The sequence below is a fragment of the Vitis riparia genome, chromosome 13 (assembly GCF_004353265.1).
Source record: "Vitis riparia cultivar Riparia Gloire de Montpellier isolate 1030 chromosome 13, EGFV_Vit.rip_1.0, whole genome shotgun sequence".
Taxonomy (NCBI): Eukaryota; Viridiplantae; Streptophyta; class Magnoliopsida; order Vitales; family Vitaceae; genus Vitis; species Vitis riparia.
Window position 1 is genome coordinate 3,695,815 of NC_048443.1, and position 128,959 is coordinate 3,824,773.

Here is a 128,959-nt window from a genome sequence, read left to right on the forward strand (position 1 = left end):
ACTATTTTAATTCAGTGTAGCTTCTATAAATAATTGATTTATTGAGTAGTTTTAAAACTCTAGTTGAGATGTTGAAGTAAAGTCAGTTTTGAAAATATTGGGCCCATTAACAGCTGGACCGAATAATTTTCAAACCTAAAGTCAGTGCGGACAGCAATAAAGCAATTTGATTGCTTGTTGTGCAGACACACCCATGTGACACTGCCTTTCCCTGATTGCTTTATTCATTCAAGATATGCCAAAAGCATACATTGTATTTTTTTACTTTTTCTTTCATTGTTTCAATATTAATCGACAATTCTTCTCAATAATTTGTGGGAGTTCTTGAAGAACCCTTCTTCTTTTTTGTAATTTCATTGTGAGCAAAGGTGATATTTTGATTGTAGAAGGGTGAACAAGTAATTAGACCCATCTCATATAATTAAGAGCAAGTTTTGAGAGTGCAGAGGCCTTCACATCTCTCTGGGTTTTCCTCATTGTATGTTTCTGAGTCTTTGAATTCTTCATTTCCAAAGAAAAGATGGTTGTGGTGGAGGCCATTCTGTCGTCCGTGTTTGAGGTGGTGCTGGACAAGCTGGTGGCTACCCCTTTGTTAGAGTATGCACGTCTCATATAAAATTCAATGCTTGAGGGTGTATGTCTTGCTTTTATCTGCGCTCATTACTTATTCATTCAGGTACTTTTCTGCTTATATTTTTTATGCAATCAATACACACCAATTTTGTGTTTATCAATGCTCTTGAATTGAATTTTAATCCGACCATTCTTCTTCTTCTTTTAGAAAATAATTGCCTACAATTAAAATTAAGATTGATTTTTAACACATCAATCAAGAAATCAAGTCAGGGTATAATTTAAAATTGACACCTTGAAAATTTTCATGAAGATAGTTTGTGTTTGGCTTCAATACATGACAATTGCTAACTGCTCGAGGATCAAATTCTATAAGATTTAGGTTTCATTTTAATGCACTTCTATATACTATTTATAAAAGTTAAAAAAAAAAAAATCAACTATATTTTTAATTTTATTAATATTAGACAGTTTTAGTGATTACACAAAAAAAAAAATGAAAAAAGAACTATTTGGGTGATTTTTTTTTATGGTTTTGGGATTTGCAATTATTTTTCCATTTTCATAGATTTGGGAAAAAGGTTTTAAACGCGTGTGAGATGTGGATGTTAGTTTCATAGTCTAATTAGAAATCAATACATTTTTTACAGATTTATTTTTTAAAAACTTTTGTCATGAAAATTTAAAAATAAAAACTAGCTACTAAGCATGATTTTCAAAATTGTTTTCAATTTTTTTATTTTAAAACAAAATTTGAAAGGTGGACTCAAACATACTTTACATGTGTTATTTTTTGTTAAGGAGCAAGATATGCATATTTAGCTTAAATCTTAAAAGTCTAAACTTTTAGAAAAATTGGTAATTCAGATATGAATCCAAATTCTATTTATCTCTCCACGTGCGGGTATGGGGCTACATATGAAGGACCTTCCTTGGAAGGGTGTTAAGGAGCATTACACGTATATTGAACGGAGGAAAAATTGGTAGTTCAATGTTTTTCATGGTTTTCATTATCCTATTTAATCTAGAACCAATGTATTTGACATTAAAACTTACGACTGAATCTTTTATATTAATTTTCAAAGAGGGATTGTGGTTGTATTAGACCATATGAATGCATTTGGATGGACTTAAGAAGAGGTGCTTAGGAGCGATTCTGCATATTGGATTTCCTCACCAGTGTTATTGAAGAGGTTCTTGAACCTTCTGAGTTAATATATTGCTGTTTGTTTTCTGGAAGGTGCAGTGAAACAGAGGGAACAAATGGAAGATTCTGTTCAGTAAGGTTTACGTACTCAAATCATCCGTTCACGAATATTACAGTTCAGACTCTATGGTATATTCAGATGTAATGGAGGGTTCAACAAAATGTGTTCATAGCTGCAGGGGTCCTGTTTTCAGTTAAGCACAAGGTACTTTTTCTACAGTTTTATTTTTTTTAAGTATCAATTTTTGTTTCTTATGGAAAGAATTCGCATTATATGAATTTCAATTGGATTCATTTATACCCATTACTAGGAATGATCACAACACCTTAATGCTCGTCTATCATTGGTTATGTTGGAGTTTCAGCTATTGTTGAGGACTGTACTTTGGTTGAGAATTCTCAGTGACAACATCATGGACATCCATTCCATGATTTTGCTCCAATGGATTGCCTTTTAACTTACCACAGCAGCTATTAAAGGACTGTAGCTTCACCAGTCAGCAGGTATTAGTGCTTCTTTAAGTTCTTTTGACTCACATAATCTTGGAGTTTCAATAATCCTCCTCTGTTTATTTAAAAAGGAAAAAAACATATTTCATTTTATAAGGTCATATGCAATGAAAATAGGAATTATGTCATGATTCAAAAACAAAGAAGAGGGTTAGAAAATAACCAAAGAAATTTAAAAAGAGAAGGAACCACAAACTTTTAATTCATAAATTTAAAACCATCCATAATAGGAAGTAAACTGGAAACATAAAACAAATTTGAAAATTTACATAGTTTAAAAACCATCCATCATAGGAGGTATATCATAAAATATAGATATATAAGAAGAAATATCTTACAATGGGAGGAAAGCTTTGAAGAAAGTTTGGGGCTTGAAAGACTTACATGTTGAGAAAGAAAGAAGAGAGAAGGGAGAACATAAGCTCGGGAGAGAAAATGGAAAATTCAAGATGCTTAAAAATGAGGATCAAGCCTTCTTAAATAGTCAAATATATATATATAATCTTGTTGCAATGTAAGTTATTAAATAATGTTATGGATAATCAATATTCCGACCCTACTCTCTGACGGTCTATCTTGTGAATGCTCAAAAAGACACCATTTGCTTCCAGTATTATTTCCATTAATTTTGTATATTTGAACTATTTGTGCATCTTGGTTGTTTTTTTTTTAGAGTAGTTTTGGTAAAAAAAAAAAATACTTTTAATTTATAGGTTATTTGATTAAAAGGGTTAATGAAAATCAAATTTTGGAAATCTAACATTTCATCATTTTTTTACCTTATTTTTGATAAAAATATCCTCATTATTTTCTCATAAAAATTAAACTTTTTTTAAAACTTATATGTAAAGATCTGAAATGATTAAGAATATTTATATAAAAAATGAGTTACTCTTAAAGTAAAAACATAGGAGGGGTTGAATTCACAAATATGAGGAATATTTCATCCATTTTTACTAATTAATTCTTAATTTATTATATTTTTATTAACAACATTTTATCAAAAGATTAAACGATACTCAAATTTTTTTAGTATTTTTAGCAATATATTATCTAAAAAAATAATTCTTTAAAGAAACACATATTAAATTCTAGTTTAAGAATCAAGAGATTTTTTAGTTTTATGAAGTGATTTTCATAAATTTTTTAAACATACTTTTGAGCATTAAAAAGTACTTTAATCCCATTAGAATGAGTCTCAAACAAGTTAAACATATTTATGTACCATTTTAGATATTAAATATATTTTTATTAATTTATTAAAAAACCTAGTTGAATAATATATTAGAAAAAATGTATACATTTCATGACCTTTTCCCCCGCTCAAGCAAAGCCTTTTGAACTTTCAAAAACATTTTATTAAATATGAGAAAGATATGGGGTCACTTTACATGTGGCCCAATAGAAAACAAAAACACAAAGGAAAGAAGTAGGGTCACCGCTTTTTTAATATCTTCATATCATACAAGAAGAGTAGGACCTACATTGCAGAAAAATTTGATTTCTATACCATCAATGTTTGAAAAAAGTGGTTGGGATAGCTGGACAACCATTAGAGATGTTGAAGTAAAGTCAGTATTGAAAAAATTGGCCCCATTAACAGCTGGACCGAATAATTTTCAAACCTAAAGTCAGTGTGGACAGCAATAAAGCAATTTGATTGCTTGTTGTGCAGAGTCTGCAGACACGCCCATGTGACAATGCCTTTCCCTGATTGCTTTATTCATTCAAGATATGCCAAAAGCATGCATTGTATTTTTTTGCTTTTCCTTTTTCTTTTTTCTTTCATTGTTTCAATATTAATCGACAATTCTTCTCAATAATTTGTGGAAGTTCTTAAAGAACCCTTCTTCTTTTTTGTAATTTCATTGTGAGCAAAGGTGATATTTTCATTGTAGAAGGGTGAACAAGTAATTAGACTCATCTCATATAATTAAGAGCAAGTTTTGAGAGTGCAGAGGCCTTCACATCTCTCTGGGTTTTCCTCATTGTATGTTTCTGAGTCTTTGAATCCTTCATTTCCAAAGAAAAGATGGTTGTGGTGGAGGCGTTTCTGTCGGCTTTGTTTGAGATACTGTTGAACAAGTTGGTGGCTGACCCTGTGTTAGAGTATGCACGCCGGCTCAAAGTTGACAGGGCGGTGCTCCAGGGATGGACGAACACTTTGCTGCATCTCCAAGCAGTGTTGCATGATGCTGAGCAAAGGCAGATTCGGGAGGAAGCGGTGAAGAGGTGGCTGGACGATCTCAAAGCTTTAGCTTACGACATTGAAGATGTCCTTGACCAGTTTGAAGCTGATGCTAAGGGGCCCAGTTTGGTACAAGGACCTCAAACCAGCAGCAGCAGCGGCGGCGGCAAGGAATGGAAGCTCATCCCCTCTTTTCATCCTAGCGGTGTGAATTCCAAAAAGGAGATTGGTGATAAAATAAAGACAATCACACAGGAGCTAGAGGCCATTGTAAAAAGAAAGTCTTTCCTTCTTTTGAGTGAGAGTGTTGGAGGGATGGCATCAGTAACTGATCAACGAAGGCTGACTAGTTTCTCGGTAGATGAGGCTGAGGTTTATGGCAGGGGTGGTGATAAGGAGAAGATCATAGAATTGTTGCTGTCTGATGAACTGGCTACTGCTGATAAAGTTCAGGTGATTCCAATTGTTGGTATGGGTGGGGTTGGAAAAACAACCCTCGCTAAAATCATCTATAACGATGACAGGATGCAGGACAAGTTCCATTGCCGAGTCTGGGTGTGCGTGTCTGATCAATTCGATTTGATAGGAATAACAAAATCAATTTTAGAGTTAGTCTCTGGCCATTCACCCCATTCTGAAAACTTGTCATTGCTGCAAGCTAGTTTGCAGAAAGAGTTGAATGGAAAAAGGTTTTTCCTTGTGCTGGATGATATATGGAATGAGAACCCCAATATCTGGAGTACCTTACAAGCTCCACTCAAAGCTGGAGCACAAGGCAGCGTAATCATAGTAACCACTCGCAATGAACAAGTGGCATCAATTATGCGAACTGCTTCTTCTTATCCCCTTAGCGAACTGTCAGATGAACTTTGCTGGTCACTATTTTCACATTGTGCCTTCCAAAATATAACTCCAGATGCAATAAAAAATTTGGAACCTATTGGTCGGAAAATAATACAGAAATGCAAAGGTTTGCCCTTGGCAGCAAAAACGCTAGGAGGTTTATTGCGCTCTGAACAAGATGAGAATGCTTGGAAGAATATGCTGAATAATGAAATATGGGATTTATCACCGGAAGAGAGTGACATTCTTCCAGCTCTACGCTTGAGCTATCATTATCTCCCCACAAAAGTAAAGCAGTGCTTTGCATATTGCTCCATCTTTCCCAAGGATTATAAATATCAAAAGGAGGAGTTAATTTTGTTATGGGCGGCACAAGGTTTTGTGGGTGGCTTCAAAGGAGAGGAGATGATGGAAGATGGTGAAAAATGTTTTCGGAACCTATTGTCAAGGTCATTCTTTCAACAATCAAGTCAAAATAAGTCATTGTTTGTGATGCATGATTTGATTCATGATTTGGCCCAATTTGTATCCAGAGAATTTTGTTTCAGATTGGAAGTGGGAAAGCAAAAAAACTTTTCAAAGAGGGCTCGACATTTGTCATACATCCGTGAAAAATACGATGTCTCCAAGAAATTTGATCCCCTTCATGAGGTTGATAAGTTACGGACCTTCCTACCATTAGGTCGGGGTGGTGGTTGTCACTTAGCTGATAAAGTTCTACGTGATCTATTGCCAAAATTCAGATGTTTGCGGGTTTTATCCTTGTCTGCCTATAATATCACTCATTTGCCTGCTGATTTATTTCAAAATTTGAAGCATTTGCGGTATTTGAACCTTTCTAGCACCAAAATACAAAAGTTACCTAAATCCATAGGTATGCTTTGCAATTTGCAATCACTGATGTTGTCAGATTGTCATGGGATTACCGAGCTGCCTCCTGAAATCGAAAACCTCATCCACCTACATCATTTGCATATTTCTGTAACCAGATTAGAAGGGATGCCAACAGGAATCAATAAACTAAAAGATCTTCGAAGATTGACTGCTTTTGTTGTTGGCAAGCATAGTGGTGCAAGAATTACAGAGTTACAAGATCTGTCCCACCTGCGGGGAGCACTCTCCATTTTTAACTTGCAAAATGTGGTGAATGCTACGGATGCTTTAAAAGCTAATTTGAAGAAAAAGGAAGACCTTGATGACTTGGTGTTTGCGTGGAATCCATGTGTGATTGATAGTGATTCGGAGAATCAAACCAGAGTTCTCGAAAATCTTCAGCCTCATACCAAGGTGAAAAGGCTCAACATTCACCACTACTATGGCACAAAATTTCCAAAATGGTTAGGAGATCCTTCATTCATGAATTTAGTTTTCTTACAACTTGGAGATTGTAAAAATTGCTTGTCTTTGCCGCCACTTGGGCAGTTACAATCTCTCAAGGATCTCCAGATTGTGAACATGGGTGGAGTACAAAACATTGGTGCAGATTTCTATGGGAATAATGATTGTGACTCATCTTCAATGAAGCCGTTTGGATCCCTAGAGATTCTGAGGTTTGAAATGATGTTAGAGTGGGAGGAATGGGTTTGTCGTGGAGTTGAATTCTCTTGTTTGAAGGAGCTTTATATCAAGAAATGTCCAAAGCTGAAAAAGGATTTACCCAAACACCTTCCTCAATTAACAAAACTTGAGATTAGTGAATGCGGGCAGCTGGTGTGTTGTCTTCCAATGGCTCCCTCCATTCGTGAATTGAAGTTGAAGGAATGTGATGATGTGGTGGTTAGGAGTGCGAGCAGTCTCACCTCGTTGGCTTCTTTGGATATAAGGAAAGTTTGTAAAATTCCACCCATTCTTCACAGCCTTACCTCTCTTAAAAACTTGAACATCGAGAATTGTGAGAGTCTCGCATCTTTTCCGGAGATGGCGCTGCCACCCATGCTTGAAAGGCTTGAAATCGGAGACTGTCCCACTCTGGAGTCCCTACCAGAGGGAATGATGCAAAATAATACTACTCTCCAACGCTTGGCAATCAGGTTTTGTGTTTCTCTGAGGTCCTTGCCCAGGGACATTGATTCATTGAAGACACTTGTAATCGGCGACTGTATGAAATTGGAGTTAGCACTCCAGGAGGATATGACGCACAACCACTACGCTTCCCTTACCAACTTAACTATATCGGATACTGGTGATTCTTTCACGTCCTTTCCATTAGCCTCCTTCACAAAGCTTGAGGATCTTACTATCACGAATTGTGGAAATCTGGAGTCCCTTTACATTCCAGATGGACTTCACCACGTGGATCTCACATCTCTCCAGTCATTAACTATAGCTGATTGCCCTAATCTGGTATCTTTTCCGCAAGGAGGATTGCCCACTCCTAATCTGACATCTCTTGGGATAATTACGTGCAAGAAGCTTAAGTCACTGCCCCAAGGGATGCACTCCCTCCTTACATCCCTTAAAGAATTGACAATAAAAGATTGTCCAGAAATCGATTCATTTCCAATAGGGGGTTTGCCCACTAATCTATCTCATCTTCGCATCCAGAATTGTAACAAACTCATGGCCTGTCGGATGGAGTGGCGCCTGCAAACGCTTCCCTTTCTTAGCTGGTTAGAGATTGGAGGACTTGAAGAAGAAAGATCGAAGTCATTTCCTGAGGAGCGGTTTCTGCCCTCCACTCTCACCTATCTTTCAATTAAAAATTTTCCAAATCTGAAATCCCTGGACAAGAAGGGCCTTGAGCACCTGACCTCTCTTGAAATTCTGTCGATTAAAGAATGTGAAAAGCTCAAGTCCTTGCCAAAACAGGGGTTGCCCTCCTCCCTTTCTCGTCTTGATATTTGGAAGTGTCCTCTGCTGGAGAAGCGATGCCAAAGGGATAAAGGGAAAAAATGGCCCAACATTTCTCACATTCCCTGCATCGTGATAATTGATGAAATGGGTTTATTATATAAAGAGGTCATCTTGTCATGAGGCACTTGCATCCAAACTCTTGCCTTTCTATGCAATTATTAATTCAGTACGTACTTTCTACTTTTATTTATGTTTTGTGCAATCCACACACACCAAGTTTGTGTATCATTCTCTTCTACCAATCACCTTCCATGGCTGCTCCAGAATTGAAACCAATATTTTAAACTCTAATACAAAATCAAAACAAACTACTACTTGAAAATTACTTTTATTTTTTAATTATATGAATATTAAATGTGTGTAGTAGTTTTAAATTTCTTTCTTTCTTTTTTAAATATCTTTAGTAGTTATATAACAAAAAGGAAAATTGAATTTTAAAGGATTTTTCAATAAATTTTCAGTGATTTTCCCTGATTTTATTATCAAAATTTTTAAATAAAAAGTAAAAATACCCCCCCCCCCCCCCCCCCCCCCCCCAAAATACACCTTTGAAATTATTTTCAAATTAAAAAATTTTAAATCCAAATAAATAAATAAAAAGTGCAAATGAACAATCCTTAATTTTTGTGGGATTTTGTTTTCATGTTTTCTAGTTTTTTTTTTTAAAAAAAATTTATTTGATCAACAACCCTTGTATTTGACTCTTTGAATTTGTGGCGTGTATCTTTTAATGTTAATTTCTTCAAATAGGAGTAGGCTTATATATGTTGTATGTTATTGATATGAAAAAAACTATTAATATGTTTAATTCCTTTGAACCTGAAAACAACTGTACCTATGATCTGTAAGTGAAAAACAAGCCAAACATATTGACTTTGAAACTATAATATTTTGTATGAATTGTCCAAATATATTCATTTAAGGCTTTTCATGAACTCTATGCAGGTTTTTTAATACGATTTTCTAGACAAAATGTTACAGGGCAACAATCAGTTTCTTAGCAGTTTGATGTTATATGTAAGTACATATATACTTGTTCCTTGGTTCTAATTTGGTGGGATATAGATTTTTAAGTTACCTTTGTAAACGATTAGCTCATTCCTAATTCTAATTCCAGTTTCTGTAATCATATTTCAGGGACTGTAAAACTATCCATGTCATGAAGAATTTTTTATGCTTGAGTGCGTATTATCTTGTTATTGATTGAGGGAGCAATTGGAGGGAGCAAATGGAAAGATCTACCTGGTAAAGCCTTTGTAGACAAATCATCCCTTCACAAATATTACAATTCAAATCCTTTGGAGTAGTTAGAAGTGATGAAGCCTTCAAACACAATGTATTCATAGCTACAGAGTGCCCTGTTTTCACATAGGTACAAATTATTCCACAATCCCACTTTCTCAAATGTTCGTTTTTTTTCTTACAACAATAATTCACATATATGAGTTTCAACTAAAGTTAACTTGATTTATATTTCATCTCTAGGAATAAGCAAAAACCTGAATTAACAAATGTGGGAACAATTAGCCAATCTCATTGGTTTGGTTGCTGAGGATCGTCTTCTTTAGAGTTTTGACATTATGCTTGCTCCTGAATTCTCCACGGTGACACCATCAATATCTATTCCTTGACTTTGCTCCATGTGAAAGCTTTCAACTCATTGGATCAACTACTAAAGGATTGTGCTTGTGGGTTCTTCAGCTCAAGTCCTTGCCAAAACAGGGGCTACCCTCCTCCCTTTCTCGTCTTTATATTCCAGGATGTCCTCTGCTGAAGAAGCTATGCCAAAGGTATAAAAGGAAAAATTTGCCCAACATTTCTCACATCCCCTGCATCGTGATACTTGATGAAATTGATTCCTCAATTGAAGAGGTCATCTGGACATGAGGCCCTTGCATCCAAGCTTTTGCCTTTCTCTGCAATTATTGATTCAGTAAGTATTTTCTGCTTTTATTTACTTTTGTGCAATCCATGCACACCGAGTTTGTGAATCATTCTCTTTTACCAATCAATTCCATCTCACCATAGACCTTCCATGGCTGCTCCAGAATTGAAACCAGTATTTTAAACTCTAATACAAAAACAAAGCAAAGTGCTGCTGCTTGAAAATTAGTTTTATTTTTTAATTAAATAAATATTAAATGTGTGTAGTAGTTTTAAATTTCTTTCTTTTTTAAAGATCTTTAGCAGTTATATAACAAAACAAAAAAAGAAAATTTCAAGGATTTTTCAATAATTTTTTTGTGATTTTCTATGATTTATTTTATGTTTACAAAAGAGGCATGTTTTATTGATAAATTTTAAAATAAAAGATCAAAATACCCTACCAAAATACATTTTTGAAATTGTTTTCAAATTAAAATATTATAACTGTATGATAGAAACACCTACCATGGCATCATATTTCATATGGCTTTGAAATTATCTACAGGTAGAAATTGGACGAGTAGGACTTTGCATTTTTAGTTAGCTCCTTCTGTCATCAAAATGATTTGTATATTTTTCAATCTACAGACTCAGGAGAAGAGTATGCAAATAGATTTCTGTCGCCTTCCTAAGTTCTCTTGTTGCCATTAAACTATGTAAGTTCCTCTGACTTTCGATAACTTAAGATGGGAATAACTTCAATGGATGTACTGCATGCCAAAAACTCCAGTCCACATTGAACTCTTAAGGGTGAATATCCATGCTAAGTAGATAGTTGGTGAATTGTATATAGATATTTGTCTAAATGGCTTAATTTATTCATAGAGCAAGAAGTTACATTTATTAAACAAGAGCATAAAGGAAGTAAGAAGAAAAGTTAAGAACTATGGCCATGAAGGTTAGATCAGCTTGCTAAGTTGGTATAAATACAGAAAGCAACAGACTTCACCTATTACTGATCAAATAACTGAGAGACATATCCTAGCAAGAAAAAAATTGTATAATATTTAACATATTGAAACCACCTTTGCTGGGTTTTCTAGACCTTCAACATTCAAAGGAAAAAACAATCAAGACTTTAATGCTTCTATATTTTAATGATTAAAAAGTTTAAGTTTTAGAAAATCATAGAAGATGTTGTCAGATGTAGTTTTTGATGTAGTTTATCAAATGGGCTGTCAACAAAACCCTTAGAAATGGAAATTAGAGGTTAATCTGAACTTTCAAATCTAGTTATTTTTTCACTTCAAAATTGAATATAAAATTTAGTTAATGAACAAATTGCATTTCAATATTGCAGGCTTATAGTGTAAGTGCCAACTTGGTGGCTATCAGAAAAGCTTTCAATACTACCATATCTGTTCTATTTTGCTGGGGTTTTATGTCTGACCATGTGCTGGAAGAGAATAAAAACTTTCTCCAAGCCCTTTCAAAGTTGGGCTTTCCTACAGAACTATGGAGGTAATGTATCCCAGAATTGTAATTGTTTACTTCATTTGCATTTCCATGCTTTTATTGATGATTTCTCCTTTCAAATAGCCTTTTGACTTTTCCTCTGTCTTGCATGGCACTCGGGTATGCTGTTTGTCTTGGAAAGAGTTCTGGAATGGTAAAAGGATTCCCTACTTGGTTGGTGCGTTCATTAAATGAAATGTAACTAGATAAGATACACATCTGTCATGACATCAATACTCATATGTTTCTAAAATTATCTACAGGCTGATGTTGGATGGGTTTTGAATTTGACCAAAAGTGTTCAAAGGTGTGGTCTCTGATTCAGGCCACTGGATGAGTTGTTAACAAAAACATATCTTGGAAAGTAAAGATTCATGGTACCTTTCAAACCTAATTGTTTCTTCTCATCAAATTGGAGACAAGAGTTTGCTCATTGCATTTCAATGTCACTGGCTTCTGGTGTAAGAGCAATGTTCTTGGCTATCAAAAAGGCTTTACTATCATAGCTGTTCTGTTTTGCTGGAGTTTTATGTTAGACTGCATGCTGCAAGGGGCCAAAACACTCTTCTGACCCCTTTAACAATCCCAGACAGAGTTACCATGATAAGGTAGGGAAGTCCGAATTTGGTACTTAAATTGGTACTTAAATCAATAGGTAGATATTTTATAGATATAGATGGAAAAGGTTTGCCTATTTCTAGTTCACAAAGTTTAAACATCTTCTCTTTCTTGTCCTTTGTTTCAATAGTTTGTGAATTGCAAGTTGATGTTTGTCTTAATAGCTTAATTTTCAGATATTAAAAACTATCCACTGTATTTCTCAAAAATATCTTGACAGAGCTAGAAGTAGGAGAAACTAGAGAGATAGGGGAAGAACCGAAGTCCAGAATTATAGGCATGAGGAGGAGATGAAGCCCTTGTTGGTTTCATATAAAATAACAATGGTAATACTAGAAATACAAAGTTTTATTGGAATTATAAAAGAACTTAGGGAAAAAGATACATCCTTTAGATTTGGAAAGCAATTCCCTACTCTCCAACTTTCGAACTTTTAGTGGTTCACTTCGAAATCAAGCATACGATTTTGGTCACGGACAAGTTAATTACATTTCAATATTGTAGGCTTCTGGTGTAAATACAAATTTCTTGGCTGTCAAATAAGCTTTGCTACTATAATTGATCCATGTCTCTGGAGTTTCATGCCTGACTTTGTGCTGCAGGGGACCAAAACATTCTTCCTGCCCTTTGAAGAAGCCCAAACAGAGTTACCCTGATCAGGTAGGGAAATTAGAGTTTTGAATTGAGTAGCCAACTCTGTTATGCAGCATAAAATCCTCTCCTTTTCAAATCTGCTATACCTTCTTAGGTTATTAAGATGCTTTTTGTGCGATGCATATTTACAGGATGTGAATGAGTGAAGACTTTGGTCCTGAAAAGTGTTGCAAATGTGGTGAAGAATCACTAACACTCTAATTTGGTGGGATATAGATTTCTAAGCCACCTTTGTAAACAATTAACTCCTTCCTAATTCTAATTATTCTGTTTCTGTAATCTTTTGTCAGGGACTATAAAACCGTTCATGTCATGAAGAATTTTCTATGCCTGAGTGCATACTATTTTGTTATTGATATAGGAGGTTCTCCACCAAAAGACTCCAAATGGAAAGATCTACCTGGTAAAGCCTTTGTAGAGAACTTGGTGGCTATCAGAAAAGTTTTCAGTACTACTATAGTTGTTCTTTTTTGTTGGGGTTTTGTCAGACCATGTGCTGTAAGAGAACAAAAACTTTCTCCAACCCCTTTCAGAAGCTTATACCAAACTTGAATAGTCCCCATGGCACAGTAAGGTAGGGAAATGGCTCGCACCTGTGACCTATTTCATACTCATACTAGCTCTTGCTAAAACCATTTTCTTTTTCCTCTTCTACATTCTTAGATCTTTGAATCCTTGATACGTACAGAATCACCGGTGGAGATGTGGTGGGATCAGAACTTGCAATGCTACCTCTGAATATGAAAGAGTAAGGAATGGCAGCATAGCCCTCTCCTTGGTTACCAAGTTCATGTATCAAATCAAGTGGATGATCTCACCACCACCCCGGAAGACTTCATGTTTCACCCAGAACTGTTCGCATGTCCAGTTCTTCGGTCTCTAACTGTAAGCATATGAAAGATGTTTCCCAATATCTATTGTGCTCAAAAGGCATCTTAAGCAAGACCTACAATTTTGTTGCATAGAAAATTAGCTTACTTGGTGTCAGGTCAAGTAAACAGATGTAATTTTTGATGCAGGTCATTGAATGGGTTGCTAACAAAACCCTTAGAAATAGAAATTACAAGTTGATCTGAACTTTCAAAACTAGTTATTTTACTTTGTTAATGGACAAATTGCATTTCAATATTGCAGGCTCGATCTAGTGTAGTGCCAACTTGTTGGCTATAAGAAAAGCTTTCAGTATCACTATAGCTGTTCTATTTTGCTGGGGTTGTCTCGGACCATGTGCTGTAAGAGAACAATAACTTTCTCGAAGCCCTTTCAGAAGCTTATAATAAACCTGAAAAGTTCCCATGGCACAGTAAGGTAAGGAAATGGGATTGCACCTGTGACCTATTTCATACTCACACTAGCTCCCGCTGAAATAATTTTTTTCCTTCTCTACATCATTAGACATTCGAATCCTTGGTACCTACATGGATGAGTAAGTGGAGATTTGGAGGTCTCAAAGGTGAAGCAAACACAGTGCAGAATCAGTAATGTGGTGGGAGCAGAACGTGCAATGCTACAGCTAATTGTGAAGAGTAAGAAATGGCAGCAAAGTCCTCTCCTTGGTTACCAAGTTCATATATCAAATCAACTGGATGATCTCACCTCCACACTGGCAGACTTCTTGTTTCACCCAGAAGGTTTCTCTTACTATTGGTATCAGAACTGTGTACATGTCCAGTTCTTTGGTCTCTTAACTGTAAGCATACAAACAATGTTTCCCAATATCTGTTGTGCTCAAAAGGCATCTACAATTTTGCCGCTTACAAAGTCAGTTTCTTCTTCATGAGGAATGAGATATTTGAAAGTTGTACTGCTTTTACTTGTATTCAATGGAATAAATAACATTTTTTCCCTTCCCCTGCAGCTAATTGAGTTTGTTACTTTTATGAATGGATATAAATAGGCCAAACTACAGAACTTAATTTTAAAAGGGGCTCCTGTAGGCTCATTGCTGATGTTTTTTTCCAGATAGTATTGATCATGATTGCAAAGTTCAACAGTTAAATTCTAGCTTTCAAGGTAGGGGCAAAATCAGCTTCCATCTATGCTCTTGAAATAAAAAATAGTGCTGCAATTTGTTGAAGTGCTTAGTAACTAAAATCAAACAATCTCCAGGTCAAGGAATAATATGAAAATAACGTTAATTGTGCATATATTATATATAGGTAACTATGTCTAAATTGTAATAATGGACTGCCCAATACTTTGATGGATAAGAAAATGGTATTCCTGAATGCATTCAGAGAATATTGGGGGTCATGAAACAGAAAGCATTGCACACCTGAAAAAAGAAGGGTACAGTTCTTATTCTAACTTGCTCATTGATTTGATATATAATTCCTTGGACGTGAAGGTGTATTTGGTTTTCAGAATGCAAAATTTCAATTTGCGTACAAGGCAGATAACCTTGGAACTCATTTCGATTGAAATGGACCTCTGAATGAATGATGTTATCCTTTTTATAGTTTCAATCACTACCCTTGTTTTCAGGTTCTTTATCCAGTTCTCTGGTTTATATATGCTGCTGAATTGCACCCCTTGTGCACTCGGTTACAAATGTAAACTGATCATGCTTGGGCTTTAGCTCTGCTCGGATGAACATCTGGTGGGAGTCCTCCTCGGTCCAGGATAGGGGTGGCTCATGAGCTGAGATTAGCTTCAAAAAACCAGCCCAAACCCTGCCCTAGGGTAGACAGAGCTTGGACTTGGGCTAAAAAAATTTAATGCTGAGGTCAGGCTTGAACTGGCTCACAACCCCAGTAGTTGAGGCTGGTAGTCCATTGTAGCATGGGGCTGAAGAGGAGGCTGATGTGCCCTTCCTTAACCCTGGCCCTTTTTCTCTACTGCAAATGCATACCATATACACGCTCCATGTTACTATACTTCCTATCATAGCCATATGGAAGTGTGGCTATGATATGAGTCATATGACATGGGGTCTCCTTGGATTTCCTTGACGATCTTCAACTATTAGATTGCCTTCCCACACACTTTCCATCACAAAACCCAGTTCAATTTGGCTAGGCAAGTCGGTTACAATTCGCGTAGCCCATTTCTCGAGTCAGGTCACTGGACACAAGCACATGGGTGCAGATGATACTATCATTTTGGTCATCTTGTATGACCCCAAAATTGGTTAAGGTCACTTTCAAAATCTTAAGCATATGAACACTTTTCCCATGGGAGGATCATACCCTTAAAGAAGTTTTTATCATAAAGCTCTCGCTTCCATGGATTCATGCTAATCAAAGGAGAAGATATCAACCAATTTTTAGCTAGCGTCTTCCACCGGTACAAAAGCTAAGAAAATGATACCCTAGAAAACCAAAACTTTCACGCAGAGACCGGCCGACCGACCTACTGATCTATCTTCACTTGTAATCCACAACTGTGACAAACTCATGGCCTGTCGGAAGGAGTGGGGCTTGCAGATGCTTCCCTTTCTTAGAACGTTGTCGATTGAAGGAAATGAGGAAAAAAGATTGGAGTCGTTTCCAGAGGAGTGGTTACTGCCCTCAACTCTTACCTCTCTTGCAATTAAGGGTTTTCCAAATCTGAAATCCCTGGACGATAAGGGGATTCAGCACCTCACCTCTCTTGAAATGCTGGGGATAAAGCGGTGTAATAAACTCAAGTCCTTGCCAAAACAAGGGCTACCCTCATTTCTTTCGTGTCTTTATATTGCTGATTGTCCTCTCAAGCTGCTCTCTTAAACAGGTGACCTACAAAAAGTAGGAAGTACTGCCTTGAAGGTTACATCAGCTTGCTAAGTTGGTATAGCAGCACGATGAACATGAGAAAAATTCAATTTCTCATTTATTTTTTACAATACCATATTCTAAAGAAAATGTCCAAAACATATATAAATTTTTGTCATCCCAAAAGCTAAAATTCATAGCAACATTGAATCGATTAATTTTACCAATATTTATTTATTAACAAAAATTTAAATGATATTTTAAAACTTAATTTCATCAATTTAACATACCCAAAAATATTAAATCCACTAAATTTTGTTCCTACAATTTTCTCAATTTGACCAATTCAAATATTTCATCTCCAATTCATATTCTAATTCTGCCAAAGGCCCATGGAACAAATTCAAGACTTACCCTTGACCTAATTTCAACCTTTAACAACCAATGCTCACTTTTGACTAAATTTTCTAACTTGTTTGACAAAAATTTTAATACTATAAACTGACGTAGACCCCAAATTTTCAGACCTTGTCAATGGGTTTCAAAATGGGTAGGCCTTCTTTTTAAACTATAATACCTGTTATTGAGTTGTTTATTGGCTTAGGCTTTGTTTGGACTTGTCTTTGGTTATTGGGTTAGAGATATATATTGCTTTGGTCTTGCTTTGGGTGTGGCTATGGGCTTGTTTGTTGGGATATTGAATTTATCGACTTAGGCCTACTGGTGAGCTTTTAGTTGGGCTTTTATTTATCGATTCATGTTTATGGGTATTATTATGTTATCTAAAGCTTATTGACATTTGGCCTTTGTTTCTGGGCTTTTTAAGTCTTTGTCTTTGGGTTCGGCTTTCATTTGATTTATAGGTTGTTGCTTTGGACATGAATGTGGAGAAGTGGAGGTCTCAAAGGTGATCCAAATATGGTGCAGAATCACTAATCATTGGAACTAGTGAGGAGTTAGGAATGGCAGCACAGCCCTCCTCTTGGTTTCCAAGTTCATATATCAACCTAAGTGTGGTGGTGTCATCACCACAATGGCCTTTAACACCTGCAGCTGTTGGAAGAAGGTTTCTCCCATTTTTAGTAACAAATTATTTGCATGCACAGAAACAAGAAAATTTAGGCTTTGTTTCACTATGATTTCAATGATCTACAATTTTCTACAAACTTTTTTTTTTTTCTTGTAAAGATATAATGATTCTCTCTTTTTTAGCTAACTTAATTAATATATCTTGAAATTTTACTTATTTAATTTCTTTATTTGTATTGAAGTGCGTGATTTACATTTTGGATTTAAATCCTACAAGTTTCAACTTTTATAAAAATTGATTGTCTTATATAGTATCAGAGTCTTATTTTATCTGCGGTTTCTATACGTGCTTATTTGTCTCTTCATGTGTCTACGTTAGGTCTCAAGTGAAGGAAGGTGTTGAAGTACAAGATATGAGTTTAAGTTTTCAGGAGAATTAGTAGCTTACCCGTTTGTATTTTTATGCATTTGTTGACTATTTCCTATGTCAAAGTAGTTTTAATTCCTTTATAAATTGGATTCATTCTTTTATTGTAAAAATATTTTTTTTTTAAATCTACATGTAAATACTTAAAATAATCAAGGACACTTATGTCAAAAATGAGTTATTTTTCAAGTAAAAACATATTAACTGTTAAATTCACAAATATAAGAATTATTTAATCCATTTTAACCAATTAATTCTTAATTTATTATATTTTTATTGATAACATTTTTATAGAAACATCTTATCAAAAAATTAGGTGATACTCAAATATAAATTTCTTCTTGATAATATTTTTAACAATATATTATCTAAAAAAATAATACTTTAAAGAAACATATATTAAATTCTAGTTTAAGAATCAAAAATTTTTTTTAATCCTTTGAAGTGATTTTCATAAATTTTTTAAACATACTTTTGAGCATTAAAAGGTACTTTAATTTAATCCCACTAGAATGATTCTCAAACAAGTTAAAACAATTTTATTTTTCATTTTAGCTATTAAATATATTTCTATTAATTTATTAAAAACCCTAGATAAATAATATATTAGAAAAATGCTTACATTTCATGAGCTTTTCCTTGCTCAAACCAAAGTCTTTCGAACTTTCAAAAACATTTTATTTAATATGAGAAGGGTATGGGATACCCTACATGCATGTGGTCCAATGAAACAAAAAGAAGTACGATCATCGGCCTCTTTTTCAATATCTTCAAATCATACAAGAAGAGTAGGAACCTACATTGCAGAAAAATTTGACTTCTATATCATCAATGTTTGAAAAAAATGGTTAGAATAGCTAGACAGCCATCAATATCAATAAAACTAAAACAACTTGATTAATTGTTTGATAGACCCATATGGGAGTCCTTTTCATTAATGACTTTGCTCATAGAAGATATTCAATCATTCTACTTTTTTCTCATACTTGGGTTTTAACATTTATCTCCTCTTTTCTCTATGTTAAATCTTATGGTATAATTAATTAATTCACTCTTATATATGGATACAAGTACGATCAAAGGCACTAAAGTAAAACTAATATATGGTTTTAAAAATTAACAATTCCTTCTTTACCGCTTCACCAAGATAAGCATATGTGGAAATTTCACAAATGCCTCATAATTTATGAATATCCTTTATTATTCAAATTCAACATTATCTATAACCATTATATATATATATATATTTAAAATCTTGTTGCAATGTAAGTTTTTAAAGAATATATGTTGTGGAAATCAACATTCCTACCCCACTTTTTGAACCATCCATCGTCTGAATGCTTAAAAAGACAACATTTTCTTCCAATAGTATTTCCATTTGTATATTTGAACTATTTGTGCATTCTGATTGTTTTTCTTAGAGTAGTTTTGGTTAAAAATGATTTTAATTTATGGGTTATTTGATTAAAAGAGTTAATAAAAACTCAATTTTTAGAAATCTTACCTTCCATTTTTTTTTTTTGCCTCATTTTTTTTTTAAATAACATTTCTTTTAAAACTGATATGTAAATACTTAAAATAGTTAAAGATATTTATGTCAAAAAATAGACCAAAAATATAGGAGGGATTAAATTCACAAATATGATGATTATTTCATCATTTTAACTAATTAATTCTTAATTTATTGTATTTTTATTAATAACATTTTTATAGAAAAATTTTGTCAAAAAATCAAGTCATACTCCAATATAAATTTTTGATAGTATTTTTAGTAATATATTATCGAAGAAAAATAATACTTTAAAGAAACGCATATCAAATGCTAATATAAGAATCAAAAGATTTTTTTTTAATTCTATGAAGTGATTTTCATCATTTTTAAAACATACTTTTGAGCATTAAAAAAATATTTTAATCCTGTTAGAATGAATCTAAAAAAAGTTTTTTTTAAAAAAATATGTACCATTTTAGCTATTAAATATATTTCTATTAATTTATTAAAAATCATGGATGAATAATATATTAGAAAAAATGTATATATTTCATGAGTTTTTTCCTACTCAAACCAAAGTCTTTTGAACATTCAAAAACATTTTATTGAATATGAGAAGGATATGGGGTCACTCTACATGTGGCCCGATAGAAAACAAAAACACAAAGAAAAGAAGTAGGGTCACCTCTTTCTTAATATCTTCATATCATACAAGAAGAGTAGGACCTGCATTACAGAAAAATTTGATTTCTTTACCATCAATGTTTGGAAAAAATGGTTGGGATAATTGGACAACCATCGATATCGACAAGACTAAAGCAACTTGATTAATTTTTTTTATGGACCCATGTGGAAGCCCTTTTCGTTAATGGTTTTACTCATAAAAGAAATTCAATAATTCTACCATTTTCTCATGCTTGGGTTTTAACATTTTATAGAACTAATAATTTGTGGAAGTTCTTAAAGAACCCTTCTTCTTTTTTTGTAATTTCATTGTGAGCAAAGGTGATATTTTGATTGTAGAAGGGTGGACAAGTAATTAGACCCATCTCATATAATTAAGAGCAAGTTTTGAGAGTGCAGAGGCCTTCATAACTCTCCGGGTTTTCCTCATTGTATGTTTCTGAACTTCTGAATCCTTCGTTTCCAAAGAAAAATGGTTGTGGTGGAGGCGTTTCTGTCTTCCTTATTTGAGGTGGTGCTGGACAAGCTGGTGGCTGCCCCTTTGTTAGATTATGCACGCCAGCTCAAAGTTGACACAGCAGTGCTCCAGGAGTGGAGGAACACTTTGTTGCATCTCCAAGCAGTGTTGCATGATGCTGAGCAGAGGCAGATTCGGGACGAAGCAGTGAAGAGGTGGCTGGACGATCTCAAAGCTTTAGCTTACGACATTGAAGATGTGCTTGACGAGTTTGAAGCTGAAGCTAAGCGGCCCAGTTTGGTACAAGGACCTCAAACCAGCAGCAGCAGCAGCGGCAAGGTATGGAAGTTCAACCTCTCTTTTCATCCTAGCGGTGTGATTTCCAAAAAGAAGATTGGTCAAAAAATAAAGATAATCACCCAGGAGCTAGAGGCTATTGTAAAAAGAAAATCTGATCTTCATTTTAGAGAGGGTGATGAAGGAGTGTTATCAGTGACTGAACAAAGGTTGACTACTTCTTTGGTGGATGAGGTTGAGATTTATGGTAGGGAGGGTGATAGGGAGAAGATCATGAAACTATTGCTATCTGATGAAGTGGCTACTGCTGATAGAGTTCAGGTGATTCCAATTGTTGGTATGGGTGGGGTTGGAAAAACAACCCTCGCTCAAATAATCTATAACGACAAGAGGGTGGGGGACAAGTTCGATTTCAGACTCTGGGTGTGCGTATCTGATCAGTTTGACTTGGTAGGAATAACAAAAGCAATTTTGGAGTTGGTCCCTGAACATTCATCTAATAATTCTAACACCTTGCAATCACTACAACATAGTCTGCAGAAAAAGTTGAATGGAAAAAGGTATTTCCTTGTGCTGGATGATATATGGAATGAGAACCCCGATAACTGGAGTACCTTACAAGCTCCACTCAAAGCTGGAGCACAGGGCAGTGTAATCATAGCAACCACCCGCAATGAAAAAGTAGCATCAATTATGGGCACAACTCCTTTTTGTCGTCTTAGCGAACTATCAGATGAACAATGCTGGTCAGTATTTGCATATCGTGCTTTTGAAAATATAACTCCAGATGCAACAAAAAATTTGAAACCTATTGGTCGGAAAATAGTACAGAAATGCAAAGGTTTGCCCTTGGCAGCAAAAACGCTAGGAGGTTTATTGCGGTCTGAACAAGATGAAAAGGCTTGGAAGGAAATGATGAATAACGAAATATGGGATTTACCAACGGAACAGAGTAACATTCTTCCAGCTCTACACTTGAGCTATCATTATCTCCCCACAAAAGTAAAGCAGTGCTTTGCATATTGCTCCATCTTTCCCAAGGATTATGAATATCAAAAGGAGGAGTTAATTTTGTTATGGGTGGCACAAGGTTTTGTGGGTGGCTTCAAAGGAGAGGAGATGATAGAAGAAGGTGAAAAATGTTTTCAGAACCTATTGTCAAGGTCATTCTTTCAACAATCAAGTCAAAATAAGTCATTGTTTGTGATGCATGATTTGATTCATGATTTGGCCCAATTTGTATCCAGAGAATTTTGTTTCAGATTGGAAGTGGGAAAACAAAAAACCTTTTCAAAGAGGGCTCGACATTTGTCATACAACCGTGAAGAATTCGATGTCTCCAAGAAATTTGATCCCACTTCATAAGGATGATAAGCTACGTACCTTCCTACCATTAGGTATGCCTGCTTATGTTTCAACTTGCTACTTAGCTGATAAAGTTCTATATGATCTATTGCCAACATTCAGATGTTTGCGGGTTTTATCCTTGTCTTACTATAATATCACTCATTTGCCTGATTCATTTCAAAATTTGAAGCATTTGCGGTATTTAAACCTTTCTAGCACCAACATACAGAAGTTACCTAAATCCATAGGTATGCTTTGCAATTTGCAATCACTGATGTTGTCAAATTGTCATGGGATTACCGAGCTGCCTCCTGAAATCGAAAACCTCATCCACCTACAACATTTGGATATTTCTGGAACCAAATTAGAAGGGATGCCAACAGGAATCAATAAACTAAAAGATCTTCGAAAATTGACTGCTTTTGTTGTTGGCAAGCATAGTGGTGCAAGAATTACAGAGTTACAAGATCTGTCCCACCTGCGGGGAGCGCTCTCCATTTTTAACTTGCAAAATGTGGTGAATGCTACGGATGCTTTAAAAGCTAATTTGAAGAAAAAGAAAGACCTTGATGACTTGGTGTTTGCGTGGGATCCATGTGTGATTGATAGTGATTCGGAGAATCAAACCAGAGTTCTCGAAAATCTTCAGCCTCATACCAAGGTGAAAAGGCTCAACATTCAACACTACTATGGCACAAAATTTCCAAAATGGCTAGGAGATCTTTCATTCACGAATTTAGTTTTCTTACAACTTGAAGATTGTAAAAGTTGCTCGTCCTTGCCACCACTTGGGCAGTTACAATCTCTCAAGGATCTCCAGATTGCGAAGATGGATGAAGTACAAAACATTGGTGCAGATTTCTATGGGAATAATGATTGTGACTCATCTTCAATGAAGCCGTTTGGATCCCTAGAGATTCTGAGGTTTGAAGAGATGTTAGAGTGGGAGGAATGGGTTTGTCGTGGAGTTGAATTCCCTTGTTTGAAGGAGCTTTATATCAAGATCTGTCCAAAGCTGAAAAAGGATTTACCCAAACACCTTCCTAAATTAACAAAACTTGAGATCAGTGAATGCGAGCAGCTGGTGTGTTGTCTTCCAATGGCTCCCTCCATTCGTGAATTGATGTTGGAGGAATGTGATGATGTGGTGGTTAGGAGTGCGAGCAGTCTCACCTCGTTGGCTTCTTTGGATATAAGGAAAGTTTGTAAAATTCCACCCATTCTTCATAGCCTTGCCTCTCTTAAAAACTTGAACATCCAGGAATGTGAGAGTCTTGCATCTTTTCCGGAGATGGCGCTGCCACCCATGCTTGAAAGGCTTGAAATCAGAGACTGTCCCACTCTGGAGTCCCTACCAGAGGGAATGATGCAAAATAATACGACTCTGCAATACTTGGATACCTATAGTTGTGGTTCTCTGAGGTCCTTGCCCACATTGAAGACACTTTCTATCCAGCGGTGCGAGAAATTGGAGTTAGCACTCCAGGAGGATATGACGCACAACCACTACGCTTCCCTTACCAACTTAAATATATGGAGTACTGGTGATTCTTTCACGTCCTTTCCATTAGCCTCCTTCACAAAGCTTGAGTATCTTCGTATCATAAATTGTGGAAATCTGGAGTCCCTTTACATTCCAGATGGACTTCACCACGTGGATCTCACATCTCTCCAGAGCCTATTCATCTTTGGTTGCTCTAATCTGGTATCTTTTCCGCAAGGAGGATTGCCCACTCCTAATCTGACATCTCTTTGGATAACTTCGTGCAAGAAGCTCAAGTCACTGCCCCAAGGGATGCACTCCCTCACATCCCTTGAAAGTTTGACAATAGAAGATTGTCCAGAAATTGATTCATTTCCAATAGGGGGTTTGCCCACTAATCTATCTGATCTTGAGATCAGGAATTGTAACAAACTCATGGCCTGTCGGATGGAGTGGCGCTTGCAAACGCTTCCCTTTCTTAGCTGGTTAGAGATTGGAGGACTTGAAGAAGAAAGATCGAAGTCATTTCCTGAGGAGCGGTTTCTGCCCTCCACTCTCACCTATCTTTCAATTAAAAATTTTCCAAATCTGAAATCCCTGGACAAGAAGGGCCTTGAGCACCTGACCTCTCTTGAAATTCTGTCGATTAACGAATGTGAAAAGCTCGAGTCCTTGCCAAAACAGGGGTTGCCCTCCTCCCTTTCTCGTCTTTATATTGGGAAGTGTCCTCTGCTGGAGAAGCGATGCCAAAGGGATAAAAGGAAAAAATGGCCCAACATTTCTCACATTCCCTGCATCGTGATAACTGGTGAAATGGATTTCTTATATAAAGAGGTCATCTTGTCATGAGGCACTTGCATCCAAACTCTTGCCTTTCTATGCAATTATTAATTCAGTACGCACTTTCTACTTTTATTTATGTTTTGTGCAATCCACACACACCAAGTTTGTGTATCATTCTCTTCTACCAATCAATTCAATCTCACCATACATCTTCTATGGCTGCTCTAGAATTGAAACCAATATTTTAATCTCTAATACAAAATCAAAACAAACTACTACTTGAAAATTACTTTTATTTTTTAATTATATGAATATTAAATGTGTAGTAGTTTTAAATTTCTTTCTTTCTTTTTTAAATATCTTTAGTAGTTATATAACAAAAAGGAAAATTGAATTTTAAAGGATTTTTCAATAAATTTTCAGTGATTTTCCTTGATTTTATTATCAAAATTTTAAAATAAAAAGTAAAAATACCCCCCCCCCCCCCCCCCCCCAAAATACACCTTTCAAATTATTTTCAAATTCAAAAATTTTTAAATCCAAATAAATAAATAAAAAGTGCAAATGAACAATCCTTAATTTTTGTGGGATTTTTTTTTTTTCATGTTTTCTAGTTTTTTTTTTTTTTATTTGATCAACAACCCTTGTATTTGACTCTTTGAATTTGTGGCGTGTATTTTTTAATGTTAATTTCTTCAAATAGGAGTAGGCCTATATGTGTTGTATGTTATGGATATGAAAGAAACTATTAATATGTTTAATTCCTTTGAACCTGAAAACAACTGTACCTATGATCTATAAGCGAAAAACAAGCCAAACATATTGACTGTGAAACTATAATATTTTGTATGAATTGTCCAAATATATTCATTCAAGGCTTTCATGAACTCTATGCAGGTTTTTTAATACGATTTTCTAGACAAAATGTTACAGGGCAACAATCAGTTTCTTAGCAGTTTGATGTTATATGTAAGTACATATATACTTGTTCCTTGGTTCTAATTTGGTGGGATATAGATTTTTAAGTTACCTTTGTAAACGATTAGCTCATTCCTAATTCTAATTCCAGTTTTTGTAATCATATTTCAGGGGCTGTAAAACTATCCATGTCATGAAGAATTTTTTATGCTTGAGTGCGTACTATCTTATTATTGATTGAGGGAGCAATTGGAGGGAGCAAATGGAAAGACCTACCTGGTAAAGCCTTTGTAGACAAATCATCTTTCACAAATATTACAATTCAGATCCTTTGGAGTAGTTAGAAGTGATGAAGCCTTCAAACACAGTGTATTCATAGCTACAGAGTGCCCTATTTTTACATAGGTACAAATTATTCCACAATCCCACTTTCTCAAATGTTCGTTTTTTTTCTTAGAACAATAATTCACATATATGAGTTTCAACTGAAGTTAACTTGATTTATATTTCATCTCTATGAATAAGCAAAAATCTGAATTAACAAATGTGGGGACAATTAGCCAATCTCATTGGTTTGGTTGTTGAGGATTGTCTTCTTTAGAGTTTTGACATTATGCTTGCTCCTGAATTCTCCATGGTGACACCATCAATATCTATTCCTTGACTTTGCTCCATATGAAAGCTTTCAACTCATTGGAGCAACTACTAAAGGATTGTACTTGTGGGTTCTTCACGATCCAAAGGGTATTAATCCTTTTCTTGGTCCCCTTGATTCACATAATTTTTGAGTTATGGTCACTAGTATTAGTGTGCATTTTAGTTTGTTTCATTTTATTGTTTTTAAATCATTAATTAATATGTAATGATTTTCATTCACTACTCACTACAATTGAGTCTTCGAATAACAATCCTACTTGGTTTTTTCCTTTTAATATATCATTTAAGTGTCTTTTCACTATTTTTTGTTGGCAACTTCATTTGCTATCAGCATCTCAATCTGGATCAAATGACTTCTCTTTATAGAAGTTTGGTTGGTCCACAATTATAAATTTATTTTTGATCCAAATACACTGTAAAATTCCATCTAATGAAATATTTTAAGTCCACATTATGCGGTTGTCCTTAAACCTAGGTTCATCTTTATTTTATGCAGCTTCCTCACTGGCATCACTGAAGGCTTTGGAAGAGGTATTCACATCACATTTTCTCCAAACAATCTTTCCCAATTTCATTGACTTTTGGAATAAAAGTATGGCTAGCTTTTACTACCATAATGATTCTGTTTTGCTAGAGTATTTATATCAGTGAGCATGCCACACTGGAATTGCAACACTTTTCAGAAGTTAACATGAAATTAGCTAGACATGTATTGGAAAATTGGGTAGCTTCTACCCTTGATCCATGAAAGCACTCTTCAGCTGAACCTGATTTGGAAGAAAAAATTTATTTCCATGGTGCAATTTAGTGTTATTATTTGTCATTGCTTTTGAGTTGTCATCAGATTTTCAACATGTGACTGCATTTTATGGATGCTTGTTTATTTGTTATTTTGATTTTAGAATGGAGATTGCTGCTTAAAAAGTTAATGCAGAACCACAAAGACATGGAACTATGCGAATGGTATGGCATTGGATGGATTTTTCATTTTTCCTCTATCTTGTATAGGAAGAGCTTAGCTAGACATGGTAGAGAAACTCTCTTTTTTTAAGTCAGTTTATTAGCCAAATTATATATGACTGTATGATAGAAACAACTACTATGGCATCATATTTCATAAGACTTTGAAATTATCTACAAGTGGAGATTGGATGAGTAGGATTATGCATTTTATATAGTTTGCTCTTTCTGTCATCATATTTTATTTAGTTCTCTTGTTGCCATTAAACTATGCAAGTTCCTCTGACTTTTGGTAACTTAAGATGAGAATAACTTGAATGAATATACTACAAAAATATTTCTGGTTCTATTTTACCACTGCATGCGTAAAATTCCAGTCCACATCGTATGCTTAAGGGTGAATATCCATGCTTAATAGATAGTTGATGAATTGCATATAGATGTTTGTTTAAATAGCTCAATTTATTCATAGAGCTAGAATTTATATTTTGTAAACAGGAGTATAAAGGAAGTAAGAAGCAAAGTGAAGAACTATGGCCATGAAAGTTAGATCAGCTTGCTAAGTTGGTATAACAACACAAAGTAAGAGACTTCTTCTATTACTCAAATAACCGAGAGACATATCCTAGGAAGAAAAAATTGATGATATTTTTATAAATTGAAACCACCTTTGCTGGGTTTTCCAGACCTTCAACATGCAAGAGAAAAAAAATCAAGACTTTAATGCTTCTATATTTTAATGATTAAAAAGTTTAAATTTTAGAAAATTATAGAAGACATTGTCAAATGTAGTTTTTTTATGCCAGTTATTGAATGGGCTGTCAACAAAACCCTTAGAAATAGAAATTAGGGGTTGATTTGAACTTTCAAATCTAGTTATTTTTTCACTTCAAAATTGAATATAAGATTTAGTTAATGGACAAATTGCATTCCAATATTGCAGGCTTATAGTGTAAGTGTCAACTTGGTGGCTATCAGAAAAGCTTTCAGTACTACCATAGCTGTTCTATTTTGCAGGGGTTTTATGTCTGACCATGCGATTGAAGAGAACAAAAACTTTCTCCAAGGCCTTTCAAAATTGGGTTTTCCTACAGAACTATAGAGGTAATGTATCCTAGAATTATAATTGTTTACTTCATTTGCATTTCCATGCTTTTACTGATGATTTCTCCTTTCAAATAGGCTTTTGACTCTTCCTTTGTCTTGCATAGCACTCGGGTATGCTGTTTGTCTTGGAAAGAGCTTTGGCACGATAAAAGGATTCCCTACTTGGTTGGTGCGTTCATTAAATGAAATGTAACTAGATAAGATACACATCTGTCATGACATCAATACTCATATGTTTCTAAAATTTTCTACAGGCTGATTATGGATGGCTTTTGAATTTGACCAAAAGTGTTCAAAGGTGTGGTCTCTGATTCAGGCCACTGAATGAGTTGTTAACAAAAACATATCTTGGAAAGTAAATATTCATGGTAACTTTCAAACCTAATTGTTTCTTCTCATCAAATTGGAGACAAGAGTTTGCTCATTGCATTTCAATGTCAGTGGCTTCTGGTGTAAGAGCAATGTTCTTGGCTATCAAAAAGGCTTTACTACCATAGCTGTTCTGTTTTGCTGGAGTTTTATGTTAGACTACATGCTGCAAGGGACCAAAACACTCTTCACATCCCTTTAACAATCCCAGACAGGGTTACCATGATAAGGTAGGGAAGTCCGAATTTGGTACATAAATTGGTACTTAAATCAATAGGTAGATATTTTATAGATATAGATGGAAAAGGTTTGCCTATTTCTAGTTCACAAAGTTTAAACATCTTCTCTTTCTTGTCCTTTGTTTCATACAGTCTACAAATGTTCAAAGCATTTTAATGAAAATATTTTGATATTGCAGCTATTAAAACCTATGTCCATCTTCATGCTATGCTGCTTCCTCTATGGCATCACTGAAGAATTTGTAAGAAGTATTTTTGTTGTATAATAAGATGATTCTTTTACAGCTCATCACCATGGTTCTTGGCAAGCAACTATGTATTTTAGTATCATAATGATTCTGTTTTGCTTGATCAATATTTATGCTGCATTGGGACTAGGACATCATCCATGTGCCTTTGGAAAGTTGACATTAAATTCTGAGGCTGTAAACTTTGGGAATTTCAAAGCAAAACCAATTTAGTGATGCAGAATTGAGTGACTTATTGTTTGTTTTGGTTTGGAGTTGTCAACAAATTTTCAACATGTGACTGTGTTTGTGGATGCTTATTTCTAGGTTATTTTGGTGCTTGAATGGAGACTGGTGGTTGGAAGTTGATGTCAAATCACCAAGACCCAAAAATATATGGATGCTATACTCATTGTATAGACTTTTCACTTCTCCTCTGTCTTGCATGGCACTTGGGTATGCACTTTTGCATAGGAAGAGCTTAGGCATGGTAGAAAAGCTCTCTCCTTGTTAGTGGGTTCATTAACTGACTTATAACTATAAGAAATAAAAATATAAGATAAATCATGCATCATATCTCATATCTTTCCGAAATTATCTGCAGGTGGAAGTTGGACAGATTTCTACTGCCTTCCTAAGTTTTGTGAACAAGACACATCTTTTAGATTTGGAAAAGCAAATCCCTACTCTCCAACCCTGTGAACAAAACTAATTGTGTTAAAAGGGATGGGGTCTTTGATTATGTGAAAGACAGAGTGTGCTCTGAACAAAAAAAGAATCTTTGGAAGGTACAGATTCATGTCAGCTTCTGAACTTTTAGTGGTTCACTTCGAAATCAAGCATATGATTTTGTTCACGGACAAGTTAATTACATTTCAATATTGTAGGCTTCTGGTGTAAATACAAATTTCTTGGCTGTGAAATAAGCTTTGCTGATTTAATTGATCTATGTCTCTGGAGTTTCATGCCTGACTTTGGGCTGCAGGGGACCAAAACATTCTTCCTGCCCTTTGAAGAAGCCCAAACAGAGTCACCCTGATCAGGTAGGGAAATTGGAGTTTTGAATTGGGTTGCCAACTCTGTTATGCAACATAAAATCCTCTCCTTTTCAAATCTGCTATACCTTCTTAGGTTGTTAAGATGCTTTTTGTGTGGCGCATATTTACAGGATGTGAATGAGTGAAGACTTTGGTCCTGAAAGTGTTGCAAATGTGGTGAAGAATCACTAACACTCTAATTTGGTGGGATATAGATTTCTAAGCGACCTTTGTAAACAATTTGCTCCTTCCTAATTCTAATTATTCTGTTTCTGTAATCTTTTGTCAGGGAATATAAAACCGTTCATGTCATGAAGAATTTTCTATGCCTGAGTGCATACTATCTTGTTATTGATATAGGAGGCTCTCCACCAAAAGACTCCAAATGGAAAGATCTACCTGGTAAAGCCTTTGTAGAGAACTTGGTGGCGATCAGAAAAGCTTTCAATACTACTGTAGTTGTTCTGTTTTGTTGGGGTTTTGTCAGACCATGTGCTGTAAGAGAACAAAAACTTTCTCCAACCCCTTTCAGAAGCTTATACCAAACTTGAATAGTCCCCATGGCACAGTAAGGTAGGGAAATGGGATTGCACCTGTGACCTATTTCATACTCGTACTAGCTCTTGCTAAAACCATTTTCTTTTTCCTCTTCTACATTCTTAGATCTTTGAATCCTTGATACGTACATGGATGCGTAAGTGGAGATCTGGAGGTCTCAAAGGTGATGCAAACACGATGCAGAATCACTGGTGGAGATGTGGTGGGATCAGAACTTGCAATGCTACCCCTGAATATGAAAGAGTAAGGAGTGGCAGCATAGCCCTCTCCTTGGTTACCAAGTTCATGTATCAAATCAAGTGGATGATCTCACCACCACCCCGGAAGACTTCATGTTTCTCCCAGAACTGTTCGCATGTCCAGTTCTTCGGTCTCTAAACTGTAAGCATATGAAAGATGTTTCCCAATATCTGTTGTGCTCAAAAGGCATCTTAAGCAAGACCTACAATTTTGCTGCATAGAAAATTAGCTTACTTGGTGTCAGGTCAAGTAAACAGATGTAGTTTTTGATGCAGGTCATTGAATGGGTTGTTAACAAAACCCTTAGAAATAGAAATTACAAGTTGATCTGAACTTTCGAAACTAGTTATTTTTTCACTTCAAAATTGAATATAAGACTTTGTTAATGGACAAATTGCATTTCAATATTGCAGGCTCGATCTAGTGTAGTGCCCACTTGTTGGCTACAAGAATAGCTTTCAGTATCACTATAGCTGTTCTATTCTGCTGGGGTTGTCTCGGACCATGTGCTGTAAGAGAACAATAACTTTCTCGAAGCCCTTTCAGAAGCTTATAATAAACCTGAAAAGTTCCCATGGCACAGTAAGGTAAGGAAATGGGATTGCAACTGTGACCTATTTCATACTCACACTAGCTCCCGCTGACATAAATTTTTTCCTTCTCTACATCATTAGACATTCGAATCCTTGATACCTACATGGATGAGTAAGTGGAGATTTGGAGGTCTCAAAGGTGAAGCAAACACAGTGCAGAATCACTAATGTGGTGGGAGCAGAACGTGCAATGCTACAGCTAATTGTGAAGAGTAAGAAATGGCAGCAAAGTCCTCTCCTTGGTTACCAAGTTCATATATCAAATCAACTGGATGATCTCACCTCCACACTAGCAGACTTCTTGTTTCACCCAGAAGGTTTCTCTTACTATTGGTATCAGAACTGTGTACATGTCCAGTTCTTCGGTCTCTTAACTGTAAGCATACAAACAATGTTTCCCAATATCTGTTGTGCTCAAAAGGCATCTTATGCAAGTCCTACAATTTTGCCGCTTACAAAGTCAGTTTCTTCTTCATGAGGAATGAGATATTTGAAAGTTGTACTGCTTTTACTTGTATTCAATGGAATAAATAACATTTTTTCCCTTCCCCTGCAGATAATTGAGTTTGTTACTTTTATGAGTGGATATAAATATGCCAAACTACAGAACTTAATTTTAAAAGGGGCTCCTGCAGGCTCATTGCTGATGTTTTTTCGAGATGGTCTTGATCATGATTGCAAGGTTCAACAGTTAAATTCTAGCTTTCAAGGTAGAGGCAAAATCGGCTTTCATCTATGCTGTTGAAATAAAAAATAGTGCAGCAATTTGTTGAAGTGCTTAGTAACTAAAACCAAACAATCTCCAGGTCAAGGAATAATATGAAAATAACGTTAATTGTGTATATATTATATATAGGTAACTATGTCTAAATTGTAATAATGGACTGCCTAATACTTTGATGGATAACAAAATGGTATTCCTGAATGCATTCAGAAAATATTGGGAGTCATGAAATAGAAAGCATTGTACACCTGAAAAAAGAAGTGTACATTTCTTATTCTAACTTGCTGATTGATTTGATATATAATTCCTTGGACGTGAAGGTGTATTTGGTTATCAGCAAGCAAAATTTCAATTTGTGTACAAGACAGATAGCCTTGGAACTCATTTCGATTGAAATGGACCTCTGAATGAATGATGTTATCCTCTTTCTAGTTTCAATCACTACCCTTGTTTTCAGGTTCTTTATCCAGTTCTCTGGTTTATATATGCTGCTGAATTGCACCCCTTGTGCCCTCGGTTACAAATGTAAACTGATCATGCTTGGGCTTTAGCTCTGCTCGGATGGGCATCTGGTGGGACTCCTCCTCGGCCAGGATAGGGGTGGCTCATGAGCTGAGATTAGCCTAAAAAAACCAGCCCAAACCCTGCCCTAGTGTGGACAGAGCTTGGACTTGGGCTAAAAAAATTTAATGCTGAGGTCAGGCTTGAACTGGCTCACAGCCCTAGTTGAGGCTGGTAGTCCATTGTAGCATGAAGCTGAAGAGGAGGCTGATGTGCCCTTCCTTAACCCTGTCCCTTTTTCTCTACTGGCAAATGCATACCATATACACGCTCCATGTTACTATACTTCCTATCATAGCCATATGGAAGTGTGGCTATGATATGAGTCATATGACGTGGGGTCTCCCTGGATTTCCTTGACGATCTTCAACTATTAGATTGCCTTCCCACACACTTTCCATCACAAAACCCAGTTCAATTTGGCTAGGCAAGTCGGTTACAATTCGCGTAGCCCATTTCTTGAGTCAGATCACTGGACACAAGCACATGGGTGCAGATGATACTATCATTTTGGTCATCTTGTATGGACCCCAAATTTGGTTAAGGTCACTTTCAAAATCTTAAGCATATGAACACTTTTCCCATGGGAGGATCATACCCTTAAGAAGTTTTTATCATAAAGCTCTCTCTTCCATGGATTCAAGCTAATCAAAGGAGAAGATATCAACCAACTTTTAGCTAGAGTCTTCCACTGGTACAAAAGCTAAGAAAATGATACCCCCAGCAAACCAAAACTTTCACGCAGAGACCAGCCGACCCACATGGATAATCTGGTCCAGACTTATGCCCAGCATAAGGTTACCTTGAAGGGAAGGACACTAAGGACCATCCTCACCTTTGGTTCCACCCTTTGTCAAATTCTGAATAGGCCTGGACCAAAACTCTAGTGATACAACTTTATACATACATAATCATGGCCTTTTGTTTGCAGTTGAGCTGAGCCGATCCTTATTAATCAGGACAAAAGCATCCTAGAGAGTTCGAGGTTTAGAATGATGATGCCTCAATCTTTTTACTACCTTTACTTAAACAATTACAGAAAGGGAATCAGTTCTCTTTCATGGACACGTTAAATATAAAGGTTAGGTCAATTTAAAGCTCGAAAGTTGATCAAATTTTATATCTTTAAACTGCAATATTTTCTTTAGTGAAAGCGAAGGTGTCGACCACCATGAACGTAGCTTTCAAAATGTGTTATTGAATAGCTCCCAACACTGGTCATTGGACTTGTACCTAACCAATCTTTAGATACCACATGGATTTCCTGAATCTGTTTATTCTGCAGACAAACATATGTAACAAATGAACTCCAAAATTGACATGTGGGAAGATACTTTTGATGGGTCAACAAAGTATTAGAGGAAAAAAAAATGAAAGGCGCAAGTGCCTTTGGAAGTCAGTCAACCAAGTCTAGAAAATTGAACATTCTCATTCTTCACTTATGGAGTTGCTTAGGGTTTAGGACAATCTTCAAGTTGAAACTTGTGGGGATCCTTCTCCTTATTATATTATTGTTTAGAAAATGACACCAAAAAGTTGGGTTGGAATATTGGACCCGGTTTTTGAATTTTTTGACATGGTTCTTGCTTTTGCTTTTGCTTTTACTTCTGCATTTCTATCCTTTAATGGTTAGAACTGCATTGTCCTAGACTCAGATGGGCTCTTTCCCATGAAGACTTCTTTTGAGTCTTTCTGCAAATCTGCCCTAAATTTCTTGAGCTTTGTTAGCCTATATATGAATTTTATCTGCCCAAAAAACTGAATTAGAGAACAAGATCATGTCCATTGGCAATTCACTTTTTTTTTTTTTTTTCAGGTGAAAAGGACTTAGAACAAGTGACTTATTTAAAGCCAAAACAATGCTCTAAGTCAAAAGTAGGAGAGTTCAAGATCATAAAAACTGTATGAAAAAATGGAAAAACGTTTAGTCCATGGGACATGCTAAAAGGACACCACCCAAGATCAAATATGTTGTCAAATTGGCATCATCAGTGATAGTGATATGTACTCAAAATGCATCAAGTACTAATCAAACTGAGCTTCTAGGGTTTCAACCTTGCACTAATGCGCGAATATTACGTGATCTTGTAGGCGATTCTCCGTGCCACGTTGAATGCATTGTTTTGCTGTTGATCAACTATCCCCTTCCATTCAAATAAGTAACATTAGGGGGTCTGAGAATTAGGTGCCAGTCACAGCATGCTGAGCTAGCACCAGCATGGTGACAGCCAAACAAAGTACTATTATCATATGCTCCATCATGCACTCTCATTTTCTTTTCTTTTTTCCTTGTTGTAATCAATTCAACTTGAACGGGACGCAAACAGAAAGTTGAACACAAACTTTTGATTCATTTTTACGATAAAGCTCAATGTGGATTGTGTCGAAATGGAGCTACATTGTGCGGTAGAGATTGAAAAGATAAGAGAAAATCTGGAGGAACCAAAACTTTCTAGCATTATTGAGTAGAAAACAGTGGTGGAGGAGGAGTAGTACTAGAAGAAAAGTTGGCATGGCGACATATATATGCACATGAAAGAGGATCAACTATGCTGAATTTCACATGTTCCCATTCTTTGCTTCTACTTTTTGATCAGTTGAAGGTTCCTCCTACTTCTGGAAAGTGATCTGCACTTTCCTTTTGTTTGAGGATTGTTGCTTCCGATTCTTTCCAAGTATTAGGTCAAAAAGATGGAGGGTAAAAATGCACACTTGTCATGTGCTCTCCTTTATCTTGATAACGTACTTGCTCTGCTTATATGCAAATATACATCTACATGACGGTCCCATCCAGGGGTGCAAGTTGGCCTAATTGAGGTGCGAAAATAAATCCAACCTGACATTTTAACGGGTGTAGCCAATCATTTTCAATACTTATATACTGTTTGAGTTAGGTTTTCTTTTTAACTTAAACTCAATTTGGATTGAACTTAAGTTAAGATTTGGACAACTAAGAAGCTAATTTTATCTTTTTATAATATTTTATCATATATTATAATATTCATTTTCTTTTCATATTTTTTAAAAAATATTAAATTATATATATCATATTTTTTTAAAAAAAATGAAAAATATACAATTTTATTTTTATTTTTTTATTGCTATCTTAAATTTTGGTATCAATATATGAAAAAAATAATAATTAAAGATTAGTTCAGATAAGCTTTGAATCATGCAACCCGATCAATCTTACCAACTCAAGCTTAGAAAAATGAGGTTATGTTAGACTTAGGTAGAGTACTTTAAATTATAGGTCAAGTTGAATTGAGTTTGGATTGATTTATTCAAATGGGACTCAGATCAACCATCAACCTAACCAATCTATCCATGTTACAAACCTAATCTGACTATTAAAATTTTAATCTCGAGAAGGGGTTAGGTTTTACTACTTTATGTCTTAATTTTGTTTACATGTACCAAAGATTCATTTAAAAGTTTGGTGCGATATTATCAAACAAATAGGATATTTCCTCATCGGCATTAAAGAACTAAAGTATGTCAAATGCCATAAGAACTAAAGTATATGTCAAATGCCATAAGAACTAAAGTATATGTCAAAATGCCATATGACATGGATTGGTATATTCCTAGAGTCTCTACTTCTCCACCTCTCATTTTTTGAGTAGAGATGAACCCAAAAAATTGGATTCTTAGCTTACAATTGTTGTTAATTGTGGACCCTTCTTAAAATTTATGGAACAAATACAATACCCCAATGCAAAAAATATAATTATTGTTCATTTAGGACCCTTTGTTAAAATTTTATGGAATACTAACGATACCCAAACGCCAAAAATATTAATTTCGCTTAAAGAATCGAGTACATGAAGACTTCATCTCAAGAATGAGACACACTTAGGATCAGAGGCAATGAGAAGAATAACAATACCTAAGCCCATGGTTTTTGTCAATGCTTTAGCTAGAAGGTATAGAGTCAATTTCAAAATAGAGTAAAGATCCCAATATGGATGTTGTGAAAATGACTTAAAAATAAGCTTGTTTGAAATATGAGTCGAGCTTAAGCATGAGAAGCTAAATTCAAAAGGCACATAATTAGCTTAAATTTAATTAGTCAAGATATGGCTTGAGTTTTATGGAGTAGTAGGAATGACAACAAGTGAGTCATCCCCTTTGGATTCATCGATTATTTCCATATGTTGTCATCCTTGTTTCGAAAGCAATTTTAAATAAGACAAATTGGGTAAGAGAATTTCTCATACCATCTCATCTAGTTGATTTAATTTTTAAATTAATTTTTTTAAAAAATAATTATATTAAAAATAAATATAATTTATAAATAAATAAATACTATAAATCGTTATAATTTACTTTTATGAAATATATATATATATATATTTGAATTCTTCAAATCATAAATTATAGACACTCAAACTTCAAAGTGTTGAATATTGAATTTTAATAATCACTTATTATTTTTAATACATTATATCTTTTTCAATGAATTTGTTATATATTTATAGTTGTTTTATGAAAATTAATATAGTATTTAATAAAATAAAATATCCATAGATGTGATTTTTATGAAGTAATTATATTTCAATTTAAATATTTAAAATTAAAACCCTTATAATATCTAATAATATTAATTATATTAAACTTCATAAAAAAACTACATACATAACAGATAAAATGAAACAACAATTTATTGATAAAAAATATATTTTTCATAAATAAAGAAACAAAATTTAAAATCGTTTAGTTTTTAAGAAGGTATAAATTTTTCATTTCCAAATTTTAGTTGAGTTTTGACCTCGGCTTGCCTCAAGAATGAGTTAAGTTGTGCTTAATAAGCTAAGAGTGTGTTTTGGGATGATTCTAGAAAACGTTTTTAGTATTTCTAACACTTTGAATGATAAAAAATTTTAAGTGTTAGAAAAATTAAAACGTTTTTTAAAATTATTGTCAAACGAACTTTAAATCAAAAGTGAAATCTAAGAATCAATAACATCAGTTTTTCGGTGGATTTGAAAATTTGAGAATTGTTTGTCAAACTCAAAAAGGATGATGATGGTTGAAAGTGTTTTCTAAAACATATTTTAAATGTTTTTACTTTTTTTCACTTATCTTTTAAAAAATATTATTTTTTAAATACTTGTATAAATATGAAAAATAAATCATTAGAAAAAATAATTAAAAATAAATCACTAAACATAAAAGTTATTTTTAAGAAATATTTTAAAAAAATTAAGTTCCTAAATAAACTTTTATTTAAAAAAATATCATAAAACATAAACTATTTTTTACAAACTATTCTCGAAAATGTTCTTAAACATATCTTAGGGGGTGTTTGGTAAAACTTATTACTTATTACTTAATAACTTAAGTTGACTTTAAGTTAAATGACTTAAGTTGACTTTAAGTTAAACATATTTAAATTGATGACTTAAAACTTATTGCTTAATTCTTATTTTAAATATTCAAGTAATTTGATAAAATTAACTTAAAATTTATTCTAAATCAACAAGATGATATATTTATCATCATTAATTATAATTAAAATAAATGAAGTTGAGTGACAATAAAGGTCATTGAGTAGTGGAAGAGAGTGTGAAAATAATTAAAACAAATAAAAAATAAAATAAAATAAAAATTTTGACTTAAGAATAAATTAATTATTTTTATTTATGATTAAATTTTTTTTTTTAAGTTAAGTCATACTATTAAATTATTTTACCAAATATAATTTACTTAATAACTTAAATTAAATTATTAAATTATTTTAATTTATTAAGTTGATTTACTAAACACCTACTTAATCCTCAACTTACCGACTTTTTATTTTTATTTTTTTGGAGTCCGTGACATTCCCTATTTTTATATTGCTATTGCTATTAAAACAACTCCGAATATCTAATAAATATATTATTCCAATCACGGAGACAACACACTAAAAAAATATTGCTTTAAAAGAATTCCAAAGAATAAAATAAAATTTACATATGGGTTCCATGGATAATGACAAGCATAGAGGGGCAAAGGATATAATTTTTACCCTCATGGTATAAGGAAGAAGAAGACGACAAATGGCATATAGTAAAAGAATAGTCGACGGTGGAATCTACCCCTTGGATGACAAGGGGACACTGATTGGAGTGGAATGAAAGTGGGAAGGGGAACATGATAAGAATAATTAGATTATTTATTTCTTTATTATTATTATTATTATTATTTTTGGTATATAAAAATCTCAAAGTTTTGAGCATCCTAAATCAATTTGTGTCCTACCAACCCCTCTACACCCATTTGTTTAGTGTCCATGGCATGATGAGTAGGAAGGTGACACCTCCTAACGTGGCATTCCCACCCATGTCCATTGCCTTAGTGTCATTTCACCCACTTGCCACTTTATCATTCGCGGTCCTCATTTTCCGCCTAGCCAATGGAACACTCGAGACCATGCCTATGTGGCATCATTCGTGTCATTTTATTCATCCATGATTTTATGGCAATGGGTGGGCTATGTCTCATGTCATGGGAGCCACCTTGAGCATATCTTAGATCAGCCGTGACACACGTTTGACTGACCTACGAACAAATTTAAATCTTACTACCATGACCGAGTCCTCGTTATTTTGTTGATTAGTGATTTTATCTTTAATAAGATAATAAAATATATCATTTGGATTCTTCTAAACACATGTTTAACGTTTTAAATTATATGCATTAACATATAATATATCATTGTATTTGTGTTATTTTATTGATGATTCAAACATATGAATAAAATCGATTATGAAATATGTAATTTAAGACGAGAATTTTTTCAATCCTATAAAATTGACCGATTGATAGTATTATTTCTATTTTATTATTGATAATGTTACATTTCAGATGTCATAAAAAATGTGATCGAACTTATTCTCGGGTTTGAAATTTACACTATTGGTATATTATATTAGTTTTTCTTTTTTCAAATCTTTATTTGCTTTGAAGGTTGACCATTAGTGTAGGGTCTCCTTCTAGAAAACATGCAAATACAATGAAATTAGAGAGGAGGATTAGGTGTTGCTCCACAAATGAGAAGACTTAGCTTGGCTGTTCACACTTGACACCACCCTCTTCATAATCAAGGGAATTGAGTGCAATATCTATTCCAAATTATAAGGATCTTCATTTAATATTATCATAAAACATAAATGGAGTCCTTATTATGACACGTGAGAGGGTCACTTTCTTCTTTGTTTTTTACCATGATTCTACTTTCACCATCCTCAATCTCCCCCCTGTCTCAATTATGAGATTAGTGTGGGGATATCTTCAAAGAACCCAAAAGAAAAATCATTCTATTCAAGAAAGAAATGGGAGACCCACTTGAGAAATGTATAGTTGATGCATGAAAAAAAGAGATTTAATGGAATATATGGCATTTTTCTTTAAAAATTTCATCTTATCTTGTATGTTTTTTAGTTTATTTTTTTGAGTATATGAGATTCCTAGAGAGCATCTCTCTTTCTGGCCAACCACATAATGAATTTTTCTTTTTAAAATTCATGTTAAAGGGGAATGGACCTAGGATGAAAGACTTATAATTTGTGCCATGGCCAATGACTCTCTCTCTCTCTCTTTCCCCCCTTTCACATAGCCCATAGGTTAGGCCTCATGCCTCTCTTAGCCACTAGGTTAGGTTCTCCAATCCCACCAAACCCTTTTAAGGTCTCAAAACATAAATTCTATTCCCATGCTTTGTCTCTTAATCTTCATACAAAAATCTTAATTTCAACATGTAATTGTTGAGGGGTGTGTCTCCCAATAAGATGGCCATTCCTTTTTATTTTGTCTTCATCTTACTTTCAACATCAAAAGATTGAAGGTGTCTTTCAAGGTTCAATAACCTCAGGGATAAATCCCTATTCAAAGTCCTAAAATTAGGAATGGTTAAAATTAGGGTAGGGTTGGTCCTTAAATTTTAGGACCAACATTCTTCTGTAAGGAAACTCTCCTTAGAGAAAGAGAAGTTTGTTGGGCATATTCAAAAAACTTGGTTAATTGCACTTTAATCTGCTCCTTTCCCTAAACCCATGTAAAAAATTTAGTAGGGGCCCCTGTTGGTATCTCCTTTTTCCTACAAAATCTTCCATAGTACCTCATATGGCATGAGCAGTCATGGCAGAAAATACCCCCCATCCATTTGTCCTTTCTTTTAATGACAAATTTTTAACCCTTATCCAACTCCAAAGATGCCTTTATCAGCCCCCAATGAAGGATCTTTATCGGCATCAAAAATTGATTCCGTAAGCTGTTGGAGAAGATTGTCTCTGAGAAAAGAATGGCAGCAAGAGAATGGAGTGTTTCAAGAGCAAAGGAAGCTATGGGGTATATAACAATATACTTTCAAGTACACAATGAAAAAAAGGAGTGCAAGACGGGTATATTTGCACATAATATACACATGGTGAGGCCTGCAAATTAAGGTCACATTATGGTCACTAAGAACAAGTAAGACACGGCAAAGAAACAATAATTGAAATGAAGTGATTTCTTTGCACACAAAACATGAGCAGGAGAATCTTTAGGCTTGTCCCATGGCTGGGAACTGAGGCATCAAAGACATTGCAGCAGATAGGCAAAGGGTAGTCTTTCGGTGTTTCCTCTAAGCTGTCATCCCAAATTCGACCCCTGTGATTAACCGATCACACTGGGGAAACGGGTCCAACTATACCAATCATAGCCCTTTCCCCAACAAAGCACATACCCATTTGAAATTCACTTGTCCCATGGGTCCATACAAATCCTGCTAGCCCATCTCTCCCTTTCTCAAATAAATCTAGCCATCCCCACTAGTCCCTCTCATCCGATCTGAAAGAAGATACGCCTTGTTTACTTTGGACAAGCAATGAATTCAAGAAAAAACTTCATCATTCATGTGAGAAAGACACTTCTATGGCCAAGCCTGTCACTGAAGGCAGACGAAGGCACGTCCCAGCAAGGCCATAACCTTTTGTAGAAATGGCAAAGGTATCCTTAAGCAGGGTTAATGAGAAACAATTTGAGACATGTTTGTCCTTGATGGAAAAGGTGACAATGTGGTTGCAACTGTTAAAAAAAGTGCAAGATTTGTGAAATCTTTCTTTCTGTGACTTTTCTCTTCAACTTGGCATATGTGATGGCTTCTCTCTTAAACAAAAGAGCCCAAAAAGGAGAAATAAAAAGAAAATCCTAAAACTCTCCCACCCAAGTAGGCAGTCTTCATACGGATGCTCACCACTGGGGATAGGTTGACTCTGCCACCCAAATCTTCACCTTTAAATTCCCTCCTCAGCCCTTCATTTCCTTGGCTCTTCTACACCTCTCTTTTTTCTTTTCTCACATAGAAACAAATACAATGTTGAGGGGCTTCTGTCTTTGGCTTCTCCCATCTTTTCTCAAGAAAAAAATGAGATACCCACCTATTAGTTTCCTCAGGCCAAGTAGCATTCGTTTCATAGCGAGCTTTGTCATCTTGTTCTTGGGCTGTTTAACCGCTAACATCAGCCTCTGTCTTCCCATCATCCCTTCTTCATTGGAAACACTTTCTGTTGACGGGCATTTCAGTTTCCATGGAATTGAGCATGCAGCCAGAGACTTTGGGAACCGGTACCAGTTCCTTCCTCAGGCAGTCTTGCATCCAAAGTCAGTTTCTGATATTGCCACGACCATAAAGCATGTTTGGAGAATGGGTCCTGGTTCAGAGCTCACAGTTGCAGCTAGAGGCCATGGCCACTCACTCCAAGGCCAAGCACAAGCTCACCAAGGAGTTGTGATCAACATGGAATCACTCCAAGGCACTGAAATGCAGGTTTACACAGGAAATTTTCCATATGTGGACGTCTCTGGTGGTGAGTTGTGGATAAATATCCTGCATGAAAGCCTGAAATATGGGTTAGCACCAAAATCTTGGACAGACTACCTACACCTCACAGTTGGCGGTACTCTTTCCAATGCTGGGATCAGTGGACAGGCCTTTCGGCATGGCCCCCAAATCAGTAATGTCCACTGGCTGGAGGTTGTTACAGGTTTGTTAAAGAGAAACAAACCTATGATGCAGTGATAAACTGCATCATAGAGGATGAGACAAGGGTCAAGGGACCAACGTGTGATGAGAAATGGGCAAATCATAATACCAGTAACTTTTGATTTGTCTTATCTGATCTTTTGGTCTTTGGAAACTGGACTCTCAGGTTTCCAGGTTTTCTCATTACGCGGCTGTGACTTGACCTTGGCCACACCTAGAGATTTTGTGATATGATTAATTTCTAAGTAAAGAATGTTTTTTGTGTACATAGTGTTGACTTGTGGAAGGAACTGAGTGCAGGAAAAGGAGAGGTGATAAATTGTTCGAAGAATCAGAATGGGGACCTCTTCCACAGCGTTCTTGGAGGACTAGGACAATTTGGCATCATTACTCGAGCAAGAATTTCTCTAGAACCAGCACCCAAAATGGTAAGAACAACCATATTTCTGCTAAAATTTGAGTCAATGATAAGTTCTTAGGTATTGAAGAAATTACCACCTTCTGAATTCTGATGAAGGATTCTCTTCTCCATTTTGAACAGGTGAAATGGATCCGGGTCCTGTACTCAGATTTCTCCACATTTGCCAGAGACCAGGAATATCTAATATCTGCAGAAAACACATTTGATTATATTGAAGGATTTGTAATAATAAACAGGACTGGTCTCCTAAATAACTGGAGATCATCCTTCAATCCACAAGATCCAGTCCAGGCCAGCCAGTTTGAGTCAGATGGAAAAATTCTCTTCTGCCTAGAATTAACCAAGAACTTCAAAGTGGACAATACCAATATCAACCAGGTGAAGCATGCAACGACTTGCCATCTATTTGATTTCCTCAAATAAGTTGATAACTGAATAAGACATTAATAAATAAACAATTAAAGATCCTCAAATATATTTGTTTTTTTGATGCAGGAAGTTGAGAGCTTATTGTCTCAGTTAAGCTACATACCATCAACACTTTTCCTATCAGAAGTTCCATATATAGATTTCTTGGATAGAGTTCATGTGTCTGAGGTCAAACTACGTTCAAAAGGCTTGTGGGAGGTTCCACACCCATGGCTCAATCTTCTGGTTCCCAAAAGCAAGATACACAATTTTGCTGAAGAAGTTTTTGGAAAAATTCTTAAAGACACCAGCAATGGCCCCATTCTTATCTACCCAGTTAACAAATCAAAGTAAGGGTTGATAAATTGATTTCTTTCTCTCTGAAAATCCTAAGAGAAGTTGATTCATTGATTTATTCCATTTTCAGGTGGGACAATAGAACTTCTGCTGTTATCCCAGAGGAAGATATTTTCTACCTCGTAGCATTCCTTTCCTCTGCAGTTCCCTCTTCCACAGGAACTGATGGTTTAGAGTATATCTTAAGTCGGAACAAAAGAATTCTGGACTTCTGCAAAACAGCCCGTCTTGGAGTGAAACAATATCTACCCCACTACACTACACAGGAAGAATGGAGGACCCACTTTGGCCCACGTTGGGAAGCCTTTGCACAGAGAAAATCTGCTTATGATCCTTTGGCAATCCTTGCTCCTGGCCACAGAATTTTTCGAAAGGCGACACCCTTCTTGTGACAAGGACCATGATTTAAAAATAAAGATGGGACCCTTAGTGTACTTGGAGAAATGCCTAGGGGAAAATACTGTAAATTGATAGCTATTAAATTCAGTATGTCTCACATCTTCTCCGCAACTGTAAGTGTAATGGGGAGGTGGGGGGGCTTATTGAAATTTTGTTGAACAAATGGGTTAAACATTTTAAATATGAATTATTTAATAGACTTGCAAAAGGGACAGGTGAATATCAGCCCCATAAATGATGTATATATTAAGCTAATGAATAAAAAGCAGATTAGTTTCTCTCATGAATCCAAGTTCCAAATACATTATGGTTTGCAGCACCAAGAAGTCACACATGCATCACAGAAATATGAAGTAGCCTTCATTAAACCATAATTGAAAAGAAAGAAGGTAAGAGAAGACAGAAAACAGAAAAGCATATAAAAATGAATTGTCGTTATACAGGTTGTGCAAGTAATATATTAAATCAGCCATGAATTTTCAGATCCAAAGAAAACCGAGGAACTTGAGGCCCCTTAATGCTTCTGACCAAACCATTACCAGAGCTGCCCTGCCCTTCATAATCTATAAGACTGCTGCCATCATTCACTGGAATGGTAGAACCAGGTTAATAATTTGGTCCACTTTTATGCTTTTATGTCAAGTGAAGGCAGCATCATTTTACCACAATGGGGCAAAACGTGGTTAGCAACAGGCTGGTGATAGCAACAATTGTAGAGGGGCTAAAACTGATGGGGGCTTTCATGTCAGTGACTTCAAAGCATTATCCCGACTGTGGCTACCCACCATGTTTAACTTCCACTGATTTTTCTGAAGCGCCCTGTCTGTACTACTACACATTTAAGTTCAAAATCTATGGACCATCAGCACCTAGTAATTCCACATGCTGTCTTCATTTTTATATGGTGAAATTAAGGTTGTGTTTGGTTTCCAAAAGGAACTAAGGAAAATTAAAAAAAAATGTTAAGAAAAATGATTTCTCATGTTGGGTTTTACCATGTAAAATACAAAACAAATATATCTATATATATATATATCAAATATAATTAAAATTAGTTGAAAATTTATGTATTTTAAATTATTTAATCTTTATATAGAAAAGTTAGAATAAGTGAAATGAGTTTGACGTGATATATAAAAATAATTTAGAGACTTTAAATCTATTTTTTATTTTCCTTCACATTTGTTTTTCTTCTAATTTTCCTCACTATTTTCTTTCCCTCACATTTTTCCTAAAATTTTCTAGAACCAACATAGCCTAAAGGAAAATTTTCCAAGTTGAACCAGCTGTCCAAATATGCACATGTCTAGATTTTTACATGAGATTTGAATTTGAACAAGAGCTAGAATGAAAAAATTTTATATTTTCATTCAGCAGCAGTATATTTAAAAGCAAGACATCAGAGAATAAGGTTTGTGTTCAATGGTCAATTCATTGCATTGGAAGAGATAATATTCAAACAAGAACCTCACACTCAAACCTAATTCTTTTGTTCTTTAAGAACCCCAAGCATGTGAAGATCTGTGCTTCATGGTCTTGCCCTTGATACTTTCTACTGTTTTCTTTCTTTGTTTCTAATAACTTCTATTAGCCTGACAAGTCTTTCTCATTGACATACTCCATCATATTCATCTAAAGTCAGCCTCACAGAAAAACTAAAAGAAAAGTGAATTCCAAAAAGAGGTCATTTCTAGCTGGTCAAGAGGGCATCTGGGTGTTGTAACTGTTGGGACAGTGGTATTCATTAGCTCACACAGTGCATGGTTCTGTTTGCACACTGTGCTCCTGTAGATTTTCATGTGAAAAGTAGTATAACTCATGTGGACAAGTTTACAATTTCAAGATGCGGTAGGTCAAAACACTCACCTTGGCATTTGAAACCACTCAAACTTCAGTGACACTTTTGAAAACTGTTGTTACCACGTAATAAAGTACTCCCAATTTGACATCAGAAAAACTAGGAACCTTTATTGAGAATATTCTCTGAGAACCTATCTAAGATAGCATATGCAGGCAACAGAGTTGACAAAGAAAAGAAACATTTAAGCTATCAGCACCCAGGATATTGTACTCCCATACATTTTGCAACATACAAAGCCCTATTAAATAAGGTTAGGATGTATTATCCAAGAACTTTTTACCATATGAACATGCACATCCATCTTAAAGAACATCAAAGTCATAATTGAAATGTTATATAAACAAAAAAAAAAAAAAGAATTTGCATTAAAATAAATAAATAAATAAAAGCCAAGATCTATGTCTAATTTTGATAACAGGAGGCTACCTTGCTTAAGCACATGGCTGACTCTAGTGTTGCTTTTTTTTATAGCAGTAGCTCCCGCTGTTTGTGAAGCAGACAACAAGGAAAAGGTCCATTTTCTGTCAGAAGCACCACAATTCAAACTTTTCATAAGTTCCAGATTGACTAGTTTGCCCTTGATGGCAAAAGAAATCATTATTAATAATGAGAATCTAAGGATCAAAAGCAATGCTAACTCTTACAACTTCCCTGAGAACTCAAGCATCGGGGCCAAGGATCAAAGATTGCCCCATGAAAATCATATCACAATCCAACGGTCAATGAAATATGGGCGGCTAGTATGCTGACATACCAACTTGAGTTTGTCCTGCATAGAGTTGTATATGGTCCAGATTCCCATGATGGTGGCCTCATGCCCTTAACTGTACATATTTATGAAAAGTTCATTAATTTGTCACAGTGATTCATGTATGCATTTCACAATGATTGGAAGCCACCGAGCAACAATAGGATACTCCATGCAGTTAACAAGAACTATGATCTTATCAAAATTGCTCCCTCAAGATCCAGGTCTCTTATTAAAATTCAGTTGTAAATTATCCTTCTTGTTTAAAAAGTAAGTCGTACCTGGTGTGAGAAGTATGAAAAAGAAAAACCAAATACCCTCAGAAAACAGGTAATAAAACTAATCATTGATCATTGTACAGTTTATGCTTTGAGATGAGGATTAGAACATTTCCACCCCCCTCACGACCGTAAAATATATACTCTTCAGAGTAGCTTTCATCTTTTAAGGTACTCCCGGAGGAAGTTTTTTAAATCATGCAGTCTATCCTCTCACAAAATGAAATGTACATAGAAAATATAAGATCAATTACTGATCTATGTTAGGAGCCTCTTCCTGGCAGTTTCCATCTCCATACCTGTAAAGAACACTTCTACTGTTTTCCCTCTTAACTTGGGAAGCAATAGAAACAAGATAAGAATGCACAAAAGTCCTTTTGAACAAAGAGTTTTCCTTGCTTACCAATTTCTGTGAGAAAGACAAGATGAAATCCCATCCCTTTACTAGATTTATCCAGATCTAATGGCAAATCACTGAAGGATAATTCTATATAAAGTAAAGAGGCTCCTTAAAGAATAAAATTACTGGCATAAGTGGATTACAGGGGATAATAAAGCAAGGCTTGTTTAGATAACTTAGGGAGAATGTGAGAATCTATTTCTAATTCCAATAATGGCTCTCTTTTTCACAGTAAAAGACAATTAACAATATATTATCTGCATCACAAAAAAAAGTACTCTACTTACAGAAAATATCAATATAGGAAATCATTAGAAAGAGCATAACCTTGCCCCAGCTCCTTAGTTCTTGGAGATACTCCATTCAGGATACTCATTCCAAATTCTTTTGGCAGGGCACCCTCCGTTTCCTCTGTTAGATGCTCTCTTTGGGAATTCAGCTCAAACATTCAGCCTCTATGTCAATCTTGACCATGTTAATTGTTTCTCAGATATGTTTCAACCTATTTCAAGCTTCTCAGGCTTTATAGCGCATCAATGGAGTCACAAGGACTATCTACTATCCCTCTTTATCAAAGAATACAGGCTTCCTTAAGAACCAATTTTCAACTTACTGATTTGCCATCCCAAGCTATGCCCCATTAAATTGCACATGCACATTGGTCTATTCTAGTTTAAAGAGAAATAGTTTTCAGACAGTAACATCTGATATCAGGTTCTGTTCCAATTTTTAAAGTCATCTTTCCACTAAAACTGTCAAAGTATTCAATGAATTATTTTAACATTTTCATCCTTTGCTTCATTAAAATTTTAAATTTTCACAATCCTTTAGTTTTTGTACCAGTTCAATGGTTTAAATCACTTTCTTTTTAATGCCAATCTAAAAAAGATTTTAAGAAAAATGTTTTCAAAAGAATACAAATGACTCTAATAAGGAAAATGACTTACAATAAAAAATGCTTAACTCAAAAAGCTTAATAAAACAAAGTGCATTAAGAACAGTTCTGAAATTGATGGGTGATGAGGTCAACTTTTGCTTTAAGATTAATGGTAGACAAGAATGCCACATGATGTTGTATAGACTTCTCATCATTTTTTTATTTTTTTATTTTTTTTTATTTCCTTTCGTACAGGTTTTTTTTTCTTTTTTCAATGGGTAAATTTTGTTCGACTTGAACTAGGAATCTCCCACAAATCCTCCCCCAACCCCCTTTTTTTGTATTGGGTTACTCACAACTTCTCACCCTTTTACAATGTAGTACATGGATTCATGAAATAAGAAGAAAGAAACATTAAAATACAAAATGAAGATGAAAAGGTATTATAGAGTAGTTTGTGCTACAATGGAGCCCTTTCACTTGTTTAACCATCTAAGCCAGAGCCGAGAGCAAAGCCCCCAGCTATGAGGCATTATCAGGTGACACCACCTGAGCTGTGTTGCTATAAGTGGAGTGAACAACATTTTTCCTTACCCCACGGAAGAGACATCCCAAGCAGCAGCATGATTATCTCTTCAGCATTAAAAAGAACTTGAAATTGAACAGCTTAGATCTATAACTTGCCAACAAAACACAATGACAATGTTATGCACCTTCTTATATGTACAATGAGGAATAAAGAAAAATACAAAGGACTAGATGGTTCAGATGGTCAATTCTTTCTCCAGGTTATCCAAGTTATGTACAACTTAGAAAGAATCATGTGAAAGAAAAATATGGCACCATACACATCAAGTTTATGTCATAAAAATGCATGTCCAAAAACAATAGAACCTAGTTCATGTCTAATTGATTCTAAGGGTTGCTATTTTAGCTATATTTATCATTATTTAAAAAATTGCAGCTACTTACAAGGTTGAGGCTACATATATGAGTGCCTGATATAAGGAAATTTTTGAAAAGAGAAAACAATTCCAAGCAAACAAAAACAAAATGCAGTTTACAGCCTGCAATACCCAAATGAGTACAACGTCAAAGACCAGGATTGGGCCGAACTGTGAAAATAAGCTCAGTTCCTTATTCGGCTATTTCATTTTGACACACAAATAAAGGGCCATTGGGGAAGACAAAAAATCATATGATAACAATAGCTTAAATATAGCAAGGTTTGAGCTTTAACATGTTTGGTAAAATAAAAGTACTTGTGCAGTTCAACATCTTCCCAAGAAATCAGATGTTTTGGCCACAGTTTGGAAACAACAAAAAGTTGGATCTTACTTAAACTAGATAGATGGATAAGACTCCAAAAGTTGGTGGACTCAGTCTCAGATTTCCAAGTGTTGAAACCATCCAAGATAGGGCTTATCATATGTTAACATGTGAAAAAAATTTCATCACAAATCAACTCAAGCATCTCACAAGATTGAAACATAGGAGGGTAGGGCAGTGAAAGCCATACTGCATGATGTGAAATGCAACTGGGCAGGGTATAAACCAAGAGTGACCTCCTTGGCTCAGCTGGTTTGATTGTCTAAATGGGCTTTCTTGTGGATTGAAATCCAGTTGCAATCCTTGGAATTCAGTTCAGGTGGTCACTGCAACCCCACAGAAAACCAATCAAAGTGAGTTACTGAAAACTTGTAAAATATTAGAACAAGATTACAAACATAAAAATAAAAATAAAATGAGAAAGAAGATGCAGAAAATTATTTAAAGTATTGAATTCAAGTGCCTCATAATGAATCTAAGAGCAATTAATGCAAGCTTACTGCAATTTGAACAGATCCAAATCCAAATCAGTCAGGTCTGAAGCTGCAAAGGTTCTGCTGGATTAACATATTCATACAAGAAGAATACATGGATGCTCCAAGCAATATGAATTGATAGATCAGTATGCTAGAATCTTCCACTTTTAAAATCAAGAAGTTTAAGATATTTAAAGTTACGACTATGGCTACTTGTGAACCATAATAGCTCCCAAGTTTTCTCCAACTTCTGAGAAGTGATTCAACCGGATTGCTCTACAAGGAGGCAATCATATAAGGTTAAATAAATAGTGATTTATAAATAACGTGAGTTTTTTTATACCCTGATCCAATCATATGAAATTTTTTAGTTTCAAATTGTGCGGTTATTTCCCCCTGGCCTGGTGATAGTCAATGATGCTGTCTTTGGTACTAATAAAAAGATCAGTAAGCGTTATATGGACCAATACAGTATGGAAACCAAAATGGATGCCTCTCCGATTTGACCTAGCAAATCGAGCAAATTATACTTACAGGTTTTGGGTTGGACATCAATTCTACCCCACTATTACCATTAGGCAACATAAGGAAAGAAGCCCTAGACCTGGGAACCAACAATTTAAAAACTTCCTTAAAAGCCCGTTTCTTTATTCGAATCAGGATTGAGAAGAATGGTTGAGACAACAAACTTCCATCTTATTCATACTTTGGATACTTATATGACCATCAAAGATTGTCGAAGCAACTAATTCCTAGAATTATAGGATATTAGGATGAAGAAGTTGTTGCCATTTCCATTTGTATCTAGTAAAGTACTAAACATGGACAACCTTGATAGTAAGAAAATAGATTTTGCTGGAAGGTTGGCTATAGATTTCTTGCAACATTACCGGTGTCTTTAGGAACATCTCTATCATTTCCAATAACAAATTACATGAATGCAAAGAGCATCTGATAATAATTGCAAAAGACATCAAGAAAAAAATGTCCCCACATGTGCTCATAAATGATGGTTCATAGGCATTAAATGATTTGATATTTTACAACTGAGCAAAGGTTAATAGAAAGGATTCCTAGGCAATTTAACTGTTCACCACAAGGTCAAAGTCACCTTGCTTGAACACCCAAGCACAATCCAATTTCCTTCTTGCCCTGTAGAAATCACAAGAATCATTGTTCCCATCACCAATTCTAAGGGCAGAAGCCACCATATTTGCCGAATTAACAAAATGCACCTTATTCCACATTGCGGGTTTTTCTGTCATTCCCCTCACCAGAGAACTGTAGACTAATCCAGACTGAAAACACCAACCCGTTTTCCAAAATGTCCTACAGACACCCAGTAGATGCTTTTCATTGCACATCATTATGAATATTTGATGGGTCAAAGTACATGGCCCTTGAGGATTCTCCGAAAAACTGTTAGTCCATGAAAAATATATTATCCCAATAATGAAGACCCATAAATTCCAGCTTTCATGAAGGGGATAGAAGAATCCAGAGGGCCAACCCCTGAGACACCAGCAACCAACTGTCCATTGAAAAACGGTTTTGCAGCACCGGAAGCATCATGAAAATTCATGAAACATATCTTTTCGGAATTGGATCAATGAAATTACACATACCCATTTCAGCACCAACAACCACAAGCCATGGAGACAAGGTTGTAGACCCCATAAGGGCAAATATTCCACTGGATTGATAACAAACCCTCCACTCCATGCTCTAAAATGCATTGAACCTGCTAAAACAAGACATCTAGACATCAAATTCAAAAGCTCGATTTTCAAATTTTGGGCCAACCCCTCCATCCATTGTCATTCCATCCTCCTCACCCCTCCTGTCAACTCCTTTTTCAGCGTACTTAATCAAAACACCCATCTACCCATTGTCTCATGAACCAAACCCTTTCTTCTAACGCAATCACACAAACATAATTTGCAAAACACAATCAAATTCAAACACATATTTGTTCATAATTACACTCCCATTTTAAGCATTCAATAAAACACTGAATAAAATATGTAAACTAATTACCTTTCATGAAGCATTACTCATCCCCATGAAAACCCCATTGTAAAAAGGTAAGAAGTTTAAGAGAACGGAAAGATTTTCTTTTTCTTTTTCCTTTTTTTTTTCTTTTTTGAAAGAGAGGACCTTTACTTCTGCACAGCAAAGTAAAAAGGCGAGGAATAAGCTGTCTTATTCTCTTTTTGAGGATCGTGCTTTACTTCATAGCAGGCCCCTTGGAAGTTGGAACGGCAAATATGGCAAATTTTTTGGACTATACAAGTTGGCTGCAACCTCAAGCTGGCGCTATGATTGAATCCCAACTTGATTCAAGTAAAGATTCCATGGATAGACTCATCAGCTTGTCCATTCCACTCAATTATGGGCTTGTTTAGTAGCCTAATTTACAACTTTTTCTTTGAAAATATAAAAATGAAAAATGAAAAATACATAGAAACAGTTCCTGCAAATAATTTTTTTGAAGAAATTTTTTATATGGTTGGTTCATTATAAATTATAGCAGGATGATAGCTTTAATGACTCGATGTTGGCTCATGCATGAACCTGAGAAGATAGACCTCGATGGTAGCCTGTAAGTTGGGCCTGCCTAGGTCCAGGCTCCAGCTAGTTCTTACAAAGCTTAAAAGTGGTTTCAACCTTCCATGGGCCCTGGTTGAGCTTGGGTGGGTTGGGGTTGATCTGGGCGAACTAGGTGTAGCGGGCTCGGCCTAGCCCAAAAGTCTGGTCGATCTTTCAGTGGCATTAACGAGCTTAAAGAATATTTAATAATTCTTAATTACTTAAGTTGATTTTAAGTTAAATTATTTTTAAATTATTGACTTATTATTTATTATTACTTGTGATTTTAAATATTAATGTCGTTTGATAAAATTAACTTAAAATTTATTTTAAATCATCAAACTTAAAATTTATTTTTAAATAAAGTAAAAGAATTTTGAGATTAAGAATAAGAATTAACCATTTTGACTTAATACTTAAAATTATTTTTAATTTTAAGTTGTAATATTAAATCATTTCACCAAATATGCTTAATCTATTTAAAAACTTAAATAAAGTCATTAACTCCTATTAAGTCTTTAAGTGAATTTACCGAATACCTTTTGGTTAAGTTAGACTCGATATGCTTGAACTAGGTTTAATAGGTTTACGTTTAACGCTTACTAAGAGCTTATTTGACAATGATTTTAGGAAATGTTTATAACTTTTTTAATACTTGAAAACAACTCATTTGATAAAAAATTTCGAGTGCTAAAAATATTAAAAACGTTTTCTAAAATTATTACTAAATGAATTTGAATGATTATTAGAAAAAAGATTGAATAACTTGATTTAACTTAACAAAATAACTTAATGATAATTTTAATTTAGTACTTTTTCTGAAATTGAAATAGTTTCACCAGTTTCACCTTGGTCATTCTTATTATATAATATTGACGAGGATGAATATATTATAGTTGCAAAAGCATTAAAATGGGTAAAAAAATAAAATAGAAAAATATATTCGAGAAAGTATAAATATTGTGTTTTCTAAAATATATATTTTAATTATTTTCAATTGTTTTGTGACAATTATTTTAAAAATAATAATTATATAAATATGAAGAATAATTGAAAACAATATTAGATAAAAATTATTATTAAATATATAGTAAATAGATTAAAAATATTTTAAACATACTTTTATTTTACAAAATATCATAAAATAATTTTTAAAAACTATTTTTTGTAACCGTTTTAAAAGCACTTCTTTATAGCCTATGCTCATATCACTGTTTTTTTCTTTCTCAAATTAAAAACTTATGAATAAAAATAAAATATTTTTTTTATAAAAAAATATAAATTTACCTTATATATTTAAAAATCACTTTAGGAAAATTTAAAATGGAAAATATGTTTGATAGTAATTTTAAAAAATATTTTTAATTTTTTTATTTTTTAATACTTGATAATAGAAAATTTTAAGTGTTAAAAATATTAAAAATGTTTTTTAAAATTATTATAAAATGAGATCTTAATATCCTCAATTTTTTTTAAACAACTTTTAAAACTAATATTTTTTAAATATATATAAAATTTACAACAACTACTACTACTACTATTATTATTATTATTATTATTATTATTATTATTATTTTAACAAACAAAGAATAAGCATGTCCACCCCACCTTCCTACTTGATTTTAAGACGAGTTAGGATACAAATTTAATTGTGAAAACAAATTTACAAAATCTCATTGTTTGGACAACAATAATTTCCACCACTTTTGTTTTTTTTGTTTTTTTTTTCTTTTTTTCTTTTCAAGGAATTTAATATAATAAAAAATTATTAATTATAAAAAAGAGCTCTAACTTTAATAATAAAGCTCAATTTGAAAGGTACTCTAAAATATTAAAAAAAGAAAAAAAATATATGAATTTACTTTTCAATATTATTTATTTGTATCTTTATTCTTGAAGAAGTGTGATTTTTCTCAATATAAGAAACATATTTTTTTTCTTAATTAAATTATTTAAAATATCATAATTATTATTCTATTTAATCAAAATGTTTTTAAAATATTTTTTTAAAACATAAAATTCAAACAATTTCCAGTTCTATTTTTATTTTTATTTCTACTAATTTTTTTTTTTTACTTTTTTCATAATCTTGACATAAGCTGATACATCAAATTTGGGGAAAAAACTAATGGCAACCTTGAAAAGAAAACCATTATTTAGGGATTTTTTACACAATGATTTTAGTATAATTACTAAACTTTCCAATATAAAAATTAAATAAAATTTTAAAATATAAAAGTTTAGGGTTTGTTTGATAATTATTTTTAAAAAACAAAAAAAGTAGAAAAACACAATAAGAAAATAGAGTGTTTTTAGATAATATTTTTTTACATGTTTTAAATTATTTTTATCTATTATTTAAGGATTATTTTAAAAAATAATTAAATAAATATATGAATAATTAAAAATAAAATAAAAATTTATTTTAAAAAATATTAGAAATATATTAAAAATTTCTCAAATTACTAAATAGACTTTTACTTTATAAAATATTAAAAAATAAATTTTAAAAATAATTACTAAACATAACCTTAATATTGAAAAGGTCGGTATTTTTATATTTAACTGATTTTTTTTTAAAAGTAAATATTAATTTAATTTTTATATTTAGTGTTTGTACTAAATTCATGTTAAAAAAAAAATAATTTTCACCATTATTTAATGATTTTAATAATAATTGTTTTTTAAATAAATCCCATTATTTAATGTAATTTTTAGTAGATGGGACGCGTGGCATCACTGGTGGCAGACAGAAGGCTGCCGCGTCGGCAAATGACAGCCAGCTTTGCAGGGCCCTTCGGTTTTCTCACGATGAAAGCTACGCGGATTTGAATGTTTTTCTCGTGTATATTCCAGTTGTTTCTTTCCTTGCTTAATACACAACCCCAATTTGGGAAACGGGTTCTTTATTCGAAATACCCATCTCCTGTTTCGTCACAATTGCCTGAAATCTCGAAGCTCTTTGGCTGGATTTGAATGAGAAAGGAAGAGGAAAACCGAATCAAATTTGACGTCGCCGCCTTAACTAACCGACAACCGTAGGTTGTTTCGCTTTCTCTTTGGTGGGGTAGATGAACAAATTTCTCTAGAAGATTTCGAAGTTTGTGTTTCCATTGTGTTTGAATAGATAAAAACCCCATTCAGTATGAACCCTTTTGTTCTCTTTCTCTAGAATTTTAGAGAAGAGAATTTTTGAGTTAGTGGTAAGGGATTGCTTTTTGTTTCGGCAAACAACCCATCTAGAAAATTTAGTTCTTTGGGTGTCTGTGTATTCAATTTGTTTTTTTAATCAGTTGTAGTTTGGGTGAATCACCATTTATTAGATCAGGGTATTGATGTTTGATGTATTAAATCTGTTGTTTCAGTGAAGAATTGAGTGGTTTGATCACTGGGGAGCAAAACCATTTAACATTGCGCAGTGGGTTGGTCCTAAATTTTTTATTCATCCTATCCTTCTAACAGAATTGGAGATTTTCGAAGTTTGATTTTGTAAATCCTACAGGAAGGTTTATGAGCATTAGGATTGTACTTCATATTGTTGATCTGTAAGTTGTCGAGGCTGAGTTTTATCGTGAGAGAAGATGGTTGGAACTACGGAAGGAATGGCCAATAGTGTGTACTCAAATGGGTCGGTTCAGAATTCAAATGGTGTTCAAGAAGAAAAGCTTGATGAACTTCGGCGCCTCATTGGAAAAGCCGAGGGTGATCCAATGAGGATTGTGGGAGTTGGGGCTGGTGCTTGGGGCAGTGTGTTTGCAGCTATGTTGCAAGATAGTTATGGTCACCTAAGAGACAAGGTTCAAATTAGGATATGGAGGAGACCTGGAAGATTTGTTGATAGGGCAACTGCTGAGCATTTATTTGAAGTAATCAACTCAAGGGAAGATGTGTTAAGGAGATTGATTAGGCGTTGTGCATATCTGAAGTATGTTGAGGCAAGATTAGGTGATCGAGTTCTTCATGCGGATGAGATTTTGAAGGATGGGTTTTGCTTGAATATGATAGACACCCCACTTTGCCCCATGAAGGTTGTGACCAACTTGCAGGAGGCTGTGTGGGATGCTGATATAGTGATAAATGGTTTGCCATCAACAGAAACTCGTGAGGTCTTTGAGGAGATTAGTAAATATTGGAAAGAAAGAATTACAGTGCCAGTCATCATTTCCTTAGCAAAGGGTATAGAGGCTGAATTGGAGCCAGAACCCCGTATTATAACTCCCACTCAAATGATCAATAGGGCAAGTAAGAATTCCCTCCCCCCACTTCTTTAGAATTATTGGTCTTTTGGTTTTTAATGCTATTATGCCTGGCATAAATTCTTTCTGTATTAATGGCTCTGATTTGTGTAATCTTATTAAGGAGTACCTAGTTCTAACTTCTAACATTGTCTTGCTTTGTATAGAAACAGTTAGACTGCTTCTTGCATTGCGATATTGCTACTTGGCGTGTGTTGAACTTTTGCCTTGGTAATGTTTTTCTTTTTTGGTCCCTCTCATTCCTTCTAAAAAGAACTGTAAATTTAGGACTTGAAAACAGTGTAGGAAGCAAAGCTTATGAATGTTCCATTAATGGATTAAGAAAATGTTTGTTTCCATATTTCTTCCATAATGATACCAGCAGCTTGTACAAATATAATATCCAATGTAATGCAGTTACTGTGAGTTACAATGAATTACTTGGTGGGTTTCTCTTTCAACAAAGGACTGATATTCATATAAATAAATTGTAATCCTTGGCTATTTGATTATGGTGTTTAATAAATAATTACTACTATTTCATTTTCACCATAGTATAGATTAGACCTATTGTGTTCATCATGTGTACTTTTGTGCACCTTTGTCTATTAAGAAAAGGGTATAGATTACAAGTGATCTTGTAGAATCTTATTGTATAGACTTTAGAATAGACACTTGTTAGTTACTTGGTAGCTTTTTCTCTCGTGAATTCTAATGCTTTTGGTGTAAAAATCTTATTCATGTGGATTTAATTGCCATGGTGAATGAACTGCAGTTTACTTAAAATTATATTTTGTTTTTGAAATTTTCTTGAAAGAAGCCTATTATATTGACACTCAGCATGATCAACACGGCAACTATTACTGGTCTGAGTTGACATGGGGCCTTATTTATCACATTCACAGCCGGGGCTTCAAATGCTTTTGGAGTCAGAAGTGATAATGTGACCATGGTTTTAGTTTGAATGCTAAAATCAATAAGCTATTGGCAAAGATGATTGAAAGTAGCATATCAGCACATGTTTCCTCGATAATTATTGAGCTTTGCATGCAATGTTGGCTGTTCTCATGACTTGTTCCACTCCCAACCAGCTGGGTTCACAGTTCACCACATTCTCTGTAGTTTTTATTTGTCCTAATTGATGCCACCTTTTTTATTTTACTTTCTCCACTTCTTTGCCTCATTATTATATTGTGCTTTGCAGCTGGAGTTCCCATGGAGAATATTCTCTATCTTGGTGGACCGAATATTGCCTCAGAAATTTACAACAAGGAATACGCTAATGCTCGCATATGTGGAGCTGAAAAATGGAGGAAACCACTAGCAAAGTTTTTAAGACAGCCTCATTTTATAGTGTGGGATAATGGTGACCTTATAACCCATGAAGTTATGGGTGGTTTAAAGAATGCCTATGCCATTGGAGCTGGTAAGACAGTTTCCCTATAGTGAATTAGGACTTGGGCATTAAATAACACACAGTGATATATTTTTGTACGATATGATAAATCCCTTTATATATATACGTGTGTGTGTGTGTGTTTCTTAATGTTTGCAATGTGAAACATCTCATGGTTGTGCTATGGGCTTGATGCTTATTCTCTGGTTGCACTTCACATAGGCTATGTTTAGAGTTAAAGTTGAGTGCACTATGAGTGAATTATTGCAAATACAAAAATTGGAAAAGATTTGAACAGTTCTGGTTAATGATTGAGACTGATCAACACATAATGGCTTGTTTATCACAGTTATGTCTGTTTCCAAATCACTTGTTTGTTTAGAAGTTGTAAAATTCCCTAATTTCTGAGGTAAATATTGGACTTGATTGCATCCTTTATTTTCCATGACATGCTGATATAGAAGTTGATGTTGTTTTCTTATATGAAGAAGGGGTTGAGTTCATGTCAACTTCTAAAAGTGTGAACACAGAACACAGAACACAGCTATTTATATATGTTTCTGAATTTGTTAGATTTCATAGTATATTCATTTTTTTTGGTTGTATGGAAGGACTGTTGACAGAATAAATATATTATGTTCAATATGATAAATTCAAATGATGCTCGCAAATAGCTATGTTTTAAGTGAGGCAAGGAAATAATGAACAACTTTAGAATAAGGTTCAATGAGTCAAATATGCTTACTCCTGATGCATTCTTAAGTATGGGCAAACTCTATTGTTATTCTGGATCTGTTAGTTGGAAGGTTATGACATTATTCTTGTGGCCTTCTATTGCTGGTATATGCTATTTGTTGATTAATTGATCGTATGCTTGGTCATTGCATTCTTGTGTGATCCTGTTCTAATTTATATTTCATTTTGAAGAATATTGAGTTTCTGGGTTGGAATTTGTAAGTTCTTACTTTGAATTTGCATAACAGGAATGGTAGCAGCTCTAACCAATGAGAGTGCCACCAGCAAATCGGTGTACTTTGCGCATTGTACATCAGAGATGATTTTTATTACCCATCTTTTATCAGAAGATCCTGAGAAGCTCTCAGGGCCTTTGTTGGCTGACACATATGTAACCTTGTTGAAAGGTCGTAATGCATGGTATGGCCAAAAGTTAGCTGAAGGGGAACTGAGTCTTGAAATGGGTGATAGCATCAAGGGCAAGGGGATGATTCAGGTATGTATCTTTGAGTTAGAAAAGTAGTGACTGTTAAGCAAATAAGTACATTCCCAGTGAGCCTGATATGTTGTGAGTGTTTTCTATAAAAATAGAAAGTCAAAAAGGTACTTCTTTAGCTATCTAATTAATCCACTTATGATATGTGCTCGATATGGTGTAGGCTTCTGCCTGCCCGATCATCTCTTTGAAATCTAGATATCTAACTGCAGAAGGAGCTTTCATTAAGACACAATGTAAGATGCAGTTCTTTGATCTTACATTTACCAAGGTGTGCTGTAGAATCATCTTCTAGGAAGGGATTTCCAACTGCCACTCTGAGATTTGCTAGTCTATTTTAGATACCTTAATTGAGTTTGAAACATTAAGGTGAAGGTGAATATATATAGAATAACTAGAAATAAACCAATGCTATTATGTCCAGTTTGAACTTCTAATGTGGACACCTGCCTGGATGATTTGATATAGGAAATCATGAAGTAACAAAGAGAGGCAAAAGAACATAGGAGAGGAAAGGCTTGCAGCATCCTCCAGGTCTCTCAATGGTAAGGATAAAATAGAGAGAGATAAGAGAAGAGACAGCTAGAGAGAGTAAAAGCTCTTTGATATAGATTTTGACCAAAATTTGTCACCACCCTGACGAGCATAGTTTTAGCCTTGGCATAGTTTGTCTTCTAATTCTAGACACACCAAAAGAACCTGACTTAACACCTATAGTTGGTAGACCTGAAACTCACAATAAAGTACCTAGAATGCCTTCTAAAACTAGATTCTAATTAAATTCCACTGAAGTTAAAATACCTCCTAATGAAAATTTCTGATGCTACTTCTATCATTCTTTCCACATCATAATTTGGAGTACATGTGAAAGTGGGTTTCAGTAATAAAACACTGCCACATCAACCTTAGACAAAAGGAATTACTACTTTGCTTTTGAGAGAACTACCTCAATACTTGAATCACTTAGAATTATTGAACTGGAATGCCAAATAGCAGCTTAGTTAATATCTCTGATGTATGAGCTAATATGTGGCTTCAAGTAGAATTAAATTCTTACTGAAGTTGTGTTGCTACCATGCCCCTGGTTTAGGTCATTGATCAACATTTTGTTGCTTTTGTTATCCTACTTGAGACAGCAATCATATCTTGTATGATTCAAGTCTATTTGGTTTAATCTGGGATGACAGAAGTTTCATTGCTGCCAGCAACAGGTGAAAAATAAAAAAAAATCCTGATTTTGGTTGGGGTTGCTGGTAACCAGTGATCATTTCCCTGTGGGTGCCTCGCAGATTATGACCCATGGTTGATTCCATTACTCTGTTGAATTTTCTTGGGTATATCAGATTGAAGTCAAGTGAGATATTATTAATGTACTTGCTAGCTTGATGAGTGAAGGATCTCGGTTCTGAGTCAGACTCTATAGTTGATTCCACCAGTAAATCGGGATGGGAAAAGTATTCCTTGAAACATTGATTTGGATATATCCTTACCATGACTTCCCAACTCAGACTCCATTATCAAATCCAGTCGTAAATTGGGATGGGAAAAGTATTCCTTGAAACATTGATTTGGATATACCCGTAGCATGACTTCCCAACTCAGACTCCATTATCAAATCCAGTCGTAAATTGGGATGGGAAAAGTATTCCTTGAAACATTGATTTGGATATATCCGTACCATGACTTCCCAACTCAGAGTCCATTATCAAATCCAGTCATAAATTGGGATGGGAAAAGTATTCAAGAAACTTGGATTACCATGCAATTATAATGCAGGCTTCTCTTTGTAGATTTTTTTTTTTTTTGGTTGATTTTTCTCCCATGTCTGTTCATTTCTTTTCTTGCTTCTATAAAAAATGCCAACACTGTTTTTCATTTGCAGGGAATCTCTGCTGTGAAAGCATTTTATGAGCTGTTAAGTCAATCTTGCTTGAGTATCCTACACTCCGAAGAAAACAAGCCTGTTGCTCCAGTTGAGCTTTGCCCTATCTTGAAGACCTTGTATAACATATTAATAGCAAGGTATTTGAGTTCCTCCCCCACATTTTTGTGAATATACAAGAGCTTGATTCACCCTTTCACACTAAGGGATAATTACAGTCTAAATGCTTACAATCTATCCAAATTTTCAGGGAGGCTTCATCACAGGCCATTCTTCAAGCACTAAGGGATCAGACCATGAATGATCCACGAGATCGGATTGCAATGGCACAAACCCATGCTTTTTATAGACCATCACTTCTTGGTCAGCAGCCGTGATAGCAGACACGCCCCCATCAACTTACTAATTCTCGCTGCGTGACCATTTAGGTAGATCATATAGAGAAGGTCCCGAAGTTTTGTATGGCATCATTGTAGAGAGGAGTTAAATCATGAGGACAGGGTCCTATGATGAGTTTTGCATGAGATTTCTGTGTTTGACTTTGATTCCTTCAATTGTTAGTTGTGGTTTTATGTCACAGAATGGAAATGCTTGCATGATGTTTGATGGCTTCACTATTACCACCAACAAAATTGGTAATAAGAAGAGAAGGTTGTGCTTGTGTGTATCCCTTTATTTCCAATGGGTTATCTACCAAGACTCCACTGTATCTAGATGCAGCAGAACCCTAACTTAAACCCTTTTATCACTGGCCCCTCTAGATCAGGAAAACAGAGTGTTGGGAACCTGATTCTAAACCATTGAAAGATTTTCTGATCCTCCTTGCTCAAATTGTTCAAATATGCAAAAAGAGTCACTTCCCACTTTCATTTACTTCTATTTCTTCCTAAGAAACTGGCTTTCTATCGAACAAAATGTCTCTAATTAATTAGTTAGGAAGGGCCAAAGAAATAAACCCAAAAAGGAGAGAACACTAGAGATAAGCCATTGTTAACTACTTCTAAGTTGATCAATCATTAGAGTCTCATCTAAAGCGACTCTCAAACAAAATAGCTTATTTTAGAGAAGTTGCAAGTTTTTTTAAGTTGAATACTTTTTACTTAAAAATAAAAGGATTAATAGATTAAAAGAAGTGGAAAGATCCTAAAGTTGTAATACATTTTTTTTAAGTAACCTACTTTTGACATAAATACCCTTTATCATTTGATTATTTATGTGTTTTCTTTTTTAAAAAAATATGGTTTTTACAAGAAAAAAAAAAGGATATTCTTGCCTTAAATGGGTATTTTTTAAGTTAAAAAAAATTCAAAATCTTAATTATCAATTATGGTTTTATGATGTGGATGTTTATGTGATAGAGATGCATTACATTGACTATTATTTTGGAAATCATATTATTTTCGATCAAAACTCAAGACATCATTTTTTTTCCCTAGATTAGAGGGCACCTCTAAAAAATACAAAAAATAAGAAGGTTCTCAATTTTCCCTCAGGGACAACTTTTTAAAAAAGTTGAAATCATCCTTATTTTGTAAAACTAACCTTTCATATTTTTTAATATAAAAAATACCCATTTTACATAAAAATGTCCTCATTTTAATTGTAAATATATATATATAATATTAAAAAATATTTATGTCAAAAATGGGTAATTCTCCGAGTTAAAAAAGAACGAGGGAGGTTAATTTTATAAATTTGGATCATTTTCATCCCATTTAATCTAGGGATAACATATGAATGAAATCTTTCCTACTTTGGAAAACTAATTTATCATATTTTTTCAATTAAAAAATGTTTATTTTTGATAAAAATGTCCCTATTTTTTTTTTGCAAAAACAACCCTTCTTTTAAAATACATGTAAGTAATGAAAATATTGAAGGGTATTTATGTTAAAAATTGTTAGTCTTCCGGTTCAAACACGGGGAAGATTAGTTTTAGAGAATCGGGATGTTTTCATTATTTTTAATCGATTAATCCTTTTCCTCGTTACTTTCCTCTCTCAGAGACAAACAGGAGACAGAAACGGAAGGGAAACAGTGAGTGCGGGCGAGAGGGCTCCGGAGAAAAAAGGCTATAGAGAGATGTCTCTGGTAGACTATGCTTCCTCTTCAGACGAAGACGAAGAGGCTGAGCCCATACAAGAACAACAACTCCATTCCCAAGTTCCTCTAGCTCCAAATCCCGATCCTCCACTTCCTCAAACCCAGTAAATTTTTTCTCCAATTTTTATTTCTATTTGCTTTATATTTCCAAGTTCAGTATTCGGTTTCTTTTATTTTGCCCTTAAGGTTTCGTACTTGTTCGCTTAACGCAATTAACCTCTGTTTGGTTGCCGAGAAAGTTAAAGGGCAAAACAGAAATTCAAGTTTTGTGTCTTTAAATTTTGCATCATTTGAACCCGAGAACACAATAATTTCCCACATGACTATTTGGGTGTTCATTTTTTTTTTTTTTTTTTTTTTTTTGTGTTTTCTATTTTCTAGAAAGTATTTTAGGATTTATTTTCTTCCCTTTTCCTTGGCTTTCTAGGGAACGAAACTGATTCAGGATGTTACTATAGTAATTTTTTTCTTCCACCTTTGTTGATTCTAAACATTCCCACCAATTTTCTCATTATTGTATTCTTCTGAAGTTTTGGTGTGGTCTATTATGATGAATAATCCATTAGAGAGACAGAATTTGGAGCATAAAATTAAGGTTTGCAAGCAAATTTTTCAATAGTTGGTAGAAACATAATGGCACTTAAACTGTAAATTTCATGTCTACATCCGGGCATCTTTGTAGATGTTAACAATCATAAATGAATTAGATACTTGTGACATATTTTTTTTGAAATCTAATAACTAGGTAGAAGAATGTCGATTGCATTTGTAGAACCAGGCCACCAATATATCATTGAAAGATTGGCTATAGAGAACTGCCTTCTGGCCAACACTGTATGGAGTTCTCAATTCTACTTCTTCCAAATACCCCAGGCCAAGTAGAGAGGGATAATACACCATTCTTTTCTCTTGCTTTTCATGATAGAATTTCCATGCCAAATAAGTTCTTTTCAAAGATATTTGTCTTATTGGTCACTGGGGTCAGTAACATTCACTATTGTATGTCACACTGCTTGAACATCATATTATGAACAGGTGGGCATCAGTCATCACAACTATTAGTGGTTTGATTTGGCCTCATAGCAATAGAGGTTTAAAATTCTTGAGCATAACATTAGGAACATGGCATGGAAACTTCTGGTAGGTGACTCCTGAAGAGTGGATTTGATTCCAAGAGGGTCTATGATTCAAGTCTGCATAGCTATAATAAGCAGTTGATTTTCGTATGGCACTTCTTTAATCTATTTCTCTTGCTAATATATTCTCTATCAGTATAGAACTGTGTCTCTCTATAAGTATAAAAAAAAATTAATCTGAAATCTAAAACTATGAGAGAAAATCACAAAGAAAAGTGTCATTTTTTTCCTTCATTTCTTTTTGAAGTTGAGACAGATTTAGACAACCACCCTTTCCTTTCTTTTGTTTTCTTTTACAAAGGGGGATGGACTTTAACATTATGTTTGAGAGCAACTAATGTGTTAATCATTAGTTACAGAATATTACTTGCCACCTGTTTTTGAACATTTCTGAATTAGGACTTTACTGGATATGCTTAATAGAGGACTTTGGTAAAGGTTCTATTTAATTTTATTTTGTTTTGGTAGGCACTGGTAGATATTTATTAATTTGTTCTCCTTCAATAATGCCATGGGGTAGTATTGGTTGTTGCAATCAATTTTTATATCATCTTGTTTTTCACCTATCTAACTAGCATCTTGGAGAGCCAATAATTTCATGGTCCTTCGATACCTTCCTTGGATAATTGGATTTGTAAGTCATTTATAGAAAAGATAGAGATCTTTCTTCTGTTTTGGCATTTAGCTTCTTGGTTTTTTATTGATTAATTATGGTTTCCTTTATATTTGTTTACATGGGCAGATCATCAGCGTCAGCATCAGATCAACAGCCAGAAATTGCTTCCAGTTCATCAGTGCCTTCTATTGAAAAACTTCCTGATGCCTCGTTCCTATTGAATTCACCTGCTATCTCATCCCATCTACTTAGTGGCTATGATCACTCTTCTCGAGTTGCAGCTGCTATGGCTGAAAGTGCTTCACGCAAGAGAGAAGCAAAGGGATTTTCTTCCTCTCTTCCCCGCAGTAAAGTTCCTAAAGGAACCTTGCCTCATTCAAGAAATGTTCCAGATACTGTGGGGGGTCTGCTAGTACCACCTCAGCTTAAGGGAAAGTAAGTTCATAATTTGCGGACATTTTCTTCATTGTTGTTGAAACTACATTATGCATGTATTATGGGTTTGTCATGCATACTTGTGTGTAATTTCTCTTGAATCCAGGTTCATTTAGCTTGGACAAAAATTGATTGATCAATAACAAAATTTTGTGAGAAAGGCAAAACCTATTTTTTCTTTTTCAGACCTCCTCTCTGTTTGTTTAACTTCGTCCGTTTCTAGTTTCTGTTCTATAATTTTCTGCTTTATAAATGGAATAAATATTTAGTTTTCTATAATGGAAAAAAAAAATTGATGACGTATATTCAATTCTCTATTAGTTATAGCTTATTATTATTGTTATCATTTTATTTATATTTTTATTTTATAATTTGCTTGCCTTTAGAACATCCAATGGTGCAAATACTTGATCAATTTATAGGACTAACAAAGATTACTGCTTCATCTAGACCATGACACTAGTAAAATTTTGGTATGCAGTCCATTCGGATAGAACTATTCCCGTCACTTCACTTTCAACTGTTTCATTGCTGGACTGCATTTGCCTTTTTAATGAATGAGCATGTGGGGTTAGATTGAATGTATTTCTTTGTTCACTGAAGCAATAAGATTTCCTTTATATTGGCATTATCATTAGTGTATGGTAGGAGATGGGACTAGAGATGTTCTGTAGTTTTCATATAATATAAAGTTGTCAATGGAATGTAGAGTTACAGGAATGTTGCAATTGAGGAGAAACCTTTGTGTATCTACAAGTACCTGTTTTTCTAATTGGGATGGTGGTAATAATGAATACATCTGTTGTAGGTGAATATGCCTTTTCCTTTTCTTGTTTTATGCTCCATGTGGATCGGTTCATTTTGCAGCATTTAATCACGTTTGACTTGAAAATGAAACTTCCTATTCTGAAATGCTTTTTCAGTTGTGGAGTTGCATTTTGCATAGAATTAAATGTTTTGCTAATGATTTTGAGTTGGGTTTGGCAGGAGCAATGTTGTCACAGAAGATCTGAGCAAGCTCTTTGTGAAAAAGCCTGTTGGCTCCTCATCTCAGTAGCAGTTCTTCATGTCAGTAATAGTTCTTTTTGTTTTCTTTTATATGTTTTTGTTGTAGTTTCAGATGGCAGTCTGCAAATGCATAAACCTCTGGCAGATTTAGTTGAAATTTAAAGAACTAACATGCTTTAAAATTCACTCCTTCACAATCTTGAATCTGTCATGGCAGTTTTTAGGTTGCACTTATTGGGCTCTTGTAGAAAAAGCAGAAAAAAAAAAAAGATTTAAAGTTAATAATTTTTTTTTTCACATGTTACTTCGAACTCATAATCAAACATGAGAAAATTATTTTCTTTTTAACTTTTTTTTTCTTTCCTTAATACTTTTTAGGAACCGAACATAATCATAGTGTTTTGTTTTGTTTTTTGTTTTTGGTTTTTTTGTCAAGGGAATTTAATCCACTTATTATTTTTTTAAAATATTAAATTTTGTATATAAAATTACTGAAATATCTTCTTCAATTTCTCAACACTTGCCTTTCTTAAATCCTAACCCCACTTCTTCTCATTATTCTTCTTTTTCTTCCTTTTCTTGGTTCTTTCCTTTATATTCCCTTTCAATTTTTTATTTTTTTTTTCTCATGTTTTTTTACATTGACATGAAACCACTGGCAACCTGGTTAAAAGGGTTTGAGGAAGATGGCGGAAGGAAAGAGAAGGAGATGAAGGCTAAGAAAGGGAAATGGATGTGTTTAATATTACTCTTTTTTTTTTTTAATCATAAATTAATAAAATTGTGAAAATATCCTTGTCTTCTCCCTCTCACCCAAGACTCTCAACAACTATAAAGATTGGTTTGATTTGGTTATGAAAATCAACTTGTTTGGTTTAGTTTAGTGACTTATATTTATTATGATTTATAATTACTTGAATAATTATATTTCTTGTGATTTGTAATACCTTGTGACCCATATTAATTTTGAATGTAGGCAAACTTTAAATGTATTATGGGCTTGGGCTTCAAACCCAAATGAGTTTTTAAACAACGTTTGGGCTTAACACCCAAATTAGTTTAGGTCCAACTAATTCATCTGAATGGAACTAAACTGACCTAAACAAGCTTGGCCTATGAGAAATTCATACAACACTAGGAGATTGGGTCATGTCTGGTAATTGTTGTTGAAAAACAATTTTTGAGAATAGTTTTTGAGAACCGTTTTTGAAAATTGTTTAATATTTTATAGAACAGAAGTTATTTAACTTTTTTTTAAATTTTAAAATATGTTTTAAGAATAATTTTTATGTTTAATACTTTATTTTTAATCATTTTATATTTGTATAATTATTTTTTAAAACAAATATAAAAAAACTAGTAAAAACAATTAAAAGATATTATTTAAAAACATTTTATTTCCCGTTTTTAAGAACAAAAAGTGAAATGTATATTTTTTTTTTTTTGAATAATAGAAAACAATCCTTGAAAATAATTACAATTAAGGTCTTAGTTTTGTGTCTTTTATTTATGGTAGAAAAACCCCTCCCGAGTGCCTCGCCGCGAAGCACACCTTATGCCTTTTTAAGGGGCATTTTAAGTGCTTTTTTAACATGCCTTTTAAATTAAGATAACAAAATTTTAGATCCTACTAGAAGCACACTACTAAAACGGAATTGGTGGGTCAGTGGATCAAATTTACAATAAAATATTACAAACAAGGCATTAACTCACTGGGTTGAGTTGTGGAGTGAGTTTACAAAAGAATATTAGGACCTATTTAGTTGTTGTTTTTGAAAACTGTTCTGAAAAATAATTTTTGAAAATAATTTTTAAGAATAGTTTTTTATATTTTCTGAAAAAAAAAAATTGTGTTTGAGAATTGAATTTCAAAAAATAGTTTTTGTTTTAAAAAACAAAAACGGTCGTGTACTTTGTCTTGTCTAAGCTGTATACCAAGTGCACAGAGGATAAAAGAATTGGTGTATGAGACAATCTTTGAAATGTTTACGTTAGAATCCTAAATTGTAGTTTGAAGAAGCTAAGGGACCTTGAGAACTTTTGAGAGGAACCATTTTCAAAACAGAGGTGTGCTACTTTCTAGAATAAAAAGTGATTGGAAACTTGAATTATCCTAGACATGTTTAATGTGCTTTCAAATAATATTTAAAATTATATTGTATTTAGAGTGCTTCATTTTAAATTATTTTTTATATTTATACAAATATTTTTTAAAATACTTTTAGAAAATAATTAAAAATATGCTATAAATTAAAATATTCTTCATTTTCAAAACAAGTTTTTTTTTATTAAAAACTTACTATACATGTTTTTCAAATCTCAAAAACAATTTCAGGCTTTAAAATTTTCACCACTTTAGCAAAAGCCTTTAGGAAACAAAAATATTTAAAAAATAATAAATTTTTATTATTTATAATAAAAAATATAAAAGAAAATCAAATATAATTTATATAAAATAAAAAGCTTATATATTTACTAATTATTTAATCCACATCTAAATAATTGATTGAATCTAAATATATTTTCTATTTTCTTTCCTTTTATTTTTCATTTTAGGAAGTTCTCTTTCATCCATGCCCTTTAATAACTCTCTATGGGTCCCCTTTAATAGGCTGGAAAACTCAATGCATACATACTGCAACAATGTAGGGTTTTCAGTTCATTACAAGACTGCAATGGTTATAGAATATAATGGAAAAAGAAGATACACCGACGAGTAGAAGAAAGAATAATTCACTCTTTTTCAGGTGACTGGAGGTACCAGTGCCACTGGTTCCATTTGATGAAAATTCCCACTCCAAACTTAAAAGTCCAGCCGAATTCTATGAATGAATGCACAACCAAGGGATATAAAAACAAATCCTTGGAAAATGAACAACAACTTACCTGGAGTTCATGCAAACAGCGGGAGGATATATAATGGAAAGAGTATGCGACTGTACCGTCGTCTGAATAAGGGACTAGCATATACTCCGATTCTCAAAAGCTTGAATTGGTATCGCTTGAGGCTGCCATTGAGGTCTGCAATCAGGTCCTTGGAAATGATCATCTCTTTCCTTCATGCCCGGTCCGGACCACTTGGGAGTGGTTCATAGCCATCGTGATGCTTGGCAATGGCTGTGTGCTTTGTTGGTTCGACGGGAATGCACTTTAGGATAACTGCGATGATTAAGCTCACAGCCCCGATTAAGATGCTTAATAGCCACAACTCCCAGCTCAGTGGCACTGTTCCGGCGAAAGTGCCCAAAAATTCTACCATTATGGCCTGGAAAGTAACTGAGGAGACGACTATGATTATGAATATCCAGTTGCTGAACATGTCTTGGAAAACATTTATCTTCTCCATATCACGGCTGTTTATTTCATTGAATACCTGGTATGTAAAGAACAATAAAAATAAAAAGAATATCAGCCATTTTACAACCGGTTGTTTGGAAAGAATCAATTAAAATCAATAACAGTACCTGGCAAAAGACGAAGGCATTGAATATGAATGTGTTAAGAATTTTACTGGCGTCTGAACCAGTGAGCTTTAGAAGCCGTTTCCCTTGGAAGGTGAAGACCAAAAGGACGGCTAGTTGATAGATGCTTTGGCCTATGATATTTCTCCACATGGTTCGGGTGATGAAATTTGCATTCCTACCAACTGGAGCTCGTTTCATCAGGCCATCAGTTGGAGCCTCTGTGGCCAAGGCTAATGCACCAAGAGTGTCCATGATCATATTCACCCAGAGCAACTGGACAGCAGTAAGAGGAGCAGATCCTGAAAATTACTTGGAAAGAAATTTCTAAGTCATCTTTATTATATAGACGCCAAATCTTAAGTTGTAAGGAAAAAGATTTCATGGATGAACGCACCAGAGATGCATGCAGAAACAAAGTTGATCATGAGAGCAACAATGTTGACTGTTAACTGGAACTGCACAAATTTTTGAATATTTATATAGACTGACCGGCCCCATCTGGCAACATTCACTATAGTCGAGAAGTTATCATCCATTATAATCACATCCGCATTTTCTTTTGCCACCTGTAGATAACAGTGGTGAAGATGCTTGGTTGATGATAAGTATTAAGGCACGCATCCTTGATATGTTTAAAAGAAGTTAACATTTTCAAAAGAAATTACCATTTTCAAAAGAAAGAATGACGACAAGGAAGTAGAGACAGATATGTTTAACAAATACCCAGCATAATCATGAGGAGAAGCAAATGAAAAGCATGTCCCACTAAAAAAGGAAAGAGAAGTGAAGAAAAAGATGAAGTAAAACTGATGTGTACCAAAATTGAACTTTACAGTACCATACCTCCAACTATTATCAAATAGGATGTTGACATGTTTAAGAGTGTAATAAAAATTTAAATAAAAATTAATTGAAAATAAATTTTCAATTATTTTAAAATATGAGAAAATAATTTTTGTCATTGGTTTTTTTTTTTTTTTTTTTCTTTTTTTAGACTTTTTAACAACCAAACATATCCTTACTCAAAGATCACCGGGAATCTAGACGAAAACTATGTGAAGAGGTGAATCTATCTTGTAATAAATGAAATCGGGTAAGTGATGAGAAAAATGATCATGATTCCAAAGAACTGCTGCAATTATATGACTAGGTATTAAACAAACCTCAGTTCCTGCTATGCCCATGGCAAGTCCAATGTCTGCCTCATGCAAAGCAGGAGCATCGTTGGTCCCATCGCCAGTCACTGCCACAACTTCTTTAAATGAATTTCTTAGCTGGCTTACCAAGGTGTGCTTGTCCAAAGGCAATGATCGAGCCATCACCTGCAACACAAAGTCAAAGCATTTTAAATAAAATCTGGGGCTAAGATAAAGCTAGAAACGTAAAAGCAATCGTAAAAACCTGAAGTTTTGGTATCAACTCCTTCATCTCCTGGGGGCTCTTGTTACGAAAATCTGGCCCTTCTATTGCCAGACCATCATCAGTCAATATGCCACATTCTTTAGCTATGGCTTTTGCTGTATTGATATTGTCGCCTGTGACCATCCGCACTGTAATCCCAGCAGCTAAACAAGTCCGAACAGCATCCTTTACTCCAGGGCGAACTGGATCCTTGATTCCAAGAACTGCTATTAGTGTATAGTTACTATAAGGAATATCATCGTCCTTAGAACTGTTTTCTATATCCTTGAAAGCCAAGCATAGAGTTCTAAGGGCTTCGCAGGCAAAACCATTTATGACATCTGTGATGTTCTTTCTCTCGTCTGCAGACAGGGACACAGATTCTCCATTGGTATTAATAATCTTGTCGCACATCTCTAAAACAATTTCTGATGCGCCTTTGCAGAATGCTCGGAACCCACCAGCAGGAAGACTTACGAGCACGGACATCTTTTTCTTGACTGAATTGAAAGGCTCAACCTTCACTATCTCAGACTCCTTGTAGTGGGCACTCTCACCACCTAAATGCAAGCCAAACTCTAATATAGCTGTTTCTGTTGGAGTACCCAAAACGCTAACCTTTCCATCTTTCCCTTTGACAACCTCAGATCCAGTGTTCTGAAATATAGACTGCAAAAGGATGCTATATACCTTTTCAGGGATTAAAGACTGAAATACATCTTTACTGTCGTTAGTTTCTATCGCTTTAGACTTTTCACAAATCCATATTTTATTCACCACCATATGATTTGTAGTCAGCGTACCTGTTTTATCCGTGCAAATGCAACTGGCAGATCCCATTGTTTCACAAGCAGATAAATGCCGCACGAGTGCCTTAGCATTCATCAATTTCTTCATTGCAAAAGCAAGGCTCAATGTCACTGCCAATGGAAGCCCTTCTGGGACTGCAACTACAATTATAGTAACTGCAATAGCAAAATAATTCAAAATTGTCACTGCATCGCTGAAAGACCAGTCTGTGATGTTGCTGTGAAGTGCCTTCTGGAGCAGAAACCGTCCCATCAGCACCAAAAATGTCAGCACAGCAAAAGCCAGACCAATCTTCCCAATAATGGTCGCCACTCCATTCAGCTTCACCTGCAGTGGTGTCTCATCTTCTCCCCCTTCACTCAGAGTAACCATCAATCTTCCCCATTCAGTCCTCATACCGACTGATGTGACCAGCATTTTCCCAGACCCATCTTGTACCTTGGTTCCAGATAGGAGAAATGGCCTCTGTTTGTTGATATTCACCGGCTCACTCTCACCTGACAAGCTTGATTCATCAATTGATAAACTGTGACCTGATATGAAGACCCCATCAGCTGGAACCTGATCTCCAATGGATAGATGAACAATGTCTCCAACCACCAAATCATATATAGAAATCTTTTGTCTATATCCATCTCTGGTCACCTGAACAATTATATTTTTCTTCTCCTTGTCCAAGTCCTTGAATTGCAAGGACTGCTTGTAGTCACTAGTTGCAGTAACCATCACTACTAAGAAAATACTGAGTACTATTCCTAACCCATCGTACATACCTTTTGGCCATCCCTCTGTGGCGATCCCAACACCTATAGAAACCGCGGCACATACCATGAGGATTATTAGAGTAAGGTCTTGCAGGGCTTCCCAGATAAACATCCAGAAAGTTCCAGAAGGCTTTTCAACATATTGGTTGAGGCCATAGATACTTTGTCTAGAATGCACTTCGCTTGTTTTGACACCGGTATCCAGTGAGACACACACTTTTCCTGCTAATCCTTCAGCTCCACCATTGAATTCCAGCCCCTTGATATCATGAGCTCGAACAATAGATGCTAGTTCATCTGGTTCAATTTCATAACCAGCTTGCCTAACCTCTTCGGAGAGGTTGTATTCAATACGATGACCCGCTGTACCAGAGAAGAACATAAATTTGAGAGAGAGGAAATGTTTCCATGAACAGTTCATTTTTGGAGATTCAATGGAGTTCATACCCTCAATGAAATGCAATGCTGCCTTTTGCACATATAAAGCTACTCGAATCTTTTCCTGTTCAAAAAGAAAACATTAAGGCTAAAGAAACTCGAATGTGAAAGGGAACGCAGCATGCAGGAGAAGGGTCTATTCATAATTATCAAACCGTACACTGGTGCAGGTAATTGATATCAATGTCTTTAGAATGACAGTCCATTCCATTAATAGCCCAGTTGGAACACAAAGAATCCAAGCCAGTCTCTGGGCCACCCTCTGCTTGTGGTGGGCTATACGGTTGCTCTCTTAAGATTATGCCCAACCGAGGCCAGGATAATACGGAGTGGTGGGCACCGCTGTGGCTCTAGGGAAATCATATGTTCCATTGTATCATGTGGATGAATGTCAAGGAATGGGAAGAAGGCGTCTTAATTTTATTCTTCAAAATACTTATGGTATAATTTTTCAGATTATAAGTGAGCCTGACTTTCTTGAACTATAAGAACAAGTAAATGCATCTAGATTTCATGGATGGTAGAAAAATGAAAATAAGAAAAATGCTCCATTAATAACGGAGAGACAGTATAAATTGAGTAATTTCTTTATCAACTTCCTTAACCACAATGGTTATGTATTGCAAATAGAACTACAACTGCTACTTGTCCATTAATTCATCTACTTAGAATGGCCTTAGATAAAACTAAACAGAAGCCGCTTCAGAAAGTTAATGAATGAAAGAAAAAGAATTTAGTCTGTTGTAACTGAGTTGAGACTCGTTTCTTTTCTTTATTTTGTCATGTTTAGAAGAATATCCTTTCTATTAATGTCAATGAATTTTCTGAGCCACCATGTGAATGATATGGCTCTCAGCAGGGCTCCCGACCTTTTGGCAGCTGAATCCTCTTCCATTGAAAATTCATGAATGGATTTTGAGGAGCTATTAAACAAATTTGCTAGCGGTCTAACTACGTTACACCTAATTGAAGTTGCTTTTTGTGTCAATGCCAGAACTTACAAGCTTTGTCTAACCGTAATGTTGACGCTAAAAAAATACATGGAAAATGCTAGTTTTCGTGAATCTCGTTTCTTGGGTCCCATTTCAAAAGTGGTGAAAGAGAAGTGACGAGACACATAGTTGATGAGGACTCATGGCACCTATAATGTGTAATATTGCTCATGATGTATATTTTCTCTATTTATTGATTTAGACAAGTCAAAATTGGGTGACTTGTCTCAGGCACATTATACCATTTATGTGGTGATGGAAGGAAAATTATGACTTTCTAACCGAAAGGTCATTTTCGGCTAATGGAGAGCATTATTAAAGCAAAAGGAGAAATGACTCCACACAGGCCAAAAAACGTGGGTGGGCCGAACACTACGTGACGACAGAAATTCCTGATTTTTGGAAGCCAAATAATACACACCATTAAACATCATGGCCGCTAGCACTGTCTATATAATTTTCTTTATGCCGGATCACTTCTTTTGTTTGCATATTTATCAATAGTAGTGTACTTAGTCAAGATCATTATTGGGTTACTTTTGGCCTACCATATGCTATAACGTCAAAGATGGACAGAATTATTTAAAAATTCCAAGGAAACTTTAAAAACTCAAGGAAAATGAGAAGAGAAAGTGGCAATTTTATAGAGAAAGTACGCTATTTTAATGCAATTAAATAAATATATCTTCTATAGTATGCTTGCATAAAAAATCATTCTTAGTGCATAAGTTTATTTAGTTTAAGTTGATAATTTTATTCCTTTTATCTTAAGAAAGTTGGTGCATGATTAACTGGTGCCGAAAAGATAGGTTTTTAGTTTAGATTTTTTAATAAAGTCAGAATCTGTTGATTAGATATTTAGTAGGTTGTTATCTTTGTTCCTATTTTTATGTTCCAGTTTGTTAGGGTGTTGAGATTCTATTGGAAGATTTCTATTTAACTTGTAATTTGTAGTTTATTCAATAAGATGTATGATCAATTTTTTCCCCTAAAATCTTCATGGTATCATAGCTACGACTCTCAGCTAGGGTTTCTTAATGGTCAAGACAGTCATGACCGGTGCAACTAGATCCACAAACTCAACCAAGGAAACGACAGAGGAAGTGCAGAGTGGTCCTACTGTCTCATTCAACAATTTTGAAAATTCCAACACTCTTCAGATAACTGTTCATAGATTCAATGGCAAGAATTATGTAGAGTGGGTGCAATCGGTGAAGCTAGTGATAGATGGCAAAGACAAAATTGGCTATCTCACTGGTGAAGTGACAAAACCAGCAGAAAGAGATCCCAAATTCAAGACATGGAGGTCCAAAAATTCTATGATCATAGCCTGGTTAATCAACTCAGTGGAACCTGCTCTTGGAAAACCATTTATGTTTCTTCCAACAACCAAAGATGTATGAGATGTAGTTCGAGAAACATACTCGAATTTGGAAAACTCGTCTCAAATATTTGAATTGAAAACCAAGTTGTGGCAATTGAAGCAAGGAGATCGAGATGTGATGGAGTATTACAATGGGATGTTGACTCTTTGGCAAGAATTGGATTTGTGCTATGATGACCAGTGGGAGTGTACTAGTGATAGTGCAAGACACATGAAAAGAGAGGAGAATGACAGAGTATATGTTTTTTTGCTGGACTTAACAAAGAATTGGACGAGGTTAGGGGACGAATTATTGGGAGGAAACCCCTGCCAAATATTCACGAAGTGTTCTCTGAAGTTAGGCGAGAAGAAGCTTGATAGAGAGTAGTGCTCAAGGATGTTGATCAAAAGCCTACAACTGAATCTGAAAGTTCTGCTCTTGCTTCTAGAGGATTCGAACATGAAGGAGACAAGCAGAACAACGAGCAGTCAGAAAAACCATGGTGTGACTACTACAAGTGGTCTTGGCACACAAGAGAGACTTGTTGGAATATACATGGCAAGAGACAAAATCTGAATAAAAAATCTAGCAATGAAGGATGTGCATTTCAAGTTAATGGTGATGACTAAGGGACACAAACTTCCTAAAAAACTCTTCCTCTCACCAAGGAACAACTAGAGCAACTTTGCAAATTCCTTCAATCCTAAAATAAGTTTCCTTCGTGTTCATTGGCCCAAAAAGGTAACTCTTATTCCACTACACTAACTAGTGTCAATTCTAGTTCCCTATGGATCATAGATTCAGGTGCAACGGATCATATGATAGGTTCGTTGAAATTGTTTTTGTCTTATACTTCCTGTGCAAGAAATGGAGAAATAAAAATAGCAGGAAAATGGTCAATAACTATTTCTTAGTCCTTCATGTCCCAAATCTTTCATGCAACCTTTTGTTTGTTAGTCAATCAATACAAGACCAAAATTGTCATACTTCCTTCTATCTCATTTTGAATTTCAGGATTTGTAGTTAGGGAGGACGATTGGCAGTGCTAGGCAAAGTGGAGGACTCTATTTCTTCGAAAGTGAAGGACTCTATTTCTTCGAAGATGGGACTGATTTGAGAAAATAATCACAACGTACTTGTTTTGAGTCAATATTTATTTCTCTTGACAATGAAATCATGTTATGGCATTTTAGATTAGGTCATCCCAACTTTCATTATTTGAAATATTTGATTCCAAGTTTGTTTAAGAATAAAGACCAATCTTTGTTTCAATGTGAAATTTGTGAATTATCAAAAAATCATTGTGCATCGTTCCCATTACAACCTCATAAACCCATCGAACAATTTTCTATTATTCATAATGATGTTTGGGGGCCATCTAGGGTTAATACTATTACGGGTAAGAGATGGTTTGTTACATTCATTGATGATCACACAAGAATTTGTTGGGTACATATGTTAAAAGAAAAATCAGAAGTAAAACAAGTTTTCAAAGACTTTCATAAGATGATTTAAACACAATTTCAAGGAAAAATTAAGGTTTTCAAAAATTATGGGAAAGAGTTTTTTAAACAAATTCTAGGAAGATATTTTCTTGAAAATTGTATTGTACATCAAAGCTCTTGTAATGATACACCATAGCAAAACGAACTGGCTAAAAGAAAAAACAAACATCTTTTAGAAGTTGCCAGATCGTTACTGTTTTCAACAAAAGTTCCTAAGTATTTGTGGGAAGAGACAATTTTGACAGCAACTTATTTGATTAATAGGATGTGCACACGAGTTCTGAAATTTAAAACTCCATTTGATGTTTTCAATATTTTTTTTCCCACATCACAAATTTCCTCTGATTTACCTTTAAAAAATCTTTGGTTGCACTACATTTGTTCACATTCATCAGCATAATCGTGGAAAACTTGATCCAAGGGCTAGAGAGCGTGTGTTTGTTGGGTATTCTCCCATATAAAAGGGATATAAGTGTTTTGACCCAATTTCCATAAAAATGTATGTTACAATGGATGTGACCTTTTTTGAAACTAAATCTTTCTTCCATAAGGCTCATCTTCAGGGGGAGAGATCATGTGAAGATTTGGATCCTATGAGTTTTCTAGCGGTGTTAGAGAGTGAAGAATTAGGCAATGGATCTAGTTGTGGTGATAGTTTAGGCTCGAGCTGTGAGGATCTAGGCATAAGTGGTGGAGAGAATATGATACAGGTTTCTCAAGACCAAAGGTCAACATTAGAAACCGGTAGATCACCGCTAGAAAATATTGAACACCCACAACCACAACCACAACCACAACCAAGTCTAGAAATTAATATTTTCGGTGCTGAAAGTGAGGGACATGCTATTAATATGTAAAAAAAATGTTCAAAACACTAGAAAAATAAATACTGGTATAACAAGTAAAGAATTGATTGTTTACTCGAGGAGAAACCTGACAAAAAAAAAAATGATGATTCCACTTTGTTGCAAGGCCATGACTCCAATCCGAGGACAAATCATCTAAAAAGACATAAGTCAGGTAAAAACTCTTCTTTCGAATCTAGTCTTCATACTTTCAGTTCCCTATCTGTGTCATGCCATGATCCAAGTGTTCCAATTGCCAATAGGAAAGGTATTAGGTCCTGTACTAAACATCCTTTGTCCAATTTTGTGTCATATAAGCGGTTATCTCATCATTTTTTGCATTCACTTCACAACTTTCTAGCGTACAAATTCCTAAAGTGTGCAAGATGCTTTAATTGTTCCTAAATGGAAGAAGGCCATTCTTGAAGAGATAAGTGCTCTTGCAAAAAACAAGACTTGGGATGTAGTGTCTTTACCAAAGGAAAAAACTATTGTTGGATGCAAGTGGGTGTTCATAGTTAAGAACAACTCTGATGGGTCACTAGATAGATATAAAGCTCGACTGGTTACCAAAGGATTCAATCAAACCTATAGCATAGATTACTCTGAAACATTTGCACCGTGGCTAAGCTAAACACAATAAGGGTACTCCTTTCAATACACGCGAATCTGGATTGACCCCTACAACAATTAGACGTAAAAAATGATTTTCTCAACGAAGATCTAGAAGAAGAAGTTTACATGGATTCTCCTCTAGGTTTTGAAGATAAATTTGGCTTGAAGGTGTGCAAGTTAAAAAAGTCCTTACAAGGGCTCAAACAGTCTTTGAGAGCCTGGTTTGAGAAGTTCACAAGGTCAGTAAAGAAACAAGGTTACACTTAGGGCCAAATTGACCACACTATGTTCATGAAGTTTTCAATAGAGGGAAAAGTAGCAGTTTTGATAGTTTACATTAATGACATTATTCTAATAGGAGATGACGTGATAGAAATGAAGAATTTGAAGAGTTGCTTGGTGATAAAATTTGAACTAAAGGACTTGGGCTCACTGAAGTATTTTCTCGGGATGAAAGTTGCACATTCTAAGAAGGGGGTTGTATCACAACGGAGATATGTATTGGATCTTTTAGAAGAAATAGGAATGAGTCGTTGTCGACTTGTTGATACTCTAACGAATTCTCAAGTACTTGAAAAATGCGCCAAGGAAATTATTATTCTTTTGTAAAAACGAGCGAAGAAATATTGAAGTGTTCATAAAAGCAGATTGGGTTGGATCAGTCACAGATAGAAAATCAACCTCTGGGTACTGTACTTTTTTATGGGGAAATTTAGTGACTTGGAGAAGTAAGAAGCAAAGTGTGATAACTCAAAGTAGTGTTGAAGCCAAGTTCATATCAATGGCACATAGAGTTTGTGAACTATTGTGGTTAAAAAGAGTCTTGGAGGAGCTATAGCAAAAAAATAAAACGTCCAATGAAGTTATACTGTGACAATATGGCACCAATTAACATTGCACATAATCCTATTCAACATGACCGCACCAAGCATGTGGAAATTGATCGACACTTCATAAAGGAGAAGCTTGAAGATGACATCATCAACTTCCCATTTGTTCCTTCAACTTAGCAAACTGTTGACATTTTGACAAAGGGACTTCTTCGACCTAATTTCGAGCATCTAATCAACAAGTTGGGCATGATAGATATATATGCTCCAACTTGAGGGGGAGTGCCGAAAAGATAGGTTTTTGGTTTAGATTTTTTAATAAAATCAAAATATGTTGATTAGATATTTAGTAGGTTGTTATCTTTGTTCCTATTTTCATGTTCCAGTTTGTTAGGGTGTTAAGATTCTCTTGGAAGCAATCTCTATTTAATTTGTAATTTGCAGCTTTTTCAATAAGATGTATGAAAATTTTTTTTTCCCTAAAATCTCCAACTGGGATAACATAGGTAAGTATAAAGAAGTTCAATGAAGACTAACGATTTTAATTTATTTATTTATTTATTTTATCATGCTAGATCTAAGGTTATGGAAATAGAGAAGGTTAGAAGGTTGGATTTTCAAAATAATTAATACTTAGTTTTTGTTGGTAAACTTTTGCCACCAATTTTACCTTGAATCAATCAACTTCTCCATTTATCTAATACTTGTTTTTTTTTTTGATAAGTAAGAGATTGTATTAAAAAATGCAAAAAAAAAAAAAAACACACACAAGAGTATAAAAGTTGCATACAAATAACATCAAGCAAAAAAATAGGAAAGAGATGACACAAAAATACTCCCTCCCTTAATCAAGCCCCAACCAATCTATAAAATCAACCATATACGTATAACCTCTATTTATATACACCTTGACCCACACAGAGAAATTATTTAGGGATAAATTTTTTAGCCTTTGATTAGACAATTTCTTACAATAAAAAAATCTCTTATTTCTTTCCTTCCAAATTGTTCAGAAAATACAAGAATGAGCTGCTCTCCAAGCCTTAATATGCCTTTTTTTCATTAAAAGAATCATGCTACCCTAAGAAGGTCTCCCTAATTGTCTCATAAATAACCCACCAAACACTAAACATGGAGAACACCAATTGCAATAATAATCTCGCCTTGTCATCACGAAGAATGATATGATCAATGGACTCTGACCCCTCTTTGCAAAAAACACAATTGTTAGCCAAAGTCCATCTTCTTCTTTAAAGTTGATCCAAAGTCAAAACATTTTTCCAATAGACTTCCTAAGAGAAGAAACTCATCTTTGAAGGAATCCATGGGTTCCAAACTAAATTTAAAGGAAGAATGATGGTTTCATTAGTCTCTAACAAAGAATAAAGTCCTTCTACAAAATCTTTACGTATTTGGTCATTGTCATCACCAACTACAAAATCTTGTAAGTGTGCAGATAAGACATGTTGACGTTATGAACACCTTGATGACTTTGTAAGGTATGAAGTTGTAATTAATGTACTAGTAAGTTACATACTTTGATCTTTGCTTTGCTTTTCGAGATTAGTATGAATGTTTGATGGTTCTTTTTTTTATTTAAAAAAAAGACCAATTCTATATTTCTTACTCATAAAAAATCACATCATGATTGACAAAAATTTTCTTAGTTTATGGATTGTATTATAGCCCTTTATTTCTTGGCTATGACCAATGAAATTGTACTTTTCACCTTTATCATCAAGTTTTTCGTGTAATGCATCAAACACATGAACATATTCTTTGCAATCAAACACCCTTAGATGACTAATACTAGGCCTTCTATGACTCTAAGCTTCTTATGGGGTCTTTCCATAAACACTTTTAGTGGGACACCTATTCAATAAATAAACTATACAAGAAACTATTTCACTTTTCAGTAATTGTTTTAAGGGCAACACCCACCTCACCATATCCATAATTGTGGATATGGTAAGTGTATTAGTTAATTAGTGCTCAATATCACATTTTTTTCAAAAAAAATCATCACAAGTAATATATTTAGTACCCTTATTAGTTCTCAAAATTTTTATAGTATGCCCACTTTGCTTTTCCACAAGCTTTACAAATTTTGAAATGTTTACATGCATTTGTCTTTTGCTTTGAAAAATAAACCTATACCTTTTGACTAAAATCATCAATAGAAGTGAAAAATACTCGTGATCTCCATCTGAGGGAACTTTCATTGAACACTAATTCAAATAAATCAATTTGAGATACTTCCTATCTATGGTTTTCTTGTTAGAAAAGAATCTTTATGTTTCTTTCTCAAGACACATGTTTCACAAACTTCATTTGGAGAATTAATAAAAGGTATCCAAAAGCCATTTTCTTAGCCTCAAGTAATTTTGGATTCCAAAATTTAATTGTCCAAAACATGAGTGTCACAACCAATTTTTATCATCAATTATAAAACTAATGTGTCATGTTTATCTTTGCTATAAGTCCTTTATTATCATCACTGATGGTACATATGGCCCCATAGATTCGCATATCAAACTTTTTTTCTAAAAGTTTCCCAATACCTAATAGATTTTGATGAAGACTTGGAACATATTATACCTTGGAAATAAAATTTTGGGATTCATCATTTAATTTAAATGAAAACTTTATTGCTACCTTTAACTAGTATCATTGTGTCATCCCCAAATTTTATCTTCGAATTAAAAGTCTTATCTAACTCAAAAAGCATCTCTTTCCTACAACAAATATGATTACTAAGGCTTGTATACAAAAACATATACTTTTGTTTTAATCCTTTGCAACACTCCAGGCTAATAACAAGGTCTCTAAATTTTCACCTTTACCTTCTATAGCATTATCCTCAAAATTCCTCTCCTAGCCCTATATTCTAACTTGTAGTGACCAACTTTTTTTTTTCAATTATAACATTGGATATGAGATTTATTATTTTTTTTGAATTGAAGTATTACCTCTTTCTCCTTTTTGGCCTAAACTAGAGTTTCCTTGTCCTTCGTTTTACCAATTATAATATTTCTTACTTGATTAAGAATTATTTTGAGACTTCTCTTTTCCTTTTCTAGGACTTATTTGGCTTTACAGTGCTTCTTTCGCTTCAATCTAGGGCTTTTTATCTAAGCATTGTTCATGGGCTTGCAATGAACCCATTAATTCATTCAATGTCATGGTACTAAGATCTCTTGATTCTTTAGTTGTTATAACCTTGTATTTGAATCATAGTTAAGGTTCGATGAATTTACTCTATAATATGAAGATTTGAAATGTTTTTTGTTATTATATTTTATTTGATTGACAAAAGTTAATATCCATTAAAAAAAAAGTCGGAGATTCTTTCTGTTTTCTCATTTTAAAGAAGCTCAAATTGTCTTCTCAAAGACTATAATCGAACCTTTTGCATCTTTTTTGCCCCTTTGTAGGTGTTCATAAGGATGTTATATACACCTTTTATAGTGTTTGCATTTGCAATCTTCTAAAAAATAAGTGGTTCTATCGATTGAGTAATGTAAAGATGTGTATTCAAATCTTTCTTTCTAGAATTCGCCAAATTACCCTTTTATACTACTCCCTAAATATCACAAATCTTTAATTTACTAGTCCCTAAATATTATACATTGTATTGTTATTGGTTGGTTATATCTTTAATAGTCAGAATTTGATACCAAATGTAAGTAATAAAAAATAATCTTTCTAATAGGAGAACAATATATATATATATATATTTGTAGGTGTTCATAAGGATGTTATATGCACCTTTTATAGAAACTCCTAATAGAATTAGGATTCAAAGAACGATATTCTAATATAAAAAGGAAACAAATCCTTATTTTAATTAAGATTCCTACCAATACACACTACAAAACATCATGGTGGACAGTACCGTCTTTTTTAATTTTCTTTATGTGAGATCTATCTTTTGTTTGCATATTTATCTCCTGGGCGGTTATACTAAAGGAATGGTCTCCATGACAAGAAAAACTTAAAAAGAGAAGCTAGGGAGGTATCGTGTCTCACAACTTCAAAATGCCAGTCTTTAAAATACAATTTAATTTGGACAAGTGGCATGCGTATTCAGAAAAGGTCGAAAGAATCAATAATAGGGCACTTGACCAAGATCATTATTGGGTAACTTTTGGCACGGTACAACATCGAAGATGGACAAAATTATTTAACAATTCAAGGAAAATGAGAAGAGGAACCAAGAATTTTAATAGAGAAGAAATGCTATTTTAATGCAAGTAAATGAAGATTTTTTTTTTCTAAAGTGTGCTCTGTATCACATTTTATATACAAGCAAGTCTCAAATCCAATGATCCTAGAGCCACACATGGCAAACTCCTAATAGACCAAATACCGTGGCTATAGAATCCAGTCCAGTTTTTGTCATTTGCTGTGTGGTTTTCAATGTTAGACACGGTTAAAGATGCATGCTATTTTTAAAGTTTTCCTACATATTCCAAATCTGATCAGAGTCTTCTCTCCCAAATTCGCCATTTTTGCCACTATGGGCCTGGTCAAGTACTCAAAATGTTTGAGACCTAATAATTAGCTTCAGCCTCCCTCCCTATTGCGTATACGCAAATCTTAAAACTTTTCATCATGGATTTCAGCAATAAAGGTTCCCAACTTCCCATGAGCTGTATACACAAACCTTAAAACTTTTCATCATGGATTTCAGCAATAAAGGTTCCCAACTTCCCATGAGCTGTATGGTACCTCCATTAGGTTTCCGACAATCAAAAAAAGAGACTAGTGTACTATTGAAAAAAAAGAAAAGAAAAGAGGAACTTCATAAAAAAATTACAATTTATTACATAGCTATAAGGTTTCATTTATTGTGATATATACTTTTGATAAAAATGGAAAAGACGAAAGGGTGTTTTTGGTAACCATTTTAGAAAATGATTCTAAAAAATAGTTTTTGAAAATAGTTTTTAAAAACTGTTATATGATGTTTTATAAAACAAAAGTTTTATTAAAAACCTAAAATATTTTTAATCTATTTTTAATAGTTTTAAAAATATTTTTTGTGTCTATTATTTTATTTTTAATTATTTTACATATTTATATAATTATTTTTTAAAACAATCCTTAGAAAACAAGTGAAAAAAAACAACTAAAATATGGTTTATGAAAATATAATATATATATTTTTTTGTTTTTGAGAATAAAAAATAGAAAATACTTTTTAGTTACTAAATATGTTTTTCAAGTTTTTTTGTTCCGAAGAATAGAAAACTGTTCTTGAAAATAATTGTCGAATAAATCCTAAAACTTTTTATATTTTTAAATATAATATCCATTCAAATTAAAGGTAATACTTAATAGATGAAATCATTAAAATGTAGTACTTCAATATTATCTTTGATTTAAAAATAAATAAAATCCTAATTATTTTGAGTTTTATGTATTCTTCTTTTTATTTTTTTATTTATTTGTTGTGAAAACATACTTCTCCTCCAACAAAAAATAAAATAAAATCTGTTTCTGCTTTGTGATTTGATAAGGCAAAAAAGTTGTCTTTGCTTTTTGGTCACTCACATTCATGATTTTATATCCTCTATATTAGAAGGAACATTCAAAAGTCACCAGCTTAGCAAAATAAAAAACTTAAAGAAGATAAAAGCATAGCCATAGAATTCACATCAAATCTCAAAAAAGAGAAGCTAAAGCAAAAGGTTGTTCCATCTTTTTGACAAAATTAATCGGTCAAATTCCCACAAATTCGGGTTCTTGGAACAGAATCTCAATGGTGGTTTGGAAAATACTTTCATAAATCTTGATATTCTCGTGGGAAAACTAGAAAATTGAAGAATTGAACAGCAGTCAATTCATTGAACCATCTAAATTCTAAAATGACAGTCAAGGCATCAAGAGGGTAAGACGAATCTGCTTTCCCATCTTATTCGTAGCCAAAAACAATTTCCCAATCGAAAATTTTAATCCAAAAGTTGTCAGTTTGCGAATCAAGAACCGCATTTAGACAAAAACACGAAAAGCAGATTACAACACGAACTGCACAAAAGGTTATTCAATTCAAGACAAACCTAAGTGGCGACCCACATCAGCAGCCTAGCGATTAATGTGGCCACCACTATATGAATAGGCAAAGGAAGGCCACAGACTTTGATTTTAAGAACTTGTTGCGTGAACCATTTTAAGTCCACAAAGCCAACGCACATACACATTGGTATGCCAGTCTTGACGAGGAGCACTGAATGTAAATGGTGGCTACAGTCGGTTTCACAACTGAAAAGGTAAAAATACCTTTCTCTTCTCTAACAGGTTCTAATCAGTGAATCAGAATTCAGATCTGACTCTCCATATAATTCTTTGTCGGTTCTAAAGACATCGAAAATACAGGGATTCATCCACCTCAATAACAGAAGCCCTAAGAAAGCAACAGAAGTTGAACAGATTGATACATTTGATTGGAGAAAAACATGTAACAACGACAATTTAAATATTAGATCTCAATCAATTAAAGCCTCTATCAATGCCACCTAATGCAACTATTTGTCTTTTTTTGGAAGACAGAGCATTTTAATAACATAAGATCCTGTTGTTTTCATTTCGTCTATTTTTCTCATAAAACAAACAGATGCAAACAGAATCAACTACGCAAAACACATGAGTAGCGATGCTTTCGAACTCAATCAACCAAGAAAAAAAGAAGATAAAAACCAACAAAAAAAACGTGAGATACTGAAATTGCATTTTCTTGCAATTTCCTCTATTTTCCCATCAACCAAACATCCATCATCAAAATCAGAAAAACCAAACGCAGCAGCAACATTTCCATACTATATCAACAACCAAAAAAACACAAAAACAAAAAAAACATGGCACACCTGAATTTTCTGGCGCTTTCTTTCCGTTTCGGATCGCTTAGCGAGATCGGCAACCATCCGGAACCGTCTCCGGGGATTCTTGACGACAGACACGGCCGATCTCCATCGTCTCCGAGCTTCCTCCGAAGCTCGCTTCGGCTCAACGTCAAAATTCTCCCTCAAATACTTCTCCATTGATTTCTGTCCGAAAACGGAGCTAATCTCTATCAATTCGAAAGCTAGAACTAGAGATAGGGTTTCGTTTTCGGATCCAGTTATAGTTTCTTTAGACGGAAAGTCTCACAGTTGGCCGAAAAAGGCGGGAAAGGTTAGAGAAACTTTCCGAACGAAGAAGATCTGAGAAATAAAAACGAGAAATTATAGGTTCATGGAAGGGCAATTTGGTAAATATAATTATCTTGTAATTATTTATTTATTTTCTTTTGTCTTTTGTTTTTTGTTTTTGTATTTTTTTTCTTTCTTAAAACTGCTTTGGTTTCCATTAAAAGTTGATATAATATTTTAGTAATTAATAATTGAATGTTATAATTTTTAGTTCATAAATGCCACATTAGCTTTTTGTTTTTGAGTAATTATTATTAATTGCAAAAAGGGCTTTTTTAATTTTATTTGTTTATTTTTCATAGAAAGGAAAAAAAAATACTTATGCATTAAAATAAAATGTTTAATTAGCTTGTCTTTAGTTTAGAAAATATTTTTGGGAGAAGTATATTTCCATACACCAAAAAAACTACTTGAGACTTAAGTTTATAAAATATAAATTTTAAACACTTATTTAAAAATAATTAGCATTTTATTTACTTTTTAGACAAAGATATTACTTTTACCAATGAGGAATTACCTTTGACAATTCTAGGTATTACTTTTGATCGATGAATGTATAGAACTTGAATTATTTTTAAAGAATTCTTATTTTGTAATTATTTTTATATAAGTGTATAAAAAATAATTTTTTCCTTTATTTTTTTATTGATTTTTTTTCTTAATCGATAAAAACTAGAGAAAGAATTGAATCGACTCACCGACTTGCTTCCTTATGCGTGAAGGCAAAACAAATCCATATCAAAGTCAGCAATCACAAAACTTGAGTAGTTGCCTGCCCTTTCAAAGAGGACGAGGACCCTTCTTCATTGACTAGAAGATTGATGTAGATTTTTTACTAAAATGAAAAAAGTAAAATTAGTGTCATTGAATTTTTTTTATTAATTTGTTTTTTTTCCTTTGCTCTATTTTCATTTAAAGTAATATATATATATATATATATATATATATATATATATATATATATATATATATATATATATAAATATTTTACCTTTGATAAATAAAAGAGAATAATTAAGGTAAGATAGTAATATTTATATTCCTTTTTCATAAAGATATAAAATGTTTTTAAGTAATTTAGTAATTTTTTTCATTTGGGTGTTTTCAACTTCTTAGAAATTATTTTTCTTTAAATTTCATATTTTGACTTTTCTAAATTCAATTTTCCAAAAAAAGAAAAAGAAAATATAGCCTTATATTTTGTGGGATGGGATGTATTTTTATTTATTTATTTATTTATTTTTGGTCCTTTCTTTCTTATGAATGTCACAAATACAAATGGAAAATTATGATACCAATTAATTTTAATTTCTAAATAAATAAAGTCAATCCATTCTATTTTCTATATATATAATAATAATAATAATAAACCTTCAAATATATGTAAAATACACATGCATGATATTTCAAATAATTTTGGCATTAATATGGGATTATTCAAATTAGAATTCATTTGACAGTGATTCTAAGAGATATTTTTAATCTTAAAAGTGTTTTTGAAAGATAAAATCTAGAAAACACCTTTAAAATTTTGAAAAATTACTTATATTATTAAAAAATCACTTGTACTATTTTATGGAGAAACACTATAGGTGATTCTTCTAAAAATACTTTTATTAACAACACTTCCAAGTAAAAGTATACTCTAAATATTATAAATAAATATCTCTAATTTTATAAATATTTTCCTATCATATGTTGTTTCTTTAGAATGATAATAACTTACCTAATCATATATAATGTATATTATACAAAATTTCTTGAAAAATACTTTGAAAAATCCAATATTTATCACATTGATATAAATGCAAGTCTTCCACACTATATATAGGTGTAGCTGCCGAGAAATCACCAAGCAATTATATATACAAATAACAAGTGACACTTTTCCTCTTTGGTTTTTTTCCCCATCTAGAAAGTATAATGATAAAATTCAAGTAACTATCATGACATTTAAGTTATGTTTGATTCTCGGAAAGAATTATAGAAAGAAAAAAGATATGTTAAGGAAAATGACTTTCTCATGTTTGGTTGTCCTATAAAAATATTAAAGAAAATAAAATGTGATTAAAATTAATTACTTAAAAACTCATGTATTTTCAAATTATTTAATTTTTATATTGTTAAGTTAAAATAAGTGAAATGAGTTTGAAGTAGCAGACAAAAATAATTTATTAACTTTAAATCTATATTAATTTTCTTTCAATTTTTCTTTTCTTCTTTTTTCTTTTCCTTATAGTTTTTCTCAAATTTTCCATGAACCAAACAAAACTTTAGAAAATAAAGAAGAAAATAAATGAAATTTCTCACATTCAAGGAAGGATAAATTTTACTAGTATTAAAACCTTGATGACAAATGATGAAGATCATAGATTCATATATATATAGTTGTAAACTAGTGGAGAGATTTTTTTTTCCTAGGACTAATGATATGTTTGGTTGAAAGAAAGCATCAAGGAAAAGAAAAAGATTACAAAAAAGAAAAAAAAGAAAAAAAAAAGGATGTTTTTATTTGATTTACTATGAAAAATTAAAAAGAAAATGAAATACAACTAAAATTAGTTAAAATTTATATATTTCCAAATTATATAATTCTCAAATAAAGATAAAAAAAAGTTTTAAAAAATATATAAAAATGCTTTATTAATTTTATTTTTTCTTTATTATTCTATTAGGTGTTTTTCCTCGAAATTTGTAAGAATCAACAATAACATAGAAGTCTAGTTGTGATCATTCGAGGAAGTGATGCAATTGACTAAGTAGCTTTTAAGGAAAATAGGTAAGGAAGCTTCTATTTGAGAAATTTGACCATGATTGATTGTCAGTTTGAGATCATTCTTATTTCTATTTATAAATAAAATTATTTATGATATAATATAGTAATTGTATATTATCAATTGGGGTTTTATAAACGGAGTTGTACACTTCATTCTAATGATTCAACTAAGTCAACCATAAATTATTTGGTAATATTAATTTGGATCCCCAAAAATAAAATGGATCTAATTGTAATTCATGCTCCAAATTGTTGATGATGATCCATCGAGGAAGAGAATGGGGGACATCCTAGTGTATTAAATCTATGAAAATGAAAATGAATAAATATAGTTAAAAAAACCTCAAATATAAAATATTTAAGAGAAAAAACATTTGAAGTTATTACCCTTGTTTAATGTGATGAGTAAATGACTTAAACAATATATTTCATGTTATTATGTAGTTTGAAGAAATAAGTAAAATGAGTGTGAAGAAGCATGTAAAAATAATTTATTTAATTTTAACCATTTTTTTCCTTCTATTTTTCTCTCTATTTTCTTTATCTTGCATTTTCTCTCAAAATTTTGTCTATAAGTGATTTTTTTAATAATAAAAGTGATTTTTTTATATTTTTAAAAGCGTTTCATAAATTTTTCCAAACACCTATTTTTTTTTTTTTTTAAAAAAAAAACACTTTTTACGATAAAAAATATTTTCTAAAATCACTACTAAATAGAATCTAAATAATTTTATAATATAAAAGTTTCTAACTAATTTTTAATTATATTAAATTTTCTTTTTCATTTTATATGGTAAACCAAATATATGAAAATCATTTTCTCTTATTCAATAAAAAAAATATTATGTTGATTAGGAAAGGGGTATCAAGATAAAAATAAGTTTTAAAAAATATATAAAAATGCTTTATTAATTTTATTTTTTTTCTTTAATTTCCTATTAGGTGTTTTTCCTCGAAATTTGTAAGAATCAACAATAACATAGAAGTCTAGCTATGATCATTCGAGGAAGTGATGCAATTGACTAAGTAGTTTTTAAGGAAAATATGCAAGGAAACTTTTCTTTGAGAAATTTGACCACGATTGATTGACAGTTTCAGATCACTCTTATTTCTATTTATAAATAAAATTATTTATGATATAATATAGTAATTGTATATTATCAATTGGGGTTTTATAAACAGAGTTGTATACTTCATTCTAATGATTCAACTAAGTCAACCATAAATTATTTGATAATATTAATTTGGATCCCCAAAAATAAAATGGATCTAATTGCAATTCATTGAGGGAGAGAATGGGGGACATCCTAGTGTATTAAATCTATGAAAATGAAAATGAAAATGAATAAATATAGTTAAAAAAAACCTCAAATATAAAATATTTATGAGAAAAAACATTTGAGGCTATTACCCTTGTTTAATGTGACGAGTAAATGACTTGTACAATATATTTCATGTTATTATGTAGTTTGAAGAAATAAGTAAAATGAGTTTGAAGAAGCATGTAAACATAATTTATTTAATTTTAACCATTTTTTTCTCTATTTTCTTTATCTTGCATTTTCTCTCAAATTTTCATCTATAAGTGATTTTTAAATAATAAAAGTGATTTTTTTTTTATATTTTTAAAAGTGCTTCATAAATTTTTTTCAAACACCTAATTTTTTTTTTTAAAAAAACACTTTTTACGATAAAAAAATAATTTTTCTAAAATCACTACTAAACATAATTTAAATAAATTTATAATATAAAAGTTTCTAACTAATTTTTAATTATATTAAATTTACTTTTTCATTTTATATGGTAAACCAAATATAAGAAAATCATTTTCTCTTATTCAATAAAAAAATATTATGTTGATTAGGAATGGGGTATGAAATATTGGATTACCATATTTGATTCCTCATAACATATAAATTTTTAATTTTCTAAGATATAAAATCCCTTAGATTTGAAAAAAAAATCTCATAGAATCTTCATTTCCCATTTAAAACGAATTAAGATGAAAAAAAAAGGGTGAGTGATTTAGATTAATTCTTAAGTAGCTCCCAATATTTACCATACTAACATTTTAAATTCCGAAATTGAACCAAAAGTTGAATGAAAATTTCATATCCATTGCATTTTGTATAAATACTTTAAAAAAGATTCCTAAAAGCAAAAAATACAAATAAATGTAGAAGAATTTGATTTATCATCTATGATAACTTATATTAGATAAGAAAGAAAATTCTTAATGTTATATAAGGATAGGTCTCTCTTAATATTATAGACACATTTTAAAAGCGTAAGAGCCCCTTTGAGCTGAGAACGGATAATATTTACATAGTTGGGAGTAGGTCGTTATAAAATAGTATTAAAGTCGATTGATCTTGGATCTCGGTATGAAGGTTTGTTTGATCCCATGAAGGGTGTCTATTTGTTTGACCCTATAATCTCATGAGACACCTTCTTAACAATTGTAAACACGTTTTTAAGTCATGAAGACTTATTTGGGTTCGGATTAGATAATATCTACATGATTGGAAGCAGACTACTACATTATCAACTTCTATATATATATATATATATATATATATATATATATATAAAATAAAATTTAATTAAATTTAAACAACTTTAAATTAGAAAAAGAAGGTTTTACAATAAATAATAATATTGCGCTTTTTGTTGTATAGTATTAATCTATCAAAACCGTACGAAAAGAGGTTATTAATGTTTAATAATATATAAACCAACTTCACGTATAGGGTAAAAAAAAAATTGCTTAAAAGAAATAATATTATCCTAATATCTATATTAAACTTTTTTCTTAATTCAAATTTTTTTAAGACAAGATTATCCAAATGCATTCAAAGATGTTTGGCATTTTTCTTAGGGATTTAGTATAAGGTATATAAGTATTTTAATTCATTTAAATGACATGCTTTGATGTGATTAGTGTAATATTGCTTACAAAATACTTTGACAAATCCAATATTATTTGTTACATTACTATAAGTAAAAGTCTTCCTCTAGATATATAGCGTTGTAGTTACCAAGAAATTACGAGGGAATTGTATCTACAAATATCAACACAAGCTTGAAAGGTCCAACGAGACTTTTCCTCTTATCTTTTTCTTATCCAGGATGGATGAATGATCAAATCCAAATAGCTACCCTGAAGAATAGTTTCCAAGGAAAATGTGCATGAAAACTTCTATTAGATGGATTTCACCCCCAAGAGAATGTGTAGACCTTTTTTTTTTTTTTTTTTTTTTTTCTATTTTTGAAATTTTAGTGAATTAAATTTATAGAAATGACAAATAAAATCACTTTTTCTTTCCTTAAATTTTTTCTCTCTATTTTCTTTTCCTCGCATTTTCCCTCAAATTTTATAGGAACCAAATGAAGCCTTAGGTTATGTTTGGTTATTGGAAAGTATTAAAGAAAGAAAAAAGAAAAATTATTTTATTATATTTGGTTGTATAAAAAATTCTAAAGAAAATTAAGTATAATTAGAATTAGTTAAAAACTTATACATTTTGTAATTATTTTATCTTTATAACGACGAGTTAAAATAAATTTAAAGTAATAAATAAAAATAATTTATCAACTTTAATTTTATCTTTATTTTCTTTCACTTTTTATTTCTTTTTACTTTTCTTCTCTATTTTTTCTCCCTTATATTTTCCCTCAATTTTTTCCGGAACCTCCCTCAAATTTTTCAGAACCAAACATAGATTAAACTTTCTAGATGATCGGATGTCAAGGTCATAACTAAAAATAAAAATCTTAGATACGAAGAATATTTAATTGTATATAAACAAAGAAGCTTCCACAAATTTTATTGTATCACAACTATCAAAAACTCAAGCAAAAAAAGAAAAAAAGCTGATTAATTCAAAAGTTCGATCAAGAACTTTTCCACCTATAAGAACTCAATATCCAAACAGGCCGCCCTTAATTGGCTCAATGTTTAAACTGGGCCTCAGTTGGCTCCCATGCATACATGGCAGTATGTATTAAACCCAGCACAACCCATATCCCTTCTCATGCATTGGGAAAACATATTAAGGAAAATTCGAAGGAAAAATGGCAAAAAAACATTTCTGTAAAATTGTTCAACAATGATGATGCACTCCAAGAGGAGCTTTCTCGATCTGATTAGGGCCCAAGTTGGGCTAAAAGCAAAGGGGCATATAGAAGGAAAACTCCCTATCAAAGCTACCAGAGTGCTCATTGGAGTAAATATTGGCCTTTGCTCTTCTGGCTGTGCTTTATCTTGTTTTAGACTTCCTACATGGCCTTTAAAGAAATTAATGGATGCGTCTAATGCCAACTTTTGGTAGGGTCATTTACGAGATGAGCCAAAGATGAAAAGCAAAGTGGGGTACTACAACACCAAAGAAAAGATAAGAGTCTCATCATGATGAGAAGGCTCGGATGAGAGTCTCATCATGATAAGAGAGTTTTTTATGAGGAATCCTATTGAGCCTATGAATAAGTTATTCCCCTCTTCTGTGAAGCACCAAGGAAAAGAAAAGATAGTTTTGTTTTATGAGTGTTATCTCCTCTCTTTCTTGTATCTTGTATGAGGCTCATGAGTTGTGGGTATACCCAATTGACATGTCTTGACTATTGGAAGACACGTTCAGAGATCCTTGGCCTTTTTCTTGGGGACTTGGTATGAGGTATGTAAGTGTTTTTTATTTGTTTAAATTACATGCTTAGATGTGAATGGTCGGTCGAAAGTGCTTTGACATTACACTTTTCTTGTATGCAAAAGTATCTTTAAACTTCCAACATGGGTATGAGAGCCACATTGCTATCTAAAATTTGTTCCTCATATTTTGTCTTCGATGCGAATTAGTTTTTCTATTTCTTTTTTTTTCATTTTGAAAGTAAAATGTAGAATTAGACAAAAATGGTATAAAACTCTCATCATAAGCCTTTTTTATTATTATTTTAAAGATAACATTTATAATTTTTTGATAAAGTGAGAGATATTTTTAAGTTTTCAAGTAAATTGAAAAAACAATTAATATCCGTTTGGAGGAGAGGGGGAGTAGGTGGGACGTTTTTGTCTTAACAATTTGTGCCAAAGTGACACATTTCATTAGAAAATTTACCCTATGTGTTGAAGCCTTCGAGTCACCGGGGCTACCGCAGTTGCCAGATGGATGCGTCTTTTCAACTGAAGATGATACCTGCTTTAATCAACCTACAAAAGATGTCCGGACAAGGAGTCCGGACACATCATCCGATGGTTTTGTTAGCCGTCTCTCTGATACTCAATCTCTCCTCTTTACTGAGTAAGAAAGCTTACCTTCTCTCATTGTATGAGGGTTCCCTTTATAGTGTCAGAAGCTCTATCCCCTTTAATGGTGGAAAGACTTTTTGGCTTGTTATGATGGCGTTGAGGTGGTGACAGAGCTATCATTGTCTTGCAGGCAGCTGTCAGAAATCGTGGGAGGGATGACTTGCCATCATTCATGTCCTTTTACTCTGCAGGCGGTGGGGTGTAGGCTGTGACAGGTTGCCTGAAATAACTCAGGATAGTCTCGTCTAGAGTGTTTCTGGCAGTGTAGATAAGGATGGCCCGCGTTTCGAGGCCAAGACTTTTGGTTGAGTCGCTAGCACTGGGTTCGGACAATATGTCTGGACAAAGGAGGGGGTCATCCGGATGACGGGTTTGAGAGTGCCGTATGCTCCCTTGAGGGAATCCGGACAGAGAGTTGATGTGCCACGTGTCCCATGGAGGAATGCTCTGTGGGGTTGCCACGTGTGCGTTTGGGGGTAGTCCCTACACTATGGCCCTTCGAAAATTTTTGCAAGATTTATTTGTGCTTTATTTTAATTTTTGATAGTTTTTAATTATTAAGTTAGTTATTTTTCAATTTTGGAGAGCATGTATATTATAGAAAAATTTAGGGAGAATTATGTTTTGGGGGTAGGTGGGCCCCCAAATTAACAAAAGGTCCATGTAACTCTTCAAATTGAGCCCAAGACCCAATGAAAGTATGGAAATTGAGTTGAAGGATATAATTCCTCAGTATTTCCAAAAATGCCCTTTGTTGATTTTGAGAAAAAAAAAAATATTTTTGAAAAATACTTTTATTTAATTTAATATTTTTTATTTAATTTAATATTTTTTATTTAATTTAATATTTTTTAAAAATACTTTTATGTAATTTAATATTTTTTAAAATACTTTTATTTAATTTAATATTTTTTAAAAATAAATTTATTTAATTTAATATTTTTTAAAAATAAATTTATTTCATTTAATATTTAAAAAAATATTTAATTTAATATTTTTTTTAAATACTTTAATTTAATTTAATATTTTTGAAAAAAATAATTTTAATTTAATATTTTTGAAAAAAAAAATTATTTAATTTAATATTTTTGAAAACTACTTTTATTTAATTTAGTATTTTTGAAAAAAAAATTATTGAAAAAAAATTATTTAACTTAATTTTATAAAATATTTTATATGTGTTCTTAAAGGGTATATTTGTCCGTTACTATTTCATATCCTTCAACTCAATTTGAAGAGTTATATGGACCTTTTATTAATTTAGGGGCCCATCTACCCCCAAAAGATAATTCTCCCAAAAATTTATCGGAGGATATTCTAGATTGATGTATGTGAATTATATATATATATATATATATATATATATATATATATATTCATGCAAAATTTAAAGGGTATTGTAATAAATGCAATAATTTAGCATAAAAAAATTAAATAAAAAATGTGGGAATTAACTTTAAAAATATTTTCTATGACATTAATTATTTGGAACTCAACCAAAATTAGTAAAAGATTTAAGTGATGCAAGAAATGATCAAGATAGCTTGGTTCTTTTTTGTATCTTACTACTAATTAATTTATTAATTTTTTCTAAGATTTGCATGATAAAATTAAGTATGTCAGGAAAATTAATGTTGCATTTTTACGCATTGTCCAGACTAATAGCCTCCAAAAACATAACCTCGACAAGGGAGAGATATTGAATGGTCATAATTACAATATATGACATCTCCAAGATTCAATATTTTCTAGATGAGTTAAAAGGTTTTAAAAAGCTTACCAATCAATGATTGAACCTGAGCATAAAAAAACTATTCTACACAACTTTGATATGGAAGCTTACCAAAATTGGCAAAAGAAAAAGATCGTTGTGTGTGCCTTACCATGCTAAGCATAATCAAAGGTATCAAATTGTGTGGACCGCTGTTAATAATAAATTTGGTGGAACCTCTACTACCATATTGTGTGCATTGATCTTTAAAGTTGACACTTTAAGATGTGCTCAAATCAAATTAAGAAGCATTTTCTTATAAAGATATCAACTATATAATCTACAAATTGAAAGCAACTAGAAACAATTTCATCAATGAGCAATAGGTCCAAGCTAGCATTTGTTTTCTACCTAACTTGTAGGAGCATAAGAAAATCTATTTGTACATACAATGAGAACAGTAAAATGTTCAATGGCTTGTTTTATCATTTGGAACTTGAAGTTGAGTGCTTAGAAATTGCTAAGGCTCATAGCTCCATCTATATAGCGAAGGGAAGTTCACACGAGGGCTTCAACTCTAGGTGTAATAACTTCAAAAAAGCTACCTAAAGGAGAAAGATTAATGATGAATCTGAGTCTAATAAGACTAAAACCACCAAGCATAAATGAAGCAATTGTGATGGAAGAATCACAAAACCAGCAAAGCATGCTTCAACCATTGTAAGGAAGTAAATATGCTTGCGAAGAAGTATTGGAGGCCTACATGCTTAACCAATCAATTGCCCGATTGAAATGGAAAAGTCATCACGACTTATTGCCAATTAAAGCACACAATGGGGGCACTTTTGATTTACCTTCTAGTCGATTGCCCAAGGACCCTTAGCCTCTAATTGAACTCATTTTGCAAAATTTTGCACTTATACCTAAAGCTCAAATACATAAATCAAAGGTTGTTTTCATGTGAAAAACACTTCACCCAACTTTCGAAAAGATTTAAAAACAATTTAATTTTAATTGGACAAGATTTGGAGTGTTAGATGTTTTAATGAAGAAGTGCATACAATCCTAATTTAGTACTCCCAAATCTTATAATAAAAATCCTAAAAATTAATTTTGACAAGCCTTCCCTTTGATTCTTCTTCTTCTTGATTTCCTTTTTGACTTCATATAACTTCTTTTTAAAGGATCAAAGAAAATTTTCTTACTTATCAAAATTGAAATAATATGTTAAATCATATATTTGATTTGTTATCATCAAAACAAGAGATTAACCAAACTTTCATCTAACATTTATAAGAACTTTGTTTGGGAGTTTGTTAACCTTCTACCAAGGTGAAAGATAATTAGGAATGAGTTGGTTTTTAAGGTCAAACACAAGGTAGATATTTCAATTGAGAGGTATGAGGCATGCCTTGTGGCAAAAGGATATACCTACAGAGAGGATGTAAACTATGAGCAAAACTTCTCACCAGTTGTGAGGTTTGATTCAATGGATCTCATTCTAGAAATTTTCACACATTTGGATTTGAACTTACAGCAAAAGGATGTAAAATTGCATTTCTCAAAGATGAAGAACTAGCTGAAGAGATTTATATGGTTCAGCTGATTGGTTTCATGACGAGGGGATATAAGTAAAAAAGTTGCAAGCGCCAAAAGTTCATTTATGGCTTAAAAAACTTATATAGACAATGATGAAATAGATTTTATCAAGCCATTATCACTGATAGGTTTGCGATGGTGAAAGAAGACCCTTGAATGTAAGTTAAATGGTCCAAGATCCTCATCTTTCATTTATATGTTGACAACATTTTGTGGCTAGAAGCAAGAAGGAGATGATTGTTGCCACCAAAGGGTAGCTATCCTCCACTTTTCAGATGAAAGATATGAATGAAGCAAATTATATGCTCAAAGTTATGATCTTAAGGAATAGTTCAAGAAGGCCTCTCAGTTCATTTCAAGAGACTTACATCAACAAGATTATTGAACAGTTCTAAATGCAATGCTACAAACCCATTGATACTTTTGTTGATAGAGGGAAGACCTTAAGCCTAACTATATGTCCTAAGATTTTAGAAAAAAGAAAAAAATAAAAGAAATTATGACTCAAATTCCTTATGGTAGAACGCACCATTGGCAACTTGATGTATGTTACGATATGTACCTGTCTTAATATCTATTGCATAGTTGGGTTAATTAGTAGGTTACACTCAAGATCTTGGCTTTGTTCCTTGGAAAATAATGAAGCAAATACTTTGATATCTTAGAGACATAGTGGATTGCACACTATGTTATTAGGGGTTTGATTTGTGCTTGGTTGGTTGTAGTAATGTTGATTAGGCTAGCTAGTAATTTAGGTGAGTGCAAATTGACATTTGGTTGTGCTTTTTTGCCTAATGATGCCATGTCTTAGAGCAATAAAAACCAATCCTTTATGACATTGTCCACCTTGAATTTAGAGTATATTACTTGTTTAGCTATTGTTCAGAGGGGTGTTTTGTTGAGAAGGTTCTTTCATAAGCTTGACATTGTTACATGCACTTTTGAGCTAATTATGATATATTGTGATAGCTTGATGGCTTACCTAAAAGAAGGTTCCCACGTATTATGGTTGAACTAAACACATTGATATCTAACATCATTTTATAGGAGACATGGTTACACATGAGGAAGAATTCCTGGAGCACATATCAAACCACATCGTTGCAGATCCACTGACTATGTCAATACACAAAGATGTTTATTAGACTTATGTTAGGAGTATAAAATTATGTAGATTGCAATTTCATATCAAATTATCTAGTTGACTGTTGTTCTTAAACATTCATTTATTAATGGGATATTATATTTATTCATTGCTCAATCTTATGTGATTGAGATACAATTACATTTTTATTGGCTCACACATAACTTCACCATGTGTTTTGTATCATAAGTAAAAAGATATGCTAACATGTAGAGTCCGACTTATTCACAAGAGCCATTACCTTTGGCACTATATATGGAGAACAAAGATGAGACACAATAGATCCCATGCACATAGATAGAATGCTTGGATCTAGGGATGACAACGAGGCGGGTTTGGGATAGTCCCAACCCCGTCCCATTTATTTAAAACAATTTGCATTTCTGTCTCATTTAAAAAATTAAATTTCTCATACCCGTCCCGCCTCGTCTCATTTAAACTTTTTTTTAAATTATTTTTAAAATTTTTAATTACATTAAAATAAGTATATTTTATAAATAATTAAATTATTATATTTTATAACTTATTTGATTAAAAATTATTATTTTATTATCTGTATATTAAAAATAGTAAAATAAAAATTAATTTAATTTAATTTTAAAAAGTAATTTAATATATAATCGGGGTGGGGTGGGGCAATACCCAAACCCGTTCTGAACCCATCCTGGGTTTTAAAAAAATTCTCAAACCTATTTTAAACCCATTTAGTTAAAATTCAAACTCGTCTCATTAGGGACGGGGTGGGGCGGGTACCTGAAAAAACCCGCCCCATTGCCATCCTTACTTGGATCATTATATTTTATATATCACTATGGATAGCTCTATATGAGGTTTATGATTATGATGATGGAAACTAAGAATGGAGAGACCTATAATCCATACTTAGCATGTGTATAAGCTCTCAATACAACACTCGGATCAACAAGCATACAAAGCACTCAAGTCAATCATTTGATGTTATAAGACTAAGATTCATATGATGTTTGGAGATATGATACACTCATTTTGGAGAGCTCCACCTTAGCATATATTTCACATATATTATGTGTACTTCACGACTATATGAGAAAATAAGTGAATGATCCATGTACCTCATTGTGTGAGTTCTTATGGATCTTTATAATCACTTTTTATGCCTTTTGTGTCCCTCAACTATGTGATCACGAGCGAGCCAAAGGTTTGGTGTATGCTACTTTAATATGTTGCCTATACTTGGTCATGATTTGGTGCGACCTAAGGGGATAATACTAGGAATGCAACTAGACTAAAGTTGAATGCATGTAAAGGCAAATGGAAGACTATTTAGTGTTACATCCAAGTCTTATACTCATTGTTGGTCATTTATGTTGCAAACTTGGTTTTGCAATATAACTATGAGGAGACTATTGGAAGCATGACTCTAAAATATTTTCGAGAGGGATTGGATATGCTTAATTTGATGTAGCTAAATGGGTCTAAGGCATATTCAGGCATTTTTTATTGAACTAAATATGTCTATGCATGGCAGATTTGATAAAGTACTCCTAATTTTCCTTTATGTGCTTGGTGGTCACATGATTTATTAGTCGATATGGACCAAGATGACGAAGAGATTAATGGGAAATAGTTGCACATCTACCTTCATGCTCACTATGGGCAAGTAGGAAATGGACTTCATTTTCTTGTGAGAGTTTCCCAAAGTGGGCAAATCCACCAATTTGCCAGCCCTCTTATAAGATGGTCATCAGATGGAGTCCCTCTGATGACAAGGCTGTCGGATAAGAGCCCCATCATGATAACTATCTGATATGGGACTCCATTCAATTGAGCTTGCAAAAGTCTATTCCTCTCCCCTTTCAAGAGCACTAGTGAAAAAAAAACGGTACTCTTATTGTCTCCCTCTCTCTCTTGCATTCTATATAAAGCTTCTGAGTTGTGGGCATCTGTGGTTATTCTAATCTTTCACTACTGCGGCATAATTGTCTGTAGTATTGGAAGGCATATTCAGAGATCCTCAACCTTTTTCTTGTAGACTTCGTATCAAATATATATGTAGTGGTTTGATGTTGTACTTTTCTCGTAAATAGGAGTTTTTGTAAATTACCAACAACTTTAAATCATACAAAAAGCAAACCAAGGATTGCAGTTGGCAACTGGGCCATAGAGCTTCATTGAAAAGGCTTTGAAAGCAAACTAGGGGTTCTTGAACTTGAATGCAAAGCATAACGTTATATAATGAAAAAACTTGGTGATGGATGGTAGCTAGATGGAGATCATGGAGCTGGGCATCGAAGTGCAGCGCCTTTAGGATTCTAGACCTCTACTTTCTAGGCTGCCAAATGTCTGAAACATGGCGATCATGTTGAATATGTGTCCTGCATGCTTGAAATGAAAGGCAAATGGTACGATATCTAAGTGATAAGAAATCAGGTGAAAGTACTCCAATAGATCAATGGAAGGATCCTATCTACGTCGTATCAAATATTGACAGAAAGAGAGTGTAGTGCAAGATGATGAGGAACTATATTTGGAATAAGGGAGTACTATGAGATCAAACACTTGACGTGGGAGATGTTGTAGGAAGACAATTTCATTGAAGAACTTCACCAGTTGGAGATTATCCAACTTTCTCCTAATGCAAGGTTGAATCAGATACAATTAACCCGCTTGTCACACTCATCACTCACCTCTTTGCTTTTCAACTTGACGTAGAGAGATTTGTCGGTCACTTTCTGGGAATGTTGAACATCTTTTGATCAGCAAATGGAGAGGAACTGGAGGAACATTTGAAGAACAAGAAATGATACCACATTCATAATATGAGCCAACTTACTTGAATAATGCCATAAATACTACTTCAAATTAATCAATTCTGCAGAAACCTTTGTGAATTTTTGAGAGCTTGAGCATGCAGCACGCAGATTTCATACATCACGACAATCAAGAAATGCACCCATGCACTTGTTTCAACTGATCAGTATCCACTATTCATCAACCTAACTCAAATATATTATTACTGTTTCATATATACTTTGTGTAACTTCAGTCTTATATGATGCAGCACTCTCCGTAATCCCATGTTTTATGGCTGTCGGCCTAGTGGGTTATCTTTGTGTTCACTTCATCCTAATCTCCAAGGTGTTGTCAACATCCCTGAGAAGAAAAATTAGGAACAAACATAATCATAAAGATATTCAAGTTTGAGTGCTTTTTCTCAATAGCACATAAATAATTTGGTGGGTCTGGCTTCATTCATTCTTTCCATGAACTTGAACATGATTAGGCTGAGACCCAATACTAATAATGGGGTGCCCAATTTTCAGACAAGTTGGTTGAGTGGAACAACATCCATGTTCGCCCAGATTTGGCACTCCCAATACAAATCAACAATGGTTGACTCATCCATATCAACTCTCAGTTGGCCCTACCAATGCTATTAAACAGTACAGTTTAAGGATGTAACATGGCCTACTGCAACTGATCCATTTGACCTAATCACATGATCTTATATGACAGCATTCTTCCAACCTCGAGATGTCATTTCATGGCGCAGATTCGAACAGGAAGATTTGTGTTTGGACAACCTAAATTCACCCCGTTTACACGTTACTGTCAATAATGCAATCAGAGTTGTGAACAAAAACTTGCTCCTTTCAGGTTCATATGGTTGGAAATCTGGGAGCCAAGGGAGGCTTGTATTGAAGCGTGGTGCACAACCCCAAGAAGAGATTAGTGAAAATGAGGCATCACTCCTGACTGCAGCATCAAGCAACTTAACTAAACCATGTTAAGTATCTTGCCTAATTACGAAACCAAGCATATCTTGGCTCCTCACACTGATATATACAGTTGCGATGGAAATCACAATGTGAGGAGAGTGTGACAGTTAAGCCATCAGTCAACCTAAAGGCTTAAGCAATTAGGTAATAGTTAATATCGGCCTTGTTTGAGATAACTTCCGATTTCTTACATTAGCTGAAAGTTGAAGTTAAGTAAGAGTCATAATTCTTAAAAGGGAAAAAATAACTTCGTACATAAGTCGAAATATAATAGATTGAGCTTATAAAAGAGCTTATAAAAAAGTCTTTTAACTTGTCAAAAGTCAATCCAAACAAGACTATCGTATGCTAGATTAACACCTTCAATATCGTGTGCGGCCCTCCATATGGCGTGTGATTTCATGCTTGCACTATAACAAATAAGACATATTGTTAACACCTCCATAATGTGTGTGACTTCATGTTTGGACCATAACAAGTAATAGGTAGCATTGTATACTAGATTGACATCCTCCATATCATGTTTGGATCCATGCTTGCACACTCAGGAATAAGCCGTTTGCCACAAATATTTTTGGGACAAAAAGTTGGTTTTCCTCAACTTAAAAATCTTGAAGGAGAAGCTGATAGCTAGAAGCATCAATGATAGAAGCTAGAGCTGTCATCAAGTGACACAAACTATGATGTTCATTCTTGTTACTAATAATAGCAAAACCTCTCTATGACACTAATCTTGGAGACAACTTGGTCTCTTGCAAGGCAAGTTAAACACTTGAGCAACTGTTACCAAATGACAAACTGAACTGCAAAATTTACTTAAATGCTTAGTCTTTTTAAAGAGTGGCATCACCCCCATTGTCAATTCTCAAGAATTTTGTAGCAAAATTTTTACCTACTGCTATCTTTTTCAACCAGTTGGCACTACTTGTCCTCATTCATTAACCCATTTTTCCCTGCCAAAAAGGGCCGGATTTTTCAGTTGGAATTTGCTTTTGAATTGAATCTGCTACCCCATTCAAAAAACTGAATTTTTTTTCAGGGTGGCAACCAACTTCTTGGTAATCAAAGGGACAGCATAACAGGTAAGAAAGTGATTGAGCATCCCACAGGTGCATCCATCCAATACTCTTTGCTTATAGTGGAGAAAAAGGCGAACTATGATTCCTAGATCGGGATAGGTTGAGAATTGCTAGTAAGAGCCCAAAGACAGCTTTAGCTCCAAGTACTTTCCAATTGCCCCAAGTACTTCTAAAGTGTTTTTAGCACAACTTACTTAAAACTGGTCTCAGATAAAAGAGAAGAAGAAAAAAAACAAAGCTGCCATGCGCAGTAAGATTATTCCCAGGGAAAGAGAATCAGATTTCCTTGAAACCAAACAGACCCAGTAAGGGTAGAGAAGGGAATTTCCTTGCCAAAAACTAAACAGAAAGAAACAAAAGCAGAAGTGTGCAGCAGACTCAACCACCAATGAGGAAACAGCTTTGGGTCTCACCCCATGGAGCAGTGCCCATACGTGTCAAATAACCATAACATGACGGCTCATGCTTATCCACTCACTTTTGCCAGGTTGTTGTTTTACCTTTTGTTACGAACTCCTAGGCCACAGTTTGATATTTTATAATAATTAATAAGAATTGGAAATGAAATGAAATGAAATGCAGGGAAATGATACCACAACAGCCACACACAGAGACACCCACTCTGACTCACACACATTCACAAGCCCACAGAGCCCTAAAGATTCCTGCGTCGTGCACTTTTGTCATACGTGTGGCATCACATCTACTTTTAGATCTGTGCATGTCCTTTCCTGTCAAAGCCTAAGAGCAGAGAGAGAGAGAGAGAGAGAGAGAGGAGAGGTAAAATAAAGGCAAGGTTGAAGATGAAGAAAGTGGCATCACTCACATGGGTGTTGGTGGATTGAGCCCACACAACCTGGCAATAGATAAATATGGAGGACCCATATGCAGTGTCAGCACCCATGTGACAGTGTGTGTGTGATTGTGGCCCTTCTGCTTTCCCCTCCATGAAAGGCAGAAAAGAAAGAGAGGGAGACCCCACAAATGATACAAGGGCAATAAAAGAGAAAAAAAAACTGCAACAAGGAGACAAATTCTTCTAAAATTAAAGGCATCGTCGGAGAGCGAGCGAGAGAGCTATAAATCAGATTAAAAAAAAAAAGAAAAGGAAAAAAAAACTCTTTTTTTTTTGCTTTCTTTTAACCTTTTTTTTTTTTCCATCTTTCTGTCTGATAATTCTAATAGTTGATACTGTGTATAACACCAACAATAAACAGCAACTAACAATGGAAGAAAATCCCATTTTTTTTGCACTGAAACTGAGCTGTGACTCTCTTACCTTCACACCCTTCCCTTCAGGCCTTTTACTTCAATTCCTCTTTATGGGTATCAAATCAGTCTTGTAGTTATACTTCCTTTCACCTCTTTTGCCTCTTCTTCATCATCTGCTTCTGCTTCTCTTCTGTACAAAGATTTTTTGATACTCCTAATAACACGTACTAACATGACTACATGTGGGTTTTTGTATCTTCTTTTATCATGGGCAAGCCATGAATGGTGAAAGGGAAGGGGGAGAAATTACAGTCCCAAAGAGTTACTACTACACATTGACTGTTATGATTTTCTGTGTTTCTGTTTCCTGTGGTCCAACTTCTACTACAGAAATGAGAGAGATAGAAATAGTACAACAAAGAGAGAAATGGCTGACCCACTTCCTTTACTGCCTTTTACGTATGCATTTGTATGGTAGTAAGTAGTATAGTATTGATGATAATGGCGGTGGTGGTGGTGGTGTCGGGCGGTGGTGATGGTGATTCTCTACAGACCGTGTCTGATGTGGGATCCGTTTGGTTATACTTCTCAATCTTCCTGTAATATTGAACAAAACAGCCAAAACACAGCAACCAACTTCATTAAAAAAACCAAACAAATCGCAAGTTGTATGTTTGCCAAGGAAACAAGATAGATTCTGAGGAAGAGGAAAAATCAAAATCATTTACCTGAGCTTAGGAAGCTAATCACAAGCGAGCACCTTGGCCCGCTGCATCCAACCTACATTCCAATGGCCCCATGACCAGAGGAGAACCTGAAAATTGTAAAGGTACAAAGCTGAATTACAGATATTCATACAACTGCTGCTACTAAAAGATAGAATAATACATGATAGAGATGAGAATTGCCTGGGCATTTGGAAGTAACACGATTTGAAGGAAGCCATGTCAAGCGTAGAAGTGGCCGGAAGCAAAGATGAGGTGATCAAGTTACCGTTAACAGCGGGAGAACCTGAGACGGTGGTGTTCTTCTCAACCTCGCTGGAGGCATTGGAGAAGGTAGATAGGTATTCTCCGGCACCTTTGGTCGGAGATGCAAAGGGACTATCGGGGAGGTTGTGCTCCAAGCTGCAATTGATTAGAAAAAAAAAATGAGAATATAAATTGGACTAAAAATAGAAACTCAACGCAAATCCAAGCAAAAGTATGGCGTTTTATGCTATTCTGAGTAGCCTTTTTAGTAATCTAAACGCAAAAGGTTCCATACCTTTCTGGCAAATCACTGTCTTCATTATGGGAGCTCTCCTTGCCACTGCCATTGCCATTGCCATTTTCATCAATTCCTGTAAACTCTTTCTCTGCAGCAGTAGTCACTGTCTGCTGCTGCTGCTCAGCAGCAACAGCATTCACGGGAATGGCAGTTGCTGGGCTAGAACAGTTCTCTGCAACAAAGGAGTACAAATCATTTCCAATTTTCAACAAAGTATAAAGCTCAGTTAGGCATGAATTCAACAAGCAACCCACTCAAATATATACCTTCCGGAGCTTCTGGACTGCTGCGATCTGAAGGAAGAATGAGTGGCTGATTGAAGAAGCTGGGTGAGTGGGTAGGAGAGGGGATGGGGGCCCCGGTGGAAAGAGCACGGTGGTGCTGTTGCTTCTTCACATCAAGAAGTTGCAGGCCCATGAGTCTTCGACCTTGGAGCTCAAGTGCTTGCTGCAAATCAGCTTGCTCCTCCAATTTCCTCCTCCACAACATGTCCTGAGTATTGTAGAACATCCTAGCTCCTGAATGCATAGACAGACACCCACAAAAGTCAGTTCATTGACTGACTGATACATAATTTTATGTATCATACAATGTAATAATAATACCCCGACCACAGTACTGTAGCGTTTGTATTTACATACCCAGCTGGAGATCATATGGGTCTCTTGAATCTAGTCCAGTAGGAGTACTACATGCTGAGAACTCCCCTCTCTCCACCTGCTGCTGCTGTTGCTGCTGCTTCCTGAAACCAAAAATTACCATCAGCTACTCTGCAAGATGCACCAAAAAAACCAAGGCATTTAGAGGGAGAGCAGAAGAGAGTGCCTGTACTTGTCCGGGACTTTGCCCTTCTCCTTATAGGGCTTAACCAGAACCCGAGCATCACAAACAAAATGAGGGTTCCCTTTAGCCAAAATGAGCTTCACTGTCTCTGGATAAACGAAGGTTACAAACCCGAACATCCTCTTCTGCTGATATGGGATCCTCACATCTTGAACTGGACCGTACATGCTTCAACAACAAAACAAAACAGCGATTTAGAAACCAACCGAAAGCTCTCAACTTCCCACAATTCAATTGCACAAAACCAAGAAACAATTCATGAAAATTGTGGTCAAAACCTGAAGTAATTGGACACGTCTTCCTCTCTAAAAGTACTATCAGCTGGGAAAGTCAAGTAGATCTGCCTCGAACCCGGGTTCACCATTCCCGCTCCACCATTCATGAATTCGCCCCTCTCGAGCCGAGATCGCCCGAACTTGTGCATATCATCGCCCATCATCAGTGCTGCGGCAGCCCTGGAAGAATGGAAAGTCGAGAAATGAATACAAGGAAACGACCCAAAAGCTAAAAACTTCACTTGAGAACTATGCAAACCTCTGAGAATCGGTCTGCTGCTGCTGCAGAAGAAAGTTCATGCATTTAGCTGAGTAAGGAAAAGAAGCTGAAGCCATGATCTGAGAGGCAGCAGCCAACCTTTGCTGCTGAGCAGACTTGGATCTGAGTAGCTCATGGCACTGCTCCATCATCTCAATTTTGCTGGGGGACCCCACCATGGCTGCGCCCTCCGAACCCACTACGGAGGCGGAGTCGCCGCCGTGAAGGAACCTACAACTGGTGCCGTTCTTGCAGTAGCCTCTAGCGAAGTAGAGGCACGGCTTCCACCCAAACCCAGAAGCCGGGTCGTCGGAGGCCAAGCAAATGTCGCTCACGCTGCAACTACGTCTGTGGGGAAGGCCGTTTGCTGCCGCTCCCCATCCGTACGAAGGAAAACCCATGGCGTCGCCGCCGCTTCCTCCGCCAGGGCTCGAAGCCAACTCCTGCTGCGAGTAGAATAAATCTGGGTTCTTCGGGCCCAGAGTCGGTGACCCATCGTTCAAAAACGAGAGCTGGTCCTGAAGCTGAAACTCATCTATCAAATCGTTGCCTCCATAGAACGGAGAAGAAGAAGAATTCATGGCAGAAGACGACGACCCAACCGCTACTCCATTAATTCCGTTGCTATTCGTGTATGGAATAGCACCAGAATTGGGACTTATCAAATCATCTTGAGGCTGAAAATCGCTGAAAACGGAAAAAGAGGAAGCTGAAGACGAAGGGTTCGGGATTGCTAGTGGAGACGGAAGATTTAGGCCTCCGGCACCAAGAAGACGCGAAGAGGTAGAAGAGAAAGACGTTTGCCTGGACTGAGAAAGTGGGTTGTTAGAGAGAAAGGGAGAAGGAGAGGAGGGCGTCGAAGGCGTAGAAGGAGTGTTAGATGAGATCCCAAGCTCCTTCCTAGCCTTGAGAATAACGGAGTGAACCAGAGCTTCGGGGCCAAACGCCAAGCGAATCATTTCCTTCTCACCGTGATCTTGAATCAGCAAGAGACCCATGATTTTGGAGGCATTTTCAGGGTCCAAGTTCTGGATCCTGGAGAAGACAATCCTGGTAGCTTCATAAGCGTCCATGGGGGTTGGTAGTAGCAGTAGACTCCACTCCAACCCTCCAAAACAGACTTATCTGAGAAAAACCCTTTTGTGATTTCAGTGAGTGGGGGTTGTGATTGTGGTTCTTTTTCTCTCTCTCGTTCCTGCAGAGCCCAAGAAAAGGAAAAGGAAAAGAAAAGAAAAGAAAAGAAAGTGTTAAAAAGGAGTATTCTCGTGGGGGATTAAAAGGAGAGGATGGCGAGGGGAGTTGTTTCTTTGGCTTTGCTCAAAGGAGAAAAAAAGGAAAAAAATATGGTTGTTGAATTTCTGTATAAAGAAGAAACAAAATATAAATATATATGTGTATATATAAGAGAAAGTGAAAAAGCTTAAAAGAAAATATAGCAAAACAGCTCACTCTTTCTCTCTCTATATCTGTCCTTGTTTGCTTTCTTTCTTTCTTTCTCTCTCTCTACCTTGTTTCCAAATTCAAATCGAAGACTAACAATCTATCTATCTGTGCTTGACAGTACGGCTTTTGCCCATGAAATCTGGTGCTGGGTTCTCTCTTCTGACGATGGGATCAGTGGTGACCAGCCCCATTCATCGTCTCTCTCCTCTTACCAAGATGGGCATTCACAGACTCACTTGTTCAGAAAAAGCCAGACCACCGCCTTCTTTCTAGGCTGCTTGCAGTGGTTGCAGCAGCAGCAGCAGCTGCACAAAACCCATCATCATCAATTGCTTCTCCTCCTGCTGCTACTACTACGCTGCGTTTTGGCTTTGTGGGTGGATACTGAAGTGCAAAGCTCTCAGCTTTGAGAGCTTGAGTTTCTCTCTTCCCTCTGAACTTATCGAGAGCGTTTGTGGGTGGTGGGTGTGTATGTGCGGGTGATTGAGTGGATCCAGATCTGCTTCAAATAGTGCACGTTCTCTTGCTCTGTCCTCTGACACACTCTACTTTCAATTTTTTTCCCTTAATAAAGCTGGTGACAAAGCTGACCACCACCCGAATTTTCAGCACGTGAACCCCACGCTCCGGCGGGGCCCCGACGGTGTGCTGTGGTGCCCACCTCTCACTGCCACCCCCTCTGGTGATTGGGCAGTGGTTTTCACACACCCATGCCTTAGTTTGGCTAATATGGTGAAGGAAAGAGGGAGTGAGAGTCAATGGGCTTCCAATCACCTTCTCTATAAAAGTCCTACCTCTCTCACCACCCTCTTTGCCCTAAAAAAAAAATTCCCTTTGCTTTTCCAATCTTCCAAACACATCATTTGGGATGATTTGTGGACATGACCCCACCAGCATATGCTCACCCTCTTTCAATTTTTTCTCTCCCTCCCTCCCTCCCTCCCTTCCCTTAAATAATTGTTATTATGATGATGATGATTATGATAGTATATAATGTCCAAAAATGTAAGAGAGAGAGAGAGAGAGAGAGAGAGAGAGAGAGAGAGAGTGGTTTTTGTGTTGTAATGGTAGAAAAACTACAAAAGGTATATGGGGATTTGTATTGTGGATGGGGGCAATGGTTTCTTCTTGTATTCCCCTTTTCTGAGTTGTCCTTTTTAAGATGCCCCCACAATAAATGATGGCTGAGTCTCCTATTCAATTTTCTTTTCTTAAAAAAATCCTTTGTCCCCATAATAATTTACACCACAAACCTCTCCAACGATAATTTTTTTTTTTTTCTTTTCTTTTTCTACTTTCTATGTTTATTACTGTGGAGGGTGGTGGAGAAATGAGGGAGAAATGAGTAGTAACAATTGGAGTTGGGACTTTCAAAACATAGCTGCCCACATGGCTTGTGGGTCTCCCCTCTATCAGAACTTAAATAGAAACCATTTTTAAAATAAAATTACCAGTTACTTTTATTACAAAAATTTTAATTTCGAAACATATTCACGCGCTTACAATGGGGTGTGAGAATGAACCAACTTTTTGTCATCATACAATTGGTCCCTTATGTCTCAATTCTTTATGCCAATCAGGGTCGGATCATATATCAATTCCTATATTGTTCTCCTCTCTCTATCATTACATGGCCTATGAAAAATGAATTGGAGGTAGTGGCAATCAAACCTCATTTGAAATATTAAGTAGAAGCATGGTTTAACAAAGATTGTTGCTACATCATGTATACATCTATATATATTCTTTAGTCATTAATGTTCACTCTACTCTATCTTTTTATCGTACTCATGTTTGGGGAGAAAGAAAAATCATTTGCAACTCATTTGTTCTATTTTCTCTTCCCATATCTTAATAAAAACAAAATAAAAAATTATTTTTTCGATGCTCAAAAGAAAATAATTTGAAAAGACCCTCCAAATTTTAATAACAAGGACATTATTAAAAAATTTACATAAATGTAGGATTGAGTTGGCATCATGAATGAGTCCATCTAGCATTGTTTCCTTGTTTGCATGCATGGTTGTCTTTCCCTTCAAAAGAATAACTTATTACTAACTTCTATATTTTTCTAGGAGGCTTCTTAGCTTTCCCTATAGCAAAGATTCAATGACATATTAGGAATATCTAGATTAAAATCCTTTTTTTTTAAGGCAGATTTTGGAAGAATATATTTACCAAGTATAGGATAATATTAGTATAAAATTAATTAGCTGTTTTGAAAAATAAGAACTTGGTGAAAATGAAAAGTTTATATAAAAATGAGTGATAGTATTGATTGATTATTTCACTCTTCATATGATATGGCTAATTTAAACCTTTCAATATGAAAATTCATTCTGTATGTAAATTATCAGCATTCTATTTAGCAATGGAACCCAAGTCAAAGCTAAAAATTTTAAAATATAATATTGATACGGTCTAAATTTTGTTAAATATGAAATAACTTTCCATAAAAGTTAAAATAAGACTTTCATAAAAGTAATATTTTATCAGTTTTATATAAAACTATTTTTAAACGGTATGTTCTTTTAAAAAGATTATTTGACATTTACAATACTAAACTTTAAAAGTATTTTATTTTATTTTTAAAGAGAAAAGACTAGAAAAAATGGATAGATTGTTGTAAATTATATTTATCACGTATAAGATCACATTAGTGTAAAATTAATTAAGTGTAATGAAAAAGAACCTTATGAAAATGAAAAGTTTATATATATATAGCTTTAATTGATTCTCTTATATGTGTAAGATAAATATATGATTTCCTCAATTAAAAACTTTCAATTATATTAAAAAATTTAGTTCCTCATGTAAATTATTGACATCTTTATCTGACTTGACTTTGCATTATAGTAGCAAAATGTGTCATATGGTTCATTTAGGTTTGATTTAGAGTAATTAAGTCTTTTATTTGTAACTATTATTAGCATTGCAAACTAAATCAAAGCTAAAATTTTTAAAAATATAATATTAATATTTTATAAGTTTCATTAAATATAAAATAACTTTTTACATAAGCTAAAATAAAACTTCTATAAGAAACAACATTTTGTTAGTTTCTGTATTAAGCTTCTTTTTAAAGTCATATGCTCTATCATTTGGACATATGCGAAAACTTTTACTTAATTAGCTTCAAAAAGAGCTTTTGGCTTATTAAAGGTCATTCGAATAGGGTATTCTAGAAGAAAGGATTATAGTGAATTAAAAACTTTCAATTATGTTAAAAAAATTTAGCTCCTCTTGTAAATTATTGGCACCTTATCTTATTCAACTTTGTATTATAATAGCAAAATGTATCATATGGTTCATTTAGGTCCCAAAACCAATTCAATGAATTACTTCTAGAGGTTCACATCATAATAGTGTTAGTTGATACGAGCTACTTCGTAACTAGTTTGAGATGATGATTAGCCACACTTGGATCGAGACAAAACCCAAACTCCTATGGGAGGCAACAATTTTAGAGTTGGTCTTTTATTTCCAACTATCATTATCATCGAAAATTCAATCAAAATCATCGCAAATTCAATCAAAGCTATAACTTTTAAAATATGATATTGATGCTATATAAGTTTCGTTAAATATAAAATAACTTTCTACATAAGTTAAAATAAAACTTCTACTAGAAACAACATTTTGTTAGCTTTTATATTAAGTCCCTTTTAAAGTCATGTGCTCTTTTAAAAAGATCATTTGGACATATGCGAAAACTTTTACTCAATTAGCTTCAAAAAGAGCTTTTGGCTTATTAAAGGTCATTCAAATAGGGTCTTGTATTACAAAGGATTTATAACCAATTAAAAATTCAATTATATTAAAAAATTTAGCTCATGCAAATTATTGGCACCTTTATTCGACTCAACTTTGAATTATAGTAATAAAATGTGTTGTATGGTTCATTTAGGTCCCCAAAACCAATTTGATGAATATGTCTAAAGTTTTGCATCATAATAATATTAGTTAACGAGAGTTACTTTGTAGTTTGTCCAAGAGGGTGATAGTCACACTGGACTAAGACACAACTCGGACTCCTATAGGAAGCAGCAGTTGTGGAATAAGTCTTTTATTTGTAACTATCATTATCATCTGAAACTCAATCAAAACTATAAATTTTAAAATATGATATTGATGTTATATAAGTTTCATTAAATGTGAAATAACTTTCTACATAAGTTAAAACAAAACTTTTGTAAGAAACAACATTTTGTTAGCTTCTATACTAACTTCCTTTTAAAGTCATATGTTCTTTTAAAAAGATTATTTGAACATATACAAAGACTTTTTCTAAGCTTCAAAAAGAGCTTTTGCCTTATAAAAGTCATCCGAATAGGGTCTTATAGCTAAAATGATAAAATATTTTTACCTTTTAAAGAGAAAAAAAAAAGTTTGACAACATGCTTTCAAACAATATTTTTTTAAAATAATCCTTCAAAATTGATGAAAAAGTTAAAATATAATTTTTCACATTTTCACAATTAAAAATGATAAGAAAAAACAAGTGTAGACCATTTTCTTTTCCAAAAAAATGAAATGTTCATAAAAGAAAAGCACCTTTATTTTTTGCTATCATAGCATCCTAGAACCAAATCCATATCTCCAACAACATTCAAGTTTAATCATGGATGTATGGGATCAATTTATTCGTAACTCAATCAATATGTTCATAGACAAAAACAAAGAAAGAACATTTAAAATTCACAAAAAACATTGCAATATACTTTTTTCCTGGTCTAATCATATTACAGATCAATTTTCAGAGTTTGGTGAATCTTGTATACTAGTCATTAATAGTTGTTTTTTGGCTGATTCTAATACACAAATGGCGCCGATCATTTGGGAAAAGCATGCATGTTAGTCTCTTTTTCTGGGTGGCTTCCTTGTCTATTTTGCCTAGGGTTCCCTCTGTGTGGCTTCTTTTGAATCCAGTTGTTTTGTATTTTTCCTGGCTACCAAACAAAGCAAATATAGGGATTGAAGGGCTAAAAGTTACTCCATGGTATTTGTCCAGAGAATGAGTCCTGTCAACCTACTTACTCAGCATATGTTAAAAGTGTCTGTATGGTACTTGTTATGAATATAATAATTGAACTGCTTGTATTTCATTTCCTCCATTTGGGGAAAGAGATTAGTGTTAACGGATGTTTGGTAAACCAATTCATTATGCAAATTAAGTATGTTCAATAAAATAACTTAATGATTTGCCTTAAAGTTAAAAAAAAAAAAAACTTTAAATAATAAATAAAAATAACTAGCTTATTTTTAAGTTCATATCTTTATTTTATTTTATTTTTTTTATTTGTCATAATTACTTTCACGATCTTTTTTGTTACCCTACAACCTTCATTGTTATTCGATCATATTTGCTTTAATTATAATTATAAGAATAAATACTTCAATTTGATGATTTAAAATAAATTTTATCAAACAAGTTTAATATTTAAAGTAAGAATTAAGTAATAAGTTTTAAATCAATAACTTAAATATAATTTAATTTAAAGTCAACTTAAATCATTAAATAATAAGTATTAAGTTTTACTAAATGCCCTCTTAGTTTAAATATAATGTATAAACATTATTAATTATATCTCATTCAATTTATAATAAAATTAATTTAAAAAACATATAATATGAATAATAGTTATTTTTGTAATTTATATAAACTCTAAATCATACTTGAATGTCGAATAATTTCTTTATTCAAGATATTTCATAAAAAATAGATAGAAAAACCCTTATGAAATACATATGGATTATTGAATATGTCCAAATATATATTTTTTATATAAATTTATGATAATATTTATATGTTTGAGGTATGAGTTTCTTTACCCATTTTTCAATGAAAATTCTTAATAGAATGACACATTTCACACATTAACGTGGTTTCAGGATTGACAATGTTGAAAAAAAAAGTTTTAGATTAAGAGATCGTATTTATTATTTAATAGTTTAAGTTGATTTTAATTTAAATTATAATTAAATTAGTAATTTAAAATTTATTACTTAATTCTTATTTTAAGTATTAATTTTCTATGATAAACTTAAAATATATTTTAAAATATCAAATTGATTTATTTATTTTTATAAATTATAATTAAGGTAAAGGAGGTTAAGTAACATTGAAACTCATAAAGTAATAAAGTAGATTGTAGACTTAAAAATAAATTAAATATTTTTACTTATTTACTTATAATTATCTTTTATTTTAAGTCATATCATTAAATTATTTTACTAAATATACTTAATTTATTTAATAACTTAAATTACATTATTAAATCACTTTAAATTATCAATTTAGTTTACCAAACAACTATTAAATAAATTCTATATTTTACTTTTTTTTAATTGAAAAACATTTATTCTTCTTCTTGCCTAACTTTTTTTCAACCATTGGTTTATTTTTCTTCTATCTTTAGAAAATCTTATAGTAATGTCATCATGTGACTACTAATAGGAGGAAGTAAGATAAGCACTCAATTTTTCGGCTAGTATGAAGTTGAAAAAAGAAACAACTTATGGATGACCTAATAAAATCCGTAGACTTATTCATCAAGTAATTATTTTGCCACCTTACCTTCCTTGAAATCATTATCAGAAAATTATCTAGTCTTTAATTTTTATTTTTATACTATCATCCCAATGACCATTAATGAAACTATCACATGTAAGTAATGATTTCATATTTGATAATCCTGAATACAATATCTATTGTATTATCCTTTATTATCGTATATTACTTTTTTTTTTAGATTTAAACTAATTTAAACTCGATAAAAAAAATAAATCATATAAACTACATCTAATGAATAACACATGGTTTTCATTACTCAAATCATTTTTGCATTGCATATGATTGTAAAATATTTGTAACCTAATCAAAAAAAAAAATTCCTACTAAAGTAGCTCAATTATGGAAATGATGGAGAGAGAGAAAAACATCCAACAATGATACAATGTCCAACCCAATCCACAATAAGCCAAAACCCACCAACCAAAGCTAATCCAAAATTCCAATTAGAGTAAGCAATAATTGAATTGTTGTAGCAACTTGATAGTCTCCCAAACAATAAAAACAACATATTTACGTATATTTATGTTTATATATAAAAACTTGTGTCCCCAATGAAAACAATTTAATGAAAAGGGTGGGGTGTTGTGGGGTGGAGTGCTTATGACCCAATTTCACAAAGGGTCTCTTCTCCCTAAACCAAGAATTGTCTATTGGATTTGGACATTGGATACTATGATACTATCTTGTCTCTTAATCCCAACTACCCCCATGTAATTTTTGGCAAAATTGTTGGTTGCCCTTTACTTCTACAAACCCCTTTTTGCTCTTTGGAAAACCTAATGTTTTTTATTTATTTATCTTTTGGGGTTTAGGGTTGTATGCATGTGAGGTCCACTATTTCACTCACCCAACTGCCCTTGCCAATTCTAAAGTTGCTTTTGTGTTCTCCACGTTCCTTTTCAAGCAAGTGGGTGACAGCTGCTCCTTTTAGACTAGACGTTTGACTTTTCTTATACTTTTCTTTGATAAAAGGAAAATCTAGTGATTGCCCATGGGAAAATAAGGTGATTGGGAGCATTATTCACTCTTAGATTGAGACATATTTTTCAATTTTTTTAATTTATTTTTTTTTTTTCATTTTTTTCTTTTGTTAAAAATAGCATTCATAACGATAAAGCCCATGTATTATTAAAAATGGGTTTTTATTGATTTTAAAAAAATTAAAAATCCTTTTTTTAAATTTAATAAAAGTTTATGTATTTATTTATTATTAAAAAATTAATATAAAAATATTATTTTTGCAATATCTCACTTTCGATTTGAGAGTTTTTAGTATTATAGATGTGGTTTAAGGTTATAATAAACTCTTTAAGTTAAGAGTGAATAATATTTACGAAGTTAGGTAAGGATCGTTACGATTTCTTATAAAAAAATTGTGTTTTAAAATCATAAATTTGGTTTCGATAAAGATTAGTTATATTATTTATATTTTAAATAATATTATTATGAATTATATTTTTTACTTACTAATAAATTGGATGATATTATCATTAAAAAGAAAGATTATATAAAAAGAATTTGAGTATTGATTTAATAATTTGTTCTTAAATGTTCTCCCTTCTTCCACTTATAAACGAATAAATGATGCTCAAGTTGATTTTCAACATTAAAAAAGAAAAAGTGGGTCTTCAAAAGATGCATTTATCAATAAAATATTCATTAATTCTAGAAGAAAACAGATTTTGATTCATTGAATCATGTGATTTTCTATTTAATTTGACTTTCCTAAGGGAAAGGCAAAACCCAAAAAAAAAAAAAAAAAAAAAAAAAAAAAAAAAAAAAACCCTTTGAGGTTGATAGATCATTTGATTTCTAGTGTTGTAGTTGAATCTGATGTCAAATGACAATGACCATATTCAGAATGTTGCTTAGCTCTAAGGTGGTGGTGCAATGTATGGTTGCACTACATTGTATTATAATATTTTAAGGATTTAGTAAAGTCTAAAAAATGACAAAGAACAAGAATTTTTTATTATTATTTTTTCATTTTTATTATGGTTGGTCTCTTTATGCCCTTGGTGGAGCTAGGTGTGCCCTCCATGCATCAGATGCAAAAGGAAGTACAATGAAGAAATTTCCTTCAAGATGTGTCTTTCTATTATTTGTTTACTCTTCTTTTGAAGGCAGTTCTTCACTAGTAAAAATTGTACTTACTTCCCTCAAATATAGTGAAAATAGGGATAGAATTGACTCACTTAGGATACAACCTTGAGAAGGATAAAGAAAATAGCAATTTATTTTATAATTATTTTTTAGAACAGTTTTTATTCTCTTGAATAAAAAAATAAGAAACATATTTGACAAATAAAAATTATTTTCTATTTTTTGTTCTTAAGAATAAAAAATAAAGTATTTTTACAAAAATATTTTTTAATTATTTTCTGAGAGATGTTTAAAAAAATAATTATACAAGTATGCAAAATAATTAAAAATAAAACATTAGATGTAAAAATTATTTTTAAAATATATTTAAAAATATTAAAATAAGTTAAAAATATTTCAGATTTCCAAACAAATAAAACATTAGCGTATAGTTTTCAAAAATTGTTCTCAAAAATTGTATTTCATAACTATTTTTAAAAACAATTACCAAATAAAGCCGAGATTTTTTGAAATGTTGGAGCACCTTCTCAAAAAATAGTTACTAAAGAATTGTCTTTTGGATTATTTTAAACATTTTATTTCAATTGATTTCCAAAATAAAATTTTATATGAGAATTCGAATATGAAAAATAGATTTTTCAATTTATTCCTATAAAAGGTATGATATGTTGATGTATAATGGCAAAAAAAAATTTATAGTATCTTTATTTTTAAAAAATCATTGCTTAAAAAACTCTATACAAAATAATTAAAAATACATCAAAATTATTCTAAAAAATAACTTGTCATTAGAACAAATTTGAAGTAAAAAATTTGTCATAAGTGTTTTTTAAGTTAGAAAATATATTTTTAAAAATAGTTACCAAACATGTCCCTTGCTTTTCTAGGTTTGTTTGATAACTTGCTGATTGAGAAGATTGCTATAACACTTGAAACTCGATTCCTAAAACCCAAGAGTGGGGCTCGTGAAGTTAGCCTCAATTTGGAGTAGCACTAAAAGCTTATAACACATTAGAATTAAGAATTTTATTGAAGTGTTTATAAAAATATTAGGAAATAAAATAAAAATTAAGTTAATTATCACAATGTCCTATATATATATATATATATATATATTTTAATATTTATATTATTGTTTTTAAACTGAGCCTCATTTCATTGGTATGTTATAAGATAATTATATCTTCATCTCATAAAAATTGAGATAAATTTAGAACTAGTCATGCAAAAATATTAGATATATATAATTAAATCAAAATTAATAAAAATATTAAACTAATTATTATGAAGATATTTTTAATGTTGTTCATATCAATTTCATAAATCATTATTAATATTACAAAAATAAAATAAAATAAAATGAATATAAAAATATTGTTCATCAATTTACTTTTTATGTATTAAAGCCTCACTAGCTAATAGGATATTTATTTTTTCAAAAAAATAAAAATAAAAATAAACCAATGGACATGTGGTGGCTATCCAATGCACCCTCTATTGCCATATTACTACTTCCAATAACGAGAGTTAGGGTTTGTTCAAATTTCCTAAATGAACTGACTTAAACCTACCCATTCAAGTCAATGGTTTGAAATCTCATTTCTAAAATATAATCATTGAGTTCTCTATATTTTGACTTCAAATCTCGAGTCCCACTAATTTCACTTGTGAATGATGTTCTCTATGTGCGAATCTTCCACTTCTAAACCATTCAAATTAGTGTCATGTTTTTGGACATTTGGGATCTTTTCTTGGTGGAATTTTATTTATTTATTTTATTATTTTTAGCAGGGGAAGAGGGACTGGTGGACATGTTTTTCTACCAATTAAGGGTAAAAAAGACTTGATCATTCATACTATCAATTTCATTCTCTTTAATTTCATGGATACATCTTAAATTATGAATGTGACAAAAGAAGAATTTAGTGTAGGATGGTGTGACATCCAACTACTACAAGATTGCATGGGTTGGAATTTTTAGGACTACTTTATTATTATTATTATACTACAAGATTGCATGGGTTGGAATTTTTAGGACTACTTAATTTATTATTATTATTATTAAATAAAAAGGAAAAAGCATGGAGGGAGAAGCATTTTCTGAAATGCAAAATGATTGGGAGTCCAATAAATATTCTATAATTTGATTTTGTGGTGATTCTTTTAAAATGAGATCAAAGATTTTTATTGTTTTTTGAAATCATATTTATGGAAATAAATTCCATATGTGAAATTTTCATCTAATGTTGGCTTAAAAATGTGAAAATATGATGCCCAGCAAAGTCTTATGTTCATTTATGGTATTTAAGAAGTTAGGAATTATTTAAAAATCAATATAAATTTATATTAATATTTAAAAATATATATTTAATTGTCAATAAAGAAGATAATAATTTTCATTTTTCTTTCATGTCCTAATAGTGATTTATATGATGCAATAAGGTATTTTTTTATTTCTTTTTTTAATTTTCAAAATTTCATAATCAAGGTGTAATGACTCACTCCAAACGTTAAAATATTGTCCATTTTGGGTATAGGATAGACAATATCTACATAATTTGGTATTGATCATTACACAAGAAATAGAATTTTAGCAAAAAATGTGAACCACAAAAATAATAATCTTATATGAAAAGTAAGATATTTAGTCTTGGTTTATATACGTTTCTTATTTTCTATTTTTCAAAATGTGAAAAATAGAAAATAGTAGTAACTTTCGTTAATACATTTTGTATAAAAAATATATGAATTTATCTCATCTTCAATAATTATTTTTAAAATTTATAGTAAAAATTTGTTAGTATTTCAAAATTTTATATAATTTTTTTAAAATATATCTTTTTATTTTAAGTTTCAAAGAATTCTTATATTTTATGTAGGAATTATTATTATCTTTTATTTTTAAAAATAAAAATAAGAAGTATATGCAAATAACACTTTATTTTTTAATTAATAGGGAACCATGCATGAGGAGCTCATAGGTCTAATATTCATCAAGATTAGAATAATCTCCTTGAAATATATTTTCTTTATGAAATACTAAAGAATAAAGTTGAGAAAATGTGAAAACATGCCATCAATTATTGAATGAATATCATTAAAAAAATGTCAAAATAATTTTCTAATGAGGTTTGAAGCTAGATTTGAAATCTTGAACAAATATCTGAAGTGATTTATTTATTAATTTTGAATTTTGAATTGTCATGGCCATACCATCTTGGCCTAGTAATCAAATGTGTTAGGTGCATTTATGGCATGTTGTGGTTGGGGTTGACCATTCAAAAATTAAAAATAGTGTCAATATTTGTCCTTTTATCTTTTTATGACAAATTGTTATTGAATTTAAAAAGAAAGAGTAAATTTTTTTGTCCAATTATAATTTATTATAACTTTAAAATAAACCATATAATAAGTTTAATAGTCACAAATAAATAATAATAATTAATTATAATTAGGGATGATAAAGTGTAATATGATTCATGAACATGTCTTTCATTGATTTCAATTGGATATAATTATATTTGAATCAAATTCATGTTGGCATATATCACTCATATAAATAAGTATATTTTTTTGGTCAATTTGTATAGCACGAATTTGATTCAAATGAATGTATTTAATAAACATAGTTTAACATATTTAACCAATATTTGATTTATTTAAAATTTAATTTTCAATAAATAGGTCATAAACACATCAAGTTGGTAGATGAATCATACAGACTTATATAAGACTTAACTCAATTTAATTATGAAATGGGTTGCATAAAATATTACTGGTTTAATAATTAAATCCAAGTTGAGTTTATATTTTTAACCTAATTATTAATCGTCTTATATTTTGTTTGACTTATTTAATCAAGTGTCTAATTTTTTGCCTGACCTAAATACGATCCACAAGAGATATTACTATCCCTAATTATAACAAACAACAAGATATCTTGTTACAATGATTTATAAAATATATTCTTCTAAATTTAATGTGAAAATGCTACAAGTTTAAGGTCTAATCCATAACATTTGATGATTGTTTCTTCTTCTCTCCAATCATCTCAAATTAAACTAATCTATGATTAGTTGGAAGGTGAGGGCAATTATGTTAAATTAATTCGAAAAGATTCAAAAGAGTAAAAAGTAAAAACATAGAAGATGGAATTACAAGCAAGTTTGGAAACTTGTTTTGTTTTCTATCTTTTGAGTACTAGTAATTAATGCCTATCTTTGATTAAAAAGAAAGGTATGAACTCCACTCATTTCACCTTGCACACTGGATTTATCTTAGTATATTAAATTAATTGAAAAAAAATTGAAATTATATAGTTGAATTTTGATTTCTCCTTTTTTTTTAAAAAAAAAAATTTTATTTGCTTCAAGAATAAGATGATGTTTGTTTTTTGACTAAATAGAAAAAGTCAAACTTAAGTTAATCAACTTAACTCTTGAAGGAGTTGCTAGAGATAATTGGATCTCCATTTATTCTCTAAAAGCAGTGATAATCTAATCACTTAAATGCTTTGTTAGTTTGATAAAAAAAAATTGAAAGACCGATAAAATTAAGATATCAAATTTTATGTTATATTTTGTCATATTTTAAAAAAATTTATTTTCAAGATTAAAAATAAAAAACATTTTTTTTTAAATAAGAAAATTTGACTTAGTTAATTTTAAAAACAATTTTCAATCAAAAAACCCAAAGAAAATATAATTGAAAACTCTTTCAACCTTTTTTTTTAAAACTAAATAAATACAAATTATTTTTACCCATATCACCAAACTAAATAAGAAAATTCATGTTTAAGTCTTGTTTGATAAACTTTTTTTCAGTGTTAAATAAGTCATAAATGTTAAAATAGAACAAGCTTAACCTTAAAGCTATGTTGGGCTCCGAAAAGTAGTAAGGAAAGAAAAAAAATATTAAGAAAAATATTTTTCTCATATTTGATTTCATTATAAAAAAAATATGAAAAAAATGAAATATAATTAAAATTAATTAAAAATTTATATATTTTAAAAATAATTTATTAAATTTTAATATATATTTTATTTTATTTTATTTTACTTTTCCTTTTTATTTTATTTCTTTCGTATTTTCCCTTAATTTTTTTGAGAACCAAACATAACCTAAAAGAATATTTAGTCAAATTGTTGATAGCTTTCTGAAACTTTTTTTTTTTTTGTTTATTTTTATAGAATTTTTATATATGTTTAATATATACTTTTTTTTTTATTTACATTAATTTTTGGATTAAAAAAACTTCTTCAAGAAGCAATTGATTAGATAATACACTTCCACCACATCATTCATAATAAATTCATGATGATTTATAGTGTATCCATTCAAAGATTGGCAATGTTATTAATTATTTCTATTATTACAAAAAATAAAATAAAAATATTTGGATGGACCAAGTTACAAAGGCCCACAGTATTCTCTTTATCATTATGCTGCTACATAAAAAATAGTTGGACGGCTAGTTTATGATATGATATCTTAGTGATATGATTTGTTGATAATTATAATATCCTTCCTGTCTCTTCCCCTTTTCTTTCCATGGCCCCATTTGTTCAATAAAATAATTTTGAAAAATACTTCCAATAATGAAGCAGCTTAGTGTACTTCCAGTGTTCTTAATACCAATCAATAAGTAAAATTTTGTCCTTCTAAAATCAAATTTCTTGGAATGAAATCATTTCAAAATCTTAGCATTTTGTACATTGATAATTATGCGTTTTAACACAAAGTTTATAAAAAATTTTAGACACATCGATATTTTCATGGTCTTTATGAAACCCGATCTAATGATACCCTCTAAATTTTTTTTATAAATATAAAAATAGTTAATCATCGTGTTCATTGGTGGTCCAGGCATGACGTCGAATAAAAATTATTAATTAAAAATAATATAGAGAAGAACAAATTTTATAAGCACTCTCATGGCATGCCATGCTTTTCATTGTGCCCCACACCTTGGACCTAATTGATTAATTTTGGAAAAGCTCACATACTACTAAGTATAATATATACGATCTTTGTTCTATACTCAGTGAGTACTTATTAAGTTTTTGAAAGAAGTGGGGGAGAGGTCTTCGGATCCAAAAATTATTAACTCTGAGACTTTGATGAAGAGAAAGTCTTCTCGATCTAATAGATATACATGTGTTTGTGTGTATGTATGTGAAAGATGCCGGAGTTGTATATAGTTGAGTGGAGCTCATCATGAAAACAACAAAATATTGTTGTCGTTTTCATGAACATGTCATTTTTGGGTGTGAAGAAAAATTAACTTCATATACTTTGGAGATATATGTATATGCATGCATTGATATATGTTTGAATTTACAGTGGCAGCTAGCACAAACAAGTTGGGTGGCTCCATGATTGAGCCCTCCTTATTCTTGGCCCCACTTCTTTCTCTTTGTAACAAAGATGAGAAGGAAAGTGAAGAGCCTCCTTTGGACCCATCATCTCTCTCTCTTACAAAGTGGGTTCTCTTTCTATTATAAGGAGTAGTACTCCATTTATGGGATGGAAATCATTACTCCTCATCTTTGGGCAAGCAACCAGAACCCCTTTTTTATTTTTTATTTACAAATATTTATTATATTTGGATTTATTTTTAAGAAGTTAGAAAATTTGCATTAAAGTAATGTCATCAGAAGTTTTTTTTTTTGACTAAAAAAAGCTTCATGTTTATTGTAAAAGCTATTTTTTAAGAAAAATTATTTTATATCTAACTAAACTTTCATTTATAAATATTATACTTTTAAAATTATATTGTTCATTTCAATTTCATCATCGATTTAAAGCCAAAAATAAAAATAATATCATGGTAATATTTTGAAGTAATATATATGTTTGATAATAATTTTAGGAAATATTTTTATGTTAAAAATTATTTTTTTGAAAAAATTAAAATTATATTTGATAATGATTTTAGAAGATGTTTTATCATTTACAACATTTGAATGATAAAAAGTTTTAATTGTTAGAAAGGTTAGAAATGCTCCATAAAATAATTGTCAAATGAGTTTTAAGTGTTTGACAAAATTTAAAAAACATTTTTAAAAATTTGAAAATTTGGTTATATTGTTGAAAAAACACTTATAATGATTTTTTTAGAGAATTAGTACTTGATATATAATTATCTTAGAAACACTTCCATTAAAAATACTTCTAAGTAGAAACACCGTCAAACACAATCAATACTTCAAAGTTTAAGATTCAAATTTAATTTTTTACCCTATTTGTTGTGTTCATGTGAAAGAAAAGATTATGAAAGATCATTACCCATTTCTTGCTCTAACATTATAGTCCACCAAAGTTAGATAACAAAATTTAGTATCCTTGTTTGTTGGCTTTTTTTTTTTTTAAAAAAAAAACCTTCTTGATGAAGAAAATATTATCATTTGCTTTTCTTCTTTTGGATGTAATAATTGCTATTTATGTTGACAGTTGAGCTACATAGTACTGTTGGAAGTTTAAGAAGCAAAATTATGTGAAAATAGGCATATTAGATAATGGTGTTGTGTCCCATTCACCTCACCCACCATTTTAGTAAGCCGAGCATATATGACTTCTTTACCACAACAACCAACAACTAATAGGAGTGGCTGCTGCATATACAACAATTGGACTTTGACTCCACTTTATTGAGACTTCTCATCCATCAAAAGCAGCCTAATTGCCCACTTTCATCTTTATGGCTGTAAGCCTGTAACCATTACTTCATGGTCTCAATTAGTGGCTGGTCCACAAAATATTAACTTAAATTTGTGAGCCAATGACCACAATTTGGATGTGGACAATGTTTCAAAGTGTAGAAAATTAGGGTTTTGATATTTGAAAAAATTGATATCTAATAACCCCATTGGGAAAATGATAAAAATTCCTGCATACCTTTACTACATTTTTATGTACATATTGATACTAAGGCAGTGTTTTTTTTTTTTGGCTAAATAAAATAAAATAAAATATTTTGTTTTTTTTATTTAGTTAAAGGTAACATATTAGTATCAATTAATATAAATAAAATAAACTTGTTAACAATATGCTCGATATATTTATATTGGTTAATATAAAAGGTTGTTTTTAGTTGAATAGAAAAAAATCAAATATTTTAACTTTTTCTATTTAGTCAAAAAATAAATGCCACCTAAATATTAAAAACTTTTTGTCAAATAATGTATAATGTATAATGTAACTTTGTTACAAGAATTTTTTTTCTACATGTGATGTAAGACATCACAAAATTAATATATATTAAGAAAAAGAATTCACAAATGAAAGAAATACTAATATCTTATTTTTTTTGATAAAATAAAAAATAAATTAGTAGTGTCATTAACCTCAAAAATAAGCTTTAAAATTTTCAAAAATTACTTTATATTTGTTACTCCTCTATCATAAAATTCATATATTGCACCATATATTTAAATAAATATAAATAAAATAACAAATTCAAAATTGTGGAAAATACTCACACATTAGGTTTTCATTTAAAACCTTCAATTTGACATAAAAACATAAATTATCAAGTAATAGACTAATTATGTAGTTCAAAATTATCATATTAAACTAGCAATGGACAGCTTAAATCATTAGGGAATAGACTTGAGTTAAAGCCGCCTTAATATCGCATTCGACCACTAAAAGTATATGCTCTATATATCAACCACTTCTTTTATAATAATTAAGTAGTGTAAACCCTTGATAACTCGTAGCGACAAAACAATAAAAAAATAATGTCATATCACATAAAATAATTTTCGGTCTTTCTTTGTTTAATCTTATTCAATAACTAACAATAGTCTAAGAGGTTGATAACTCCTAATGTAAAGAAAAAATAAGAACCAATGCATCATACCACATGAAATGGTTTTCTAGATTCCTTCTCAAATATATAATGTGTAATATTTTTAAACAAAATGACCTATTGAAACTTCAAAAGAATTTCACAAACACATCTAACTCCGTACACACAACTTCACCCCACAAAAGGCTCCAAATAATTATAGAGAGCACAAGTTGATTGGTTCCTGGTACTTGGCATATTAAAAACTATGGTCCAGTTCGTCAGGGGGACTACCTTCCCGGAACTGCCACGTGACTTGTTCAGTCTTTGTCTTCTCTGCTCCCTTGTCTTCACATATTGCTCATATCTCCCAAATCTTTCAGATAATAATCAAGACAGTGATGTATGGGATTTAATATATGAAATATTCACTAGCTGCCCAAAGGTATATATTTTTTTACTACCCTTTTCATATAAAATATGGTCACAAACATTTAGATGTGATGCCACCATCATAATAGGCCATGCTGCCATATGATCATCACCTCATATATTAACTATCAACTGTGCCAAAAGGCTCCATAGCCCCATGTCTTTCATGAACCCCACTTGTTTTTCTACAAAATATGGTGGCACCCAGATCATTTTTCCTCTTCAAAAGGAGAAAAAGGTTGTGTGACTTATATGTCTGAATTGTCACTGTTTGTTTCTGGGGAAAGTTAGATGGATTAGCAGGTGAAACATGTGGTGTACACTTGGAGGAGTACGTGGTTGGTTCCACTTTAGACTGTGATCTGCCTGTAGGTGGGGTTGGTCTAATTAATTCATTTTTCATATGGGGGGAATAGGATGGTTTGTTAATTTACTATCTTCACTGCATGTTTGACTTTTTTTAATGTCGATCATACCGGCTTGTGACTTGTCTTTATTTTTATCTTATAGTTTTAAAATGTTCATATCAGTGGTAATGACAGAAAATATATGATTTTCTGGGCCTTTCCAAATTGAGGATTTCTTTGTTTGTTTGAATAGAAAAAAAAAAAAAAGGACTAACCCTAGGTGCTGATCTCAAGGCCTGCATGCAGTAAACTTATAAACACAAACTCATATCTTTATATATAGCAAGAGCATGCCCCTCTTTCTAGTTTAGCTTCCAAGAAAATAGAAAAGAACATGGAAAATGAAAGAGGAAATTGCTTTTCCAAGAGGAATCTTTTGATGGAATTATGAAATAGAGGACCCCAAGATGTTAGAAAGGAGTGAAAAGTGAGAGAGGATCAGAAACCAGAGAGCAGAGAACAAGATATTTATTAATCAAAAGAAAAAAAAAAAAAAGGAGGGCAGAGAAAGTTAGAAGCCCATGTGCACATCTGCTCAATGAAATGTTTCACCCTACTATTAAGGGGCAGGCACTATCATACTATCTTGAATAAGTCAGATGGGTCCTGTAGAGCCTTTTCCAGCTTTTTGTGCATGTGTGTGTTACAGTGCTAGAGAGAGAGAGAGAGAGAGAGAGAGAGGTCTTTTTCTGCATGTGTGTTTGTGGGAGAGTTTTCTAGTTTTTAACAGTGCTGAGCTGGGGGGTTGAACCAAGACAAGGTTGAGTCATGTATGTGGCTTTTGTGGATATGAAGGTGCACTGTGGTACTTGTCCCTTGATTCCTTTTTGGGTAGGGCTGGATTTTGAGAAAATGATGA

At 33.1% G+C, this 128,959-nt stretch overlaps 6 protein-coding genes and 2 long non-coding RNA genes across 70 annotated transcripts; 5 read left to right on the top strand and 3 right to left on the bottom strand.

Moving 5' to 3' along the window:
- Nucleotides 1–149: 149 nt before the first annotated feature.
- Nucleotides 150–30,204, top strand: LOC117928092 (putative disease resistance protein RGA3). 50 transcript variants are annotated; one of them, XM_034847899.1, is made up of 15 exons: nt 150–676; nt 1,814–1,985; nt 2,146–2,284; nt 20,473–24,630; nt 25,416–25,487; nt 25,608–25,841; nt 26,590–26,624; nt 26,996–27,056; nt 27,552–27,635; nt 28,071–28,157; nt 28,236–28,329; nt 28,415–28,528; nt 28,602–28,759; nt 28,948–29,010; nt 29,323–29,383. In XM_034847899.1, exon 4 carries the CDS (start codon nt 22,128–22,130, stop codon nt 24,582–24,584), a length of 2,457 nt encoding a protein of 818 aa, XP_034703790.1. In that variant the 5' UTR covers nt 150–676; nt 1,814–1,985; nt 2,146–2,284; nt 20,473–22,127; the 3' UTR covers nt 24,585–24,630; nt 25,416–25,487; nt 25,608–25,841; nt 26,590–26,624; nt 26,996–27,056; nt 27,552–27,635; nt 28,071–28,157; nt 28,236–28,329; nt 28,415–28,528; nt 28,602–28,759; nt 28,948–29,010; nt 29,323–29,383. The 50 variants fall into 50 exon arrangements, 23 of the variants coding, with proteins under 23 accessions (XP_034703790.1, XP_034703793.1, XP_034703788.1 ...); XM_034847902.1 differs by having other exon boundaries at nt 28,618–28,759; XM_034847897.1 differs by having other exon boundaries at nt 20,473–20,947; nt 21,076–24,630; nt 28,415–28,759.
- Nucleotides 30,205–30,321: 117 nt separating this feature from the next.
- LOC117928094 lies at nt 30,322–31,978 on the top strand. Its single transcript, XR_004653506.1, has 4 exons — nt 30,322–30,605; nt 30,696–30,971; nt 31,244–31,417; nt 31,505–31,978. It is a non-coding gene; the product is annotated as an uncharacterized LOC117928094 (long non-coding RNA).
- Nucleotides 31,979–41,010: 9,032 nt separating this feature from the next.
- Nucleotides 41,011–52,657, bottom strand: LOC117928717. Of its 6 annotated transcripts, none has more exons than XR_004653646.1 (7): nt 52,312–52,657; nt 51,510–52,015; nt 50,299–51,426; nt 46,811–50,124; nt 46,593–46,687; nt 43,219–43,328; nt 41,011–42,576 (listed from the first exon to the last, which is right to left on the bottom strand). It is a non-coding gene; the product is annotated as an uncharacterized LOC117928717 (long non-coding RNA). The 6 variants fall into 6 exon arrangements; XR_004653645.1 differs by having other exon boundaries at nt 46,811–46,990; nt 47,920–50,124; nt 50,299–52,015; XR_004653648.1 differs by having other exon boundaries at nt 51,386–51,426; nt 52,312–52,655.
- On the top strand, nt 42,027–44,588 carry LOC117928716 (cytokinin dehydrogenase 9-like). The gene is made up of 5 exons (XM_034848710.1): nt 42,027–42,721; nt 43,021–43,148; nt 43,262–43,519; nt 43,637–43,899; nt 43,977–44,588. Exons 1-5 carry the CDS (start codon nt 42,052–42,054, stop codon nt 44,296–44,298), a joined length of 1,641 nt encoding a protein of 546 aa, XP_034704601.1. The 5' UTR covers nt 42,027–42,051; the 3' UTR covers nt 44,299–44,588.
- A 3,046-nt stretch (nt 52,658–55,703) lies between the features above and the next one.
- On the top strand, nt 55,704–62,274 carry LOC117928958 (probable glycerol-3-phosphate dehydrogenase [NAD(+)] 1, cytosolic). 6 transcript variants are annotated; one of them, XM_034849111.1, is made up of 7 exons: nt 55,707–56,066; nt 56,229–56,285; nt 56,366–57,105; nt 58,303–58,524; nt 59,478–59,725; nt 61,608–61,747; nt 61,858–62,274. In XM_034849111.1, the coding sequence occupies exons 3-7, from the start codon at nt 56,445–56,447 to the stop codon at nt 61,982–61,984; spliced, it is 1,398 nt and encodes a 465-aa protein (XP_034705002.1). In that variant the 5' UTR covers nt 55,707–56,066; nt 56,229–56,285; nt 56,366–56,444; the 3' UTR covers nt 61,985–62,274. The 6 variants fall into 6 exon arrangements, with proteins under 6 accessions (XP_034705006.1, XP_034705002.1, XP_034705004.1 ...); XM_034849113.1 differs by having other exon boundaries at nt 55,707–55,905; XM_034849114.1 differs by having other exon boundaries at nt 55,707–55,901.
- Nucleotides 62,275–63,570: 1,296 nt separating this feature from the next.
- Nucleotides 63,571–67,770, top strand: LOC117928735. 2 transcript variants are annotated; one of them, XM_034848732.1, is made up of 4 exons: nt 63,571–63,814; nt 65,589–65,897; nt 66,885–66,965; nt 67,580–67,770. In XM_034848732.1, the coding sequence occupies exons 1-3, from the start codon at nt 63,690–63,692 to the stop codon at nt 66,952–66,954; spliced, it is 504 nt and encodes a 167-aa protein (XP_034704623.1). In that variant the 5' UTR covers nt 63,571–63,689; the 3' UTR covers nt 66,955–66,965; nt 67,580–67,770. The 2 variants fall into 2 exon arrangements, with proteins under 2 accessions (XP_034704623.1, XP_034704622.1); XM_034848731.1 differs by lacking the exon at nt 67,580–67,770 and having other exon boundaries at nt 66,885–67,099.
- Nucleotides 67,771–69,515: 1,745 nt separating this feature from the next.
- On the bottom strand, nt 69,516–87,069 carry LOC117928734 (putative calcium-transporting ATPase 11, plasma membrane-type). Its single transcript, XM_034848730.1, has 7 exons — nt 86,800–87,069; nt 73,792–73,846; nt 71,771–73,707; nt 71,533–71,691; nt 70,764–70,935; nt 70,370–70,668; nt 69,516–70,278 (listed from the first exon to the last, which is right to left on the bottom strand). Exons 1-7 carry the CDS (start codon nt 86,971–86,973, stop codon nt 69,964–69,966), a joined length of 3,111 nt encoding a protein of 1,036 aa, XP_034704621.1. The 5' UTR covers nt 86,974–87,069; the 3' UTR covers nt 69,516–69,963.
- An 18,220-nt stretch (nt 87,070–105,289) lies between these two features.
- On the bottom strand, nt 105,290–110,438 carry LOC117927806 (zinc finger CCCH domain-containing protein 53-like). Of its 3 annotated transcripts, none has more exons than XM_034847495.1 (10): nt 109,800–110,438; nt 108,351–109,545; nt 108,095–108,271; nt 107,805–107,984; nt 107,615–107,715; nt 107,240–107,491; nt 106,971–107,145; nt 106,613–106,831; nt 106,433–106,518; nt 105,290–106,301 (listed from the first exon to the last, which is right to left on the bottom strand). In XM_034847495.1, exons 2-9 carry the CDS (start codon nt 109,421–109,423, stop codon nt 106,485–106,487), a joined length of 2,211 nt encoding a protein of 736 aa, XP_034703386.1. In that variant the 5' UTR covers nt 109,424–109,545; nt 109,800–110,438; the 3' UTR covers nt 105,290–106,301; nt 106,433–106,484. The 3 variants fall into 3 exon arrangements, with proteins under 3 accessions (XP_034703386.1, XP_034703384.1, XP_034703385.1); XM_034847493.1 differs by having other exon boundaries at nt 107,799–107,984; nt 109,800–110,437; XM_034847494.1 differs by lacking the exon at nt 109,800–110,438 and having other exon boundaries at nt 107,799–107,984; nt 108,351–109,708.
- Nucleotides 110,439–128,959: the final 18,521 nt, after the last annotated feature.

Excerpts from the sequence above, each read along its gene's own strand:
- LOC117928092 (XM_034847898.1), top strand. The coding sequence starts at position 22,128 with ATGATTTGGCCCAATTTGTATCCAGAGAATTTTGTTTCAGATTGGAAG.
- LOC117928716 (XM_034848710.1), top strand. The coding sequence starts at position 42,052 with ATGTTGAGGGGCTTCTGTCTTTGGCTTCTCCCATCTTTTCTCAAGAAA. Across the intron at positions 43,149-43,261 it reads TAGAACCAGCACCCAAAATG|GTGAAATGGATCCGGGTCCT; the intron begins GTAAGAACAACC and ends CATTTTGAACAG. Across the intron at positions 43,520-43,636 it reads ACAATACCAATATCAACCAG|GAAGTTGAGAGCTTATTGTC; the intron begins GTGAAGCATGCA and ends TTTTTGATGCAG.
- LOC117928958 (XM_034849111.1), top strand. The coding sequence starts at position 56,445 with ATGGTTGGAACTACGGAAGGAATGGCCAATAGTGTGTACTCAAATGGG. Across the intron at positions 58,525-59,477 it reads TGCCTATGCCATTGGAGCTG|GAATGGTAGCAGCTCTAACC; the intron begins GTAAGACAGTTT and ends TTTGCATAACAG. Across the intron at positions 61,748-61,857 it reads TATAACATATTAATAGCAAG|GGAGGCTTCATCACAGGCCA; the intron begins GTATTTGAGTTC and ends CCAAATTTTCAG.
- LOC117928735 (XM_034848732.1), top strand. The coding sequence starts at position 63,690 with ATGTCTCTGGTAGACTATGCTTCCTCTTCAGACGAAGACGAAGAGGCT. Across the intron at positions 63,815-65,588 it reads CCTCCACTTCCTCAAACCCA|ATCATCAGCGTCAGCATCAG; the intron begins GTAAATTTTTTC and ends TTACATGGGCAG. Across the intron at positions 65,898-66,884 it reads CCACCTCAGCTTAAGGGAAA|GAGCAATGTTGTCACAGAAG; the intron begins GTAAGTTCATAA and ends TGGGTTTGGCAG.
- LOC117928734 (XM_034848730.1), bottom strand. The coding sequence starts at position 86,973 with ATGGAGAAGTATTTGAGGGAGAATTTTGACGTTGAGCCGAAGCGAGCT. Across the intron at positions 73,708-73,791 it reads AGCATTGCATTTCATTGAGG|CGGGTCATCGTATTGAATAC; the intron begins GTATGAACTCCA and ends TCTCTGGTACAG. Across the intron at positions 70,669-70,763 it reads TGTTTCTGCATGCATCTCTG|GATCTGCTCCTCTTACTGCT; the intron begins GTGCGTTCATCC and ends AGTAATTTTCAG.
- LOC117927806 (XM_034847493.1), bottom strand. The coding sequence starts at position 109,423 with ATGGACGCTTATGAAGCTACCAGGATTGTCTTCTCCAGGATCCAGAAC. Across the intron at positions 107,985-108,094 it reads GACGTGTCCAATTACTTCAG|CATGTACGGTCCAGTTCAAG; the intron begins GTTTTGACCACA and ends TTGTTGTTGAAG. Across the intron at positions 107,146-107,239 it reads CAGTCCAGAAGCTCCGGAAG|AGAACTGTTCTAGCCCAGCA; the intron begins GTATATATTTGA and ends CCTTTGTTGCAG.